Consider the following 131,148-nt stretch of genomic DNA (forward strand, 5'->3'; position numbering starts at 1 on the left):
TCGAGTCCCGGAGCAGGACATAGGATAGTTTTTATCCCGAAAATTATCCCTTAAGAAAATGAAAAGCGGGGTGGAATTGAGATAATTTATGAAGTGCCTGCTAATTTGTGTGCATATTTTCAAATTGAATGATTGCCACGAGAATTTTTCCAGGCGCTATACTTACTGCTGTTACCAAGTCCGCGCGGACGAAGTCGCGGGCAAAATCTAGTATGATATAAACAAAACATAATATTATCCACATTTCTATGGCCTGGCATTATTATCAATAAATGTATTGAAAGTGGTAACTTGTATGGTAAGTACTACATTATATTAATGGTGGGTTTATGACTTCTAATTACCTTTACCTATTAGTAACAATTGTTGAATATCGATCTTATTACAAACTAATAGAGTCCATATTTTATTGTGCGAGTTAATTATGTGACATGGTTGCATCTATTCTATAATAATGTTTTATGCACTCTACTTTTGTATACAGGATGCATATGACCAAGGGGATTCAAATGCGAGAGTCAATTCCTATGTTAAACCTGTAAGTGTATGTGTATATATTTAATTCTACTTTATACGTTCTTAACTTTTCACTGATAAGGTATGATTGTGTATATAACACAAAATAACTTGCAATATAAAATTGACTTATGACTCGAAACAATGTGATTTGAGTCTCAGTTAATGGCTTTACATTTACACGTTGTATAATTAATTATATAATAAGTAATATTTACATTATTGTAAATTAAAGTTGTAATGCAGAATTAGTATATTAGCGGCGAGGCGTTTTTTTTTGGCAAAACATAGTCAATTTAGCTAACTTTTTCTACAAGAATAAAGTGCCAAATTGTCTCAATGGCTCGCTTGCTGTGCTCGCTTGGATATAATCAATGGTACTTGGTGCGGGAATTGGTTCTAAATGGATTAATGGCCCAAGGTCACATTTACCCTGTATTATTCATAACTAGGTAAAGACAAGTAAACAACTCTTAACATATTTACAAAACACATTATTTACAATATTCAAACGATTGTTCTTACATAGATAAATCTGAGGTAAATGCGTCTATGGGATAAATGCGCATTTAGTAGATTCACAAGTACCAAACATTGTGACTTTATCACAGACCACCTCAACCACTAGACAGAGAACATGAGACAATCGAGGTCACCACACATAACGCTCATACAAACTTAGTACGAAATATAAACTGCGAAATATAAATAATGTTTCAGAGTTGGTACATGTATAATGTATGTATATATGTAGATATTTATGTAAGTATATCATATAAAGTATATGTTTAAGTTTATGAATTCATAGTATATTAATTAGTATTTACTTATTTTGTAAATAGTAGGTAGCGATTATCGTTTTAATTTTTCGAGTATTAATCCTGCACCTAACAACCATCTCTTTTTAGCCCAGTGGTTGACTGGTAGAGAATGCCTTATGGCATTAAGTCCGCCATTTGTACTTATAATTTTGTGCAATAAAGTTTAAAATAAAATAAATAAAAAATAAATAAATAAATAGTATGGGAGCGCGACCGCGTTTTTCAGTTGCGCTCACAATTACGACCACTACTCGTGTAAATTAAAAATATTTACAAAAATTAAGATTTATACGGTGTACCTGGGGCCCGTTTATCAAAAGCTTGTAGCTTGTAATACAAGTGGAACTCCCTTTTTAACAGCTTTTGTTAGAAAGGGACTACCACTTGTATTACAAGCTACAAACTTCTGATAAACGGGCCCCTGGGCTTTTCTAGTATAAAATGGTGTAGAACACAACTCGGTTGTGCTGCTCGAATTCGTAGCATTATACAAGCAAAGTTGCACCTCTGCTTATCAATAACAGTGACACAAAAAAAGGAACGCCATTCGATTTCAAATCTTACCAGTAAAAACCATATAAATTCTCCATTTTACGTTTAAAATGCACCCATAAAAAGTATACAGACGGGGAATCGTCTTCACTTCACTAACGTTGTGATTTTTGCCGGGCAGTGTGGTTTTTAACATTTTAATTGAATCCTGACTAATCTGTCGTAATAGAATTAAGTGCGTTTTAATTTGAGTTATGCCACTATTCTCGATGAGCAACGTAGTATGTGTGGTGATCTCGTGCTCTTTGTAAACGCTTCATAATGCGGTGTCTGTGTGTCCTGATAGGGAAAATGCGTACGAGATGTACTCGCATCTAAACCTATCTACTAGTATTTCTAAAGAAAGCGCAACTGCCCCGTGGACGCAATTACCTCAACATTATAATCCTTTTGTCTACATTGAGTATTTACTGTTTGTAATTAATCAAGAGGTTTTTCTTTCGTCGTGGTAACGTAGCTTACTAAATTAACACAACTTTTAAAATATTAATACGCTTGTCGAATCATCATTTTAATTTTAATGCCCATTTTTAAATGTCCCTTATTCAATTTACTTAATCTTTCTTTTCAAAAAAATGAAAGCGTTTTATAATGATAGTAAAAGACTATCAGGCAACAGTTTTTAGGCAAAACAGTTTGCCATAGTGCTACCTCATCTGTGACGTCACATGGTCTAAGATCCTATGTTAGGTCGACCTTCACTGATCTGCTTAGGAAAAATCATTGTAATTGGATTATAAATAGGTAATGTTATAATCAACGCCATTGTCTTAATTGAGAAAAATCACATATTAAAGAGAAACTGAAATGCGGTCGCTACAAAATATTGTAAGATTGCATAATTAAAAATACAATCCTGAGTTTTGCTCTATGTTAGATGATAAAGTGAACTTTTGTCACGAACGTCAGCAAAATAGCACATTTCGCAACAGTATGGTTTTATTACATACGCAAGAATGCAATCAAGATATTAAATAAAATATTGACACGGACAAAGTGTTCACGACCTTATTTCCTATACATTAAGGTAGTATCAACATATTTTTGGCACTTTGTTTGTGTAGATATTTAATACCTTGACTGTACGAAGACTGTAGTCGAAGGCAAAAATATCGATCCGGACAAATGGCTCAAAAATATGTGAACACGACTTTATTGTCTAAGGTGTAAGCGCGTACACATATTTTTGAAACTTTGGGAATGTGTGTTTATGCCCTTGACTGTACAAGAAAGAAACCCGCGGCATCAGTTACACATTTCACAACAATATGGCTTTGCTACTAACTCAGTAGGCCGAGCACATGATTGGCGCGGCAGTATCTCGCCGCGACCACTACCCGTCTTTTACTAACTGTGTGAATTAAAGAGGGACGGGTAGTCTATGTTGCGGCGATATACTCTCGCGCCAATCATGTGCTAGCCCGGCTGGATTTATGTTGCTGATGTTTCTTCTTGAGCCTTGACCTGGGCGCGTTGGTCCGTCGCATCTTAAAATAGTAAAAAACCCCATCAGTTACATATTTCGCAACAGTATGGTTTTTCCACTAAGCCTACTAAATCAGGAGTTATGTTGTTATGCCTGGTATGCCGGCGCCATAGAGGTACAATAATATAGAGAGGAAATGGCCCCTCCCCCATTTCACCGAACTTTCTATAGGAGTAGCAGAGATAGCGCTATTATTGTTTGTCCTTGTTATAGTCTCACTTTTCCTTTCTGCCTACTTCTAAATAGTCCTAAGTGACGTAGATGTTTTTTTGTTGCCAACCGTTTTTATGGTGAGTAACAAGGGCCTTACACTCTTTGATAGAGAAAGATAGTCTTATTGCGATTCCTATAGATAGAGAAAACAGCTAGTGGCATGCTTTGTCTTTATCACCAACCGGGCATTTTTTTCCTGGTCGGGTTATAGCATCATAGCAAGGAGGCGATGGCGAAATACAGAAATTTATAAGAGTGAAAGAGAAAAAGGATTATGCTGCCATACATGGAACTGTTTTTCTCTTACCCCTGGTCGCTTGGTTTCATGTCTATAACTACTTGTATATACTATGTCTATGGGTAACAATGAACCCGACCAAGTTACGTAGGTTGTTTTTGGTATGTTGTCAGAAATGTTGAAACGTGTTTTTAATTTTGTCGCATTGTATACTTTCTGTTCCTGAGGGGCGCACGCGTATAGCACATCTATGTAATGCTAGGTCTATGGCCGGCGCTCGTCCGTTCGCATCATGGAGTTTACAAGCAACTTACGGAATCAGTTACACATTTCGCAGCAATATGGCTTTGCTAGTAAGTCAGGAGTGATGTTGTTGATGTTTCTTCTTGGGTGGTGGCGTTGGAGGTGTTTGCCCGGCTGATATGCCAGTGCTCGTCCTTCGCATCATGGAGTTTACAAGCAACTTACGGAATCAGTTACACATTTCGCAGCAATATGGCTTTGCTAGTAAGTCAGGAGTGATGTTGTTGATGTTTCTTCTTGGGTGATGGCGTTGGAGGTGTTTGTCCGGCTGATATGCCGGTGCTCGTCCTTCGCATCATGGAGTTTACAAGAAACTTACGGAATCAGTTGCACATTTCGCAGCAATATGGCTTTGCTAGTAAGTCAGGAGTGATGTTGTTGATGTTTCTTCTTGGGTGGTGGCGTTGGAGGTGTTTGCCCGGCTGATATGCCAGTGCTCGTCCTTCGCATCATGGAGTTTACAAGAAACTTACGGAATCAGTTACACATTTCGCAGCAATATGGCTTTGCTAGTAAGTCAGGAGTGATGTTGTTGATGTTTCTTCTTGGGCGGGGGGGTTGGAGGTGTTTGTCCGGCTGATATGCCGGTGCTCGTCCTCCGCATCATCGAGTTGTAGAGGAAGGAGCCCCGAGGTGTCAATACTGAAACAATATTTGTAATTAGTTTCGAATGATTCACGGTTAGTATACTAGACTTATATTGACCGGGATATAGACCTTAAATATATCCCGGGGTATATCGGGAGCTCAAAAACAATACAAAAGGTAATCACGGTCTATATCCCAGTCAATATAAGTCTAATGTCAGTAATTATTATTTATGTAAGGCAAAACCGTGGAGGTTGACATAAATAATGCATAGAGAGCCCTCATCCTCGTACAAGAGACCTCGACAAAACATAAATATATCTAAATATCAGATTTAAAACGCAATTTGACCTCAAATTACATAGTTAAAAAATGCGATCATTTTTTTTCATTACAAATTCGGTAGCACTTCTATATTTTATTTAATATTTATTGTGGTAAGGTTTTGTTGTGATTGCGTACGCGGGTAACAGCAGAAGAAATGCTAAAAATTAAAAAAAAAAAATTAAATGCCATGAAGTACAAAGTTTAAAATGGCGGCCAATTTTATTGAGATGTTTTGACGATCCTTGAGAGCTATAATAGTAGTAAAGTGAAATTTTGGTAACGTGTGTTTAAATCACGACAACCGCAGGCTGGAGCTCTTAACTCCCTAGGGAGTTGTAGCTTCTTCTTTTTCTTTTTAGTGTTGTAGTACACCCTCATGAAATAAGATCTTTTTCGAGCAAGTGTGATGAAAAATATAATAAAGTATTAACCAGTGTCGTAGTTGTTGCGCGGCGGTAGAGGCTCGGGGTTGTTGTTGTGGTCGCTGTCGAGGGTGCTCCGGTTGGCGGACTTTTCTGGGAGCGGAGGCGGCTCTTCATCTTCTTGGTTTGAGTCCGTTGTACCTGCGAAATGTTAAAATATAGGACTCTCGCCATATAACCAACATTATCGGATGAAAATTTAACGTTAATACGTTATTTCAAAGCTAGTTTGAGTTTCACAGGTTTCTTTACCTTAATAATACAAATAAAAGAGAATCAATGTATAAAACACGCCGTTAAATCCAATTTATGATTACACCAAGGTCAAATTTATAAAAACCAGCAAGCACAAACTAAAGAGAATATTTAGCATTATCTAATCTAAAGTATTAAGAGGCTACCCGTAGTTTTCATCGATTTTTGACAAGTTTTAAATAGTATCTCCTACTTTTGCACTGCAGATAGAATTATAAGACAAACGGCTATCGGTTCTTCAATCTTTTATCTCCATTATTGTCTGCCGGATTTTGAAAGAATTGAATACTAATTTTTTTATGATTTTTTTAAATCATTGTCTTAAACAAGACATGAAGTACACAAATACGAAATTTATATAATATATTTGGGTTGGGGTCTTTGACGCCTCGAAAAACGTGACAGAGATTTTAATTTTAAACTAATTAACACAAAAGTTATGGCCAGAAAACCAGTTTTTTGGCCTTAAATTGTTCAACTTTAATGCCAAATATCTCAAAGAACTTTGAAGTAAATATGGGAAGTTGGTCAAGCAAATCTTAAAGTAAATAAGAACAAAAAACTACGCTTATCCCCTTCTTCTGGGCGCCAGCACCAGTGCAAGACAAAGACAGTATGACTCTCTCCGTCTACACCCAAAATGAGACAGTCCCTTGACAAACTATTTTTTTTTTATATTAGCCTATTTTGGTGTCCCACTGCTGGGCAAAGGCCTCCCCTCGTTTTCTCCACTCGACCCTGTATATTAAACTATATATTGCTTAAAGGCGTTCCTGTAAATATGATAAGCCACAAAAAAACATTACAAAACTAAGGGATTCATATCGATGCTAATTGGCGTTAGGGAGGCCCTTAACATCAACTCTGCAATTTAATGCATTTTAAAAACCTACTGACTGCGCCAAGTATAAAAAAATTATACTGAAAACTTCACTTTGTGTTATTTAATATATGAACACAGCGATTTGAAGCTTTAAACCCTTACCCATAGAGTTCCTATTGGAAGGCGGCTCGGACACCAAGCTCGCTCGCTGCGACATTCTCTGCTCCACCTCGGCCGCCACCAGCTAGACAACAAGCGATTTGAACCCTTAAACCCTTACCCATAGAGTTCCTATTGGAAGGCGGCGCGGACACCAAGCTCGCTCGCTGCGACATTCTCTGCTCCACCTCGGCCGCTCCGTCACCAGCTAGACAACAAGCGATTTGAAGCCTTAAACTCTTACCCATAGAGTTCCTATTGGAAGGCGGCGCGGACACCAAGCTCGCTCGCTGCGACATTCTCTGCTCCACCTCGGCCGCTCCGTGACCAGCTAGACAACAAGCGATTTGAAGCCTTAAACTCTTACCCATAGAGTTCCTATTGGAAGGCGGCGCGGACACCAAGCTCGCTCGCTGCGACATTCTCTGCTCCACCTCGGCCGCTCCGTGACCAGCTAGACAACAAGCGATTTGAAGCCTTAAACCCTTACCCATAGAGTACCTATTGGAAGGCGGCGCGGACACCAAGCTCGCTCGCTGCGACATTCTCTGCTCCACCTCGGCCGCTCCGTCACCAGCTAGACAACAAGCGATTTGAAGCTTTAAACTCTTACCCATAGAGTTCCTATTGGAAGGCGGCGCGGACACCAAGCTCGCTCGCTGCGACATTCTCTGCTCCACCTCGGCCGCCACCAGCTAGACAACAAGCGATTTGAACCCTTAAACCCTTACCCATAGAGTTCCTATTCGAAGGCGGCGCGGACACCAAGCTCGCTCGCTGCGACATTCTCTGCTCCACCTCGGCCGCTCCGTGACCAGCTAGACAACAAGCGATTTGAAGCCTTAAACTCTTACCCATAGAGTTCCTATTGGAAGGCGGCGCGGACACCAAGCTCGCTCGCTGCGACATTCTCTGCTCCACCTCGGCCGCTCCGTGACCAGCTAGACAACAAGCGATTTGAAGCCTTAAACTCTTACCCATAGAGTTCCTATTGGAAGGCGGCGCGGACACCAAGCTCGCTCGCTGCGACATTCTCTGCTCCACCTCGGCCGCTCCGTGACCAGCTAGACAACAAGCGATTTGAAGCCTTAAACTCTTACCCATAGAGTTCCTATTGGAAGGCGGCGCGGACACCAAGCTCGCTCGCTGCGACATTCTCTGCTCCACCTCGGCCGCTCCGTGACCAGCTAGACAACAAGCGATTTGAAGCCTTAAACTCTTACCCATAGAGTTCCTATTGGAAGGCGGCGCGGACACCAAGCTCGCTCGCTGCGACATCCGCCGCTGTTCCACCTCGGCTCGCAGCGGCCGCTCCGTCACCAGCTAGACAGAGACAACAGCATGTCAGTCGTGTTAGTTCAACGTTCAAACTTGGGGTAGTCGCTATCAGATATATCTGAGCGGCCAAGGTGCTCGCAAATATCTGAACACGACTTTAGTGCGCACGTTAGTTACGCACGACGTTAGTTACGCACTGCAATTAATTTCTTGCGGTTTCAGTTTTGCAAGTGCGTGCGCTTATGAAGCATGGCGTACGTTACACTTTTTGCGGTTATGAAATCGCAGGAAATAAATCGCAGTGCATTCTAAGCCTTATTGTCAAGGCAGTACAGTGCGTGTTCAGATATTTTTGAGCACCTCAGCCGCTCCAATATACCTAATAGAGACTGTACAACGGTGAAAATTCTTAAGCTCCTAAGGCCCATAGAAGGAAAATAGGTAGTTGAAATTGAAATTAATAGTGCAGAAAATATGGTTGAATTTCTTATGTTTTTAATCGAAAGTATAAAAGAAATGGCACTGCGTTCTGATTGAAAATAATTAAATTAGAGTAATTAGTACTAGCACCTTGGGCCTTAAGAGGATATCCCAACTTTTGAATGGTATTTACATAAAGACTGCCCGAATTTAAAGCTAATCCTGAAAGGAATATATTAATAAGTGTAAGTTACATAAAAATGTGTAAACCATAACATAAAACACCGAAATCTACATAATGTCAGTAATGTATATGAGAAAGAGGTATTTCAAAAAAATTGAAACATAATAAGAGAAAAGAGAAACTAAATAACTGTTAAATTGTAATGTCTTTCACCTGTTTGGTGGAATCAATTGTTAAATAAAATGACCTTATTGTAAATAACAACCAATATACCTACTTAGCAGAGATTATTGTATGTACAGTCGCCATCAGATATATCGGAGCGGCCGAGGTGCTCAAAAATATCTGAACACGCACTCTAGCGCCTTGACAATAGAGGCGTGTTCAGATATTTGTGAGCACCTTGGGCGCTCCGATATATCTGACGGCGACTGTATGTACCTACTAACAAAATTATTTTGCATAAAAACTTACCATTTATTTATAAACATGTACACGAACATAATAACAAGTCAAACATTTTGCTTATTATTAAAGCTGACATGTAAAGCCAATTAATACAATACATATAATTTGGTGTCAATTTAGTGTTATTTACAATGCCAATGTGGTTAAACATAGAAGCGTAATTTTGATTAACTGTGTTTCATGTGACAACGTGTTCGGCCGATTGTACTTTTGAGGGTGTCCGTTGTCAGGGAGGTTTTGGGATTATACTGAGCAACTTTTACTATGGGACCAACCCCGAAATCGCGAAATTTTTTTTGGCTGTTTCATACATTTGGCTGGTCCATTTTCTGTGGGAGGGTAAATTAGTTTTTCGCGATTTCCTGGTTGGGTTGGTCCCATAGTAAAAGTTGCCCAGTATAATCCCAAAACCTCCCGGGCAACGGGAATGCACTTATTTTTTCACCGCGTAGAGTGAAATAAGGGTTAGATTAGAAATAATACAGACACCCTCATATAAATGTACAGAATAGTGTAACGGGCGGGGCGGGTAATTAGTTATGTCCACATTCAGCTGATCGTAATTCTAAATGTCACTTACAGCGTTTTGAATTCGGGCAGCCATCTGGGACTGAAAGTTCTGTTCACAGAAATAATTGTTAGATGTAAATAAAAAGCACACACTCCCCAAAATCACACACAAAAATGGCTAAAACTACATTAAATAAACTTATGGTCACACAAAAACTAGCCCGTTACATTTGGTCTAATGACTGCATACAAAGGTCGCCGAGGAACGTATAGGTCGTTTCAAGAAAACTGGCACGAATGAACTAAACCAACTACAACGGAACGAATCAAATTATTTTATGAAATATTTTGATTTGTGTTATTAAGTAGTCATAACTAAGTACATATATAAATTATAAACTGAAATAGATATTAACCGCCGTGGCCGGTTAGTCTAGTGGTCAGGACGTTAGCCGCGTAAGCTGAAGACGCGGCTTCGATTCCCGCCTCGGCCACCGGTGGACTTGGTCACTTTTTCTTTAGTGTATGGATATCTATTTCAGTGACACATGTATCGGTATACAGAGCCGCCATTTTATTGGTTAATGTCATACACACAGATATTTTCATTCACTCATTCGCTCATTTCGTGCCAGCTCTTGTGAATTGACCTGTAAATTCAGTTCAAAATATTTGGAAATGGCTATTTTTTTTATTTATTTTTTACTTTTGCCTACGTATATTGTAATTATGATTTTTGACAATTATCTGTTACCTAATAATTTTAAAAGCCCTAGTTTATCAATTTTGAAGCACCTTTGAAGCCCTTTATAAGGCATTAACAGTTCAGAAATTATGCAAAATTAAATCCTATCGCTTTAAAATAAAGTTCAAAATTAGGTGGGATATATACTCTGCCTTACAAAGGGTTAAAATTTAGTTCTTTTTTAAAAACAGTCAGTCGCGTTAAAATTTTAGATTCAATATTAATACTTGTTAAAAGGGGACCAAAATCAAAAGAACATACAAAACAATCGACAAAAACGTTGTATATGCGTTTACGAGGACCCCGCGGTTGGTTGCCGTTCGGTTCCAAACTGCCCTAGAACGTGAATATCATTCTAATGAACAATAAAATGAAAAACTTTATTGTACAGAATTTTCCCCAAACATTAACAACAACAAATTAATTTTTAACAAGCAGAAACGTCTGCGATCGATGCTATTGGATTGCTCTGGATCCAGAGGCCGTGAGTTCAAGTCTCACCCAAGGCAGTAATTTTTCCACTTTTAAATTTATTCTAAGCTTATTAACAACAACAATTCACAACAACGCATGAACAATTGTATTAATTCGTGAAATAAAACTATGAAAACTGATTATATCGCGTATATTGAATTTATAATACAACCCGACGCTTCGAACCCTTTACAGCGTTCCAACGCGATTACGACGCGAGCTCGACGTCACGAAACACGACTACGACACTGCGCTTACCGAGTTCGAGCTTGTGTACGAGTACGAGTACGTCGAGTAACGATGCAGAGTTCTTTGTAGCGCGTAACGATGCAGAGTTCTTTGTAGCGCGTAGCGTTTGCGGACAACGGGAGACTGAGGAAAAACTACAAAGTGCAAAAAGTAAAAAAAAGTAAAAAGTTGTACACGTTGACCACGAACGCTGTAAAGGGTTCGAAACGTCGGGATGTATTATAAATTCAATATACGCGATATAAGTTTTCATAGTTTTATTTCATGAGTTACTATCACGGTAACCGAAGACAATAATTGTATTAATTCACAAATGTAGGTTGGGGGACATTACAACTGTAGAAATGACTTTGAATTCACTTATTTATATTTCTAGTTGGGATAATTGTATCGACGAATATAAATGCTTTATTAATAAATGTAGGTGTGTGAACACATTAACTACTCTGAATTATTATAAACTAACATTTCCCTTACTCATAACTAGCAAAAAAGTATATTGGCAAGCGTCAAACATACTGTTATTTTTTTTAAAACCACCACCACCGGAAGCTGCATCTAGTCGACAAAAACACTACAGTTGTCATAGTTTTAACACTACAATTTTCGAGAAAAAAAAACACTTGTATAATTTTTGCTTAAGCTACCGTCGAGTCTTCAGATGACTTAGACCATATTCCTACGGTCTAACCTCATGTTCATCATGGGGTAGGTACCACACTAGAATTATAGGTATCGGCACCAGAATTGAGGTGAGCACACGACACATAAATAATGTCATGACACCGAGATTTTGAAATTAGCGTTCCTTTTTTTCTTATCGATAACGAGTTCAACAACCAACTGGCTGATGGACCAATTGCAATAAAATTACAACTCAACTCTCGTGCCGACGCTGCTAATCCAATTAGCGATATCTCAAAAATTTAATTCAAACATGCATCGTGATTTCTTTACCTAGAATTTTCATTATCAAAATCATTTAAGGAGTGTATTTTCAAAAGGGTCTTATGAAAACCATACAAAAATAAGCCTCATTTAAGTTTGAGATACCGACATTTGGCTAAGGAGAGCAGAACGTTCCGTGTAGACATTATACCTCTTGCCGCAGCTCGCGTAGAAGCGAGTTCGATTGAGAAGCGAGGCAGGTATTCCTTACATTTGTGCTGTTTCTGGTTCCATTCAGTGGCCTAGTGCACTAACTATGAAGGAGTTTAGTTGTAGATATCGTACCTCTTGCCTCAGCTCGCGAAGAGGCGAGTCCGAATGAGAAGCGAGGCAGGTATTCCTTACATTTGTGCAGTTTCTGGTTCGATTCAGTGGCCTAGTGCACTAACTATGAAGGAGTTTAGTTGTAGATATCGTACCTCTTGCCTCAGCTCGCGTAGAGGCGAGTCCGATTGTGAGGCGAGGCTGGTGTTGCTGGCGTGACTGGTGTTTGTGTGGTTGCTGGTCCCATTAGCAACAGGGCTGGTGTACCACTGGCTGCCGCTCGCTTGGGTGCCGATTTCACTCTGTAAAAGGAATAAGAGATGATAGGTCAAAAGTACATGATAGGTCCATTGCCACGGTGGCTATTTCTTTGGTAAATTTTAAAGCCCCGGTTTTATGGTAGTACAACTAATCTAATCAAACATGCATTTTTGTCGTAGTACATGGAAGGGTGGTAGAGTATATGGGCAAGAAATACGAGTAGTTGATCCCCCCACTGGCTCCCGATAAAGTTTCATTTCGCAAGACCCAATAGGATATACAACGAGGCCGTGTGCAAATAAAAATAATAAATAATATTGTCAAAGGCTAAATAAGAATTTTATTCGCAAAATGTCTGTTTACAAAGTTCTGCGTGATTTACAAAATGGCCAATAGCAATAAGTCGCTTTTCCTCTTTGAATTTTATTATAACATCCAGAAATTTATCGATTTACAATCACATGTTTTACGGTTAAATAACCGAAAATGAGCTTACCTTCCGCGCTCGTCTCCTCTCCTTTTTCTTGGGTGAGCTGTTGAGAGTCCCAAAGTAGTTGCTGGCCGCGCTGTTTCTGGCCAGCGGGTTTATGGCCGCGTTGAAACTGAAGAACTTCGATTTCGACGCGGAACTGAAAAAAGAAACAAATCAAAGCAACATTTTCTTTTATTAGTTTCAAGCTATTTTTAAATTAAAATACCCGTTATACACAAAATTCATTTTTATGCACTAATAAGGATTCGTATGCCATTAGTAAAGTCGTCCTCAATAGAACTTACAACTAATGTCAACGAACAATTTTTCCTTCATTACTTCGTAATCTCGCTCTTTAAAAGGACAACCATGACCTTATCAACAGTCTATATACTTAAATATTTTATTTATAGAATTTTTTTTCACTATAAAATTTATTTATTTAGTCAACACACATTAATAATTGTACAATACTTACATATGAAGTCAATTCTTTTTATATTTTTTTTGTTAAATTAAATGTTAATTATTAATATTTCAGGGAAAATAACCTTCGTAAAAATGTTGTGTCATATGTTTACATTATTTGCAAGTTCTATTGACGACTACTTTAGCTGTATATTTAAAGAACAGCACAAACAAAATACAACCGCCGTACGTAACAATCACAATGCTAAGATGAAAAGCAAAAGCATCCCTTGGAATGGAAGCGAGAACGTTGTGGTTTGCCGAATACTGGACAGCAGGAGCGAACTCTCGAAAGTCAAAATCGAGAGCTGGACGATACGAAAACCATTTAGGTTTATTCAGAACACAAAAGCTATTTATTACGCACAGTTTTAATCACAAAAGACAAATAATACAACAATTTTAACTTCCTAATCACTAACACATAGCGTTATTCTTAAGTAAACCGACATAAAAACATTAACAAATTTTCATGAAATAAAACTATGAAAACGGATTATATCGCGTATATTGAATTTATAATACATCCCGCCACTGAACGCTGTAAAGGGTTCGAAACGTCGGGATGTATAAATTCAATATACGCGATATAATCGTAGCGTCGCGATGTAACCGAAGACAATATTAAATTGAACATTGACATGAAATTATTACAGCAAGACACAAGAAAGCCCCAAAGATACAAAGGCAGGATTCTGCCGAGGATCAGACCTGCACGTCCTGGGTTCGTCATTTTGCGACTGGTTCGACATTTGACGGTCAGTCGTACATTTTTCCCTGCTGAAAATAAACTCAATCACGATACATGAAATAAATGTTTTTGAAAAATTAATCTATTAATTCACTATCAAAGAAATTTGAAGAAATATTAGAACATTTTTTTTTATTTGTGTTCAGGGGGCACCATTAGCCCTCAGGAAATTGCATATACTTGGAAAAATTGGACCCATGTCGCCGTGGCCCGGGTGGCGGAGGTGCCTCACCTGCCGCGATATCAGAGGACGCTGGTTCGATTCCAGCCCTGGGCACTGGAAGCCTTGGTCACTTTTCCTTCGTAAGTATATGACATTTATTACAGTTAAAAAATTTCAAAGACTGATTACGCCTACGTGTATTAAATAATTTCGTACAGCTAGATACTGTGGGGAAACTCTCAATGACGATACTATATAAGAGGATTTAAAGCGATCAATCCTAGATGAAGTATAATTTTGAGAATAGAGCATTATATAAACGTTTCACATTTTGATCAGCTGTACCATACTATTTAGCACCACAATATGTATCATGTTAATTCCCTTACCATTGCAGTTTTTAACCTTTTCGACGCCGTTTCAAACACAAAAGCTGTCATCGAAATTAAACTATCTTGAGACATATTTCAAAAAAATAAAAAAAATAGTGAGTGAAACCGTACTGATCTAAATATTTTTTACAAAAGCTGTCATTCAGACGCCACGTCACCGAAGTGTCAAAACTGAAGTTGAACTTTATGCATACGCACGTAAGTCGATGTTGCTCTGTGGCGTGTAACGGATTAATCCGTCTTCGACGTTGGACCTACGGTGCGGATACATCCGTCATTGGCGTCAAAAAGGTTAAACAGATGACGCTAGATCGCTTCTCACACTACAATTGCTTAAATAAAACAGCCGTCTAAAGATACATAGATCTAGATTTCCACCTCCTAAAAATACAACGTCAGGTATTTATTCCCGTTTTTTCTAAAATATTTTTGTCACTTAGTGTCTATTTTTTTCCGATAAAAACTGAAAAATAAGGAGAAAAACGAAAATTACAAAACGACCTGAAAAAAAAAACTGATTTTTTCGAGAATTTTCAACCCATTTATCAGTACCGTTTTTACTCACTATTATTTTTAGTCGCTTTTGGCGACATGTTTCGGATTCTTTGGCCGCCCTACCAGACCTTCACTTGACGACTCCATCTGCGGACTGCCCCGCGCCCCCCGCCCCCGCCCCCGCCCCATCAGCGCGTGCGCAACGAGCGACGAGGCGGGCGGCGCGGGCAGTGCACGACCTACAACCGCCGCGGACACGAGCGCCTGAGGATGGATTCCCAAAGAATCCGAAACATGTCGCCAAAAGCGACTAAAAATAATAGTGAGTAAAAACCGTACTGATAAATATTTTGAAATATGTCTCACGATAGTTTAAGTGCGAATTTTCAACCCGTTCTAAAAGAAAAACATGTTATTACTTACTCTGTGGATGTCCCGGTGGATATGTCGGAGACGCGGTTGCCGGTGTGCGTGTCGGTGTGCGCGTCGGTGTGCGTGTCGGTGTAGGCGCGGTCTCGCGGCGGCATGCGCAGCTGCACCTCGGCCGCCTCCGATTCGAAGTCGCACGCCTGAACAATTTACCGTTGGATTATAGTATGTGTGCAACTGGTAGGTACATAATTAGCCTCATGCATGAAGTTTATATTTGAACGAAATATGTTTTATTCGGATGTTTGTTACCGTTATATCATGTTACAAATGCATTTCCGTTTTTAAATTACCATTTAATTACTTAAAATTATAAATAAAAAGTACAAAAATTTGCCCGCGAAAAGCTAGTGAGCGAAACGCTCGAAACGCCACGTGACGTCACGCGTTCGACAGATTAGTGTCATTAGTAGCAAACGTCAGTTGGGCCGCCCAACGTGTGACGTCATCACGCTCTGTCGAGTTCGCGCCAAAAATTATGAGCGTTTCAACCACTCAAAAATTTTCAACATTTTAAATATTTTTTTATAAAATAATGTTAATGTTTACCAAAGTATTTTTATCATTTCCGGTGTTCCAACGATATAAATTATGAATCCAAAAATAAAAATAAATTCATGCATAGAGCTAATTAGGGTTCTTAAAAAAGAGGCGAAGTTACAAAACAACAAGTTAAGTTGTCTCATATGAATCTTACTTCGTTTCGGTACAATACGAAACGAAACGAAGTAAGATTCATATGAGAATTCGTATTTAGACATTTGTGTTGTGTTTAAGTATTTGTTAACTTGCGTTAACAGCGCCATCTATGGGACTCCCTCTATCGAACCCTCGATGGCTGACCTACTTTACGCACCCACCAGGGTACGTAGTTTACGAGGAAGTCCATAGGTGGCGCTGTAATCGATAGACATAGGTTTTGAATAGAATAAGAAATATTTACTCGCTCACTTTCCCAATATACCCCATAAGAGATACACGCTGGTTTCATCTCCGACTCCTGAAGATTCCTTCGACCTCCGCCCACGTGCCAACAGTGCCAACACTACTGTATACTGAAATAAATGTCATAGACTAAAGTAGAAATGACCAAGGCCTTCAATCCGGTCCAGTCTCGAGCATATGACATTAATTTCAGACTAATGTTCTACAATACACTGCGCTCCAAAACACGTATAGCTGACGTAGGGGAGAAGACCGCCAGGCTAAAGTGGGACTGGGCGGGTCACGTCTGCCGCTTGCATCCGGATAGGTGAGCTAGTATAGCCACCAAGTAGCCCAGACGAAGATGGGGAGAAGACGAAGAAGACAGCCTGGTAAAAGCTCACCAACGGGAGTTGTGGAGATCAAGGGGAGAGGCCTTTGCACAGTAGAGTAGGAGACACTGTAACGGGCTAAGAAAAAAAAGTTATATTCTGTACCTTGCGGCCATATCGTTGGTGCACATGGTTCTGTATCCTCCGGAAACACTGTAGCATGTGTGCATGCAGCCCCTCTAGGGCTGTCGGCATCCTCGCCCCGTGGACATCCAGACCTGTGGGGACGGAGATAAACCATAAATTACACGTATACTAAATCATCAGTTCAGTTGAGAAAGAGGCAGGCCCTGGACTCGACTGGAAAGAGCTGGAAGTAGCAGCTCAAGATCGTGTCAAATGGAGGATTCTTCTGCGAGCCCTATATCCCTAATGGAATGCATCATCATCATACTAAATCATCTGAAGTGTTGGTGGTCTGATGGTAATGCGTGCGACTTTTAAACCGAAGGACGCGAGTTCGAACCACAACCCGTAAGTTAACTTTTCTACGACGTTGTTGTTAAAGACGTATCAAACTGGAACAGCGGTATCTGGTCAGCGATGGATGAGGTTCCTTAGTTGTGCGAGGAGCGGCACGTGGTCGGGATGTTTCTCCGTATACGCCAGCGTGAGGAAGGCGCGTTCGTACTGCTATGCCGCCTTGTACTGCTGGGTCTCATATACCTGTCCCACGTTTAGATCGTTTCAAATGGGATCGGTGGCTCGATCGATGGATCGACGTATGGATCGACGGTTGGATGGATGGGTGGATAGACGGAAGGAGATGTATACACGTTCATAATTAATTTACATAGTTAATAAAGCAGTAGAGAGGTGATAAACATTGGCAAATTATGGCTATGTTTGATCGTGGATACGGTACGGAATTATACTATGGGGCATATGCTAGATTACTAATCAGTAAAATCAGCTACTCTAAGTCAAAATGGTATGTCACTATAAGACTAATTTATAAATCAATAAAAGCGCAATAATATGTTTGACTTTGTATCAGAGCTCGGAACCGGTATTTTTTAAAAACCCCGAAATAGCCCAATATTTTGATTTTTTTTATGCTCATTACATAGGACTGAATCATGTATTTAGGAAACAATTTTGCGTTATTAAAACGTCCCATTAAAAATGAAATTATAAACAAAAGAACGAAAAAAAACGTAATAATACCGGTATTTTTGTATGGAGCAAATACCGGTTTCCGACCCCTGCTTTGTATAGATTAATGAATGGTTGAATGGCTGGATGGATGGCTGATGGCTGGATGTATGTATGATTGGCAGGATGGACGGATAGACTCACCAAACTGTAGCAGCGGTATCTGGTCAGCGATGAGGTCCCTGAGTTGTGCGAGGAGCGGCGCGTGGTCGGGATGCTTCTCCGCGTACGCCGGCGTGAGGAAGGCGCGCTCGTAGTTTACTATGCCGCCTTGTACCGCTGGGTCTAATATTCCTGTAAAAACCATTATTCATTATATATTGCAATTTAATACCCACCGGGCTACCGCGAAAACTCGGGCAAATTAATTATTTTAAAAATGTACCCTAGTTTGATGGAATTGTTGTTTTCATATATTGTAAATTTTATCGAAATCGCTAGAGCCGTTTTTTAGATATTACCAAAATTAGTATGCAAATGCCGCTAGCCGCCACTGTATGCTTTCGCTGTTCTGCCTCAGGAGAGTTCCATGAAAACGGTAAGCTTTTATTTTTCATCTAGTTTTTTTTTTAACAAAATTCTTTATTTATGCAATGTCTAAGTGTAGGACAAAGTATCGGCGTATTTTGCATGCGAATCGCTTACGAAATATTTGCTTTAATTCCGAATTACTGTGTCGACTTGCGTATTATAGTAAAAGTAGATTAAACAGTTTATTAAGACAACAAGCAGCTTTAAGATGATACCAATATTACACTATAAAAAAAACCGGCCAAGTGCGAGTCGGACTCGCGCTCCGGGGATTCCGTACTTTTTGGTATTTGTTGTTATAGCGGCAACAGAAATATATCATCTGTGAAAATTTCAACTGACTAGCTATCACGGTTCGTGAGATACAGCCTGGTGACAGACAGAGGGACAGACGGTCAGACGGACAGACGGACAGCGGAGTCTTAGTAATAGGGTCCCGTTTTTGCCCTTTGGGTACGGAACCCTAAAAAGGCAACCCAAAAAAGAAACAGGCTCGGAAAGTCGGAAAAATGGTTCCGAATGTCCCTTACGTAACGATGGAATGCTTCATCTTACCGCTAAGTCGCATGGTGAGTGGTTGCAGCGGGGCATCACTGGCTCGCGCTTCTAGTATCAATTGTTTTAAGGCTCGATTCGCGTCTCTTAACGCCTCCACTGCAGCCTCGACTGGTGACACCCAGAATGTTCGCTGCTTTACTACTGGGAACCATCTTAGGATTCCTGCAAAGTAAAAATATTTATTGAAAGGAGAGTAAGTGCTGGAAATCGCGTGAATGGGGCACTTAACGCTTTTATGAACAGCCAGAAGGTGTCGCAAAAGGCACGGTTGGCTGTGCATAGAGAGGTGCTGGTGCCTACACTTATGTATGGTTGCGAAAGTTGGGTATGGCAGAAGAGGCATCAGAGCCAAGTGAATGCAGTGGAAATGAGAGCGTTGAGAAGTGTGTGTGGTGTGAGATTACAAGATAGAATTAGGAACAGTGTGATAAGGGAAAAGTGTGGACTGAGCGAAGATGTAGTGACAAAAATTGAGAAAGGTATGTTGAGATGGTTTGGACACGTGGAAAGAATGAGTGAAAGAAGGCTAACAAAGAGAGTGTATAAGGGAGAGCTAGAAACGGGAGTTGGAAGGGGCAGACCTCGGCGGACTTTCTCTGATCAGATCGGGGAAATCCTGAAGAAAGGCCAGGTCAAGAGCACCCTAAACCGGCGAGCGTGTATGAGGAATGTTATGAAAGTGAAGGAAGCGAAAGAGATATGTCAGGATCGTAGCAAGTGGAAATCCTCCGGGAAATAGGCGTGATTATATGTATGTATGTATGTAAAAATATTTCGTTAAAGATAAAACTTTAACTGTGCGAGTACAAAAAAAACGGCCAAGTGCGAGTCGGACTCGCGGACGAAGGGTTCCGTACGCAAAAAACGGCAAAAAAATCACGTTTGTTGTATGGGAGACCCACTTAAATATTTATTTTATTCTGTTTCTAGTATTTGTTGTTACAACAAATACATCTGTGAAAATTTCAACTGTCCAGCTATCACGGTTCATGAGATACAGCCTCGTTACAGACGGACAGCGAAGTCTTAGTAATAGGGTCCCGTTTTAACCCTTTAGGTACGGAACCCTAAAAATAGAAAAGCTTGAACTGCGAATGTTATTATATACGAATGTTTTACCTACCTAAACAGATAATGAATAGTAAATATTTAAAATACGCCGCCCAATAATATGGTGCTTGTAATAGACATATGTGGCGGTCCATGCCTAAAGACTCCTTATGCACGTGGACCCTTCTCTGATGAATTGCCACATATGCCACATACTTTGGGTCTTCTGTCACAGGTATTTTATACTTACCCAAAGGGTAAAAACGGGACCCTATTACTAAGACTCCGCTGTCCGTCTGTCTGTCTGTCTGTCACCAGGCTGTATCTCATGAACCGTGATAGCTAGACAGTTGAAATTTTCACAGATGATGTATTTCTGTTGCCGCTATAACAACAAATACTAAAAATAGAATATAAATATTTAAATGGGGCTCCCATACAACAAACGTGATTTTTTTGCTGTTTTTTTTCGTAATGGTACGGAACCCTTCGTGCGCGAGTCCGACTCGCACTTAGCCGATTTTATTTTTTCGTTTTTATATGATTATGGCGCGTAGATACCGTATACAAAAAAAAAAAACAACAATCACAATCTGTCCATTAGGTACAAACAAGGGGTTAGTAATTAAAGTTAACACTACTGTAAAATTATGACTGTCAAAACTCACCAGGCAGCATATCACTGATTTCCAACTCCGTCCGCTCAAGCCACCTCGTAGCGAACTCGTTGACAGAAAGATCGTCTTTAGATCCCTCCAGTTGCTCCTCTGTTTAAAAAAACAACAACATGTAAAACAAATATCAGGTAAATAGCTTTATACACGTTCAAAATTATTTTACATAGTTAATAAAGCAATAAAGAGGTGATAAACATGGCGAATCATGGCTATGTTTGATCGTGGATACGGTATGGAATTATACTATGGGGCAATATGCTAGATTACAAATCAGTAAAATCAGCTACTCTAAGTCAAAATGATATGTCACTATAAGACTTATCTATAAACCAATAAAAGCGCAATAATATGTTTGAGTGTGTTTATATTTTATTTGTTATAAGTATGTTTATATTTGATGGCAGATGACAGAAAACTTAAGTTTCTTTTAAGAGGACAGGTTATTCTCTTCAGACATGGTATTTTATTTCTCAAAAGCTTGTAACTTGTAATACAAGCGGATGTCACTTTTTGACAGCTTTTGTTAGAAAGGAACTTCCACTTGTATTACAAGCTACAAGCTTTTGAGGAACAGTCCCCTGGCCCCAATTTCACCACGGTGACAGGTGCGACAATTGTCGAAATCACTATTACTGACGTCACATGCCTCCATCGGCTACGGTAACCGCTTACCATCGAACGGGCTGTGTGCTTGTTTGCCACCAACATGTTAATAATAATAAAACTCCATTATATCGCCAATAAATAAGTACTTATTTTGCGATGCTAATGACAATTGTCACAAGAAACACGACAATTGTCGCAAAATTCCGACACAGAACTTATTTCCTGTCAAGAATTACCGAAAATTCTTATAAATCTTGTGACAATTGTCATCATCATCGTCATAAACGTACCTGTTTTTTGCCGATATAATAAAGTTTTTTTTTTAAATATTACAATGATGGTGGCAAACAGGAATACAGCCCGCCCGATGGTAAGCGGTAACCGTAGCCCATGGATGCCTGTGACGTCAGCAACATTGATGTTTTACAATTGTCGCACCTGTCACCGTGGTGAAATTGGGGCCTGGTCACAGTATGTAAAATCTTAAATCTACTTACCCGGTCTGTGGAATGGTCTTGAGAATATGAACTTGTTGACGTGATTATGTTTGTAGTACTGTAGGATCTGGCCCGATATCGGTTTGCCGGATAACCGCTTTAGTTTGTCGCCCATTACTGGCTCCACGGCGTTTATTTGTAAATCTGATTTACGTTATAAGGAAAATTAGACTATTTCAAAATATATTCTTCTAATATTCGCTAAGTTTCCGTAAGAAAATCACACGTACCATTTTTGTGAGAATAAAGGTTTAACTCTGTTCATGATTACTAATACACTCATCGAACAAAAATCGCCTTCTATTATTAGAAATAAATATTTAGCTTTCGTAAACGACACTTGAAGGAGTGCCCCAAAACTGTTTAATACAATTCTTTAAAAAAAGTCATTCTGGTACAAATCAATCACCGCTCGACATATTTCGGCTTCAATTTGTTTCGAGAATCGTCAATCGCCTATAATACAACTACAGTACTGGCTGACGATCGACGATTTGACTTGACGAAAGTAAACTAAAATATTTTTCATAACTGTAATACATCTCCATTATGTCTGTACTGTTTTTTTCCATAAAAAAGGATACACTGCCCCTCAGCCTCAGTGATCTCCTCCCCCGGCGGGTCCAATTTTGGCAGAACTTCGGCGTCGGGCCACTCGTCCAGGAGGCGCTCCTTGAAGTCCCCGAGCTGCTCGTACTCGTTGCCGCGGTATACGAAGCCCTACGAAAATTAACACTAAACAGGTTAATTGAGGGTTGTGATTTGAAACTAGCGAACCGCCCTGACTTCGCACGTGTAACACAAAACCTCAAGAATCACTCTATTGATAGGTGAAATCCGCATGATCCGTTCGAGTTTTTGAGTTTATCGCGAACATACATACACACAGACAGACGCGGAGGGGGATTTTATTTTATAAAGTGTAGTGATGTTTATCCCTCAGATTAATAGATTAAACATAACATGATATAAGTACTTAAAGGGAGAGGTCCCAAATTTATTAGTACTACTAGGACACTACTAGGACTAGGTACAGAAGATTCACTCTCTAATAAAACGCGTCTATTACGACAGATATAACCGCTAGGTGGCGCAAGCGCGAGCAGGCGTCCATTCCGTAGCATTCGCGGCAACTACTATGGCTAGACACCAAAATTGGTGCGGGCCGCATGTACTTGTAGCGACGCGACGAAATCACGGAGTGAGCCACGCCTGGTGCTTTGACGCGAATAGCAACATTAGATTACATCGTACTACACGCTCGTAGGGGCCTTTTAGGTAAAGATAGATTATTAGTTATCTCCAAAATGGACTTAATTAGAATACAGTTGTCTTTGAGAAAGTAACTTAATTTAAGCTCAGGAATGCACCCTTGAAATTAACAGACTTTTAAAAACATTTTTTTTTTTTCATTTTTATTTTATATTTTGTAATGTGATTAAATATGGGATTTTAAGACCTGAAATAAATGTTTTTTTTTATATAAACAGTGTATAGATATACGCGTAGGAGTTATACTAACATGTGGAACCCTGAGATGGTCCGGGAAGCCTTTGCCAAAGTATACTACCCGGAAGTACCCCGGGTGTGAGCGAACTGTTCGCATCATCGCTGTGTAGAAAGCGGCCAAGCGTGAGTGCAGGTCCGCTAATGGTGCGTAGCCCAGTGCCTGAAATAGAAAAACATAGGGTACTTGTCTGCTAGCCAAAACAGTTTCTTTTGTCGTACGATTCGCCACTATGGAATCTTCCTAAAACAGCCATTTTCAAAGTGTGGTCCGCGGACCCCTAGGGCAAAGCCTCTGTTGGGGCTCCGCGAAGATACTTATAATAATAAGAAAAAAAAAAACAGCACTTCACTCATATCTTGTCTACAGTGACGAACGTAAGTTTTTAATTTTATGCTACCACATACAGAATAAGTATTAGTACAGAAAATAAACTTCCTACAAAACCGAAGTTTGACAGCGATTCAGGGCCGAATCATGCTGTCCCTTTCTTATGTGTTGTACTATCCCTTTCGGCTATTTAGGGTTGTCAAAATTCAGGTCATTATCTTATCTGTGGTCGTACACGCAAAGGGACGTCAAGTTGTGAGCCGAACGGAGCCGAGAATGCCCGAAAGAATCAGTTTCCGTTGTCGTGGCTAGTCACCGAGTAATAATTGCTTAGTAGTTATTTTATTAACACATTCACTGTCAGCGCGAGCTACGAGCGTAGCTCATAACATGTTTTTGCCGTTTTGTAGCGAAAAGCCTACGAACAAAGAACCGTAACGGGTCGCTGGCAGTAAGTGCCAGTTGCACTATCCGCACTTGACAGACTGATTAACGTCACCCGGCGTGCCGCGGCGGTTTACTATGAAACTTTCCATACAATAAAAAGCAAACTCTTTAACCATGACAAACAGTTTGGTGCAACCGACCCTTAATGTGTTAAAGTGTAAAGTAAAGAGTGTTCTATTTATCCAGTGTGTCTATAACTACATACCTCCGCTTCGTACACTTCAACCAGCTCCTTAATAACCTCCACAGCGACCTCCCACTGGTGGCCCTGATCGAGCAGATCTGCCACTTCGTGGTACAACATTTCCTGAAACCAAATGTACTTATTAGTGAAGGCTTTTGCTGTCTTTGCTGGACTATGTTTCACAAATACAAATTGTGGTTCTTTTAAAGTACTGAAATAGAGGGTTTGTTCTTTAGTTCTATTTTTATCGTCACGTGAGTTTGTAATAAAAAAATGGGTAGTATCAACGATGCAGCCGCAATTGATTACGTGAGACATCTTTTGTAAATATAGTCTGAACGCGGCCTTTTGCCTTCGGCCTCGCTCGAAGCGCGCTACATAAGTTACATAAGTAGTAGTAGTAGTAATAAAACACTTTATTGTACAAAAATCGAAACAAAACAGGAAAAATAACATACATAATTAGTACAAAGGCGAACTTATCCCTTTCAGGGATCTCTTCCAGTTAACCTTTAAGCAATTGAGGGAGAATTGGACGGTAGAAATTCGTACTGTTCAAAAGGCTAGGAGAGCGCAGTTTGGTGTTTGGACGTGAACTTTTGGTAAAGTGGGTTATAAAGGTGTGAGGTCTGGGCTGAAGGTCTGGTCCTTTCATGCGATGCCAAAGGCCGGGTGACAAGAGACCAGAGCTTGGACTCGTGCTCAGAAGTATGTTAATAAGCGAGGCCGAAAGCCGAAGACCAGACACCAGACCTAAACTTACCACCATATTAGTTGATCGGCGCATGTCACATAAAGTTTTTTTTTTTCACCTTCCCTTAATTAAAATTACCTTAAGATCTAACCATATTAGTTGATCGGCGCATGTCACATAAAGGTTTTTTTTTTGTCTCCTTCCCTTAATTAAAATTACCTTAAGATCTCTTTCGCTTGTAGTTTGTGGCTGTGTCGGTTGGTCAATGGGAGCAGGCAACCATGATAATAGTCTGGCATGTAACCTTAGTGTCAGACCCGCTTCCGCCCATTGGTGACATGACCGGTGCATGTCGCAAAGTTTGTGCACGTAGCTGGGAAGAAAAAAGAAATATATGTGTACAATAAATATAAAAAAAAGAGAAAACAGTTTTTTAGGAGTTTCAATGATAAACAATTATTGTAATGATTTAAATTTGTTCCTAATTATACAAGGTGGCCCCAAAGGCAAATTCGCATGTCTTAATCACCCGAAAGCCACGTGTTTTGGTCAGCCAAAAACGAACTTAGAGATTAAATTGTAGAGATATGAGTTGGGGGGATTAAAAGGCCAGAGCACACCGGCTGCGTGTGCGTAGACGTGCTCATGCGCGATCGCAAAAAGTTTGAGCCGCGCACGCACACGTCGCGCAAGCGGTGTGCCGTCTCTCATAATGATCTGTGTATTACAACGCACACGCACCCGGTGTGCACAGGCCTAAATGCTTTCGCATAAACTTACCGTATATACATATGTGGCCTCTCGATTTGTTCGTAGAAATGTAGTACTTTGGTTGTGAGAAGCATTCTATGTGATATCGCTGATTTAAGAGCCGCCGCTCTGCAATAAAATAAAGACATAAATGACATGGTATGGTAGATTGTCTGGAAGAGACTCTTTAGCCGCTATAAGATTGCCTGTGGTCTACCATAGTTTGTATGTACTGTTTCTTTTGTTATTGGTGAGCAATAAAGAATGTTTGTATGGTATTATGCTACATGAAGGACTAGGAAACAATACATTAGGATAAAGAATATTAATGTATATACGATGACAGGGCACTGAAAAATGCGTTCGGTCAAATGAACCTTTGATAAATGAAATTCGGATACACGAAAACGTTACGGCGCGATACACGGGGAGAGGGGGGGTCAAATATCTTCGAAAATTGCTTTACGCAATATTTGAACGCTGCCAAATTTACTACCTGAGCGCGACCGTTTATTTCAGTTCGCCCACAATAGGAAACATTACGCAAAGCTCTTACACAAACTCTACCGCGATACACGAAAATCGAAATTTCGTTATCTCTGCCTCTCTGTCACTCTCGCGTAATCGAGCGATAGAGAGGTAGATAATGAAATTTCGATTTTCGTGTTTCGCGATAGGCTCTCTGTAAACAAACCGGCTGGATGCATCAATGCATAGTGAAAACTTGTCTAAATACCGTTAAAGGCACAGTATGTATACAAGTTACTCTATGGTTTACAATATGTGCTAGTGCTACACCCTGGCGGCAGAACATTGTATTAACACCCCCTATTGACGGTCATTCCTCGCGTAAATTAAAATTAATCGAATTTAAACTATCGTGAGACATATTAACTTAACTAACTTGTCGCGCGAGTGACTAAAAATACGTGAGTGAAGCAGCTAAGTTAGTTAAGTTAATTTAGAATTATTTGCAAAAAATAATTTTTATGGGTGTACTTGGGCTGTTATAGTATAAAATGGTTTCGAATACAACTCAGTTCTGCTGCTCCAATCGTAGTAATTTGAAGGTAAAGTTGCACATATGTGTGGTGACCTGGTGCCCCCTTGCTTGGAAACCGGTGTCTGTGTATAGACCGCGAGCCAGGCGCAAATTTCGTCAGTCATTGCCTCCCGGGCGAAAACCCGTACAGCGGTTAACGGCTATGAATGATAAACCCTCGTGAACGTCAGCTGCCGCTCCGTCGGTGGGTTGAGTAATGGCAGCCACCGAAACGCGTAACACGGTCTTTCCACCGCGATACAACCGGCTGACGATTTGTTTTATTAACAATGGCATCTAAACTATTATCTGACAAAGTATCAAACGGAAGGCGATGACGCCGATGACTGAAAAGAATTTTCTTTTTTACATGTTCACGTGACCAGCTGACGGTCTTTCCATAGCGATACAATCGGCTGACGATTTTGTTTATTTACAATAACATCTAAACTATCATCTGACAAAGTATTTTGACGACCGGTCTGGCCTAGTGGGTAGTGACCCTGCCTGTGAAGCCGATGGTCCTGGGTTCGAATCCCGGTAAGGGCATTTATTTGTGCGATGAGCACAGATATTTGTTCCTGAGTCATGGTTGTTTTCTATGTATTTAAGTATTTATAGGTATATTATATATATCGTTGTCTGAGTACCTACAACACAAGCCTTCTTGAGCTTACCGTGGGGCTTAGTCAATTTGTGACTGTGTAAAAATGTCCTATAAAAAAAAAATGTCCTATAATATTTATCAAGCGGGAGGCTATGACAAAATTTTTTTATAGACTATTTGCTGCCATTCCTGAACCCACCAACGGAGCGGCAGCTGACGTTCACGAGGGTTCATCATACATAGCCAAAAAATAAAAAAAAATAAAAATCTCCGTACTAAATTGTTGCCATCTTCTTCTTAATAATTTTCTACAATTTCTTGTCGGACTATTATGTACAATATGCATGTCATTTGTACTTAGTAATAAGTTTTTATTAATATTCGTTTACATATAGGAAACTATAGGTCTACTACTAGATTTTTTTTTTTTTAATTTATTTAGGAAACAAACAGTCACATACAGATAAGTTTAAACTTGCAGATATACAATAAGACCTATAGTTCCATTAATTATAACATACTGATATTGATAACAAGTAGAAACAGGGCTTGTTCGGCACTGCCTATAAATAGGAAGATACACAGAAGTAACAATTGGATACACAACTAATAAAGTACCTAAGTATCAAACATGCTTACAAACATACATACGTTACATAAGACTATAGAACAATTACAATTTTTTTTTTTTTAAAGCAAAGACTGCTATGGAAAAAGTAAGCTCCGCAGACCACTACTATATTTACCGAAAGACAATGAAAAGATATCTAGATTTATGAAATTAACATTGTAATCATGACAGTCTCGTCTAAAAAAAGTATTTTTGGCGAAATTAGATCTACAAAAATCGATATGGAATGTTTGGGGGTGGCGCGTGGGAATACGAGGCAATTTAAAGACAATTTTTTCAAGAAGAGTGGAAGAATCAGTAAGGCCATTTAAGAGTTTATACAGAAACATTTGGTCTATATAAACACGTCGTGTATCTAGTGGCCCTAGACTACGACGGTGTGTGCTATTCTCTGACATATTCAGACCGTGGCGGAAATTGAGCGACTTTAAGGTGGTTCGATTTTCATACAAAATTCAATCTGCTTTAATTAAGGCACTACACACTATTACTACACAAATATTTGCTCATTTATCTACTTTCGAATATTCGTTTGCGCTAAATTAATAGAAAAACTTTGTTTCATACAGAAATCATACATAAATCAACGTAATTTTTTCATCAATTTTACGTATGTGTGTGTCACAAATGTCGTGTACAAATACGTTGCGTGCGGCGTTGCCACTCTGTGACGTTGGCGACGTTGCCTGGCCGACCTGGCAGGATTTGCAGTGCCGTCATGTTTAGTGCATTTTTATTTGACAGTGTTGACACTGACACATAGGGTCATGTTTATTGTGACATCAATTTGTTTGTATAAACTGAAAATGATAGCAACGTCTAAATCAAGTTACAAAAATCATCGGTGTTCTGGTCCGCGAAAATCCAGAAAAATTCAGACTCAATTGAAGCGGAATTCATGATGGTGAAGTTTCGTAAGGTAGGTACAGTTTCATTCCTTCATTGTACATTGTAATTTTCTCGTGCCGATCTTTTTAGAAAATAATTCTCACTTCTTCCGTAATATAAGCAGTGAACAATACCTATATAATGTAATTATTACTGTTTTGGTTGCCGAATAGTCAATGTGTCACTAACTCTAGGTTTTTTTAGGTATTGTGCAAAATGAAGAGGCATTCTTGGAAATAAAATGTTTTCCTTCATTAGCCAGAAAAAATCAGGACATCCTCACTGCAATAAAGTAAAATAAAACATTTCCTGGGGATGAAAATTATGGAATTTTGTCTATGAATGAAAAACACAATTATTACTAGGTAAGTAAATGATAACTTTATTAGAATCCATATTGTTGCATCATCTTTCTTCCTATAACATTAGAGATTTTGTGCTATCATGATATTATTTTTCTTACAGGTACAGGGACAACTACGGATAACAAATATGAAAAAATGTTATTTCATTTGTTGTGTGAATCCATCTACACCAACAAGACATCCACTGCTGGACATAGGCCTCCCCAGGGATCTCCACAACGACTGGTCTTGCAAGACCGGCCAAAATATCGAGAAATAAATAATATAAATAAACATGATAAATATCCCGTTTTCTATTTCTATATTTCTATTCTAGTTATAATTAGAAGGCCATGCAATGTTGTTACTAACTGTACCTACTTGAATCCAAAAAAAAATATATATAAAAAAGTTTTTATTTTATTCTACAATTACTACTTTATTATTAGTACATTACGATACAAGTGCGAAAAGTAGGAAATTGGCAACGAGTGGCGATAAATTGAAACACGACCGAAGGAAGTGTTTTAATCGACACGAGTTGCGAATTACCTTTTCGCACGTGTATTGTACAACGTTTTACAGTACATAATTATGGCCCTTTACATTTTCGACATATGCACGTATTGTACTAATTACCGCACTAGGGCGGTAACGTATATGTAGCACCATATGTACTAAAAAGTATTTTACAGTACATATGGTGCAACTTTCTCGCCCTAGTGCGTAAAGAGCACTTTTCATGCATATGTCGAAAGTTTAAAGGGCCATATGTACTGTAAAACGTTGTACGATACACGTGCGAATAGGTAATTCGCAACTCGTGTCGATTTAAAACACTCTCTGCGGTCGTGTTTTAATCTGTCGCCACTCGTTTCGAATTTTCTCTTTTCCGCACTTGTATCGTAAATAACTATTTCAAACTGCAAGGGTACGATGATAGATCTCAATTCAATATAATTTTGCAACATTTGGCATTAATAGGTTATAAATTGTATGGAGATGAAATCTATCATCGTACCCTTCTAGTTTGAAAAATACTATAGAGGCTGGGCAGTAAGGGATTGCTTTACTTGTAGAACTATATTTAGCGCTTTAAAAAAAACTGATACCTGACACTTACAAACCTGGACTTCCTTGGGCTAGTGCTACTAAGAATCGTCAGTATTCTCCATCCTTTCTGAGTTGGAAGAACCCAAAAAGGTGAGATTTGTGAAAGTCAGGTTTTCAATATATGTGGCGTTTTCAACCAAACGGGTACCTACTTATTGTTGTCATATTTCCATAAAGCTTCAAAATGAAATCAACCTAATCGACAACCGACAATGTGCTACCTATTAGTTCAAAACGTCACATATTTTTATAAAACGTTATAAACTAATTTATTAATAATACTGATAGATACTGGTGGATAGCGTATTGCTATACTTCCCGGAGGACTCGTCGCGGGGATCAAGGACGCCAAGGTCTTTGTGTAAGAGCATAGAGGCCAAGGTGCACGATGGCGATTTGCGAGGCGCCGTCCGGCTCCTTCTGTCTGACTCTTCGCTGGCTCCCTCTAACGATGAAACTGTGGCATCCCTTCGTGACAAACATCCGTCACCGTCCAGGCCTCTAGTGTTTCCGCCGGAACCCGATGTTTCGAGCCCTTCCTTATCGGTGACGCCAGCAGAAGTGGGGGAGGCGTTAGGTTCCTTTTACAACGGGTCTGCTTCGGGTTTGGATGGCTTGCGTCCGCAGCATCTCAAAGAACTTACGTCTTCTGCGGCGGGTAGTAACGGGCCCCGGCTGCTAGAGTCCTTAACCAACTTGTGTAATTTTCTTCTAAAGGGATCGCTTAATCCCCTCGTTTGCCCTTATTTGTATGGCGCTTCCCTTTGCGCCCTTACCAAGAAAGACGGTGGGATAAGGCCAATTGCTATAGGGTGCACAATTCGTCGTCTAGCTGCTAAGTTGTGTTGTCGAGCTGTTAGGGAACCCATGGCCGATTATCTCCAGCCAACTCAAATAGGTTTTGGTACCGCTCAGGGTTGTGAAGCAGCGATCCATGCCACTCGGGCATTCGCAATGACGAATAGAGATACAGGAGCGGTTATTTTGAAAATTGACATCAAGAATGCATTCAATAGTGTTGAGAGGGACACTATTCTTGATGAAGTCATGGGCAAAGTACCGTCAATTTACCCGTTCCTTTATCAGTGCTACCATTCTGACAGCCATTTACTATATAACAACAGCCTGATATCTTCGCGTGTTGGGGCCCAGCAGGGGGACCCTTTAGGTCCATTGATATTTTGCTTGGTCATGCAGAAAGTAATCACATCTTTGGACTCACCCCTGAACGTGTGGTATTTGGATGATGGGACGATTGGGGGTGATCCAAAAACAGTTCTAGATGATGTAAACAAGCTTGTGCCAGCGTTGAAAGGGATCGGTTTGGAGATAAATCCGGGCAAATGCGAGCTCTTCTGCTACGATTCCGCCAATTTTGATACCCTGCCAGGATTTGAGGCAATATCTGGCAATATTGGTGCGTTGCCTGCAGAGGTCAGAATTTTCTCTATTGGGCGCGCCTATATTTCCAGAAGGAGTCGGTTCTGCTCTGGAGGAGAAGAGGTTGGCTTTAGTTAGAGCCCAGGCGCACCTCAGCAATCTATCGGCGCACGTCTCGCTAGTTCTTCTGCGGAACTGTTTCGCGATGCCTAGGATTACGTACATTTTGAGAACGTCTCCCACCTGGATGTTTGAGGATGATGTTGCGAAGTTAGATGACACACTGAAGTTAGCGTTAGAGTCTATTTTAAATGTGCATCTGAATGGGACGCAGTGGACGCAGGCTGCTCTTCCGGTGCGTCATGGTGGGCTTGGGATCCGTCGGTGTCGTGAGGTAGGCGTGGTGGCTTTCCTTGCCTCAGCGCATGGGACTTTGGGGCTAGTCACTCGTATATTGTCTTGCAATGGTGGCAATCCCCAGATACCTTTTGCTGCTGAAGCATATCTCAAGTGGTCCTCTATTTGTCATGGTACTGAGCCGCCAAGCAATCCTGCCACTCAAAGAGGTTGGGATGACATATTGTGTAAGAAGGTGGTTACGGATTTGCTGAGCGAGGCAGTCGGCTCTGATTTAGCGCGCCTCAAGGCCGCATCTAGGTGTGAGTCAGGAGCATGGCTTCGTGCATTACCTTCCCCCCAGTTAGGCACGCTGCTGGATAATGATTCTTTAAGGATTGCGGCTGCCTTACGGTTGGGTTCGAAGGTTTGCGAGGTGCATAGATGTATATGTGGAGCCATGGTTCAGGAGGACGGACACCATGGGCTTAGTTGCCAGAGGTGCGCTGGTCGTTTTTCGCGTCACCACGCGATAAATGAGGTAGTTCGCAGGGCTTTGGTCTCAGCCAGCGTTCCCTGCGTCCTGGAGCCTCCGGGTTTGTGCCGTTCGGACGGCAAAGGCCAGATGGTCTTACGTTGGTTCCTTGGCAGAAGGGCCGGTGCCTCTTATGGGACGCAACGTGTGTTAGCACCTTTGCCCCGTCCCATCTGAATCACACCATCAGTACTGCTGGTTCGGCTGCGGAGTATGCGGCCAAACAGAAGCATATAAAGTACTCTGCCTTGGAACCGACGTATGAGTTCATACCGGTGGCGGTGGAGACTGCAGGATCTTGGGGTGCGGAGGCTAAGGAGTTTGTGTGGCAATTGGGTCGGCGACTAAGAGAAAGGGGTGGCGATCCTCGCTCCGGATCGTATCTGGTCCAACAGATCTCCTTGGCAATTCAACGGGGCAACGCTGCCAGTGTCATGGGGACTTTTGAACCGGCTACGGTCCGAAGTGGGGACTTGGCCTAGTTTAATTTAGTGTTTAAGATTGACGAAGCCTGTAGCTGATTTATTGTTGTAAGCACTTGACGAAGCCTGCGTTGCTGATCATGAACTATGTGTTGTTTATATAAATCAAAGAAAACAGAATATAATATAATACTGAATATCTGGGAGAAAAAGAAAACATAAGTAAAAACTCAAAAATGCTCGTTTTCCCAGAGATAAGACCTAGCTAGATCGAACCCCTTACAGCAAATTTCATCGAAATCGTTAGAGCCGTTTCCGATATCACTGAAATATATTTCGGTTATATCGGAATCGGACAAGAATTCGAAGAATAAAAGGTATAAGAAACGTAAGATCACACAAAAAGGACAAAAAAAAGTACCCCTGACGTACCAGTCTCGAACCCGAATCCTCTTGCACGTATTTCCACGAACATACCGCAACGCCATTGCAGCATACTTACACTGCATGAAATTGTCTACTACAAGCATCACGGAAACACTGTTTGCATGTGTGAGTAATAGTAGGAAATAGCATGACAGAAACACTCTGTCGACTTTAAAACTGTTTTTTGCACTAATGAAGTATTCAATGTTTATTATAATAGTTCAATATTTATGTAAAGAGTGCGCTAAACATACTTTTAAGTATACAGATACCAACACTATTCCACAAAAAAATAAAACCTTAAAATTTGCAAAAGTGACGCCATCTAGCGGGGTTTAAGCTTAGGGTAACCTAGTCGAACCACCTTAACAGCTTTTTTTGAATCCTTTAAATTCTTTTTATGTGAACGGTATATTGAGGGGTCCAGACGACGAATTTTACCTTATAAACTCATCTGTTTTATAAGACTGTTTGTTTCTAAATAAATAATAATAAAAAAATAGCTTTTAACCACTATACGAGTTTTCGCCCGGGAGGCGATTGGTCATGGAAATCTGTTCCTGGCCCGCGGCCAGTAGTCTGTACCTGTACTGCAGGAGCGTGTCAAGTTGCCGCGCCGCCGCCGCGACCAGTGCAGCGGCGGCAGCACGTAAGCCACCCGCGGCCGCCTTGCACAGCGCGCCGCACAGCGACACGACGTGTATACTGTACCTGTACTGCAGGAGCGTGTCAAGTTGCCGCGCCGCCGCCGCGACCAGTGCAGCGGCGGCAGCACGTAAGCCGCCCGCGGCCGCCTTGCACAGCGCGCCGCACAGCGACACGACGTGTATACTGTACCTGTACTGCAGGAGCGTGTCAAGTTGCCGCGCCGCCGCCGCGACCAGTGCAGCGGCGGCAGCACGTAAGCCGCCCGCGGCCGCCTTGCACAGCGCGCCGCACAGCGACACGACGTGTATACTGTACCTGTACTGCAGGAGCGTGTCAAGTTGCCGCGCCGCCGCCGCGATCAGTGCAGCGGCGGCAGCACGTAAGCCGCCCGCGGCCGCCTTGCACAGCGCGCCGCACAGCGACACGACGTGTATACTGTACCTGTACTGCAGGAGCGTGTCAAGTTGCCGCGCCGCCGCCGCGACCAGTGCAGCGGCGGCAGCACGTAAGCCGCCCGCGGCCGCCTTGCACAGCGCGCCGCACAGCGACACGACGTGTATACTGTACCTGTACTGCAGGAGCGTGTCAAGTTGCCGCGCCGCCGCCGCGACCAGTGCAGCGGCGGCAGCACGTAAGCCGCCCGCGGCCGCCTTGCACAGCGCGCCGCACAGCGACACGACGTGTATACTGTACCTGTACTGCAGGAGCGTGTCAAGTTGCCGCGCCGCCGCCGCGACCAGTGCAGCGGCGGCAGCACGTAAGCCGCCCGCGGCCGCCTTGCACAGCGCGCCGCACAGCGACACGACGTGTATACTGTACCTGTACTGCAGGAGCGTGTCAAGTTGCCGCGCCGCCGCCGCGACCAGTGCAGCGGCGGCAGCACGTAAGCCGCCCGCGGCCGCCTTGCACAGCGCGCCGCACAGCGACACGACGTGTATACTGTACCTGTACTGCAGGAGCGTGTCAAGTTGCCGCGCCGCCGCCGCGACCAGTGCAGCGGCGGCAGCACGTAAGCCGCCCGCGGCCGCCTTGCACAGCGCGCCGCACAGCGACACGACGTGTATACTGTACCTGTACTGCAGGAGCGTGTCAAGTTGCCGCGCCGCCGCCGCGACCAGTGCAGCGGCGGCAGCACGTAAGCCGCCCGCGGCCGCCTTGCACAGCGCGCCGCACAGCGACACGAACCGCGCGCGCCACGCCACGTCGCCGCTGCCGCGCTCCACTAGCACGTCGATTTTATCTATTAGCTCGCTTTCTAAGTCTTTTAGAGGGCTTTCCGCTGTAAAAAAGGGAAAAATTATGTTTTTTTACAAGCTTTTTATTAACTTGCAATGTACCTATGTAAGTATGTATGTATGTAATATGTACCTATGTTTGAACGGGTCAAATCTTGCAAGTTAAATTTGACCCACTTCCCAACTTCCAATGAAGCTGAAAATTTGCATACATAATGTAAGTCAGGTGACAATGCAATATTATAGTACCATTGAGCTGATCTGATGATGGAGACAGGAGGTGGTCATAGGAACTCTGTGATAAAACAACGCAACCTAATTGTGTTTGGGATTATTAGAATTGTTTCCATGAATATTATTTAATTAGTTGCCTGTGGAAAAAAAAGTACAGTCAGCGATAAAAGCTTGTACCAAAAATGAAATTTTTACCAAAAACTTATTTAGGTTATACATATAAAATAATATTTTATAAAGAAAAAACTTTGTATAATCATCGAAAGTTCCCCTTCAGCAAATCATCGTACCACTGACCAAAGCTGACATGTGCTCGATTTATGATTGAAAAATAATTACCTAGCAACAAAATATATAACCGCTCCGCTATTTGCAAGTCAATTTGTATAGAATTTGAAACAAAAAGTGACCCGTTTCATTAGGTTCGAGTATACTTACAGCTATCCCCAGTGCTGACACTATGGTTGTACTCTGTCTGCATCATATCAAAGAACAGGGGGATGGTAGTAATCCGCACCTCTTCGTCACCAAGGAAGCTGACCTCGAGGAACGGACCGACCAGACACGGGATGAAGGCGCGCTTGTGCTCACCTGTGAAAATTAAATAGAATTACTCTCAAGAAGTGCAGTGCAGGTGTTATTTTAAACGTCAAACTTCTATGAAATAAATACGACGCATAAATAACACTGGGTCCACTTAACCTTGGGGCCTTATAGTAGGATTTACGTTATATATGGTCGACCTTCACCCATACGTCTGACGGATGAAACTTACATTTTATGAAAGAAAATATGTTCCTGAACATAAATAAATAGGGTTGCCTAATGAAATATGGTCAATGCTATTTTTAATAAATTTTTGAAAATATTTTTTTTTCTTCAAATTTCACCGATTTGTCTGACGAACGAAATAAGTTGCAATGGAAAGTATACAACTTCTACAACATGAATAAATTAGGTTGCCTATGTTTTTCCGGTCACTATTATGAGGTTGCCGTGTTTAAACAGGCGAGTTAAAATAGATAATTGCACCCATCTGTCTGACGCTTGAATTATATATCTAAATAATGGTAATTTTATTGCGAATACAATGGTATAGGGTTGCCTGCAAAAATCCGGTCAGAAATAAGGGTTGCCAGGCTTTTAAAGAAAATAAGAAGGAAAGACTTAGCGATAACTCAAAAACGACAACTGATCACGATTGTTTTAACTACTTTCGAATGTGTTTATTAATCACTATTTTTGTGATTTTTATCATAATTTTTGGATGAATGGTTCAAAAATTAGAAGGAAAAACCCTTTTTTTTTTTCTTTCTAAATAATTAGTTCCGGAATGATTCACTTTATCATTTTATCATTTTCCTTAACTCGCCTGTTTAAACACGGCAACCTCATAATAGTGACCGGAAAAACATAGGCAACCTAATTTATTCATGTTGTTGAAGTTGTATACTTTCCATTGCAACTTATTTCGTTCGTCAGACAAATCGGTGAAATTTGAAAAAAAAAAATATTTTCAATAATTTATTAAAAATAGCCTTGACCATATTTCATTAGGCAACCCCTATTTATTTATGTTCAGGAACATATTTTCTTTCATAAAATATAAGTTTCATCCGTCAGACGTATGGGTGAAGGTCGACCATATATAACGTATCTTAGACTATTACTGGTCCAGAGTTGCAGAGGACAGAGTACAATGGAGAAGGTTGGAGGAGGCCTATGCCAAAAGGCACACCGATGTACGGGACATTTTGTAGTTTACAAATAAATGATACCATCAATTTAATAACCGTTGTACCCAAGGATCGGAGATAAATGGCTATAATAATAAATAAAAAAACACTGGCACTGCGTGTGCTGTCAGAACCTCTGCAATCTTTTCTTGGCCTAACTCTAAGTATTTATTTATTTAATTTTTACTGCCCAGTAAATTAGGTACAAAAGTAAGATTTAATTTAGTGTTCCTGTCCCAAGTTAGCGTACGTATGCTGATGTGAAATTTTTCGAAATCGCGAAATATTTACATGGAAAAATTTCACACGTTTTGAAAACTATCCCCAGCTTGCATGTCCAACTTGTTTCTAAAAGTCCAGAATATCTGTGGCTTTCCACGCCTAATTCCAAAGGAGCATAAGCGACCATTTAGGAATGGAACGCCACATATAACGGTGAAGATTAGAAGGTAATTGAGTAAGTTACTTTTCCCGGGTATGTCCTTATACTACGTCCAAAAGAGAGGTATGTGCATTGTGCACTGTGAATGTCGTCTCGCTTAGGGCACAGCACAGCGGATGTCATTCCAGATCTAGAGCAGAGCCCAACTGGGGAAGTACCTCCACCTTACAGAAAACCGCAGCCAAATAACACTAGACCCTACTCATAGTGTTGTGTTCCTGCCGGTAAGTAAGGTTGCCAGAGCTCAACGAGGGAGAGGAGTGTTAGGGTCGGCAACGCGCACGTAGTAGGCCTCCATAGACTACGGTAACCGCCTACCATCAGGCGGGCGGTATGCTTGTTTGTCACCGACGAAGTGTAAAAAAGGGCTCAGTTTGTATGACATAATTATTGAAAGTCATAATGTAATGATTGTCATATTATCATTAGTCATAATTCTGAAACCGTTAACTGTTCAGGATTTTCCTCAGGTTATTAGATTAGGTTAGGTTAGGTTTGCTTTATGGCAAAGCTGAAAAGTTACGCGTTTCTGAGAAAAATCAAATTATGACTAACGAAAATGTGGACAAACAATACATTATGACTTAAAACTATATGGGAAACAATAGACCCGTAAAAAAACCTCAGCTTACCCAACGCAAACCAGAGATCTCTCAGTAGTGTCGCAGCAGCTCTCCTGACATCTCCACACACCGCTGCGGCCCTCGCTCGTCTTGCTGCTCGCATTGTTTCTAACTGCAGTGGTTGTGATGAGGCCAAAGAAGCGCAAGTGTTGAACCACGAGCGGCATTACGATTGGATTGTTGGATCGTCTATGGATCAGATCTGTGTCACTCTACTTACCCAGAGCAAACCAGAGATCTCTCAATAGCGTCGCAGCAGCTCTCCTGACATCTCCACACACCGCTGCGGCCCTCGCTCGTCTTGCTGCTCGCATTGTTTCTAACTGCAGTGGTTGTGATGAGGCCAAAGAAGCGCAAGTGTTGAACCACGAGCGGCATTACGATTGGATTGTTGGATCGTCTATGGATCAGATCTGTGTCACTCTACTTACCCAGAGCAAACCAGAGATCTCTCAATAGCGTCGCAGCAGCTCTCCTGACATCTCCACACACCGCTGCGGCCCTCGCTCGTCTTGCTGCTCGCATTGTTTCTAACTGCAGTGGTTGTGATGAGGCCAAAGAAGCGCAAGTGTTGAACCACGAGCGGCATTACGATTGGATTGTTGGATCGTCTATGGATCAGATCTGTGTCACTCTACTTACCCAGAGCAAACCAGAGATCTCTCAATAGCGTCGCAGCAGCTCTCCTGACATCTCCACACACCGCTGCGGCCCTCGCTCGTCTTGCTGCTCGCATTGTTTCTAACTGCAGTGGTTGTGATGAGGCCAAAGAAGCGCAAGTGTTGAACCACGAGCGGCATTACGATTGGATTGTTGGATCGTCTATGGATCAGATCTGTGTCACTCTACTTACCCAGAGCAAACCAGAGATCTCTCAATAGCGTCGCAGCAGCTCTCCTGACATCTCCACACACCGCTGCGGCCCTCGCTCGTCTTGCTGCTCGCATTGTTTCTAACTGCAGTGGTTGTGATGAGGCCAAAGAAGCGCAAGTGTTGAACCACGAGCGGCATTACGATTGGATTGTTGGGTCGTCTATGGATCAGATCTGTGTCACTCTACTTACCCAGAGCAAACCAGAGATCTCTCAATAGCGTCGCAGCAGCTCTTCTGACATCTCCACACACCGCTGCGGCTCTCGCTCGTCTTGCTGCTCGCATTGTTTCTAACTGCAGTGGCTGTGATGAGGCCAAAGAAGCGCAAGTGTTGAACCACGAGCGGCATTACGATTGGATTGTTGGATCGTCTATGGATCAGATCTGTGTCACTCTACTTACCCAGAGCAAACCAGAGATCTCTCAATAGCGTCGCAGCAGCTCTTCTGACATCTCCACACACCGCTGCGGCTCTCGCTCGTCTTGCTGCTCGCATTGTTTCTAACTGCAGTGGCTGTGATGAGGCCAAAGAAGCGCAAGTGTTGAACCACGAGCGGCATTACGATTGGATTGTTGGATCGTCTATGGATCAGATCTGTGTCACTCTACTTACCCAGAGCAAACCAGAGATCTCTCAATAGCGTCGCAGCAGCTCTTCTGACATCTCCACACACCGCTGCGGCCCTCGCTCGTCTTGCTGCTCGCATTGTTTCTAACTGCAGTGGTTGTGATGAGGCCAAAGACGCGCAAGTGTTGAACCACGAGCGGCACATTGAATGGATGGCAGCGATGCCTTCTGTATCGGTTTCGTCGATGGATTGGAGGCGGCTGCAGAGCGTTATAGAGATAAGCCTGCAAGAAAAATATAGTACAATAGGGTATTCCACACATTTTTATTAATGGTATCAGTCGATCAGGTATGTTTTAAGGAGCAAATGTCTGTATGGGACCCATTGTCTTAAAGCAATACAAAAGTCACAAATAATGGTCAAAGTGTGGCATCGCCACTTTACTGAAGAAACGCTTCTAACAAATTGGCATTACATCGTGACGTCAGCATGTAACGTCGCTATTGCTTAGAAGCCGTGGAAAACAAGGAAATTGCGACTTATGCGTTGTATCCAGACGCCACGTCACCGAAGTGTCAAAACTGAAATTAAACTTTATGCATATGAAGAGAAACACTTTAGCCGTTGAACACTAAACATTATTTGAATATTCGAAGAAAACCAGTTTTTAGAAATTTTACAAGAAATTAACGGTTAGACAAACAACTAATACGACAAACTGTCACCTCATCGGTCACACGACTTGTCAATCGTGACAAGACGAATAGTGTTGCAAGCCTACAAAAACAATTAAACGTCAAACAGACATTAGAAATAACGTTCCGATCTACGAACGAACGCATATAAAAACTAAAAATGTCGAAAACAAACCCAAAAATGATTTCATGTAAAACATGCACAAATGAAATAAAAGAAAAACATTATTTATGTTGCTCTTTGTGCAATTCTGCATTCCACATTAATTGCACGGCAAGCGACAAGAGATATGACCTTATGACAAATGCAAATCGAAAATTATGGAAATGCAAAAATTGTATTAAAACTACTCCAAAATACACACAAACGAAAGAAACCACTACAATTAAGTCAGTTAAAAATGTGGCAGTTAAGAAAGATCAAGAAAAAAAGGATCACTCATTAAATTTGCAATCAACGCCGGAAATCTCTGTGGTGACCACGAGTGAATGCCCTGGAACACACAAGCCTATTTATGAAACGCATGATCACCAAAATATAACAATGCGAAAACCTTTACCTAAAACCCATGAACATGAAGTTCTATCAGATTCAGAGTCCGTATTAGAATCCCAAGGGGATACAGATCTTGATATCAGCTCACACAGCCTCCCGAATAAAATAGTATCGGAATCATTACAGATTTCTGAGTTAAAGTCAGAAGTTAGCTCTCTAACTACCCAGCTAGCTAGCGCAAATGAGGAAGTCGACAGCCTCAATACACAAATAGTTGAACTGCGAAGAGCACTAGAAGATCAGCAGAAAAAAACAGAGATCTATAAAAAAATACTTACAGATAAAGTACCGACGAGACGACTCACTCCTCTAAAGAAAAATCTGCTTCAAATTAAAAGATCAAAGGTTCTGGACAGTGATGATGACACGCCAATCACGTCGCCGGAATGCTTCCAACACGAGGGCATAACATTAGAAACAGAAACTGAAGTACAACCCTTTGTCTTTCCGGTTACCGCCACTGCATCAGACGCCCGAGAAAAGAATCCAAGTATCACCAACTCAAGTATTACTGAAATAAACGTTAATGAAGAAATTACGGAAACATATAATATTATTAAAGAAAAACGGAAAATTTGCTTTATTAGCAGTAACGCCAACAACAAGATTTTGCAAACAGCGGAACACACTTTCGAATCGGATGACATATGCCACTACATCAAAACAGAAGCCGGAATATACCATTTGCTGCATGAAGTGGAATCCAAAATTGAAGGTTTTACTATGCTTGACTATTGCGTGATATTAATTGGTGCTGTAGACTTTAAGGATACGGTAAATTACTACAAAATCATTAGTTATTTAAGATCAAAACTAGAACAAATCCACCATACTAACGTAATTATTAGTTTGCCTAACTTCAAACTCCACAAATTTGGCACACTGTTTAATAAACGTGTTGAATCTTTTAATAGCATATTGTATACTGAAGCGTGCAAATATCAATTTGCATATATTCTAGATAGTAACAAACATCTGTCGTACTCGAGTAAAATGTTTGATAGAGCATCCGGTTTTATAAATAATAATGCTTTGCGAACAATATTCAAAGATCTGAAAAGCTACATAGCTGAAATTGATAAATTTAATAACTATCCATACAATGATGATCAACATACAATACATTGTAGCTCACCTTTAACGAATGTGAGGCATAATCACTTTGTCACATCGAGCACTCAAACAGAAGAGGATTTTTTTCGAGAACAATGATGTAGTTTCAAATGCTTCAAATAAATCCCATACGTTTTTACTATTACACCAAAATATCGCAGGTTTATTAAACAAAAGAGATTTAATAGAAATAACACTACATGATTTAGATAATGATGGGAAATATATAGATCTAATCTGTCTCTCTGAGACTTTTGTAAAATTGGGAGACGAGGCAAATGTAAATATTAATGGCTTTAAACTTGCAGACTGTTTTTCGAGAAACAAAAGAAGAGGTGGAACTTGCATATTGTGTAGAGAGTATTTAGAAATGAAACCACTTACTTTTTTAAATGATCTTAAAACTGAATATCACTTTGAAGTCTGTGGAGTTAAAATATTGGACTTTAATTGTATAATTATCTGTGTTTATAGAATCCCCAATTATAACACCGAAATATTTTTAAAAAAACTAGATAGTCTGTTACAAATAATTAAGAAGAAAGCAGCTAACGTCATTATTGCAGGTGATTTCAATATTGATTTGTTACAGCCAACACATTCGCTTCATGAATTTCAGAGAATTATCCAAAATCACAATTTTCATATTCATATTACAAAACCCACACGATTAAATACTTGTATTGATCAAATAATATCCAACATGCCATATGCTACAGGTGAAGTTCTTCCTTTGGGTCTATCAGATCATGATACTGGCCAGTTACTTCGAATACCAGTACGCGAGAAGCATATTCCTCCCTCGTACAAATATATAAAAAGACGAGACTTCAATCGTGACAATTTAAAAAAGTTTTATCAATGCCTTGAAAGCCTGTCTTGGAGGGAGGTTTATACAGAAGCAAATGTTGATACTGCATTTAACAAGTTTTATGACACGTTTGCCTTGCTTTTCAATTTATGCTTCCCGATTGCAATAGCCAAAGTTAGATATTCTGGCAATAGTACAAAATGGATAACGAAAGGTATAAGAAATGCATTTAAAACAAAACGTAGATTAAGATACTTATATTACAAAAGTAAAACACCTCAAGATAAATTAAACTATAATAAATACAATAACCTGCTTAAAAAATGCATAACTACATCAAGACGAATAGACAATAAAGCATCTATTTACGGCTCTAAAAATGTCACCAAAACCAGTTGGAATATCATAAATAAGGATATGGGGAAACTAAAAAATAAGAAAAAATATATTAATAGGATTATTGTTAATAACACTGTGATCGAGGGACCCGTCAATATAGCAAACGCATTTAACAATTTCTTTATAAATAACGCTACTCTTGGCTCTCACTTGATACAATATAACTATCCTCTGAATAGTAACTACACAAATATGTTCCTCTCGCCTACAAGCTCGAAGGAGGTGTTAGAATTAATAAAGAATTTGAATAATACTCGATCTGCTGGATATGACGATATCCCAACTGATGTTCTCAAGTCGACCGGTGACTTAATAGCCCCTGTGTTATCTTACCTAATCAATCTGACATTCCAACAAGGCACTTTTCCAGATAAACTAAAATTATCGATAGTCAAGCCTATCTACAAGAAAGGGGACAAAGTAAAGGTAGATAATTACAGACCTATTACACTTATTCCAATCTTAGCCAAAGTCCTAGAAAAAGCTATGCACAAAAGATTAATGAATTTTATAAATAAATACAAAGTATTAAGTATGCAACAGCATGGCTTTCAAAAAGGAAAATCCACCACCTTAGCTGCATTTAACGTCATAAATAATATAATTAATAATGTAGATGAAGGAAATAATACAGTGTCCATTTTTTTCGACATGAGCAAAGCATTCGACCATGTTTCTCATGACCTCCTTCTGAAGAAATGTGGAGTATATGGTTTAAGAGGTGTAGTTCAGAAATGGATTGAAAGCTATCTCACCAATCGACGTCAAATGGTTGAAATCACAAGTGTTAATTGCGAAAACATAGAAGAGCAATTCAAATCAGAAACGAAGTTTATTAGAGTAGGAGTACCACAAGGGACTATCTTAGGGCCTCTTCTTTTCTTACTTTATGTGAATGATTTGCCATTAATTACTAACTACGATTGCACATTATTTGCAGATGATATATCGGTAGTTATCCCGGATAATAATAGTCAGAACTACAATGAATCAATTAATAATACCATTATTGACATAATACAATGGCTTAAAGCTAATAATCTGCAAGTGAACCTCGAAAAAACCAAGTATATTCAATTTATCAACCAAAGGGGGAGAAAGATGAATCTCACTGTTTCATATAACGATCACAATTTAAAAGAATGCGATAGTACTACTTTTCTTGGCTTCGTGCTGGATGATCATTGTAGTTGGAAACAGCATGTTGACAAGGTTTGCTCTAAAATTAATCGGTTTGCATATGTCCTATGGCGACTAACAAGAGTAGCGGATAAAAAAACCGCCTTAAGAGCATACCATGGTTTTGTAGCGTCCAATTTGCGATACGGGATATTAATATGGGGAAATTCTGTACAAATTCATCGTACTTTTCTAGCGCAAAAGCAATGTGTAAGAGCAATAGCCAACATTCACACACCAACATCCTGCAAGGAATATTTTGTTAGCTTAAATTTACTAACAGTACACTCACTGTACATTTATGAAGTGTGTATATTTGTTAAGCTGCACAATGAAATGTTCTTAAAGAAAAGAGATGTAGTAAATATAAACACACGATATCCGGATAGACTCGTGCTTCCAAAAATGCACACTGCAATGAGGGGTAGAAATTGTTACGCCATGTGTATTAAGATATTCAATCATTTACCAAAGCAATTAAGAGAACTACCCCTCAAAAAATTAAGGCAAAAACTATTTACTTGGCTGGTACAAAAATGCTTTTATAGTACCACTGAATATTTTAATAATGTGAGCATGTAACATAGGTTAGTTTAGCGAGTAAGCTAAAAATGTAAAATTTGCATGACTTATTTAAGTCTAGATATATGGACCTGTATATACTATATCTCTACCTAAGATCTGTAAGTACTATATCTATTGCAAATAAAGATTTATAAAGATTTATAAAGATTTATATGCATGTAGGTCTATGTTGCTCTGTGGTCTATGACCGATTAATCGGTATTTGGCGTTGAACCTACGGTGCATATATATCGGTCATTGGCGTCCAAAAGGTTAAGCGTCCAGACCAACCTTAGAGCATGCAGCATGACGTAATGCTGCACATGCAGCATGTCCGCCCAATGCGCGCGGAACACCGGCCGCTGCAGCAGCGCTTGCAGCAACGCTAGCGCGTCCACCACTAAACTAGCGGAGCCACCGGTTTCTTGCTCCAATGCTTTCACGACTAGCGCGTATTGTTCTTCCGACATTTGACGCACTATGTCTAGCAGGATGCTGACGATGCGACGCTGAAAAGAATAGCAGCTTGTTAAATGATGTTGTAGCGAGGTTTTTTTATAGTCCTCCTATACCTCTGATGTAGATACGGTCAGCATCAAATAGGCTAAAGTGGCCAAATATATGGATAGGCTACTTTGACCGTCACTATCTATTTAATGCTGACTGTACATGAGTCTTACTGGACGAGTTTAACTAAGGAACATAACCCATAAAGAAAATAAACTATTAAATAAAAAAAATTAAAAACCCCATCAATATCCAAATCCATTTTATGCCAAAAATTCCTTACATCATTTTGGAAAAGAGCATTCTTTAAACTGATGCTGGATCGATTTCTATGAATCATAGGTATGAACCACCGGCCCATCCGTTGGAGGACAGACAGACAGACGGACAGTGGAGTCTTAGTAATAGGGTCCCTTTTTTACCCTTTGGGTAAGGAACTCTAAAAATAGACATCGAAGGTTATGAAACAGCTAGTTATTTAAATCACAAGTTATCGCGAATTTATTTTGTCACAGAAATCTCTGTTTTGACATTTTGCTGGGACGTCAGTTAGCCGCGATCACGACCAGTGAAACCTGTGTCGAAACGTCGGTAAATAATTCGCGATAGACCCGATTGTAAATGTGATTTAATATGTGTTCAAAAGCGCGAAAGTTTTTAAAAGCTAGTTACCTATTTAGTTAAACTCACCAACAAAGGATCATCGTTATTCCTGTCATCCCTCATCATGTTAGCGGCTACTCGGAGTACGGTGGCCAACAGGAGTTTCGCCAGCTCCCCTCTGTCGGCCTCTACAGGCCTACATCCTTACCTACTTAGAAACCAAATATGGAACATTTAGTTAAACTCACCAACAAAGGATCATCGTTATTCCTGTCATCCCTCATCATGTTAGCGGCTACTCGGAGTACGGTGGGCAACAGGAGTTTCGCCAGCTCCCCTCTGTCGGCCTCTACGGGGCCTACGTCGTCTCTGGCTAGCAATGTGACTAGCTCGCCTATTGTTTCCACGCATAGCTCCACCTGGAGTGGTTTAGGAAAGTTATTATAAAACACTGATTTAAACTTTCACGATTTTTAATCATTATTATTCACAATGACGGGACTTAATCGCGTAAAATCGAAACGTTCAAGTTAATAAACAAGACCAAGTGCGGGTAGTTCGAAAAACTCGCGCGCCTAGAAAATGTTGTTGTTTTAGCCAGTCTTCTCCGATACCACGGCGACAACGCCGTCCTCGAAACATCGGAGGTAAAATAAAAACTAATTTTACGCGATTAAGTCCCGTCGTTGTGAATAATAATGATTAAAAATCGTGAAAGTTTAAATCAGTGACTTGTGATCAGTGTTTTGGCATTTTGTTTAAAATTCCAATGCGAATCTTACCGACATTTTTCCAGCGTAAGCGTAGTGACGTGTTTTACGCTTTGTGTTTTTGTAATAGGCACATTTTGTTGTGTAAATTATTTTGAACAGCGGATTACTTACGGATACTTTAGCCGAGGTATTTGACGGCGTTTTTTTTTTTATGATGAATAGGCAGGCGTTTGACCACGATCCCACCTGATGGTAAGTGGTTTTACTATTATGTAAAGTTATTCATGTAATCTAATATTGTGAGAATGTACGGCAGGTGTGTTGTATTTTATTTTAAACTGACCTTTTGCGTGCACAGGCTGCATTCCATCAAAGGATTTAATTATTAATATAGTCGTACATTTAGCAACTTAACCAAAAATATTCCCTAGGGAATAAAAAGTCGAACAAACTTATTAAAACACTTAAAGAAGAAGCCCTCTTCTTCTACATTTTTTTCTAAACATAATTAGAAATATCTACACCAACAGCTACAAAAATAATACAATAGTTTCATGTTTCTATAAAATCTTACTGGAAATAAACTACTTAATAGCTAAGTAGGAAAAAAATTTAAAATGACATGGTACTTTCTGTCGAGCTATAATTATTAGTTTTCTGTATAGTTATAATTAGCTTTAATTTCGTACGCTAAAAGGCACATCATAGCTGTTCCTGTGTGTTAGCTGTTACCACCTATTTATGTACCTGTGATGAACACATAAAGAATTGATTGATTGATTGATTGATCGGAAATATTAATGTGTGATGAAAATGCTCTTGATGAAACCATTGTTTTGTAAACAATGCCGCTCCATAAGACTTTCAAGCTTTGTTTGACTTGGTGTTTTGCCGTTATGAGCACCAAAATGCGAGTAACTTGTAGTCATTCATGCTTCTTCATTTGTGTTCACAGTTAACTAACCATAAATGAACCTTACTGCAAAGACACAAGGTCCACCAACGGCCTCCAAGTCAATACATACGATTTGCTGATGCTGCGTAGGGTCGTGTAGCCGCGACGAGTCCGCGCCGAGCAGCCGGGCCGCCTTGTCCACGGAGCGAGACTTGTGCGCCGCCTCGCGGTCCAACTGTCACACCCGATAGCTTGGTGCAACGATACCCGATACGAATGTATCAAATATGATACACAGGTTCCCCGTGCGATCTCAATACCACGCTGATACGACTAAGAGTGGAGAGGAAGTAGGTACTTATTCCATAAATACATTGCATTTAAATCATGAGAGAAGAAACCATATAAATAATATTATGAAGTTAAAGTGTGTCTGTCTGTCTGTTACATCTTCATGCTTAAACCGCTGAATCGATTTAGTTGAAATTTGGTATAAATATATTTAGAGTCCCGGGGAAAAATGGACTTCTTATTAAAGAAAGTGAAAAGCAGGGTGGAATTGAGATAAGTGATGTAAACCTATTCTTAAATTGAATGATTGCCGTTACACTTTATCTAGGCGTGATGACTCAAATAAAGGTTTGTATGGAGAATTTAAAAAAGCAGGATTTAATTGGATAAAAAATAAACTACTCAAATTACTTATTCCACGCAGACAAAGTCGTGGGCAATAGCTAGTAATTAGATAAGTAGCGATTACGAGGCATGACAACCTCGTCTTCTGATGGCCTCAGTCGAGTCTCTCTCTACAATGGCTTATATACTCGTAACTTACAACAGTAACTCAAGCGGTTTATCTTAATCCCGTTCATCCCAGAAGGAACATCAGCGTGACATTCAGATAAAGAAAATCCAACGTCAATAAATTGAGATTTGGTATCCAAACCAGGGATTAGAAGTGGGGGAGGGAGGTCAATGGGCTAGTAAATCTTCCAAAACATTGAAATTAGGATAGGGAGAAGGAGTTGAAGGTAATACAATAGACGTTGGTTTTCCAAAGACCAATATGAAAAAAGCAGGGTGGTACCTACTAATTATTACTTCGATTTTCATTTCGTATCGGGTATCATGTACAAGCGTACACCAAATTTAATGCATACTGGTCATTTTATCCATCAAAATAATTATTTTTTTAATTCTTTGCCATGTAACAATAAATTAAAATTTAAAATGACCAGTGACATTCACGTTTGACAGTTTCTTAAACTGTCAAACGTGAAACATGCGATAACATCAAGAATTTGCACACAATTTTAGTGAGCGACATCGAAGGCTCATGTTAAAATGTTTTATTTTTTTTAAACACCAATATCAAAAATCATTGCATTATTACGTTTCGTTATTATTTAAATATAGGGTTTAAAAATATATTAGATATTAGTAAATTCAACTCGTAATTTTTAGTATGTATTTTACAAATTTTAATTGAGGCATTAATTCTAGAGTCAGACCAAGCTAACTCTGCAGCGATTTTGATAGCACGGACTGTGCAAGTGTTATCTTAAACGTCATAATTTAATGGAAAAAAAATCACATTTGCAGTGTCAGTGATGCTCTAATCATTTGTTTTAATAATGTTATTTAAGGCGTTGTTAAAATTAAATTTGTAAAACTAGACTAGTTGAATTTACGACAAACTTAAAAATACTTATAATACGAGAAATAAATAAATAAACGGTTTCATTTAAATATAATAAAGTTCCAAACATGTGATAGAAGGAATACGAGAGTGAAGTAATGTTTGAAAAAAAAAAAGATGTGAAAGTTTAAGTGATGGTTATAAGTTATAATTAATTAATGATTAGTTACTAAAACATAGACCAGGACACACATCTAACTAACCCTTTAAAACACAAAAAGGTCCCTTATGATACTTGGAAGTGCTAGCCATCAAACCATTTATTTCTTTTCCTTCTGACTACCTTTGTGAGTAATTTAATATGATAACTGAAAACAAGTGTAACCCATTCAAATATATTTAAAATAAAGGTGAATTATGCATTAAGAGGCCGTAGTCGATTTTGGAGCAAAAATGTAAAATTGATAGATTTAGAATCAGAATCAGAATCAGATAAACATTTATTGCCACAAAAAAAATACCTTAAGAACTAAGTACAAATATAAATCTTAAATACTAAAAATAGGTACAATTAATTTAGAAATTTAAAACATTTAATATTAAAGATTGGGCAATGGGCTCCAATCTCAGCATATGCGAAGCACTCCATTTAGTGGTTGAAATTATACACGTTTTGTTACGTAATATCTAAATAACAAGTATTGATTTCTATTAGCACGTCTTCTCATCTTGCCTTTTAATAATGAGGTCGCGAGCGTGCGTCACCGGTAATGCATGAAGAGAAAGGGCAGTTTTTAAAAAATCATCATAAAATCATGGTGGTAAATTATACAAATTGATGTATAAGAATAGTTTCAGCAAATGTTGTAGATTGTTTAGGTATCAAAATTACGTTGAAATGAAGTCGATTTTTAGAGAAATTGTCACTTGTTTTGAAGTAATTTCTGGAGAAAATTGATTTCGTCTAACTTTGATTTACACTACTAAAAAGTCATAATAATAAAAATGTAGTCTGATAAACGTCAAGTACAGGATATGTGTAATACAAAATTACCATGTTTAGCAGTCCAAACTTTACGAAATTTACAAATAAGAGCGACAAAATCAGTGCTTTACGCGCGTTTACCTAAACGTCCATCAGAAAAGCAAGCATTACTAATTTAGTGGGTCTGTTTTCAAAAAATTGATCTGAGAAAAGGTAAGATAAGAAGACGTGCTAATAGAAACCAGTACTTGTTATTTCAATTAGGTAACAAAAGGTGTAAATTTCACGGACTAAATCTATCAATTTTACATTTTTGCGACTAAAATCGACACCGGCCTCTTAACTAACTCGACTAATTACTTTCCCCGTGATCTCGGCGTCAGCGAAAGCTGGCGTGAATCCGCACAAGACTGAGCAAACTCTTGGCGTGCTCTTGATGTGTTTGAGGTTGTAGGCCAAGAATAGTTTTATTCATCGTGCCAGCCAAGTAAATAAGTATTGTAAACGGGTTACGCCTGTTGGGAGGATGTATAATGGAAAGACTGTATTATAGCACTGCTGTTATGAATCTTCTTTTTTTTATTCAATTTTTCTAATTACAAATAAACATGACTAGCCTAGATGGCTGCCTCCCCAGGAATGGCGAACACGCGCCCTCGTTCCATTTGACAGGGCGATACGATTCTAAAATCAAAACGTGGCTGTTGCCAGTTACTAATAAAAAGGCTGTAAAGGTTACAAACCTTGTATGTAACTAATTTGGGCAAACTTTGTATGCGAAACTGACTAAAAATAACGGCAACTAACACTACACAATACATATAATAAAACAGTTTTCTCACAACTACTGTGTGAAAGTAACAGATTTTACCCTTTTATATCTAAAAAAAACTTCTGGTCTACTTGAAACACTCGAAGAACACACACAGGTGACCACACAACATGCACACACGTGGACACACACATAAAATATACGGTTAGTGTACATATAATATTAAATAGATCCAGATAATGGTGAGAAAATTTGTGTTGGTATTAATTTTATTTTCGTGGTTTTTGAAGTTATATTAACTTTTTGTGTGCAAGTCTCATGATGCGGGTGCGACTTGGATTTTTGAGGTGTTAATGACGACATACACACTACACACACACATACAATCACAATAACCTTACATCATATAGGCGGTTAATTGCATTTAATAACATAGCCTCAGCAAAGGTTGTATGCTACGGTGTCCAGATAACTTGTACATACGAAGGCAAAAATATCGATCCAGACAAATGGCTCAAAAATATGTGAACACGAATGTAAGTTGTAAGAGTGTACACATATTAAATATATTAATAACGGGTCACTCACGTGTTAAAACAATAATAATAATGCCGTAAACGAGGGTAGTTTCTCGCCCCCCCTGCCGCCACCGGCGCCCGCGCCGAGTCATCGGGCGCGGAGGGCTCCCGCAGTCTGCGCCGGTCCGTCACCGTCGACGCAAGCTCCTGATGACGCTCCTCGGTACGGAGTGAAACATGTCGAGCGTTTTCGACTTAAAACACGCGAGTGACCCGTTATTAATATATTTAATATGTCTGTGTCTCACGGAAGTTTTGTGTACACATATTTTTGAAACTTTGGGAATGTATATATATTTATGCCCTTGACTGTTACAAATCACCAACTTGACATTTGGTATCGAACACTGACATTATATGTCATTACCGATTGACGGCCGATTGAGTAAAACTAGTTATTTCAAATGCAATAACTATGCCTTACGTTAGTTATAAATAACATGCTAAACCACTTACAAGTGAGTGAAAGAGAGTAAGTATCATGTGAATATTTACCCATTTCATTCTTGAGTAAAACCAATAACTTGGGTATGTTTTTGAGTACATTGGACGTCAAAGATATGTATATATTTTTCGCCATATGACAAAAGAGCATGGTGCAAAAGTGTTAACATATCTTTAGCCGACTGTACATTATATAACCCATTCGAAGTAACTATTTTGAAACACGATGAACGAAAATTGTTAAATGATTGAAACGAGATAATTTGAGTTTATAGCATGATGTTGATAATTTAATTAGTATTTTTAGTGCAAACATTAGTTTTGACATGATTTTAAGTTTTCTATTCGTCCATGCAATCCCACTGCAAGTGTATGTATCTTTCATCACAAAATTAGAATTACCAAAGATAGATATAAGTCCGTAATAGATGGATACAGTCTAAGGAAAAAAGTGCCTCGAAAATCACGAAAATTGATTCTCGATCAGATGGCGCCACTACCTTTGGCCTACTCTCGTATAGAGGGCGTTGACGGTTTCGTTTGTTATTTAACAATTTTAACGCATATCAGTTAAAGGACATGGGTCAAATCATATAAAAATAATTAATGCGAATAAAAAAATCATTAAATACAATCATATTTAAATACATTTTATCGTATTTTTATAAATCTTCATTTTTAGTTTAAAAAGTGTATCGATAGATGGCAGTGAATTTTCTGTGGTTACAAAATGTACTATGACAGTACGGCTCTTTCTTATTATATCCCTCTTTGGAATTACTAAAGAAAGTATATTTATCTACGATTAATTTTTCTCGCATAAAAAAGGAAGCTTCATACAAGAATAAACAGAACGGTTTTTATGCACAATATGAGCTTTCAAGTGCAATAAAATGTGTAAAAAAGTGTATTATACAGGGTAGTAAAGTAAGAAATGCGTCGGATCAATGTAATTGTGATCTGAGGCTTTCTTATTTACTACCCGAGGTTTGTATACTATTGTTCGGCATGACGGAGCCGGAAAGTGGCAACTTCGTTTAGCGCAGCGGGCCGAAACTACGCTTTCCGGCCGAAGAGCAGAAATACACTAATACTTTACCACTTTAACCAGTAATTTACATTACTACAATATCACAGTTTATTCTTGCAAGAATAGATTAGTTCCACTCAAATGCCAATTTTGATAGTGAGAATGTTTGATTTTCATCTAGTACTCGTACAGTGCTGATGTAATCTTTCAAAAATGCATTTCTATTGATTTGAACACCAATAACCCCTAAAGAGCCTACAATGGCATCAAGTACTATTGTCAGAGCAATTTATTAATATTATTAAATTTTAAATAGGGACTTAAACGCGTATTTAAGTTTCAGATTTACCTCCGACGTTTTGAGGACGGCGTTGTCCCCTTGGTCTCAGAGAAGACAGGCTAAAGTTGACATCCCACGACCGAGATCACGGGGACAACGCCGTCCTCGAAACGTCGGAGGTAAATCTTAAAACTTAAATACGCGATTAAGTCCCGTTTCACAATTTAATAATGTGTAGAAATCGTGAAAGTTTAAATCGGAATTTATTAATATTTAGGTATGACACAGTCAAAACTTATTGTATACAAATCGCTGCCCCAATATTACATACATTTTCAAGATAGTTGAAATGATAAAATTCAAATTTCAGTTCGATAAAAGTGAAACATAGAACCCTGTAACATTGGGCCAGCGAAATGGCATTCAAATTGCGAATATCCAAGGGCCTATTGCATAACAGCGGTGTCAGCATGGTTGCATTTTTATCACCTGTCACTATGCCTGTCACTTTTGCACTTACATACTTGTTAGAACGTGACAGGCATGGTGACAGGCGATATAAATGCTACCGTGCTAAGTACCTGCGGGGTTGTATTTTTCTTAATGTTATCTTTGGACAATAACATCGATGGCGTTATTTATTATGATTGCATTTTAGCTCTGTGCTTACAAAAACTGTTACCTTGATCACTGTCATAAGCACAAAACAAAAATGAAAACATTATTAAAAGCGTTTAAGGCGGTTCCCGCAGCCAGAAGGCAAAAAATCTCCTTATATGATCCTTCTCTAAGAGGCGTTGATATTCGTAGACGTGAAAAAAATATATGTAGTTCTTGACTATATTATCTTTATTAACATATAGCTTCCGATACACGAATTATGAAACTTCGCTCGAATAGTAATTTCATAGCTTTTTTAAAATAAATAAAAAAACGACAAAATTCGATTAAAATTGACACTTGGCGCGCATGATCTTTCCCGTTCTTTCTTGCGAAATGTGACAGTGACAGCGGCAAACCGATGGAACGGCCTTAAAACACTTTACTTTGTTCATTGTAACTTGTCATAGAAAAGGCCACAACGTTTAGTGTACACAAACAACACAAATTGCCAAACAGTCAACATGCATCGACATGCGTGCTTACCTCGTTACTGCAGCCGACATATACACGCCTGCCAGGTGACTTTAGACTCTAATACTAGCGAATTTGGGAACATTCTATGTATAGAATAAGGTATCACATATGATACTAGCATTTGGCATACCCGTAGGCTTTTTTCGGAGTAAATTAAAACAAGATATCCGGCTCCTTCATTGGACGTGACGTCAAATCACAAAACCGTGAGTGATTTCTACTCAGAATCACGAGCACTTTAGGAGAAAAAAAGTGTCTTCTAATTTCCAAACATTTTTCGTTCCTTTCCGTCATACAATGTCTATGAAAAATGGTAACGGAATGTAAAAAAAATCTTGAGGCACATTTTTCTCTTGTAAGAATTTAAAGAAATAATATGTGTCGCTTAACTACAAACTCGGGTAAATCGATTTGACTCTCTCAGCAAATATCTACCCTATTACATTTTCGTAATATCAAAATGGCATAATCTGACAGATGGATTTACCCGAGTTTAAAGTTAAGCGACTCATATGTACTAAGTAGAAATAATATAAAAATATTATAAAAATAAAATGGCCCGGTTTAAGTCTTGTCCAAGGGATCCTGCCTTTTCGCCGAAAATTGTATTGCCGAATTTCACTTCACCCGTTGACCACGAATGCTGTAAAGGGTTCGAAACGTCGGTAGTTTTATTTCATGAGTAACTATCGCGGTAACCGAAGACAATATTACGAATAACTTTTACCAATTATTATTTCGCAACCATTTCATTTCCCAATCCCACAGTTGGGAAATGAAAATGACGCACTAGGTTTGGTTTGGTTAGGTTAGGTTATGTAAAGTTGGGAAATGAAATTCGGCCAAATGAGACTTCTGCGAAAAGTTGGTTGGTAAGTGAAATTCGGCAATACAATTTTCGGCGAAAAGGCAGAGAACCCTTGTCCACAGATATATATAAATACATGAAGTAAGCCTGTAAAATGTTTGAAAGTTCCATAAAATGTTCTAAATTCGCTCGCATTGGGCCTGTCACCTATTTTCTGTTGCTAGATTGCTACGAGCCAATTCATGAGGTGCTGTGCATTGCAACATTTTTATCGCAGCAAAAAGAGACTCAACTACTTTACATTTAAGGTTCAAATTTTTTTAACACGCTATATTTTTACGATAAAAAGTAATGATCAAAATTATACCTTATCTTTTAGAAATTTGAGTTCGTTTTTCTGCGATATGAATGTTGTTTTATGAATAAAAAGTGTACATACCATTTCGAAGTTTAGACACGGACGGACAAATGTTATTACATAAGAGGACGCCACATTTATTATTGTTATACCCATAACAAAAATGGTTTCTGATATGGTTACAATTATATAAAATTATAAGGAAAAATCGTGTGCAAATGCACTTTTTGTTTCTTAAAATTTCCTTAAAATATTAAATATAAATAATTTTTTGGGATTGAGACTAAATTAATATTCATCAATTATAAATACAGGGATTTTGTAATATTAGAGATATAAAAATATTTTTTTGTTTTTTATCACTGATTGAAAAATATTTTAATTCATTTATTGCGACCAAATTATAATGTAATGGGAATGAAACTTGACCCTATTTACTGGCCACTGGCACGTTAAATACGACGAGTTAGATTATTTTTTTATATTGGATTACAATTTAGTAATAGTAAGCCCATTGAAAAGCATATTTTTAGCAAATACGCAATAGAATCTCATTAATTTCGAATCCAATCCGAATTTATTTATTGTTTCATAAACTTCATAATCCATACTAATATTATAAATGCGAAAGTCTGTCTGTCTGTCTGTGTGTTCCCTCTTCACGCTTAAACCGCTGAATCGATTTAGATGAAATTTGGCATAGAGATAGGTTGAGTCCCTGAGAAGGACATAGGATAGTTTTTATCCCGAAAATCATCCCTTAAGAAAGTAAAAAGCGGGGTGGAATTGAGATAATTAACGAAGTGCCTGCTAATTTGTGTGCATAATATATGCTCAAATTTAGATTGCTATGAAATTTTTTCCAGGCGCTGTTCTTACTCTAGCTGCGGTTACTAAGTCCACGTAGACGAAGTCGCGGGCAAAAGCTAGTATGTACTAAAACTAATAGAAATTCCGCTCAGTTTATGTAAAATCGCGGAAAAAATAGAATCGATTATTATGTTTAACATAATAATATAGTTGATTATTGTTATGTACAATCTTGATCGATATATGGAGTTATAGTATGGGGCAAAATTGTATCCGGACTCAATTTTTCCGTGTCGCCCCGAACATCCCAGGGTTGTGTAAACCTCCAGCAAGATGGAAAAAGTAGAATCGATTATTGAGTTTAACATAATAATATAGTTGATTATTGTTATGTACAATCTTGATCGATATATGGAGTTATAGTATGGGGCAAAATCGTATCCGGACTCTCAATTTTTCCGTGTCGCCCCGAACATCCCAGGGTTGTGTAAACTCACCTCCGCCTTCTCCATGAGCAGATGTCTGACGGTGCCGGCGACGTGCGGCGCGAGCAGCGCGCGCGCGGCGGGCGCGCGGGCCAGCGCGCCGCGCAGCAGCTCCAGCAGCGCCAGCACGCGCTGCTTGCCCAGTCGCGAGAGGGGAAGCGCGTCCAGCGCACGGACTACGAGCGCACTGCAATCATTATAAATAGTGATTGACCGTACCTGGCCAGGGGGTAGGGACCCTGCCGACGAAGCCGACGATTCCGGGTTCAAATCCTGCATTTATTTGTGTGACGAGCAGAGATATTTGTTCCCGAGTCGTGGGTGTTTTCTATGTGTTCATGTATTTTTAAGTATTTATATACTTATAAATACTTTAATACATATAAAACCCACAACACGAGCCTTATTGAGCTTCCTGTGGTGGGACTTAGTAAATTTGTGTAATAATGATATTGTCTTCGGTTACCGCGATAGTTACTCATGAATTGATTGTTTTTTATCGCGTATATATATATATCTTTACTTGAAAAATAATTATAGTGTATAACTAGCCTTATGAACCGATTTTGCATGTACAACCAGCCTTAAAGTTTGTAGTCTATGATTGTTCATTATTTTAGTATGTGGATATTTTTGCACTTTGTAATTTTTCCTCAGTCACCCGTTGACCACGAACGCTGTAAAGAGTTCGAAACGTCGGGATGTATTATAAATTCAATATACGCGATATAATCCGTTTTCATAGTTTTATTTCTTGTGTAATAATGTCCTATAATATTAAAAAAAAAACTTCTGTCCGCCTTTTATACGTCTGCCACACTACGCTTTCCGCGCTGTTCCTCGCTCTGCTCCTAGCGCTGCCGTGACGTTGCCCTTTGCGTCGCGCCAAAAAACCAACAAAATAGAAAGCGGTGGGAATGACGAAGAGCATGACAAGTAACGAGGCCACACTACGTTTCTGCCTACTTCCCTAAGTAGTATGCTACCTCTCATGATACTCGTCGAGTGTGTGCCCGAGGTATTAAGCAGATTAGCAAACGCATTGGTTGCGCAGCACAGCAAACCGCGGACGAGTTCGAATAAGACGAGCATGGGTTACTTGCCAACACGGAATAGAGGTATCACGTCCAGTGCCCGGACTACGTGTAATACTAGACTAGTGCCTGATTTGCCCAAGGCACAATACCGCAACATTTCGTGGCAGTTTTCACTATGCTGCTACGAAGTGCTGGAATAAACTTCCACCACCTATTTGGTTCAAGTCCAAACTGAAAAAACACCTATTTGCTCAACAAGGTGTTGCTCCAGCCTCACATCTGTCTGTCTGGCTGTCTTTATCTGTGTTTTGTATACTTCTTCTTTCAAATTTTTGTTATGCATTTTGTAATGTAATGATGTGTTGCCTGAATAAACATTATTCTATTCTAATATAAGGTTTACCTGAGCTCAGTCTGCGGGAACACTTTAATGGCATGTGGCACGGCGTGCGGTAGGTACTTAAGCGCGGAACCTTGACATGTTAGGGCGTAGTCCCCACACCGCATCAGCCATACTAGCGCCTCCATCAGACTCTGTGGAAGAAACATTTTGGATGTAACACTCCCGCGAGACCAACATGAATACGGAAACGAGGTCGAGCGATAATTAACTAAAATTATGAAATATTTAAAATAATAGATGGACCGCTTTTTAAGGCCTTAGCAGCCCTCTAAATTTTACCCTTCAGCACATTGAGGTTTACTGGTATTTAAGGGACTAGAAACTAGGTAATAGATATGAGATTACTAATAAGAGATATGTAGAAAGTACCTCAAATTGAAACCTGAAGTCCTCGTGAGCTTGTGGATCGCCGAGCGCGCTCCTTAACTGTCGACTCCGAACGATGAAGCGAATCAAACATTCTAGGCATTTCATACATTGAAGCAGCCTCTTTAACGCTAGCTCTCCTTGCTCTGCTGAGGTGATCACCCAGACTATTACGGAAATCAGTTTTCTGAAAATAAAATGTATAATTTCATCACATCATGTAAAAAAAAATGTAATTGTTCTATAGTCTTATGTAACGTATGTATGTTTGTAAGCATGTTTGATACTTAGGTACTTTATTAGTTGTGTATCCAATTGTTACTTCTGTGTATCTTCCTATTTATAGGCAGTGCTGAACAAGCCCTGTTTCTACTTGTTATCAATATCGGTATGTTATAATTAATGGAACTATAGGTCTTATTGTATATCTGCAAGTTTAAACTTATCTGTATGTGACTGTTTGTTTCCTAAATAAAAAAAAAAAAAAAAAAAAAAACATTTACTCTAATTTATTCTACTAGTCGATACAGTTAATGTTAATGATAACATTTCTCCAAGAAACATTAGGTCTTACACTCGTCTGTCGTACAAAATATCCATAAAATCGAATATTTAGTACTCAAGAATATTTTTGGAAAAGTAAAATTTTTAATATATATTAAAAATATTTTAATGCAGTTTTGTTACTTTTTAAAAATAAAAGAATGTTTCCTTTAAGAAAAATGAGCTAACTTAAGGTTTTAAGGCACTTTCCCTTCAGGGCCCATTATTTTTTTTCCATCCTGTATAAATGTAAGACCAGCCCAGCTAATTATAAAGAACAAATTATACTCACTCATAAGCCAATGCGTCACAGAAGCTATCATCAATATACGCGTACAGGACGGGCTGAAAGTGTTGGTATTTGTGGTCAGCCACTAAAGATACAACCCGCATCAGACTTTCTAACACTAACACGCCGTAGCTGTTTTCTGTGTAGCTTTCTTGCTCTTCTGGGACCTGAAAGATAGTATAAGTATGCTTAGAATAAATTCAAAAGTGGAAAAATTACTGCCTTGGGTGAGGTGGGGCCTGTCAGTTAGAACAAAAATTTGACACATATTAAATCACATTTACAATCGGGTCTATCGCGAATTTGTAAATGTGATTTAATATGTGTTCAAAAAGCGAAAGTTTTAAATGTTATAAAAATTTGACAGTTCCGAACAACTGACAGGCCGATATCGTCCGTCGGATTGATAGTCAGTGGGCCCCTTTAAGCAGGTCATAAAGTATCAAACGGTACCTGTGTCAATATACTAAACAACGCATCCAGTATATCCTGCAGGAACTTGACTAATTCCTCGCTCGGCACGTGCATGAGTCTTGTCAGCGCTTGTCGGAGCGTGCCTTCCGCGTGGTGTGTACTCCACTTTAGCACGCCTAGGATCTCCTCTGTGAATAGAAGACACATGTCGGATAATAATCGTAAGCATGGCCTATATGACATTTTTATTGCGGGGTTGTAATTTTGAGAGAACACAGCGCAGTGCCACGGCCATGTCGTTAAAAAGCAACTATCGCGATAGTATTAAGGTTCAAAATGTAACAGCTCATTCTGAGAACGAGTTTGGGTAACGAAGGACGATCGTTTGCCTGTGTGTGGCCTAAGAATGATTATTACATAAATTTGAACCATATAAATAGGACGGTAGAATTTCTTTTTAAACGAGTTTTTTCCCGTTCAGTCAGCAGCGGTAGCATTGGTAACCGCTAAACAAAAGAAATAAAGGATTTTGTTTAACATATTAGAGTGTGAGGCGTAAAAACCATTTGAGAAAATTCATATAGCCTGCATCTTCTCAAATGATTTTTTCGCCAAAGACCCTAATCTGTTAAACAAAAGCCTTTGTTCCTTTTATGCGTGCGCGTGACCATTGTGTATCAGCGAGTGGCATGCGCTCACGAACAATGGGCACGCGCACGCATAAAAGGAACAAAGGGTTTTGTTTAACAGAGAGATGCAGACTATACTATATCTTACCTCGTTGCGTCAGTTTAGTAGAGCACAGCTTGGAGTGTACAACGAGCGAGTCTCTGTGCACGAGACACAGCGGCCCTCTGACCAGACCGCGCTCGGCCTGCGCGGGCAGCTCGTCGCGGCGGGACGGCAGATAGATGCAGACTATACTATATCTTACCTCGTTGCGTCAGTTTAGTAGAGCACAGCTTGGAGTGTACAACGAGCGAGTCTCTGTGCACGAGACACAGCGGCCCTCTGACCAGACCGCGCTCGGCCTGCGCGGGCAGCTCGTCGCGGCGGGACGGCAGATAGATGCAGACTATACTATATCTTACCTCGTTGCGTCAGTTTAGTAGAGCACAGCTTGGAGTGTACAACGAGCGAGTCTCTGTGCACGAGACACAGCGGCCCTCTGACCAGACCGCGCTCGGCCTGCGCGGGCAGCTCGTCGCGGCGGGACGGCAGATAGATGCAGACTATACTATATCTTACCTCGTTGCGTCAGTTTAGTAGAGCACAGCTTGGAGTGTACAACGAGCGAGTCTCTGTGCACGAGACACAGCGGCCCTCTGACCAGACCGCGCTCGGCCTGCGCGGGCAGCTCGTCGCGGCGGGACGGCAGATAGATGCAGACTATACTATATCTTACCTCGTTGCGTCAGTTTAGTAGAGCACAGCTTGGAGTGTACAACGAGCGAGTCTCTGTGCACGAGACACAGCGGCCCTCTGACCAGACCGCGCTCGGCCTGCGCGGGCAGCTCGTCGCGGCGGGACGGCAGATAGATGCAGACTATACTATATCTTACCTCGTTGCGTCAGTTTAGTAGAGCACAGCTTGGAGTGTACAACGAGCGAGTCTCTGTGCACGAGACACAGCGGCCCTCTGACCAGACCGCGCTCGGCCTGCGCGGGCAGCTCGTCGCGGCGGGACGGCAGATAGATGCAGACTATACTATATCTTACCTCGTTGCGTCAGTTTAGTAGAGCACAGCTTGGAGTGTACAACGAGCGAGTCTCTGTGCACGAGACACAGCGGCCCTCTGACCAGACCGCGCTCGGCCTGCGCGGGCAGCTCGTCGCGGCGGGACGGCAGATAGATGCAGACTATACTATATCTTACCTCGTTGCGTCAGTTTAGTAGAGCACAGCTTGGAGTGTACAACGAGCGAGTCTCTGTGCACGAGACACAGCGGCCCTCTGACCAGACCGCGCTCGGCCTGCGCGGGCAGCTCGTCGCGGCGGGACGGCAGATAGATGCAGACTATACTATATCTTACCTCGTTGCGTCAGTTTAGTAGAGCACAGCTTGGAGTGTACAACGAGCGAGTCTCTGTGCACGAGACACAGCGGCCCTCTGACCAGACCGCGCTCGGCCTGCGCGGGCAGCTCGTCGCGGCGGGACGGCAGATAGATGCAGACTATACTATATCTTACCTCGTTGCGTCAGTTTAGTAGAGCACAGCTTGGAGTGTACAACGAGCGAGTCTCTGTGCACGAGACACAGCGGCCCTCTGACCAGACCGCGCTCGGCCTGCGCGGGCAGCTCGTCGCGGCGGGACGGCAGATAGATGCAGACTATACTATATCTTACCTCGTTGCGTCAGTTTAGTAGAGCACAGCTTGGAGTGTACAACGAGCGAGTCTCTGTGCACGAGACACAGCGGCCCTCTGACCAGACCGCGCTCGGCCTGCGCGGGCAGCTCGTCGCGGCGGGACGGCAGATAGATGCAGACTATACTATATCTTACCTCGTTGCGTCAGTTTAGTAGAGCACAGCTTGGAGTGTACAACGAGCGAGTCTCTGTGCACGAGACACAGCGGCCCTCTGACCAGACCGCGCTCGGCCTGCGCGGGCAGCTCGTCGCGGCGGGACGGCAGATAGATGCAGACTATACTATATCTTACCTCGTTGCGTCAGTTTAGTAGAGCACAGCTTGGAGTGTACAACGAGCGAGTCTCTGTGCACGAGACACAGCGGCCCTCTGACCAGACCGCGCTCGGCCTGCGCGGGCAGCTCGTCGCGGCGGGACGGCAGATAGATGCAGACTATACTATATCTTACCTCGTTGCGTCAGTTTAGTAGAGCACAGCTTGGAGTGTACAACGAGCGAGTCTCTGTGCACGAGACACAGCGGCCCTCTGACCAGACCGCGCTCGGCCTGCGCGGGCAGCTCGTCGCGGCGGGACGGCAGATAGATGCAGACTATACTATATCTTACCTCGTTGCGTCAGTTTAGTAGAGCACAGCTTGGAGTGTACAACGAGCGAGTCTCTGTGCACGAGACACAGCGGCCCTCTGACCAGACCGCGCTCGGCCTGCGCGGGCAGCTCGTCGCGGCGGGACGGCAGATAGATGCAGACTATACTATATCTTACCTCGTTGCGTCAGTTTAGTAGAGCACAGCTTGGAGTGTACAACGAGCGAGTCTCTGTGCACGAGACACAGCGGCCCTCTGACCAGACCGCGCTCGGCCTGCGCGGGCAGCTCGTCGCGGCGGGACGGCAGATAGATGCAGACTATACTATATCTTACCTCGTTGCGTCAGTTTAGTAGAGCACAGCTTGGAGTGTACAACGAGCGAGTCTCTGTGCACGAGACACAGCGGCCCTCTGACCAGACCGCGCTCGGCCTGCGCGGGCAGCTCGTCGCGGCGGGACGGCAGATAGATGCAGACTATACTATATCTTACCTCGTTGCGTCAGTTTAGTAGAGCACAGCTTGGAGTGTACAACGAGCGAGTCTCTGTGCACGAGACACAGCGGCCCTCTGACCAGACCGCGCTCGGCCTGCGCGGGCAGCTCGTCGCGGCGGGACGGCAGATAGATGCAGACTATACTATATCTTACCTCGTTGCGTCAGTTTAGTAGAGCACAGCTTGGAGTGTACAACGAGCGAGTCTCTGTGCACGAGACACAGCGGCCCTCTGACCAGACCGCGCTCGGCCTGCGCGGGCAGCTCGTCGCGGCGGGACGGCAGATAGATGCAGACTATACTATATCTTACCTCGTTGCGTCAGTTTAGTAGAGCACAGCTTGGAGTGTACAACGAGCGAGTCTCTGTGCACGAGACACAGCGGCCCTCTGACCAGACCGCGCTCGGCCTGCGCGGGCAGCTCGTCGCGGCGGGACGGCAGATAGATGCAGACTATACTATATCTTACCTCGTTGCGTCAGTTTAGTAGAGCACAGCTTGGAGTGTACAACGAGCGAGTCTCTGTGCACGAGACACAGCGGCCCTCTGACCAGACCGCGCTCGGCCTGCGCGGGCAGCTCGTCGCGGCGGGACGGCAGATAGATGCAGACTATACTATATCTTACCTCGTTGCGTCAGTTTAGTAGAGCACAGCTTGGAGTGTACAACGAGCGAGTCTCTGTGCACGAGACACAGCGGCCCTCTGACCAGACCGCGCTCGGCCTGCGCGGGCAGCTCGTCGCGGCGGGACGGCAGATAGATGCAGACTATACTATATCTTACCTCGTTGCGTCAGTTTAGTAGAGCACAGCTTGGAGTGTACAACGAGCGAGTCTCTGTGCACGAGACACAGCGGCCCTCTGACCAGACCGCGCTCGGCCTGCGCGGGCAGCTCGTCGCGGCGGGACGGCAGATAGATGCAGACTATACTATATCTTACCTCGTTGCGTCAGTTTAGTAGAGCACAGCTTGGAGTGTACAACGAGCGAGTCTCTGTGCACGAGACACAGCGGCCCTCTGACCAGACCGCGCTCGGCCTGCGCGGGCAGCTCGTCGCGGCGGGACGGCAGATAGATGCAGACTATACTATATCTTACCTCGTTGCGTCAGTTTAGTAGAGCACAGCTTGGAGTGTACAACGAGCGAGTCTCTGTGCACGAGACACAGCGGCCCTCTGACCAGACCGCGCTCGGCCTGCGCGGGCAGCTCGTCGCGGCGGGACGGCAGATAGATGCAGACTATACTATATCTTACCTCGTTGCGTCAGTTTAGTAGAGCACAGCTTGGAGTGTACAACGAGCGAGTCTCTGTGCACGAGACACAGCGGCCCTCTGACCAGACCGCGCTCGGCCTGCGCGGGCAGCTCGTCGCGGCGGGACGGCAGATAGATGCAGACTATACTATATCTTACCTCGTTGCGTCAGTTTAGTAGAGCACAGCTTGGAGTGTACAACGAGCGAGTCTCTGTGCACGAGACACAGCGGCCCTCTGACCAGACCGCGCTCGGCCTGCGCGGGCAGCTCGTCGCGGCGGGACGGCAGATAGATGCAGACTATACTATATCTTACCTCGTTGCGTCAGTTTAGTAGAGCACAGCTTGGAGTGTACAACGAGCGAGTCTCTGTGCACGAGACACAGCGGCCCTCTGACCAGACCGCGCTCGGCCTGCGCGGGCAGCTCGTCGCGGCGGGACGGCAGATAGATGCAGACTATACTATATCTTACCTCGTTGCGTCAGTTTAGTAGAGCACAGCTTGGAGTGTACAACGAGCGAGTCTCTGTGCACGAGACACAGCGGCCCTCTGACCAGACCGCGCTCGGCCTGCGCGGGCAGCTCGTCGCGGCGGGACGGCAGATAGATGCAGACTATACTATATCTTACCTCGTTGCGTCAGTTTAGTAGAGCACAGCTTGGAGTGTACAACGAGCGAGTCTCTGTGCACGAGACACAGCGGCCCTCTGACCAGACCGCGCTCGGCCTGCGCGGGCAGCTCGTCGCGGCGGGACGGCAGATAGATGCAGACTATACTATATCTTACCTCGTTGCGTCAGTTTAGTAGAGCACAGCTTGGAGTGTACAACGAGCGAGTCTCTGTGCACGAGACACAGCGGCCCTCTGACCAGACCGCGCTCGGCCTGCGCGGGCAGCTCGTCGCGGCGGGACGGCAGATAGATGCAGACTATACTATATCTTACCTCGTTGCGTCAGTTTAGTAGAGCACAGCTTGGAGTGTACAACGAGCGAGTCTCTGTGCACGAGACACAGCGGCCCTCTGACCAGACCGCGCTCGGCCTGCGCGGGCAGCTCGTCGCGGCGGGACGGCAGATAGATGCAGACTATACTATATCTTACCTCGTTGCGTCAGTTTAGTAGAGCACAGCTTGGAGTGTACAACGAGCGAGTCTCTGTGCACGAGACACAGCGGCCCTCTGACCAGACCGCGCTCGGCCTGCGCGGGCAGCTCGTCGCGGCGGGACGGCAGATAGATGCAGACTATACTATATCTTACCTCGTTGCGTCAGTTTAGTAGAGCACAGCTTGGAGTGTACAACGAGCGAGTCTCTGTGCACGAGACACAGCGGCCCTCTGACCAGACCGCGCTCGGCCTGCGCGGGCAGCTCGTCGCGGCGGGACGGCAGATAGATGCAGACTATACTATATCTTACCTCGTTGCGTCAGTTTAGTAGAGCACAGCTTGGAGTGTACAACGAGCGAGTCTCTGTGCACGAGACACAGCGGCCCTCTGACCAGACCGCGCTCGGCCTGCGCGGGCAGCTCGTCGCGGCGGGACGGCAGATAGATGCAGACTATACTATATCTTACCTCGTTGCGTCAGTTTAGTAGAGCACAGCTTGGAGTGTACAACGAGCGAGTCTCTGTGCACGAGACACAGCGGCCCTCTGACCAGACCGCGCTCGGCCTGCGCGGGCAGCTCGTCGCGGCGGGACGGCAGATAGATGCAGACTATACTATATCTTACCTCGTTGCGTCAGTTTAGTAGAGCACAGCTTGGAGTGTACAACGAGCGAGTCTCTGTGCACGAGACACAGCGGCCCTCTGACCAGACCGCGCTCGGCCTGCGCGGGCAGCTCGTCGCGGCGGGACGGCAGATAGATGCAGACTATACTATATCTTACCTCGTTGCGTCAGTTTAGTAGAGCACAGCTTGGAGTGTACAACGAGCGAGTCTCTGTGCACGAGACACAGCGGCCCTCTGACCAGACCGCGCTCGGCCTGCGCGGGCAGCTCGTCGCGGCGGGACGGCAGATAGATGCAGACTATACTATATCTTACCTCGTTGCGTCAGTTTAGTAGAGCACAGCTTGGAGTGTACAACGAGCGAGTCTCTGTGCACGAGACACAGCGGCCCTCTGACCAGACCGCGCTCGGCCTGCGCGGGCAGCTCGTCGCGGCGGGACGGCAGATAGATGCAGACTATACTATATCTTACCTCGTTGCGTCAGTTTAGTAGAGCACAGCTTGGAGTGTACAACGAGCGAGTCTCTGTGCACGAGACACAGCGGCCCTCTGACCAGACCGCGCTCGGCCTGCGCGGGCAGCTCGTCGCGGCGGGACGGCAGATAGATGCAGACTATACTATATCTTACCTCGTTGCGTCAGTTTAGTAGAGCACAGCTTGGAGTGTACAACGAGCGAGTCTCTGTGCACGAGACACAGCGGCCCTCTGACCAGACCGCGCTCGGCCTGCGCGGGCAGCTCGTCGCGGCGGGACGGCAGATAGATGCAGACTATACTATATCTTACCTCGTTGCGTCAGTTTAGTAGAGCACAGCTTGGAGTGTACAACGAGCGAGTCTCTGTGCACGAGACACAGCGGCCCTCTGACCAGACCGCGCTCGGCCTGCGCGGGCAGCTCGTCGCGGCGGGACGGCAGATAGATGCAGACTATACTATATCTTACCTCGTTGCGTCAGTTTAGTAGAGCACAGCTTGGAGTGTACAACGAGCGAGTCTCTGTGCACGAGACACAGCGGCCCTCTGACCAGACCGCGCTCGGCCTGCGCGGGCAGCTCGTCGCGGCGGGACGGCAGATAGATGCAGACTATACTATATCTTACCTCGTTGCGTCAGTTTAGTAGAGCACAGCTTGGAGTGTACAACGAGCGAGTCTCTGTGCACGAGACACAGCGGCCCTCTGACCAGACCGCGCTCGGCCTGCGCGGGCAGCTCGTCGCGGCGGGACGGCAGATAGATGCAGACTATACTATATCTTACCTCGTTGCGTCAGTTTAGTAGAGCACAGCTTGGAGTGTACAACGAGCGAGTCTCTGTGCACGAGACACAGCGGCCCTCTGACCAGACCGCGCTCGGCCTGCGCGGGCAGCTCGTCGCGGCGGGACGGCAGATAGATGCAGACTATACTATATCTTACCTCGTTGCGTCAGTTTAGTAGAGCACAGCTTGGAGTGTACAACGAGCGAGTCTCTGTGCACGAGACACAGCGGCCCTCTGACCAGACCGCGCTCGGCCTGCGCGGGCAGCTCGTCGCGGCGGGACGGCAGATAGATGCAGACTATACTATATCTTACCTCGTTGCGTCAGTTTAGTAGAGCACAGCTTGGAGTGTACAACGAGCGAGTCTCTGTGCACGAGACACAGCGGCCCTCTGACCAGACCGCGCTCGGCCTGCGCGGGCAGCTCGTCGCGGCGGGACGGCAGATAGATGCAGACTATACTATATCTTACCTCGTTGCGTCAGTTTAGTAGAGCACAGCTTGGAGTGTACAACGAGCGAGTCTCTGTGCACGAGACACAGCGGCCCTCTGACCAGACCGCGCTCGGCCTGCGCGGGCAGCTCGTCGCGGCGGGACGGCAGATAGATGCAGACTATACTATATCTTACCTCGTTGCGTCAGTTTAGTAGAGCACAGCTTGGAGTGTACAACGAGCGAGTCTCTGTGCACGAGACACAGCGGCCCTCTGACCAGACCGCGCTCGGCCTGCGCGGGCAGCTCGTCGCGGCGGGACGGCAGATAGATGCAGACTATACTATATCTTACCTCGTTGCGTCAGTTTAGTAGAGCACAGCTTGGAGTGTACAACGAGCGAGTCTCTGTGCACGAGACACAGCGGCCCTCTGACCAGACCGCGCTCGGCCTGCGCGGGCAGCTCGTCGCGGCGGGACGGCAGATAGATGCAGACTATACTATATCTTACCTCGTTGCGTCAGTTTAGTAGAGCACAGCTTGGAGTGTACAACGAGCGAGTCTCTGTGCACGAGACACAGCGGCCCTCTGACCAGACCGCGCTCGGCCTGCGCGGGCAGCTCGTCGCGGCGGGACGGCAGATAGATGCAGACTATACTATATCTTACCTCGTTGCGTCAGTTTAGTAGAGCACAGCTTGGAGTGTACAACGAGCGAGTCTCTGTGCACGAGACACAGCGGCCCTCTGACCAGACCGCGCTCGGCCTGCGCGGGCAGCTCGTCGCGGCGGGACGGCAGATAGATGCAGACTATACTATATCTTACCTCGTTGCGTCAGTTTAGTAGAGCACAGCTTGGAGTGTACAACGAGCGAGTCTCTGTGCACGAGACACAGCGGCCCTCTGACCAGACCGCGCTCGGCCTGCGCGGGCAGCTCGTCGCGGCGGGACGGCAGATAGATGCAGACTATACTATATCTTACCTCGTTGCGTCAGTTTAGTAGAGCACAGCTTGGAGTGTACAACGAGCGAGTCTCTGTGCACGAGACACAGCGGCCCTCTGACCAGACCGCGCTCGGCCTGCGCGGGCAGCTCGTCGCGGCGGGACGGCAGATAGATGCAGACTATACTATATCTTACCTCGTTGCGTCAGTTTAGTAGAGCACAGCTTGGAGTGTACAACGAGCGAGTCTCTGTGCACGAGACACAGCGGCCCTCTGACCAGACCGCGCTCGGCCTGCGCGGGCAGCTCGTCGCGGCGGGACGGCAGATAGATGCAGACTATACTATATCTTACCTCGTTGCGTCAGTTTAGTAGAGCACAGCTTGGAGTGTACAACGAGCGAGTCTCTGTGCACGAGACACAGCGGCCCTCTGACCAGACCGCGCTCGGCCTGCGCGGGCAGCTCGTCGCGGCGGGACGGCAGATAGATGCAGACTATACTATATCTTACCTCGTTGCGTCAGTTTAGTAGAGCACAGCTTGGAGTGTACAACGAGCGAGTCTCTGTGCACGAGACACAGCGGCCCTCTGACCAGACCGCGCTCGGCCTGCGCGGGCAGCTCGTCGCGGCGGGACGGCAGATAGATGCAGACTATACTATATCTTACCTCGTTGCGTCAGTTTAGTAGAGCACAGCTTGGAGTGTACAACGAGCGAGTCTCTGTGCACGAGACACAGCGGCCCTCTGACCAGACCGCGCTCGGCCTGCGCGGGCAGCTCGTCGCGGCGGGACGGCAGATAGATGCAGACTATACTATATCTTACCTCGTTGCGTCAGTTTAGTAGAGCACAGCTTGGAGTGTACAACGAGCGAGTCTCTGTGCACGAGACACAGCGGCCCTCTGACCAGACCGCGCTCGGCCTGCGCGGGCAGCTCGTCGCGGCGGGACGGCAGATAGATGCAGACTATACTATATCTATATTTATATACCGCCCAGAGCTGCCGACGACGTCTACATGCGTTTTTTCCATAAAGTTGAATCTATCATTGACTCTCTAAACGGTGTAGTTGTGATTCTAGGTGACTTAAACTTAAATGCTAAATATTCTTCTGTTAACATACTTAGCTATTTCGGTTACTTTACTACAGTTTGTAATCTGAATGAGACGAATGATGTGGTGAATGCGTTTGGAGGAGTATTAGACGTTGTGCTGGTGCGAGGCCATTCCAACGGAGTAAAGGTTAGTGAGATAGATGGCGGGGGTATGGTACCTCATCGGGACGCGTACCATCCTCCGCTCGAAATAGATGTGCCTCTTAAAGTGTCCGACAATAGCCCTCTGTTTTCTGAACCTAGCAATGTTGACTCCAGCCATGACTGGAACTTTGCCAGAGGAGACTACGTCCTTTTATATAAATTATTTTCTGAAGTATCGTGGAAGGAAGTTCTTGGCAGTCATGATGTTAATACTGCTGTTGAGACCTTTTACGAAGTTGTTCACAGTGTCCTCGATAGGAGCATACCTAGAAAGCTGAGATCTAACAAACCTAGCAGACGCTATCCAGTCTGGTTCACTTCGGATATCATTCGTGATATTAAGAGAAAGGCTAACTTGCATCGAGACTGGAAGCGCAGCGGAGACAGATCTGTGTACAACTCCTTTTCGAGGCTTAGAGCAGACATCAAAACCCGAGTAAATCTTGCCTACGAGAATTACACTTCTCAAATGGAAGGAAAGCTTAAAACCAATCCCCGTGCTTTCTGGCAACACATTGCAAGTCTTAAAGCCAAAGGAGGCTTCGAGTCCCTGGTTTTCTATGACGGTAATGAATTTCAGGGTAGTGAGGCGGCTCAGGCTTTTGCTAATTACTTTTCGTCGGTTTTTCTCTCCGAGGAACCTCATCTTGATCACCAACGAATCTTACGCGAGGATCGAAGTTTTAATGCAAACTATGTGCATATTAATAAGATTTTGCAGCCGGATATCGAAATTTCTTTGGGTCATCTGAAACCTCGAAGCTCCCCTGGTCCCGACAATCTTCCTGCCTTTATTTTAAAAGGCTGCAAAGAGTGGCTTATGGCGCCCATGATGCACATTTTTAACTTGGCCTTAAGTACCGGGCAGTATCCAAACAAATGGAAAATAACGAGAGTCAAGCCTATTCCCAAAACTAACAAGACCACCCAGGTTGAGGATCATCGACCTATCGCTATCCTCTCGTCGATGGCAAAACTTTTTGAGTCTGTAATAAATCGACTTGTTGCCCACCAAATCGGGCCCTACCTTTGTGATTCCCAGCATGGTTTCAGGTCTGGGCGATCGGTAGAAACCAATCTGCTAACCCTGGTTGACTCTATTGCAGATCATTTAGACAGAGGCATACAAGTGGACGTGTTGTACTTTGACTTTAAAAAAGCCTTTGATCAAGTAGATAACGATGTCCTGTTGTCCAAGCTGTGTAATATTGGGTTTTCACCTCAGCTACTCCGATTTTTCGCGAGCTACTTGGGCGACAGGAAACAGTATGTGCAACACGGCTGTTTTGTATCTAAAACCTATCATACGCGCTCTGGCGTCAGCCAGGGTTCGATACTTGGGCCGTTGCTTTTTGGGATCATGATCAATGATCTTGCATCAGTTCTTAAATCTGCCAGATGCTTGCTCTATGCTGATGACCTCAAAGTTATTTACGGTGTGCAAGAAGTATCCGACTGTGTATCTCTCCAGGAGGACGTGGATAAAGTGCACCAATGGAGTCGCCAAAATAAGTTGTCCTTTAATGCCTCTAAGTGTGCCGTCATGACTTTCAGTAGGGCCCGTCGTCCACTCTACTACGAATATCATCTAGGATCGGAGCCATTATCCCGGGTCAATACTATTCGGGATCTTGGCATCATTCTTGACACCCACCTCAACTTCCATGAACATATGATATCGTTAGCTCGTGATTGTTATAAGAGGTTAGGGTTTGTTATTAGGAACGCGAGAGATTTCCAGGACTCGGGTACTATAAAGCTTCTATACACATCTCTAGTCAGAAGCAAGCTCGAGTCAGCTGCCATCGTTTGGAATCCTCATGAGGTATCCTATGTCTTGCTTTTGGAGAGGGTACAAAAAGTATTTCTCCGGTTCTTATATAAAAAAATATTCGGGTATTACCCGTTTTTATACCCAACCAAATACTTGCTGGGATCTTTAGGCCTGAACTCTTTGGAGGTAAGACGAAATTTTAAGCTCCTTACGACAGCCTGTTGCGTCTTGCGAGGTGAATCGGATTGTGCCGAACTGGTGGCGCAATTACTGCGTCTTTTTGTCCCTACGCCGACCAGAATCAACTTCCGGCCTCGGGACCGTGGTCTACTTGTAGGCCCGATATCGCGAACCGTGTCTCGCAGAAAATCCCCACTTGTTCGCCCTTTACCCCTCCTGAATGCGCTCTTAGCATCAGCGCCCGAGTGTGATTTATTTGCTGGCAGGTGGAGCGAAGTGCGAGAGGAATTGTTGAGGTTCTGTGAGAAGATGGATGAGCGTCCTTCAACAGTTTGAATGTGCTTATTGTATAATAATATTATTAGTTTACCTGTTTTTGTTTTTAATTTGTTTGTAGTTTTGCAGTGACTTTGTATATTTCATACTGTTATGCTGTACAACTATTTTTAAAATAAAAATAAAAAATAAAATAAATATCTTACCTCGTTGCGTCAGTTTAGTAGAGCACAGCTTGGAGTGTACAACGAGCGAGTCTCTGTGCACGAGACACAGCGGCCCTCTGACCAGACCGCGCTCGGCCTGCGCGGGCAGCTCGTCGCGGCGGGAGGGGAGCGCGAGGCACGCGGCGGCCGCTTCGGATTCTATGTCTTCTGTGCTCGCTTTCTTGCTGTCGATCTGTGAGAGGGAAATAGAAGGCGCATTTATAAATGAATAAATATCAGGGGACATCTTACACAAATCTACCTAGCCCCAAACTAAGCAAAGCTTGTACTATGGGTGCTAGGCGACGATATACATACTTATATAGATAAATACATACTTATATACATAGAAAACGTCGTTTTGAGCAAGTGTTGAAAAATATTTTTCAACACACTTGCTCAAAACGACGTTTTTATTCCACCGATTTTTGGCTCATAATCCTAGATATTAAACACGCGTGCTCTTTCAGTGTATTATTCCACTCGTGCTTTTTCATTATATTATCCGACTGAGTTAAGAAGGTAACTGATTGCTAATAATATGCATGGAAAGGGAGCCTTCTGTAGTTGGTCGGACTGGCGGGCCCGGCCGGCCCGCCCGCCGCGCCGCCCGCGGCCGGGGCGAGGGCCGGCCGGCAGTATGACAGATGCAACACACAATACTAACTGTTTTAACTATTACAATTTGAAAACTGTAATAGATGTCATATATTAAAGAAAAAGTGACGAAGCCCTCCAGTGGTGAAGGCCGGATACGAACCGGCGTCTTGAGCTATCGCGGCTAACGCCATTAACCCCTAGGCCACCCCGTCACGGCGGTGCCCGTCCGAATTTCTCGACTATATGCCATCTTAGTAAGACTAGGCCTTTGACCAGCTCTAAGGGCAAGCAGTGCGCGCTTGCACCTCCTAAACGAACTCCTTACGGATTTACGTTGTAGCGAGAGAGAGAGACTGGTGCTGCCATCTATGAACAAGTTTGGGAACAAATCAAATTATTTTATTAAATATTTTGATTTGTCACACTACTATATTTAACTTCTTCGTCACTTTTTCTTTAATATATGACATCTATTACAGTTTTTAATTTATGTATAGTAGTGGGACTACTTACAAAAAAACAAAAAAAAAAACAAATCAAAATATTTAATAAAATAATTTGATTAGTTCCCAAACTTGTTCTTATTAAAATTAGATTAATATAAGTTTCTTTTTTTTTCTCGCAAGTGTGTTGAAAAACACTTACGTTCTCGCTTAAAGCTCGCGCGCACAATATCGCCTCGTGTGTAATGACCAACTTAGCACACTTGTATCATAATGTACTTTTTAAAAGACGTATAAATCACGTTGCACGGACGCTGCGCGCTCAGTCTCCGCCGGGCGCGCTTAGGGGACGGACCTGTCGTCAGGCGTTTGTTGCGTTCGTAACCAGCGAGCTAGTTTCGAGAAGTGGTGTATACTGCGATTAGAAAATCTTGATCCTTAGGTGATCAATGTAATCATAGGTACATTTTATAGCACAAATATTAAATTTTTTCGCCTAGGTGATCGGGTCTGTTCAGGGTGCCTAGCTAAGATACCAACCGTTTAGGTATACTATAGTTTACATTAAAACCAAATCTGTAGCTGGCCTCTGAATGGGTAGTAAAAACGGGTTCCGTATGTCTTTCCCTTTCCAGATGACCAAGGTGCCTAGCCAAGATGCCAACCGTTTAGGTATCTATAATATAATTTACATTAAAACCAAATCTGTAGCTGGCCTCTAAAATGGGTAGTAGAAACGCGTTCCTTATGTCTTTCGCTTTCCAGATGACCAGGGTGCCTAGCCAAAATGCCAACCGTTTAGGTACCTATAGTTTACATTAAAACCAAATCTGTAGCTGGCCTCTGAATGGGTAGTAGAAACGGGTTCCGTATGTCTTTCCCTTTCCAGATGGCCAGGGTGTCCAGCCAAGATGCCAACCGTTTACGCTCCGTAGCGAACGAAACGCAACTGTCTCTGTCGCATTAATATGTAAGAGTGATAGAGAGAGATTACCCTATCATTCGCTACGCAACGCACGACTGGCATCTTGGCTAGGCACACAGGTTTAGGTACCTATAGTTTACATTAAAACCAAATCTATAGCTGGCCACTGAAATGGGTAATAGAAACGCGTTCCGTATGTGTTTCGCTTTGCAGATGACCAGGGTGCCTAGCCAAGATGGCCACTGTTTACGCTCTGTAGCGAACGAAACGCAACCGTCTCTGTCGCACTAATATGGAAGAGTGATAGAGAGAGATTACCCTATCGTTCGCTGCGGAACGAACGACTGGCATCTTGGCTAGGCACCCAGGTTTAGGTACCTATAGTTTACATTAAAACCAAATCTATAGCTGGCCACTGTAATGGGTAATAGAAACGCGTTCTGTATGTGTTTCGCTTTGCAGATGACCAGGGTGCCTAGCCAAGATGCCAACTGTTTACGCTCCGTAGCGAACGAAACGCAACCGTCTCTGTCGCACTAATATGGAAGAGTGATAGAGAGAGATTACACTATCGTTCGCTGCGGAACGAACGACTGGCATCTTGGCTAGGCACCCAGGTTTAGGTACCTATAGTTTACATTAAAACCAAATCTATAGCTGGCCACTGTAATGGGTAATAGAAACGCGTTCCGTATGTGTTTCGCTTTCCAGATGACCAGAGTACCTAGCCAAGATGCCAGTCGTTCGTTCCGTAGCGAACGAAACGCAACCGTCTCTGTACTAATATGGAAGAGTGATAGAGAGAGATTACCCTATCGTACGTATCGTATCGTACCCTATGCGGAACGCGTTTCTATTACTCATTTCAGTGGCCAGCTACGGATTTGGTTTTAAGTGGTTTTAACGTAAACTGTAGGTCCTAAACCCGAGTGCCTAGCCAAAATTCCAGTCGTTCGTTCCGAAGCGAACAATAGCGTAATCTCTCTCTATCACTCTTCCATATTAGTGCGACAGAGACAATTACGTTTCGTTTGCTACGGAGCGTAAACGGTTGGCATCTTGGCTAGGCACCCTGGTCATTTGGAAAGCGAAAGACATACGGAACGCGTTTCTATAACCCATTTCAGAGGCCAGCTGGAGATTTGGTTTTAATGTAAACTATAAGTACCTAAACGGTTGGCATCTTGGCTAGGCACCCTGGTCATCTCTGGGTACAAGTATGTATATTTTCTTAACATAATAAACTGAAATTACTACTACCATGCATATAAAATAAAATAAAAGAGTGGCTATAACAATAAAATTAATGTTACTTGCTACTGAAATCGACAACGATCAAGATTATTCTTCACTGCGTTCAAAACGCGTTATAGTTGCCGGCGCTCGCGAACCGCGCGTCAACGCCATCTATTGAGTGTTATTTCGTGAAATCGATGAACGCTCCAGGGAATAAGGCCTCTTAACTTCAAAATGTTTTGAAAGTACATTTCAATAAACCAACCTTATAAACACAAAGCGTATGATGTTTGTCCGGCGTCGTGGTTCCCTCTCGCTGCATGAGCTTCAAGAACGACAACGCGAAATGTTTCTCCGCTCGGTCCTTCGCTTCGTTGGAGCTGCGATGCCGGCAGAGGAATACTAGATGGGCTTCTTTAAACTCTTCTATGCCGAGACAGACCTGAAAGAATAGTTATTTGTGCAACAAGAGAGGAAAGTTGGTTTTTCTTGCGAGTGTTTATGTGTAAAAAGAAACCTTCTAATCGAAGTATGACGTGGCAGTTCATGGCCTTCACCAAATTAAAAAGCTACATTGTTTCACTCCCTGGAGTGAGGAAAGTCGCACTTTCTTCACTCCCTGGAGTGAGGAAAGCCGCACTTTCCTTACTCCAGGGAGTGACGAAAGTAGGCTTGTTCGAGCTGCTGAGGTGAAAATTGTATTAATGATTAAGGCCGTTCCATCGGTTTGCCGCTATCACTGTCACATTTCGGAAGAAAGAACGGGGACAATGCGCGCCAAGTGTCAATTTTGATCGAATTTTGTCGATTTTTTTTTAAAAAACGTTGCCTTACAATATCGAAATTCGAAAGCTGTCAAATTACTATTTAAGTTAAAATTGTTGTTTCTTCTTTTTTAGGGTTCCGTACCCAAAGGGTAAAAACGGGACCCTATTACTAAGACTCCGCTGTCCGTCTGTCCGTCCGTCTGTCTGTCACCAGGCTGTATCTCATGAACCGTGATAGCAAGACAGTTAAAATTTTCACAGATGATGTATTTCTGTTGCCGCTATAACAACAAATACTAAAAACAGAATAATATATAGTTATTTGTGCAACAAGAGAGGAAAGTTGGTTTTTCTTGCGAGTGTTTATTTTGAGTCCCGAGAAAGCGAAAGATTCTAAGGTAGAATCTTGAGCGTAGCGAGGGACTCAAAAACACGAGATGTAAAATAATTTTGCTCTCGTGTTGCACACATAATTTTTCACCTCAGTAGTGAGAACATATTAAAGGTTAAAATGTATTTCGAATTACACAGAATAAACAGAAAAAAAAAGTATTATAATATGTACGATACGATACGATACGAGACCGGACCGGACCGGACCGGACCGGACCAGACCGGACCGGACCGGACCGTACCGTACCGTACCGTATCGTACCGTAGTATGAAGTTCATGGCCTTCACTAAATTAAAAAGCTACATTGTTTCACTCCCTGGAGTGAGGAAAATCGCACTTTCCTCACTCCAGGGAGTGACGAAAGTAGATTTGTTCGAGCTGCTGAGGTGAAAAATATTTAAATGGGGCTCCCATACAACAAACGTGATTTTTTTGCCGTTTTTTTCCGTAATAGTACGGAACCCTTCGTGCGCGAGTCCGACTCGCTCTTGGCCGGTTTTTATTTGTTTATAGTGTCACCGAGTAAAGTTTGATTACAAGTCCGAGTTAGAGGGTACTTTGGGAATTAATTGTATCGAGTGAAGTGTCATAATTCGTGTGTCGGAAGACATCGGAAGCTGTGTTAGCTGTATCTCGTTATAACAAATTAAATAGTAGATTGTTAACCAAGGGATGAAAGGCACGCAGACCTGCCGAGGTATTTTGGCGCTCGAACGCAGTGAGAGCGCCAATAGTCCGAAGCAGAAATGATGCCTTTCATCCGAGTTAAACACTCTACTTTTCATTTCGAATACGAGGAAAGTAAAATGCAATGCATAACTTTTGTTTTTCCTATGTACCACAACAATGTTTAAATGTAAAATGTATCCACGAATGCAGTGTCGATACAAACCCGATAGGGTTTCACGGCACTCTTCTGTCTGATGTAATGTAAGATTTTAATATAGAATAAATAATAATAATAAAAAAATGTGTGTGTTTTTTAAACGTGACTAAGTATACATTTTTATAGTGACGGTACTTTCAATTAACAATTAAGACAAAAGTATCGTTATTTATGGAATGGAGAGTCAAATATCAGAATGAAAATTGTATAACAAATCCATTTAAACTCAAATTTCAATTGCTTATCTTAAAACAATTTAAAAAATCGTACTTCGAACGTAAAATGCTCTAGTGCAGACACGTATCATTTTCTGCACACCTTTTAGAACAACAATGACCCTCTTTCAGAGCATGAGAAATGAAAAATACCTTGAACGTTTCCTGCCATCGTGGTCTATCTTCGTGGTAGTAGACTACCGACGTGTACTCGTTTACTTTTGGGACGCCAGCACCTACTGATATTACTCCCTGTGAATAAAACAATAAGAAATCATCATTTTTCATAGTGGAAGTGAGGTTGACATTTCTATATAGCTTTAGTATTATAGTATGAATCTTCTCAAATGATTTTTACGCCTAAGACCCTAACCTGTTAAACAAAAGCCATTGTTTCTTTTATGAGAGCGGTGGGCTACAGTGTTTGAGCGCGTGCCAAAGCAACAATGTCGTTTAAAAAGCGGCTGTATCGTAGTGGTTTTAAGGTTGGAACATTGCGTTACGTAACAATGTTTTTTTTAATTAAATGAAATACATACATACATATAACGACACCTATTTCCCGGAGGGGTAGGCAGACCACGGATTTCCACTTGCTACGATCCTGACATACCTCTTTCACTTCCTTTTCATAACATTCCTCATATACACTCTCGCTCATTTCTTCAATTTTATGATTAAATACTTTGCTGTTTATTTATTTATATCAATCAGACAGCACTAACAGATAAACCTTACGTGCTATTTGGCATTATATTACTTATTATCTAACATGCATTAATTACTTTAAAATAGAAGGAAAAAAAAGTTTTAGCCGTGACTTTTAGGTTAAAATGGTCACTTGGGTGTTACGTAACTTTTAGATAGGGGGAGGGGGAGTACACGAAAACGTTACGGCGCGTTACACGGGGGGGGCTGGGGATCAAAAATCTTCGAAAATTGCGTTACGTAATATTTGAACGCCCCCAAAGCTAACTTACAGGTACAATCTGCCCGTTCTTGTCCACAATCCTCGCACAAAGCTCTATATTTCTCTCAGAATTCTTGACGCCCCCTCTTGAGAAACTTCCACTGCATAACGTAACGTAGAGGTCGTTGCGGGTGTCCCCGGGCCGAATGACTTCGGGGAAGCCCATCTTGCGGGCGATGGCGGTGTTGCTGACCAGGATGTGCGGGTTCTCTTCCCGGACCTGGAAAGAAAACGTTTGAGACGACCGGCAATAATAGTTATTTGTGCAACAAGAGAGGAAAGTTGGTTTTTCTTGCGAGTGTTTATTTTGAGTCCCGAGAAAGCGAAAGATTCTAAGTTAGAATCTTGAGCGTAGCGAGGGACTCAAAAGCACGAGATGTAAAATAACTTTGCTCTCATGTTGCACACATAATTTTTCACCTCAGTAGTGAGAACATATTAAAGGTTAAAATGTATTTCGAATTACACAGAATAATTCAGAAAAAAAAAAATAATCAAACTATGAAGTGGCAGTTCATGGCCTTCACTAAAATAAAAAGCTACTTTGTTTCACTCCCTGGAGTGAGGAAAGTCGCTTTTTCTTGACTCCAGGGAGTGACGAAAGTAGGCTTGTTCGAGCTGCTGAGGTGAAAAAATTATTTCATCTCTTCTTCCTCGCGTTTTCCCGGCATTTTGCCACGGATCATGGGAGCCTGGGGTCCGCTTAGTTGTCAAGAATGTGATTCTGAGTAGAAATTACCCAAATGTTGATGGATTTTCGAAAAAAAGTAAATAGTACACTTTTAAGTTTAGTTAAGATTAGTTAAGATTTATAAGAATTGAGCGTTTGTACAGTCTCTTCATTTTTGTAAGGTCCTGGCAGAATATCAGCGATGTGGCTAGCCGCATCGTTATGCTGAGCCAGCGCCTATTCTCTGCCACGACACATGGTTTTGTATTTATTTGGTATTGGTTTTTTTTACTTATTTCAAGAATTGTAAACTAGTTTTTAAGTTTAATTCTAAGCTGCATGTTTTCTATGTACCATGTATGTTGTGAAAATGAATAAAGTTTTTACAATGCATGTGCTCGAAAAGTGCGTTTCCTACGGAGCCATATCATGCGGAAAGCACTACTTTTCCGCACTAGTGCTTTTTGTTTTCAATTATTTTTTTTACTGTACATATGGTGCTACTTTCTCGCACTAGTGCGTAAAAGAGCACTTTTCGTGCATATGTCGAAAGTAAAGGGCCATATGTACTTTAAAACGTTGTACGATACACGTGCGAATAGGTAATTCGTAACTCGTGTCGATTTAAAACACTCCTTTTAATAATTAAACTTATTTGCCATGATATTTTTTTTTTTTGCTCGCAATAGTAAAACATTGTATGATACACGTGCGTAAAGATGATGTCCGACTCGTATTCCTTTATACACTCGTCGGAAATCATACACTTTCCGCACTTGTTGCATAAATAGCTATTACAATACATATGGTGCTACTTTCTCGCACTAGTGCGGAAAAGAGCACTTTTCGTGCATATGTCGAAAGTTTAAAGGGCCATATGTACTGTAAAACGTTGTACAATACACGTGCGAATAGGTAATTCGCAACTCGTGTCGATTTAAAACACTCCCTGCGGTCGTGTTTTTAAATTTATCGTTTCGAATTTCCTCTTTTCCGCACTTGTTTCGTAAATAACTATTATCTATCCATCTATCTAAGTGAAAGTGCCCATAACATAAAAACTTTTATAAAAAAAAGATAAACCGACTTCAAAAAGGATGAAATAAAATATTATCCTTTTTAGGGTTCCGTGTTTAAGTATATGCGTTACCAACTGATATGTTTGAAGTCGGTGCCAAGCCAAATTTTAAACCATATATTCATAGGGATTCGATAAAGATGCGGCTATATAAGTATGTACGTTGGATTACCTAATGCAGCGTACTACGTAGGCGAACAACACGCGAATGCGAAGCGGCGCGGCACGGCGCCTTAATTAATCCTTTGATACCTATATAGAAGTGTCCTACGTGGGCGATCTCGTTGCGAACGCGAACGAATTGGGCCGGCCGCGCCGTGCCGCGTCGCTTCGCTTCGCGTTCGCGAGTGTTCGCCTATGTAAGACGCAGCGTTACACGACGACAATAAACGAACTTCCTGTACACTTCAGAACAGAACTCACGGTTGAACCTTCTTGGCGCAGTTCGTACCATGCTTGTCGGCACGTTAGTGTAAATCTAATACGTTTTGTCGTCGTATTTTTTTAAAGAGCATTTCTTACTAATTCTTAAACAGTCATAGCACGCAAGTGTGGGATTGGGACTGAGTTATTTTCTGTCGCTTATCCAGAGGACTACATTTCAAAATATAAAACAATTCAAGGAACCTTCATGCAAAATTTCAGCTAAAGCGATTCAGTTGTTTAGCCATGAAAAGGTTGCAGAGGCAGAAATAATTGCTTTCACGTTTATAACATTTGTACAGTTGTAATGGGATTTATAGACATAAAGCTGATTATTTTTGACTGGTATTGTTACTACTTGGAGTACTTGGCTTGGCACCGACTTCAAACATATCAGTTGGTAACGCATATACTTAAACACGGAACCCTAAAAAGGATAATATTTTATTTCATCCTTTTTGAAGTCGGTTTATCTTTTTTTTATAAAAGTTTATTTTTCCATTTTTAGTTTTAAGACATTGTTAAGAGCGTGACGCATGAATGAAAAACATAATCATGTTTATCTGTAAATTCGTAAACTTTATTAAATAATCAGAATTTTCCTCGAGTCCGTCTGGGAAATCATTCCTGTCAGTAAATCCATTCTCCGCCCCGCCACTGACCCAATCCCTCAAACCCCCCGATCACTCAACCTCACAGCACATCAACCCCTGATCACTGAACCCCTCGACCCTAAACCACCAACCCTTCAACCGCCATTCCCCGACCCCTAACCCCAGACCCCTTAACTCCTAACCCTAACCCCCAATCCCTTAACTCCCAACCCCTCAGTCTCCGACCCATCAACTCACCTCCCCTCAACCCCCAACCTCAAACCCCCCAAACACTAATACCCTCTACCTTCACCTCTCAGTCTCTTTGGTTGTTTCCAACACTACCTAAATCAAAAATCATAATACACATACGAGGGAAGTTATCAGTAGCCTTACCACGAGTTTGACATTGATATATTCGCTATCGTGTGCGTAACTTACTGTTTATGCATCTCGCTCGTACTGGCGTATTAGTGTACAAAGTAAGTTACGAAGAATATTTAGTGCCAAACTCGTGGTTAGGCTACAGTTGCACTACATCAAATTGGAGGTATTGGTGAGGAAATGCTTGAGTTACTTTAGAAAACACCGAAATTACCATACACGTGCCTTTAAAATTTGAGGAGTTCCCTCAATTCCTCACGGATTCCATCAACAGATCAAAACCAAAAATATTACGAAAACACCTTGGAGAGGTAACTTCTTTCAAACAGAAAAAGAATAACTCAAATCGGATCATGGGTGCCGGAGTAATCGCTGAAATCATTATCATCAAAACAATCATCATCATCAGCTCCACTTCATCAAATTGGTGGTTTTCTAGAAAAAATGATCAAGTTGCTTAAGAAAACGACCAAATCACCATACATGTGCCTTTAAAAATTGAGGAGTTCCCTCAATTCCTCATGGATCCCATCATCAGAACAGCACCAGATTAATGTGGAACCACCTTGGTGGTAGTTCCTTTCAAACAAAAAAAGAATTGTTCAAGTCGGACCACGGGTCTCGGAGTAATCGCTGAACATCCTACATTAAAAAAATCATCATCACTATCTTCAAAACAATCATCATCATCAGGTCCACTTCATCAAATTGGTCGTTTTATAAAGTTGCTTATGAAAACACCCAAATCACCATAAATGTGCCTTTAAAAATTGAGGAGTTCCCTCAATTCCTCAGGGATACCGTCATCAGATCAGAACCAGATTAATATGGGACCAACTTGGAAGTAGCTCCTTTCGAACAAAAAAAGAATTACTCAAATCGGACCACGGGTCTCGGAATAATCGGTGAACATACATAAAAAAAAAAAAAAAATAGCCACAACCGAATACAGAACCTCCTCCTTCTATGAAATTGAAGTCGGTTAAAAATAAAATCTAAGCATTGCCGTTATCAAACCTGTTTTAAATCCCCATCGACGAGTTGTATGGAAACCCAAAGCCCCTGTTGGTGTTTCGTTTCCTTTAGCTCACGGTTCGTTATCACTTTCTTGAGTAACGTGTCCATCGTTTCTTTCTCACATCTGAAACAGGTATATTACAAAGGTAGAGAACAAAGTCTATGTGATATTTTTTCATTAATAGGGAGTATTACTGCGATGTTCTACCGCCAGAGTGCAGCACTAGTGCATGTACTAAACCATAAAGTAACTTTTTTGACAAGTTAATATTTTTACTATGACATTGATGCATCAAGAATAAGAATAGAATAAAAGAATAAAGATCATTTATTTTCAGCTAAAGGTTACAGACATTCCAGGGGTCTCCGCACTAGGCAGTGCCTGTATCGCGGGGAACCAATTATAATTTAAATATCAGACTTTGTTACAATTAAAACTACAAACTAAGGCTTAAACTAGACACAATATTAAAACTAAATTTTGTTAAATATGGCTTCTGTCTCGGCATAATTTTGTGAGTGCAGCAGTTTGAAAAGCAGTTTTTTCGCTTTTTTTCTATCAAGGCGGTTCGTTTACAGGCGCGAAAATCGAAATTTCGTTATCTGCCTCTCTATCGATCGAATAAGCAAGTCATAGAGTCAGAAACCGAATTTTCGATTTTCGTGTTTCGCGGTAAGCCCTGTGATTGTGCTAGTGACGCCATCTGCGCAGAGTTTTGCGTAATATTCCCTATTGTCTCGATCAATTCGGTTTTTTTAAGGGTATTTGCCTACTAGTCAGCTGTTTTGATCTTTTTCGAACTGTCAAAACGATTAGCCACTATGGAATAGGGGATATTACTGCAATGTTCTGCCACCAGAGCGCAGGACTAGCCTTTTTAGTAAACCATAGGTTTTTGACAAGTTTAATATAATAAAATATGACATTGATGCATCAAGGCGGTTTGCTTACAGAGGACCCCCAGTTGTGAAGGCCTAAAAACACAAAGCAAATTATTTTTCTCAAAAATAGACGGCAAAGTCAACGTTGCCGGTAAAAAAGTACGTCGCGAAGTGCGTAGTTTATGTTTAGTCAAAAAATTTAAAAGTTAAAAACATTGCAGTCTCGATTTCGGGACTGCAATGTTGCATACAAATTCCATTATTTGTCGAGTTCCAAACATTTTAAAAGTTAAAGTGGCCATATCAAATGAAGGCATAGGTCCATTAAACAGCCAACGTATTTTCAGCAGAAAAATACACTTCCATTTTTAATTAAAAAAAATAAAACGGCGGCAAAGCAAATCTTTTTACTTTTTTCTGTGAAAATATATACATAAGAACGTTGCTTCTGTAAAATATTTCTATTATATTTGCATTTATTGCGCCATTTTTGAGAAAAGCACTATATATGGACTCGGCTGGAAGGCTACTTGCTGGCTTCGGATTCAATTAAACGGACTCCCAAGGTCGTCCGTTTAAAACGAATCCTCAGCCAGCAAGTAGCTACTTCCAAACCTCGACAATAATGTACTATTATTATTACAATAATTTGGTTTGTTCCCAAAGTTCTGAATTTTCTGGCGCTTTATTTCGTGCATGGTGAAACTTGAAAGTTAGAATTTTTTATTATTATTACGAAATGGCGGAATCAAGGTGGGCCGTGAGGTCTACAGTTGAAAGTGTATAATTTTGTGTACTCACGCGTAAAAAGGTGCCTGTATGTGTCGGTCGGGGGAATGCGAGTGGTCGGCCAGCAGCCTCGTGACGTCGGCGGCGGCCACACCGAACGGTCGCCGCAGACCACCCCCCGAACTGGGAGGGGGGGGCACACCGGCCATAGATCGTCTGGAAATCAATTATTTGTTTGTGTATAGTCGTTTGATTTGTAGCTGGCCCCGAACGGCTAATGCTTTGTATATTATTAAGTAAAACCGCACGAGCCCCTACCTGCAAAAAAGGGTTGTGTAATTCTAATGAGGGCTACCGTTTTTGTGCTCACCAGTTGACGCCACTGTAGATGTAGGTCCAGAAAAACAAATCTCAAAATTCTTCTATGCTTATTTTTATAAAATCAATACGTTCTAATATACACAAAGGTATATTATGCTCACTGTTTTTATGTAGCAAAGTATTTCTTTTTTGAGCTGATAAGGTGATCACTGATCAAATAAATAACGATTTAGGGCATTTTATATGAAAAGGGACCTTATTGTCGATGGCGCTTACGCCGCACAGCGTCGCGCGGCATTGTATTTATATCGGAGCATCGTTTATAATGGCGTAAGCGCCATCGACAATAAGGTCCCTTTTTATAGAAAATACTACATTTCATCATACTCGCTCAGTAAATGTGGAATTGCGCGCAGACTTAGCGGGGACTATAGAAAAAGCGTTTTCCCTTGAGAGTTATGAAGTTTCTAGTATTATACTTTATACTTCATTTTCGTATCGCAAGTGTGATGAAAAACATTGTGTATTACTCGTGGCGTAATAATATTGCAAACTCGAGTCTATAAATCGCTCCGGCGAGCCGTCGCGATTTAACTATACTCTCGTTTGCAATATTTAACCTACGCCCCATGTTGCACAATGCACTATTACCTGTAGTCCACGTTTTCTGAAGCCATGGAACCTATCCGAACCACGTGACAGACTAGAAATGTTTTCTCTCGCTTTATCTCACTGCCGAGGTCCTGAAAATGAATTGTATTTATTACTTTTAATGTTATATCAGTACAATTAAGATTTACTGTTTTTTAAAGGGTTCGCCTTTAAAAAACAGTAAAATATTGATTTTTATATACTTTTATTGTTTTCTTTCGTAATTGTGTTAACTGTATTTTTTTTTTGTAATAAATAAATAAATAAATATTATAGGACATTCTTACACAGATTGACTAAGTCCCACGGTAAGCCCAAGGAGGCTTGTGTTATGGGTACTCAGACAACGATATATATATAGGTAATATATAAATACTTAAAATACATAGAAAACACCCATGACTCAGGAACAAATATCTGTGCTCATCACACAAATAAATGCCCTTACCGGGATTCGAACCCAGGACCATCGGCTTCACAGGCAGGGTCACTACCCACTAGGCCAGACCGGTTGCAAAAATCAACAACAGGACAATAATAGGTCACACCGGGTGCAATATCTGGGAGACCGAGCTTTACTCGGAAAACATTTATAAAATCTCAAAAATGCGCGTTTTCCCAGAGATAAGACCTAGGCTAGATCGATTTTTCGCCCCCAAAAACCCCCATAAAGCAAATTTCATCGAAATCGTTAGAGCCGTTTCCGAGATCCCCGAAATATATAATATACAAGAATTGCTCGTTATAAGGTTGTACCATTTTCACAGGGCAGAGGTGTGGGTAGTGGTTGGGGGGGGGGGGAATGATAAATAAAGATTAACCCCCTTATTCATAAAACTTTACGGGCCTGATTTAGTTAAATTATGCTTTATCCCTTTCTTACAAATACATAAGTCATTACAAATACAAAATGACAGATAAAGACATAAGATTCATAGCTAATTCAGGCCAGTAACGCGTTTACGAATAACGCCATAAATACTTAGGTAGAGTGAACACGACTTGTCCAGTAGACATGTTCGGACTAGGCCATCTCATCATCAAATGTTCACTCAGCTTGTTTCTACTAGTATCATGTAGAGATAACAGTAGTTCTGCTGAATCTGTCATGCGGCAGATGAAGTTGTGTACTTTAACACGGTGTAGAAGTGAACTGCAGTAGGTAGTAGGGGGGGGGGGATAATGACTAAATGATAAATACTTACGGTGAAAACGACTTGTCCAGTAGACATGTTCGGACTAGGCCATCTCATCATCAAATGTTCAGTCAGCTTGTTTCCACTAGAATCATGTAGAGATAGTAGTAGTTCTGCTGAATCTGTCATGCGACAGACGAAGTTGTGTACTTTGACAGCTACGGTGTAGGAGCGTGCTGAAGGGTGGGTGGTGGGGGTTGGTGTCGCTGGTGTGGTTTCCTGAAAGTACGAAGATTTGTGACGTTTTCAACTAAAAGGTACCACATTGTCGGTTGTCGATAAGGTTGATTTCAAATATTTGAAATAACGCCTTATTGACAACCGACAATAAGTACCTTTTTAGTTGAAAACGGCACATTTATTTTTATTTACGTTTGGTAACAAAAAATATCGCAGAACAAACTCAGTTGTGGCCTACCCCATTTTACTACAATGACATATCACAGATAATTGTGCTTTTCAGAGGATCCTTATGCTTTCCATCAGAAAAACTCCCATGTTTTTCTGATGGATGGCCACTATAGGGAATATTACGCGAAACTCTGCGTAGGGGGCGCCACTACCAAAATCTGAGGGTCTATCGCGAGGCAAGAAAATCGAAGTTTCGTTATCTAACATCTCTGTCACTCTTGCATATTCGAGCGATAGAGGCAGATAACGAAGTTTCGGATTCTTAAACTACATGTTCAAATTACATGTTATTGAGAATATATCTAAATCATGTTATGCTCTAAACGTCACTGAAAATTCAAGCTTTAGCTATCACAAAATTACAGAACATTGAAAATGGCCTGAGTGGCTTCGAAAAAAGGATGTTACGGTCGCTCTTTGTTTTGCTCGACTTGGCGGGCACTACCGTGCCCCCAGATTAGAAGTTCACTAACCATATTTTTGTCAATCTTGGCGTTAGTTTCGTCGTGTAACGCGTTTAGTTTGTATGTGGACATATGTAGAGGGTTGACTAGTTGCCCGTTGGCGTTTCTCACCGCCAGCTCCATATCCAGTGCTCTGGGAACAAAATACACGTTTAGATAAATCTCTGTGGTTAGATATAAACACTAGTGTCTACGTCAATTCTTAGGATTAGTTGTCAAGCGGACCCCAGGCTCCCATGAGCCGTGGCGAAATGCCGGGATAACGTGAGGAAGGTGATGATGTTAGATATAAACAACTGGAACTTTTTGTCCTAGACTCGAGGTTGCTGCGCACTCCGCTGGTCATCAAGCCATAAGCCTTGATAACAGACTGCATGCATGCAATTACATGCAGATGCATGTAATTTTACCTAGACTTAAGAAAATTGAGTGCCCTGACAGGGTGTCATGTACCTACCATCCTCAAACTGTAACACCTAATGTATTATGAACATGACTGCAATACAATAAAGAATAATAAATAAAGAATAAAGCTTTTGCCCGCGACTTAGTCTGCGTGGACTAAGTAACAGCAGCTAATGTAAGTATAGCGCCTGGCAAAAACTCTCATAGCAATCATTCAATTTGAGCATATTATGCACACAGGTTAGCAGGCACTTCATTAATTATCTCAATTCCACCCCGCTTTTTACTTTCTTAAGGGATGATTTTCGGGATAAAAACTATCCTATGTCCTTCCCAGGGACTCAACCTATCTCTATGCCAAATTTCATCTAAATCGATTCAGCGGTTTAAGCGTGAAGAGGGAACACACAGACAGAAAGACAGACAGACAAAGTTTCGCATTTATAATATTATATAGTATGGATTATAACTGATTGCCTACTGAACTAAAAATCATTACGGATAACTCGGTGTTTTATAGGGAATTGAAAATTTTATTGAGAGGATGCTTTTGCACCGTGGATGAGATTTTTGATAATATTCAAGATTAAGGCTTATTATATTATGATCTTACTAAGTTTTTAATAATTATGTATGTATGTATGTATGTATAAACTCTTTATTGTACAAAGACATAGAATACAAATATGGCACAGAAATAGGCAGTACAAAGGCGAACTTATCCCTTTAAGGGATTTCTTCCAGTTATAACTTTAGTTTTAAGGCATGTTTCAAACACAATACCTGTATTGCTTTTTTTTGAATAAATGTATGACTGTCTACTATGACTATCAGGTACGCCAAACACCTTGAGAACTCGTCATGGCTCCGTCATTTTGAATAATTTCCAAAACTGATTTTGCAAAAAATCACATATAATTTACTAATTTTCACGACAGAATGGAACATGTAAAGGAGAATATATATTCCGGTTCGCTATCGCCACTAAAATCTGTAAGCTCTCTAAGCTATGTCGACATTGTCAATGAACTTGATTCTCATGCTGATCAAATCATTAGTTCCGTACTCAAAGGGTAAAAACGGGCCCCTATTACGGCCTATTACTAAGACTCCTCTGTCCGTCACCAGGCTGTATCTCATGAACCGTGATAACTAGACAGTTGATATTTTCATAGATGTATTTCTTTTGCCGAATAAAATAATTATTTAAGGCCGTTCCATCGGTTTGCCGCTGTCACTGTCACATTTCGCAAGAAAGAACGGGAAAGATAATGCACGCCAAGTGTCAATTTTGATCGAATTTTGTCGATTTTTATTTATTTTAAAAACGTTACCTTACAATATCGAAATTCGAAACTATGAAATTACTTTTTAAGTTAAGATTGTTTTTCTTATTTTTTTGTTTATAGTATCGCATAATAAATAGCCGAGTAAAGTTGGATTAAAAGTCCGAGTTAGAGGTTACTTTGTGAATTAATTGTATCGAGCGAAGTGTCATAATTCGTGTATCGGAAGCTATGTTATTAAAGATAATATAGTCAAGAACTACATATATTTTTTCCACGTCTACTAATATCAACGCCTCATAGAAAAACAAGATTTTTCGCCTTCTGGCTCAGGGAACCGCAGGGAAGTGTGGCTCCCATACAACAAACGTGATTTTTTTGCCGTTTTTTGCGTAATAGTACGGAACCGTAAGTGCGCGAGTCCGACTCGCAGTTGGCCGGTTTTTTAAATCCTTTGAAGTGATTTAGCCCTTTAATAGATTTACCTATTGCCCTTGTCTATAGTGAAGATGGCGGTCCTGGCGACGCGCCGCAGCTGGTCCAGAGGAAGGGCGCCCGACGCGGCCTGCGCTCGCAGCTCGAGCAGCGCGCGCATGCTCACTTCCATGAACTTGAAGCGGTCATCGCATGTCTGAAATTCGATAGATTAATATTATTTATTAATAACAAGTTACGCTGAGTCTTACGTAAGCGAACAACTCGCGAACGCGAAGAGGCGGGCCCATGGCGTTCGCGATCGCAACGAGATCGCCCACGTAGGACACTTCTATACCTATAGGTATCAAAGGTTTGATTCACCCCGCGCCGCATCGCTTCGCGTTCGCGTGTTGTTCGCCTACGTAGTGCTGTCATTATAAGCTCATCTCAAAAACAAATGTGCCATTTTCAATCAAAAGGGTACTTATTGTCGGTTGTCAATAAGGCGCTATTTCCATACAGCTTCAATTTGAAATCAACCTTGTTGACAAGCGACAATGTGGTACCTTTTGGGTTGAAAATGTCACAAATGATTATTAGACCCAGGTTTATTTTAAGGTTCCGTACCTCAAAAGGAAAAAACGGAACCCTTATAGGATAACTCGTGCGTCTGTCCGTCTGTCACAGCCTATTTTCTCCGAAACTACTGGACCAATTAAGTTGAAATTTGGTATACATATGTAAGTTTGTGACCCAAAGACGGACATGTAACGAAACAAATGAATTTTAAACATGAGGGCCACTTTTGGGGAGTAAATGAGAAAATTAAAAAAATAAGTTTTTTAAACTATATCGTGTTTTATATCAAATGAAGGAGCTCATAAACAATTTCGAAGTTATTCAAGAAAATAGGCAAAAAATGACCATTTCCCCCTTTATCTCCGAAACTACTGGGTCTAAAATTTTGAAAAAAATAAACTAAATAGATCTTTACCTATAGATTAGACGAAAACCTATTAGAAATTGCAGTCAAGCGTGAGTCGGACTTAATTACTTAGTTTTTGATCCGACCCCTACAGGTTTCTTAAAGACATTTCACTCACGTTTCACATAAAAAATACATTGTTTAAATTGTGTAATATACGGAACCCTTGGAACGCGAGTCCGACTCGCACTTGTTCGGTTTTTTTTATTCGTGGCGTTAATTTCATCGAGCATAGGGCTGAAACAGGAATTGTGCCTAAGTTACGTCAGTGGATTTTGAAAGGGAAGTCTTAAGAGTTTTCTACAGATCGCACTTACGGTGTAAAGTTTCTTCCAATGCTGCAGCCAATCTCTCAATGTGAGGGCAATGTCGTGAACCACGCCTGAACCCCCTGCGGAGGCAACCACTGTATCGCCGACTCTGTAACAAAAATTGACAACGTACAATATATTAAGGAAGAAAACCCTTTAAAAATTTACTTTCTTTTGAAATTTAAAATTTGCTTTGGAGGCGCCATAGCCTTCAGTAACAAGTGCATATACTTGGAAAGAAACTCGACCTATGCCGCTGTGGCCCAGTAGCCGAATGGCACCCGCGACAGCAGACGACGCTGGTTCGTTTCCAGCCTGGGGCACTGGAGGCTTTGGTCACTTTTTCTTAGTACATGACATTTATATCAGTTTATAACCCTTTGAAAGCCAAACACGTCAACTGCAGCACACAGCTACAGCCTAATATCAACCTTCGTGCATTCCCACAAGGTTCAAGATGGCGCGCCGCACATGATAGGCGTGGCCATGGAGACTATATAAAGGAGCCAAATCTCTATGTATGAAAAGTGTCCATCAAAAAACAGTAATTAGGCGGCGCCACCATACACCGAAATACTACCAAAAACAACCTACGTAATTTGGTCGGGTTATTTGTTGGTACATGTTATACTCATGTCCCAGAGCCTAACTAGCGCCACCGGAGAGATTAGGAACTATTATTTAAAGCTCAAAGCGGTCACTTTTTCAACAATTCTGCCATAAGAGATTGGCATCCTTTCTATACCATCCATAGGCGTGGCATTGTCTCGATTTCTCCATACAAACGTACTCGACTGTTTCCTCCGTAGTTTTTAGAGCCAGAGCAATGACTTTTTTCAACAAAGAATATGATTATTAATATCTATGTCGGACTTTTGATATTTTTGTTTTTATAAGCGCTAGAGCACTGCAAATATTCGCAAAAACGGCCTAATTTATTAGGCCGCAAAGAGAAGCATGGTATTCAAAACTGACATCAATTTGCCTAAACAGCAAAACAGTCTAATACAGATAATTTAATTACCTTACATTAGGCTAAGTTTTGGAGGAGGAAACAGCCGAGTACGAAACCTCGTTTTTAGGGGTCTTCGTACAGTTCGTACCCAAGGGGTAAAAACGGGACGGGACGGGAAGACTCCGCTGTCCGTCTGTCTGTCGGTTTGTCTGTCAGCAGGCTGTATCTCATGAACCGTATTAGCTAAACAGTTGAAATTTTCACAGATGATGTATTTCTGTTGCCGCTATAACAACAAATACTAAAAAGTACGGAACCCTCGATGCGCGAGTCCGACTCGCATTTGGCCGGTTTTTTTAGATTGTTACGCAGGATTTTTCGCCTAACCTGGCGTTGTCCTTATCGCACTAGTTTTAGGAGCCGCTTCCGTTAGCGAGACGGATATATATTCACCTACAATATTTAAATTTCAGCTCCTCTTAAAAAGGTCCTCAACTGGGTCGGAGTTTTTCGAAATGCGCATAAGTTTTACTTGTCAATCGTATGCATAGTGTCAACTTTTTTTATAGCCTTGATACTATGCTATGTTAAATCTCATAGAACAAAACTAGAGACAGGAAAAACTTACGCTGGCGCCATCTATAATACCATTAACCTTTATGACACAAAGTATTTACATAGTCATAATTAAAGCGAAACCGTGCATAACGGGGTCGCGTAAACGGGGTTTTACTGTAGTTAATTAATAAGTATTCTAAATCACATCAAATTTTGCATACAAACTTGATCAAACAATAACGATTGACACTATCTGGAATTAGAGTTTTGAATGATTCACGGTTAGTTTCACTAGACTTATATTGACCGGGATATAGACCGTGATTACCTTTTGTATTATTTGTGAGCTCCCGATATTTCGACGCAGTTACATGCATCATGTTCACGGGTTACTGAAGATAGCGGGTGGGTGTCAAAGTTGTGTAGACAGCGCTCTGTCTACCCTCATTCTTGCGCGTCGGCTGCGTTCACTTTCAACGTTACCAACGGTCGCATTCACACTTGTTGGTCCGGTCGCGTTCACACTCGTTGGTCTGTCCAAACACACTACACTCACGGTGTCACTACGCGTGTTTGATTCGGATATCACTGGTTTTTTACACAAACAAATCACAGGATTCCACACATTTGACAGTTTAAACCCATCTTCACGATTGAAATTTTTGTATTTGTGAATTTCAACGGCTTCTCTTACCAATCTTGGTATATAGTGGCGTTCTGTCGAAATGACCTTGGGACTATGCAACTCGATCCAGTGATTTGTACCCGACTCAAGGAGATGCTGAGCAATATGAACCGTGAACATGATGCATGTAACTGCGTCGAAATATCGGGAGCTCACAAATAATACAAAAGGTAATCACGGTCTATATCCCGGTCAATATAAGACTATCTGGAATGTATGTTATCACAAACAATTAAACTATTAACCCGAACATTGGGGCTATGTCCCGACCTAAAATGTGTCACTTACAATTGCCGATAGAGGAGGGCACTGGGCCGGCTATTTATAGTGCTAGACGATAATGGGGGGTATTACTGCAATGTTCTGCCACCAGAGTGCAGCACTAGCCCCTTTAGTAAACCATAGAGTACATTATACATACTGTGCCTGTAACAGTTTTTTGACAAGTTTTCAGAGATAATAAAATATGACATTGATGCATCAAGGCGGTTTGTTCACAGAGGACCTACCGGGAAACGAGAATCCGAAATTTCGCTGTCTGCCTCTTTATCGCTCGAATTTTGAAAAATTTCGTGTTTTACTCGGTGGCAAAATTTGTTTAAACTTCGTGCCTTGAAACCCTCGCAATGCTTAAGGTTCTACTTGTGAATAAGATCTTATTTTTTAACTTATATGGTGCTGTATGTATTTAGATGGTTTTTGCAATAAACGTTTTTCTATTCTATTCTATTCTATTCTATTCTATTCTATTCAAATAAAAAAATAACAAAATGCTACCTACTTATGATGCCACCCGGTCGGTGATAAGGACAAAACATGGCACTATTTTCTCTTTCCTCTTATAGGAATCGCAATAAGACTATCTTTCTCTGTCAAAAATTGTCAGGCCCTTGACTAATATCGTAATAATTGTCAGCGTGTATGAGTTTATAATGTAAAGAGATTAAAGTTGAACGACCTTTGATAGCGCGTGCCAAATGATTCATACCGAGCTTTCGTATTCGCATGTTTCGCTGGTATATGTTACCCGGCGCCCCCGGCGAGTTGGCCAACGACACCTCCTCGTAACTCATGAGGCCCTGGTACCTGCTCCGCGCTAAATTCAATGTTAAGACAGTTTTTTCTTGATTTTGGACACCGTAGCCTATGGAGACTAACAAGCAACGCTAAGCGGTTTTCGTAGGATATGGATGTTGCTATATGAAGGGTGTCACATTCGCGTTTCTGACTTATGAAGCAATTGTTTCTACTGCAACATAAAATAAAATGTTTTTGTTGACCAACCAATCAAAAAGCGAAGCAGCGTTTTTAAATAGGATAATTTGCATTAAATCCGAGTCTCCTTAATCAAGAAATATTTTATCGAAATGTATGAAGTTCTATTTTCAAAAATTTTATAATTGACTAAACCGTATCGATAAAATTCTTATGCTTGAGTCGGAAGTGCCATAGACTATCCAACGTAGAAAAGTACGTAGAGTTGCATACGAAGTTACAAAATTATAATGTATGAGTTTATAATGTAAAGAGATTAAAGTTGAATGACCTTTGATAGCGCGTGCCAAATGATTCATACCGAGCTTTCGTATTCGCATGTTTCGCTGGTATATGTTTCTAAATATTTACTATCGTTCAGCCCACGGTCATAATAGTAGTACTGATTTTATAACATCGCGCCTTTGATTTGTATCGTTCGATTTTTGAGCCAAACTTTTTTTTTCAGTATTTATTTATTTATGTAGTCAGTAAAATTGTACAAATGATGAACTTAATGTCTACCAATCAACTAGGGCTCGCGGTCGAATCCGTGTTTCGTTTACACGTTTCGAATACCCGTCTCCGAATAATACGTAAACGGTTTTCTGGTCCGTTCCGCACGTTTAATTAAAAAACGTGTAGTTAAGACCCGTGTACACGGATAAACGGGTATTCGAAGATACGTATCTTATTTATCCGTGGCTCCGGACACGTCCTTGACGATAGTAGCGAAGGAACGAACGCCAGCTACAAATGAATAGACAAAAGATTCATGACGAGTTTCTGTCATATTTAACCTTATTCCGTGGGGTCATAGAGTCGAAATTTAATAAACGGTTTAGAAAACCCTTTCTTGAGCAGGTAGTTTTTGCTTGCAATAGGTATTACGAGTATTCACGCTTCTTATCAAAGTAGTATTTTATATAGCACTTTAAATTGCTACTTTTTTTTACGTTGCTGGTTAGCAATAAAATAAAATAAAAACCTGCTAGTACCTATTTAAAAAAAAAATTAGAACCATCGAGTTCAGTATGTAGGCAGGAAGTCAAACTAATGTTCGAAATTGGCATTAGGTAAGTATTTATAAAAAAATAATTTTTTAACTTGCTTCTTTATTTTTAGTTTAATTTGAGAGCATAGTGTAGGTACACCTTATAAAACAAAGTCCCCCGCCGCGTCCGTATGTCTGTCTGTATGTTCGCGATAACCAGACCTCACCTATGAATGAAGTTTTTCTTTGGGAATGTTTATGTGTATATTTTGTTAAGGTTTTGTTTAAATTGGTAGAAATGTGACGATGTTTGCTAATGAAGTTAGAAAAAATCACGCTGGCCAGGAACTTAATCGGAAACGCTGCCCAATCTATTTGAGATATAACGACACAATGTATGGTGGAAAAAAGTCTACAAAAAAGTGCGCGATGGCTGTCTGTCTATATTTTAAGAATAATTAACCCATTATTAACTTCTAAAAAAACCGGACAAGTCCAAAAAAACCGGGCGAGTCGGACTCGCCCACCGAAGGTTCCGTACAAAATTTAATTTTAAATTTTAGTTGTTATAGAAATGAAATAGAACAGAAATACATGTGTAAAATTTTTAACTGTCTAGCTATCACGGTTCATGAGATACAGCCTAGTGAGTGGTGACAGACAGGTGGATGGAAGTCTTAGTATTATTGGGCTTCCGATGTGAATACTTGTTACAGAATGTATTTTATTATGCTTGACTCTCCATGCGAAGCCGGGGCGGGTCGCTAGTTATTAATAAACATTTTAAATCAACTTGATAAAATTGCACCTTCTCAATAAATTCTAATTGTTTTTGCTCTAGGTACCTCTTACCATAATAAAACGCTTTTTAGTGCGGCGCGGCTACAAAACAATGGAAAACATTTTCTTGTGCAGATGTTTTGACCTTATTACAACGACATAAAGCTTATAATTGGCGGTGACACTTGTGATAATAGTTTGGGAACCTACATGTTTTCGATGATGACAAACAAAAGGATATTGGAAAACAATGGATGGATGGACCATTTAAGTTTATTACCTGAACGCTAGTGAGAAAGTGACCAAAGTAAATTATGAATGATTACCAATTTAAAGATCTATCTTAATGTAATTAGCAATATTATCGCAAGTTATCCAAGGTAGTATGGGTTTTTATGGTTCTTGGGTAAAATTCTGCTTTTCATTTAAGCATGATTACTCGATAATCCCGCTTTTGTGTACCTAACTTTTTTTGCGCCGTTGGCAGGTTTGTTGTTTTCGCAAAGCAGTAATACACCTGAGATAAAAATAACCACGAAATAATTAAACTGTTATTTTTAATGAATATTGTATTCTGTCTGCACACCTATTATTAATGAAAAAATACAATACCATAATGTAATTATAAAAAAAAAAACTATGATCGATATCAAATTTATGTAATTAGCTTAGAAGCAATCGGTTTTATTAAATGATATAAATAGTTTAAAATAAAAATTATATATACCTACTATTAAACATAGGAAGATGGCTCAGTACCTATGTTTTATCAATACGGTTAAAAACAATTTAAAAAAAAGTAATTGTGCGGTTTTATGAAACCACGATGCAAGTGAAACTTTTTTCGGATTGTAGGCATTTAACTAAAAAATTTCGGAAAATAATTCGAATTACGGTATTAAAATCGCGGTTTTAATGTTAACTTAATAAATTGGGGCGATAGAATAAAAGTTTTACTTTAAAAATCGTACGACAAACGAATTCATCTGAAGTCAACATAATAATAGTGGAAAGTGGACCTTGTTACCATTGTACATTGGCTCAAACTGGTTCGGATCATTCAGACCCGTTCGGAACGGTTTTAAGTACCCGTGTAAACGGAGATACGTGTCTGAGATACGTTTCTTGGGAACGTTCCTTCGAAACGTTTTCGAATCCCGGCGGTTCCGTGTAAACCGGGTTCTTAGTACCGCCGGGCTTAAGAACACGGGTATTCGTTTCGGCGTGTAACACGGATACCGGGAGCCCTACAATCAACTATTGGGTTAAACAGGAACAGAATTAAGTATTGTATTATTTGTACTATAACAATATTTAACATCTTCCTCGCGTTTTCCCGGCATTTTGCCACGGCTCCATGGGAGCCTGGGGTCCGCTTGGCAACTAATCCCAAGAATTGGCGTAGGCACTAGTTTTTACGAAAGCGACTGCCATCTGACCGTTCAACCCAGAGGGGAAACTAGGCCTTGTCGGGATTAGTCCGGTTTCCTCACGATGTTTTCCTTCACCGAAAAGCGACTGGTAAATATCAAATGATATTTCGTACATAAGTTCCGAAAAATCATTGGTACGAGCCGGGGTTTGAACCCGCGACCTCCGGATTGCAAGTCGCACGCTCTTACCGCTAGGCCACCAGCGCTCTAATATTTAACAATAGTAGGGTATTTGACTGTATAATAAATAATTTTACACCATGCATGAAATAAAGCACCAGAAGATTAATAGAGAAAAGTAGATAGCAGTTATTTTTAGACACAATTTCTATTTTAAACCCCGTATAAAACTATAAAGAGTGGGTAATTTGATCGTGACGTCACATGCTAGTGTTTCCAATAAATTCCATAGTAGCAAAATCGTTTTGACAGTTCGGACTAGTTCGACGAGCTCCTGTCTCTATCTAATATATCTATACATTTCTGTCTCGCTCTTGACCTATTAGGATAGAAAGAGACTTACCTCTCGACTTCACACTCTCTCAACTGTACATAATTCTTCGGGAAAGCGCCCACATCGTCTCTCCGTAGACTGCGACCCCAGTACCAGTGCTCTGTCTCTCTCTCTCAGTGTACCAGCTCACCGACTTATTCGACGAGCTCCTGTCTCTATCTAAAATATCTATACATTTCTGTCTCGCTCTTGACCTATTAGGATAGAAAGAGACTTCCCTCTCGACTTCACACTCTCTCAACTGCACATAGTTCTTCGGGGAAGCGCCCACACCGTCTCTCCGTAGACTGCGACCCCAGTACCAGTGCCCTGTCTCTCTCTCTCTCAGTGGACCAGCTTACCGACTTCTTCGACGAGCTCCTTTCTCTATCTAAAATATATATACAGTTCTGTCTCGCTCTTGACCTATTAGGATAGAAAGAGACTTACCTCTCGACTTCACACTCCCTCAACTGCACATAGTTCTTCGGGAAAGCGCCCACGCCGTCTCTCCGTAGACTGCGACCCCAGTACTAGTACCCCGTCTCTTTCTCTCAGTGGACCAGCTCACCGACTTCTTCGACGAGCTCCTTTCTCTATCTAAAATATCTATACATTTCTGTCTCCCTCTCGTCCTATTAGGATAGAAAGAGACTTACCTCTCGACTTCACACTCTCTCAACTGCACGTAGTTCGCGCCCACACCGTCTCTCCGTAGACTGCGACCCCAGTACTAGTGCCCCGTCTCTCTCTCAGTGGACCAGCTCACCGACTTCTTCGACGAGCTCCTGTCTCTATCTAAAATATACATTTCTGTCTCGCTTTTGACCTATTAGGATAGAAAGAGACTTACCTCTCGACTTCACACTCTCTCAACTGCACATAGTTCTTCGGGAAAGCGCCCACACCGTCTCTCCGTAGACTGCGACCCCAATACCAGTGCTCTGTCTCTCTCTCGCAGTGGACCAGCTCACCAACTTCCAGGGGGAGGTGGGGGGACGGCCCGTTGTAATTGTATATGGCTGTGGACAATAGTTTTATTAGAAAAACTTTGGTTAAAAATTCAAATTATTTTTATCAAATATTTAGATTTGTGTTAATCAAGTAGTCACACTACTATTTAAAGTAAAAAATACTAAAATAGAGGTCATGTAGGTATTAAATAAAAAACCGGCCAAGTGCGAGTCGGACTCACGCACGAAGAGTTTCGTACCATTACGCAAAAAACGGCAAAAAAATCGCGTTTTTTGTATGGCTCCCATAAATATTTATTTTATTCTGTTTATAGTATTTGTTGTTATAGCGGCAACAGACCATACATCATCTGTAAAAATTTCAACTGTCTAGCTACCACGGTTCATGAGATACAGCCTGGTGACAGACGGACAGCGAAGTCTTAGTAATAGGGTCCCATTTTTACCCTTTGGAAAAGATAATGCATTGTAATGTAACTTATGTTTATACACATGAATAAAAGATTCGCGACCACATTTTAGGCGCCCTATCCAAATCCAGCACAATTTCAAGGAAAGGCGACCGTTACGCTCTTGATATGTAATCACAAATTATATGCTATGATTTTTTAATGAGACAACTCTATAATATATCCTGTTGTAACAGCTGTCAGATTTGGCAGACAATAGTTGCAAATGGCGGCCAAAAAGGATATCAGACATCGCACGGTACGAAATCAATGAACTGTTTGTTTTGAATCCCATAGGTTGGGTTAGCTAAAAATAATTCACGTACATAAAATAAAGTCCAAACTAACAGAGGCGCAAATCTAGTTAATTAATGAACACCCCTTAATTGTATAAAGGGGGATTTCAGGCCGTTATGAAAAGAAAAAAACACCTAAAACATGAATTTCTGGGGAACGAGATCTGAATTTCTTAGTAGTTCACGTTCGAGGCTAGAGTAGTGTTGTATCGAAAAAACTCGAGTTTTAATTTGTTTCCATGTTTCAATTAGTCTACGCGAAATATAGGTCGGCTCTTTAAACTACACACGAGCGAATCTCAACAACTACGAGAACTACTTTAAGGCCGTTCCGTCGGTTTGCCGCTGTCTCTGTCACATTTCGCAAGAAAGAACGGGAAAGATCATGCGCGCCAAGTGTCAATTTTGATCGAATTTTGTCGATTTTTATTTATTTTAAAAACGTTACCCTACAATATCGAAATTCGAAAGCTATGAAATGATTATTTAAGTTAAGATTGTTTTTCTTCTTTTTTTATTTATAGTATCACATAATAAAGTACCGTCCGAGTTAGAGGTTACTTTGGGAATTAATTGTATCGAGCGAAGTGTCATAATTCGTGTATCGGAAGCTATGATATTAAAGATAATATAGTCAAGAACTACATATATTTTTTCCACGTCTACGAATATCAACGCCTCTTAGAAAAACAGGATCATATAAGGAGATTTTTCGCCTTCTGGCTCAGGGAACCGCCTTAAATGTTACTTACGCGTCTTACAAGTTACAAGGTTTGTAAAAAAAATGTGGGTCAGCTTGAGCCCCGAGGTTTCCGTACCATCAAACATACCTTCTAATATTATAAATGCGAAAGTAAGACGGTCTGTCTGTGATTGAGTTGAAATTTGGTATGAAGATAGTTTGAAGCCATCATCATCGTGTCACGCATACCTACGATCGCTTGAGAAGCTTGTTGTTTATAAAGTTTAACTAACTACTTACACTAGGCCGGAATTACGTGTTATTGTTTATTTTATGTATTTTTTTTGTAATTACTTTAAGTTCTTGTTGTATAATCTTCGCAATAAATCCACAAAAACTTACTCGAGTCCCGAGTTTTCCTAAGATACAGATAGATATAAAAAAGCTCGAGTTTTTCACAACACTAAGCCTGAGGCAGCTGCTTTCGGAACAAAGAAATGTAAAATTAGGTTAAGATTGAAAGAAACTTTATACGATTTGAAACAAAAAAAGGTTTCTTTAGAAATTACGCCAAATGCCATATCTAAAAGTCGTTGCATTGCAGTACATTTTCAAATTACCTATTGGTATATTGCTTTGAAATTAAAACAAATATATATATATTTTAATAAAAAAGAATTAAGCCAAGAGATACTATTTCTGTACGCATTCATCCAATATTTTATTAACATGATGAATAAAATTGTAAGAAAATGAAAAATCACGCGTACCTACCTAAAGATTTATCTGCACTAAAACAAGATAGGTTCCAATATTATGTAGGTACATATGTACTCTAAACTAAATGTGTGAAAAGCGTTCAGTCAGCATCGAAAGTATCGAATCAGACTACGCATTAAAAGTATTGTCTTATAGGCTATAAATTATAATAACTTTACAAAAATGTGTCTTTATCAATCAAAAGGTACCACATTGTCGCTGTTATGGTTACGGTTATTCATATATAAAGATGCAATCTAATTTCGTCCTAAGCGTCGTGGGTAAGCGACAATGTGGTACCTTTTGATTGAAAACGTCACAAATATGTATGTCTTTGTATATTATGTTAAACAATTATATAAGGTGGAATACTTTTTAACGCGAACTATGTATAGGTATAAAATACTCTATTAGGAAAAGTCTTCCGGTGGCAGATACTTTTGGTACAAACAGCTACACTTCTAAATGTACCCATGGACCTTATTACAAAGGCATAAGGCCCACCGGTACAGTTACAGTGTGAACGATGGTAAATTGTTTCATCCGCTACTGATGCTCACTGGACTAGGACGCGATTTACTTTACATTGTCTCAAATACTTACTACTCCTACTACTACTTACTCCGCTGGCTCAGCGACCCGTAGTGGATCTTGGCCTCCGATACTAGGTTTCGCCATTCGTTCCTATCCTGTGCGATCCGACGCCATTCAGCCGCCTGGATGTCACATAGGTCCTTCTGGACCTCATCGATCCACCGGTACCTGGGCCTTCCGACCGGACGTCTCCCAGTTGTCTCAAATACCAATACAAATATGTTTACCAATATCAATATCACTATGTTTTCGCCATATTTTATGTCTCTTTCCTTTATGTTGCTTTCTTTTTGTCTATTACCTTCCGTGATTCTCACTTGATGGTCTCATCGGAAGATCAGCGCTGGAAGTCGCCAGCAGCATGCTGAGATGTGGCCATTTCGTGACATTTTATTTTCACTATGTTCTTTTAATGTATGTCTATTGTCTGTGTGTTTACGAATAAAAACTATTCTATTCTATAAAGGATAACGCACACTATAGAATATGACGCACTCAATTGTGTAACTGTGCACTCAATATGTGAAAGACTTACACACAATGGCAGGAATGTGGTCGCGCGCCTAAATCGCGTGTGCTTCTGCGCATGCCGTGCGGTGTGCGCGCGCAGGGCTAAGAAAATCTAGACTGGCTAAGCTTTTTAGTCTTGCTCAAGGAAATCGGTACATGGTGTTTTATCACACTTTAAATTCGCGTTTTGAACACATATTTAATCATACGAGCAGGTCTATCGCTATTTAACAGAGTCCTTCCGTGACCAAAGCTGGTGCAACTCAGCTAAAACGTCGGAATTTAAGAGGCCGGTGTCGATTTTAGTCGTAAAAATTTAAAATTGATAGATTTAGTCGGTGAAATTGTACACCTTTTGTTACCTAATTGAAATAACAAGTACTGGTTTGTATTAGCGCATCTTCTTATCTTACCTTTTATCAGATCAATTTGTGGAAAACAGACTCACTAAATTAGTAATGTTTGTTTTTCTGATGGACGTTTAGGTAAACGCGCGTAAAGCACTGATTTTGTCGCTATTATTTGTAAATTTCGTAAAGTTTGGACGGCTAAACATGGTAATTTTGTATTACACATATCCTGTAATTGACGTTTATCAGACTACATTCTTATTATTATGACTTTAAAGTAGTGTAAATGAAAGTTAGACGAAATCAATTTTCTCCAGAAATTACTTCAAAACAAGTGACAATTTCTCTGAAAATCGACTTAATTTCAACGTAATTTTGATACTTAAACAATCTACAACATTGGTAAAACTATTTTTATACATCAATTTGTATAACTTACCAACATAAATTTTTGATGAATTTTTAAAAACTGCCCCATCTTTTCATTTATTACCGGTGACGCACGCTTGCGACCTCATTATTAAAAGGCAAGATGAGAAGACGTGCTAATAGAAACCAATTCTTGTTATTTAGATATTACGTAACAAAACGTATATAATTTCAACGACTAAATCTATCAATTTAAAATTTTTGCTCCAAAATCGACTACGGCCTCTTAAGGTAAAAACAATGAAATTAAATAGCGGTAGACCCGTTCGTATAATTAAATAAATATGGTGTTTTATCAACCCAAGGGTAAAGTCAAGACTTTACATAGCCTAGCTAGTTATAAACTAGAGAAGACTAAATGACGTCAACCTTGATTTGAAAGATGACCTTTCTGCGGGCTTAGCACGGTAGCATTTTTATCGCTTGTCACCATGCCTGTCACGTTCTAACAAGTAGGTAGGTAGTGCGAAAGTGACAGGCATAGTGACAGGTGATAAAAATGCAACCATGCTGACATTGCTGACACCGCTGCTCTACAGGGAAATAAAATGACTGTTCAGAATAGTGTCAATCTTGAAATTGGGAAAAAAATGGCTGATCTATAAACAACGCTGTTATATAGAAAGTCAATTGCGTAGACATTAGCGTATATGTCAGTTTTGTGGTTTTATCTAATCTGCCGCGTCTAAAACATGTGTAAGCCAACGTAACCCTATCCCGCAGCGCACCTGAAACAGGATACGGTAACAAGACCCACCGATAAGCTAGCACAGACACCCGGCTTATCTCGCGTTATAAATATAACAGATTCTGCTCCCGACTTCGCCTGCATAACAAATTTTCCGTTTTCGATCTACAAGCATAAAACTGGAGAGCCATAATGTTGCCTAGGATTGCGCTAACTTTTCTTCTTCCTGCCCTTATCCCACGTTATGGGGTCGGCACAACATGTTTTTCTCTTCCATTCTCTCTATCTTTCGTCACCTCAGCACTCTCCTTTCTTTCTCTCTCTCTTCTCTCTGTCTTCTTTCACAAAATCCATCCATCGTTTTTCCATCCATCAGCTCTTTGCGCGAATTCTGATTACACGTATTTAGGACCTAATGAAGGCATTAAAACTATTTCCAGCTTGCTAAAAACGTTTTTTATGGATCTACTTTGATTGACCCAGTTAGTCGGGTCAAAATTTGTTAAACATTTTGCTTATGTTCAAAAATACGTTGACTTTTTTTCAACACAGATTCATATTAGAACTCCAAATATCCCATCGAGTACCTGATACAGGATGCCGTAGTGATAATTTAGTTGCGGCGCGGCTTATCGCTATAAAAATATAATGTTATCTCTGAAACATAATCAGGAGAAAGACAATGGTTGCAGTTGATAATATTAGTAATAATGGCGGGCTAAACAAAGACAACATTGTTTTGGTTGTATTTTTAATATTTTTTTACTAATTGTACCAAATTTTCATCATGCATTACGTACTATGTGGGTACGGTAAACGTGAGCTGAGAAGGAGGACGGCTCAGCACTGGACTCGGCTGGAAAGAGCTGCAAGTAGTCGCTCAAGATAGCGAGGTAGATAAGTAGCGAGGGACTCAAAAACACGAGATGTAAAATAACTTTGCTCTCGTGTTGCACACATAATTTTTTTACCTCAGTAGTGAGAACATATTAAAGGTTAAAATGTATTTCGAATTACACAGAATAAACAGAAAAAAAAAAGTATTATAATATGTACGATACGATAAGATACGATACGATACGAAATGTAATAAAAGTATGAAGTTCATGGCCTTCACTAAATTAAAAAGCTACATTGTTTCACTCCCTGGAGTGAGGAAAGTCGCACTTTCCTCACTCCAGGGAGTGACGAAAGTAGGCTTGTTCGAGCTGCTGAGGTGAAAAAATATTTACAGGGTTGTTAAGATTAACTTAATTAAACACAGTTGACAAAATGTACCTGGCATAGAAAAATACAGTCAGGTTACCGTGGTTCCTACACTAGGGTTAGCTTGTCTCGTTCTGTTTTAGCACTACATATTACGCGCATGTAACACCTCTGGAGTTTCAGGCGTACATAGGCTACGGAGATTGCTTAACATTAGGAGGGCCGTATGCTTGTTTGCCACCGACGTAGTATAATAATGCGTAATGCATCTGTGTTAACGTTCGTTAAATATGTATCAAATATTTAAATTTTACTTTGGAACTGGGCCGGGGCAATTTCAAACGGAAACTTTAATGACAAAAATGCCTTTTAAAACGAAAATTATGACTTTATAAGTTTATATTGCTACAGCCGTTATTTTCATAACAACCAAATGCATAATATTCGAAATATATAATCTTTGATAACGGTTTATAAGGCTGCGTTTCCACCAAAATTGTGCTAATTTGCGTAGCGAGGACTAGAGCTGTGCTGAGCGAGGATGCGAAAATGGAGATTAATATATTGCAAGCAAAGCATGTGCAGAGTTAATTTATAATATTAGTAGGGATATTAGTCGGCCTGCTACTTGGTGGTCCACCGTGTCAAAGGATTTAGAACGAGCCCAAATAAATCCACAGACAACCCAGGACAGACGGTCCTGGCGCATGAGAATGAGGAGAGCCGACCCCAAATAATGGGATAAAGGCAAAACGAAGAAGAAGAAGAAGTAGGGATATTAGTGGTTCATATAATTTTCGTTAAACTTAGGTGATCTTAAATCCAGTATACAATTTAAAAACGATATTTCGCCGTCTCCCTAAAAGTTAAAAGCGAACTACATTATAAAACGTACTGTTGTTTAATAAAACAAGTCGTTTTCAACGAACTAGTGCGGTGAATAGCAATGAACCACACGTAATGATGGATGGTAAACTTATTTAGGCGAGTGTACCTTGGAATACGTGAGTATTTAGAATATCCTGAGCGTCGGGTACCTATTCGTCTTGTAATTGTGGTATTTTCTATAAAAAGGGATCTTATTGTCGATGGCGCTTGCGCCATTATATACGATGCACCGATATAAATTAGGGCTCCCGGTATCCGTGTTACACGCCGATACGAATACCCGTGTTCTTAAGCCCGGCGGTACTAAGAACCCGGTTTACACGGAACCGCCGGGATTCGAAAACGTTTCGAAGGAACGTTCCCAAGAAACGTATCTCAGACACGTATCTCCGTTTACACGGGTACTTAAGACCGTTCCGAACGGGTCTGAATACTCCGAACCAGTTTGAGCCAATGTACAATGGTAACAAGGTCCACTATTATTATGTTGACTTCAGATGAATTCGTTTGTCGTACGATTTTTAAAGTGAAGCTTTTATTCTATCGCCCCAATTTATTAAGTTAAGATTAAAACCGCGATTTTAATACCGTAAATCGAATTAATTTCCGATTTTTTTTAGTTAAATGCCTACAATCCGAAAAAAGTTTCACTTGCATCGTGGTTTCATAAAACCGCACAATTACTTTTTTTTATTGTTTTTAACCGTATTGATAAAACATAGGTACTTTAATAGTAGGTATACATAATTTTTATTTTAAACTATTTATATCATTTAATAAAACCGATTGCTTCTAAGCTAATTACAAAAATTTGATATCGATCATAGTTTTTTTTTATAATTACATAATGGTATAGTATTTTCGTTAATAATAGGTGTGCAGACAGAATACAATATTAATTAAAAATAACAGTTTAATTATTTCGTGGTTATTTTTATCTCGGATCTATTACTGCTTTGCGAAAACAACAAACCTGCCAACGGCGCAAAAAAGTTATTAGTAGGTACACAAAAGCGGGATTATCGAGTAATTTTACCCAAGAACCATAAAAACCCATACTACCTTGGATAACTTGCGATAATATTGCTAATTACATTAAGATAGATCTTTAAATTGGTAATCATTCATAATTCACTTTGGTCACTTTCGCACTAGCGTTTAGGTAATAAACTTAAATGCGCACGTTGCCGACCGGTGGTCCATCCATCCATTGTTTTCCAATATCCTTTTGTTTGTCATCGTCGAAAACATGTAGGTTCCCAAACTATTATCACAAGTGTCACTGCCAATTACAAGCTTTATGTCGTTGTAATAAGGTCAAAACATCTGCACAAGAAAATGTTTTCAATTGTTTTGTAGCTGCACCGCACTAAAAAGCGTTTTACTGTGGTAAGAGGTACCTAAAGTAAAAACAATTAGAATTTATTGAGAAGGTACAATTTTATCAAGTTGATTTAAAGTGTTTATTAATAACTATACCGACCCGCCCCGGCTTCGCATGGAGAGTCAAGCATAATAAAATACATTCTGTAACAAGTATTCACTTCGGAAGCCTAATAATATTAAGAGTTCAATGTCCATTTATCTGTCACCACCCACTAGGCTGTATCTCATGAACTGTAATAGCTAGACAGTTGAAATTTTTACAGATGTATTTGTACGGAACCTTCGGTGGGCGAGTCCGACTCGCACTTGTCCGGTTTTTTTTTAGAAGTTAATAATGGGTTAATTATTCTTAAAATATAGACAGACAGCCATGGCGCACTTTTTTGTAGACCAATGAAAAAGAGACAAGTCCACCATACATTGACATCAAATAGATTGGGCAGCGTTTTCGATTAAGCCAGCGTGATTTTTTCTAACTTCATTAGCAAACATCGTCATATTTCTACCAATTTAAACAAAACCTTAACAAAATATACACATAAACATTCCCAAAGAAAAACTTCATTCCTATGAATGTGAGGTCTGGTTATCGCGAACATACAGACAGACATACGGATCCGGCGGGGGACTTTGTTTTATAAGGTTTACCTACATTATGTGACAAGAAATACAATTTCATATCATGTTCTTAAATTAAACTTAAAATAAAGAAGCAAGTTAAAATTGTATTTTTTTATAAATACTTAATGCCAATTTCGAACATTAGTTTGACTTCCTGCCTACATACTGAACTCGATGGTTCTAATATTTTTTTTAAATAGGTACTAGCAGGTTTTTATATTATATTGCTAACCCGCAACGTAAAAAAAAGTAGCTATTTAAAGTGCTATATAAAATACTATACTTTGATAAGAAGCGTGAATACTCTTAATACCTATTGCAAGCAAAAACTACATGCTCAAGAAAGGAGTTTCTAAACCGTTTATTGAATTTCGACTCTATGACCCACGGAACAAGGTTAAATATGACAGAAACTCGTCATGAATCTTTTGTCTATTCATTTGTAACTGGCGTTCGTTCCTTCGCTACTATCGTCAAGGACGTGTCCGGCGCCACGGATAAATAAGATACGTATCTTCGAATACCCGTTTATCCGTGTACACGGGTCTTAACTACACGTTTCTTAATTAAACGTGTGGAACGGGCCAGAAAACCGTTTACGTATTATTCGGAAACGGGTATTCGAAACGTGTAAACGAAACACGGATTCGACCGCGAGCCCTAATATAAATAGGTACAATGCCGCGCGACTAAATACTCACGTATTCCAAGGTACACTCTCGTACCTTGGAATACGTGAGTATTTAATATCCTGAGCGTCGTGTACCTATTCGTCTTGTAATTGTGGTATTTTCTATAAAAAGGGATCTTATTGTCGATGGCGCTTGCGCCATTATTAACGATGCTCCGATATTAATAGGTACAATGCCGCGCGACTAAATACTCACGTATTCCAAGGTACACTCGCGTACCTTGGAATACGTGAGTATTTAGAATATCCTGAGCGTCGGATACCTATTCGTCTTGTAATTGTGATATTTTTAATAAAAAGGGATCTTATTGTCGATGGCGCTTACGCCATTATAAACGATGCTCCGATATAAATACAATGCCGTACAACGCGTAAGCGCCGTCTACAATAAGGTCCCTTTTCATAGAATGTGTCCCAATTTTTGGACCCTCTAGCGGCCATACAACAAAAATTGTCAAGCAAATTTGAATTAATGTTCTTAGAAAATAAAGCATTGCTTTATTTTAAAATCAAACGAAACAAAGCAAAAGCAACTCTGTTCCGTTTTTAATAATGATTCAAATTTCATTGGAAGTAATTTGTATTAGTATTAGGATATTGAACCTCAAGAGGGTAAAGAGGAGAGGGATTTAAATATCATTTTTCCGAATTTCTGTGAGATATGTCTGGCAGATGTGGCGGGAATTGGGCCCAAATGTGTCTGCGGACAGATTTCCTGCAGATACATCTGTTCCCAATCTATTGACAAATTTTTCCGCCCCACATCTCTGCCAGACAGATTCCACGGACTGATGCCTGCTGATGTCAGTAGGCTTATAGCATGAGAGCGCCGCGACAGAATTTCGGGCAATATAACTTATCCGTCCCATTCTAACAGTTAGTATATTCTACAGTTAGTCGTAAAAAAAAAACAAAAAAGCTCTCAAAATCATATTACTTTTTGGCAACCGAGTTTTTTTAGCCAAATTTTGCCACGCGGATTCCGAATTTGCCGGTTGCCCAGTCCTGGAAGTAAGATATTTCAAATGGCGGCTAAATATCCTAGAATTCCTAGACAAAGTGCGTCGGTTGCAAAACTACACGTATTTATAAAATGGATGTTAGATAAAATGATCTCAAACCGAGTCATAAGTCAACCTCCAATTGCTTAAATTGGTCTCCAATTGGTAGAGAAACGAGAAAATTCCCACGCTCTAATTACCAATATGATCTTGAAAAACACGGTTGTCTTGTCACGCGAAATTCCGTGCAAACAAACTTATGGTTCCCTGCTCGCGAATCTCGCGAACTCCCATGGCTGCGCTTTTTTTTGAAAAGCTCTACACATAAGATCGAGTCAGTTATTTTTGCGGCCTCTGTTGTGTAATTTTGTGTTTTTTTTTATTTCAGGTGACTTGTATGGAGAAGCAAACGCCTTCCTAACATTTATATAGGGCTTGCATTCCGGAATTTCGAAATTCCGGAATCTCGGACAAATTTTCCAATATTACAATTCCGGAATTGAGACCACTGAATATCGAATTCCGGAATTGGATTTAAGTACATTTATTAGATTTTAACTCAAAGTAAAAATTCAAACTTTTTATTTGCTAAAAACGCACGTACATAACAGATGTTGTTTTAATACGGTTACTACTGAGATTTTTTAGGAAACTACACTATGCTGGTGTTGTTAGCTGTCACTGATGAAAGTCTGAACTCTGAAGTCTAACAGCATGCATTAACATGCCTCGTTAACGTAACCATCGATTTTTTTACTTTTGATACTTGCTAAAGCAACGCCATACATTTACTTGCCCAGAATCCTACCTACGCGAAAATTTTGATTTAAATTTTATAAATATTTGGATATTTTATTCTCAATTCAGAAACAGGTTTCCTCAATGAAAGATTTTGGATCCTGTAGCAGCTTATATTATATTCTGGAGTAGAAACTTCCGGAATCCGGAACTTAGGGAATTCCGGAATTGGGACCCATATTAAAAATCAGTTCCGGAATTGGAAACCGTCCGATAATGCAAGCGCTACATTTAAACTACAAGCGAAGGAACTTAACACGAGATAAGCCGTCTGATAAAATTGGGCAAGCGCATTAGCATATGTGCAAATTGCACCAGCTGCCGTCGCCATATAAAGTGCATACAGATTAGGGTGACCAGTCGTCGCGACGTGTTCGGAACATCCCAAGTTTCGGTTACTGAAATTGACCACGCCCGGGAATCCTATTCGGGAAAGAACATTGTCCTGAATTTTGTTAGATCATTAAAAAATATACGTAAATAAATATTTTTTTTCTATAAAAATCTCAATGTACTATAGAGAAACTGTATTTTATTTTTTATTTTGAGTAAACATTTGTAAAACTAGTGCCTCTGTGAGCTGTAGACCTCGCGAGGAAAGCTTTAAACTGAATAAATGTGTGGCTCCGCCATTTTGAAATAAATAAAAAACTGAATTAACAAACTCCATTTAATCATCAAACCTGCTCACAAAATTTCATCAGAATCGGTTAAGAATTCCGACCTGCAGATGAGAACATCCGGACTTATGAAAGCATTTTTGCCCAAGCTAAAAGGTAGACCTTCGCTAACGCTCGGTCAATGACACGGAGAAGCGGAACTGTCAATTTCAAGCAAGCATCGAATTAAAACGCGGAAAAGAAACTTATCATTTTAATTAAATTATTGTTTTTCTTGTATCCTTTGCGGCAGAAAAGAAACTCCTATACCGGCAAATCTTCAGAAAATTCGCATTTGTACGGTATAACGGCAGACAATCGCCGAATCGAATCGAATCGAATTGAATCGGAGTTCGCCTTTGTACATCTTATTATTTGTACCATGTAATTTTTAACCGACTTCAATTTCATAGAAGGAGGAGGTTCTGTATTCGGTTGTGGCTATTTTTTTTTTTTTATGTATGTTCACCGATTATTCCGAGACCCGTGGTCCGATTTGAGTAATTTTTTTTTTTAATGTGTATATTTGTACAATAAAGAGTTTACTACTACCACTACTACAATTCGTGGAATGCTATTTATTACATGTCCCGAATTTCGAATGTGGCTGTACTGGCTGTCCCATAAAATAGGAAATTCGACATGGGTATAGTACGGCTACCACCGGTTTGACACTGACATATTCGCTAACGTGTGCGTAACTTACTTTCTATGCATCTCGCTCGTACTCGCATATTAGTGCAAGCGAGATGTATAGAAAGTAAGTTACGCGGACGTTAGCGAATATGTCAGTTTGATAATGCTAAAGCGGTCGTTAAAAGTGGAAAAATAAATAAGAAAACTTTCATTCGGTAACGGAAAATTTCGATCCCCATACAATAATAGAAGCTTCCGAAAATTTTCAATGTGTAAATTTCGCAATCTTGGAAACTGTCCGACGGCACATCAGTAGACATGGTAACCCTTGTGCAGATTATGTGCAATGTGTTGGTTTGTTGCCAGAATTTCGCGATTATGATACCGAGCTTTTGTGCTTTTTTTTTTGCGAGTTCGCTTATACTTAGGGAGTAATGCTTAGTTTATTTATTCATTGTAAGTTAAGGCGAAAGGTTTTGAAATAACGGATTTAATGGTAACGGTAAATCGTGGACATTATCGTTGGCGAAATAGCCGTACAGGATATATCAGTTTCTTTGGGTGATATCCGGACTTTTGTCAGGATATTCCAAATTTTCACATGACAAACTTAATAACACTAAGTCAGAACTGAGTATTATATTCTTTGTACTGCAAGTCCGTAGAGTTTGGTCCGACTCTAGGAAATATTAGCTAAACAGGGAAACGCCAAACGTGCGAATAGCTTGTAAACGTAATCGGATATAGACACGCAACGTTTTTGTTGGACTTTTATGAGAAGCGTTACAAAGTTACGACCATATCATCGCAGCGTAAACGCATTATGGTCAGTCTGTACGTGATAAGTCTGAAAATTTTGTTATATTTTCACCAAAAATCGTGTTTTTTTTTAAATAAGTCCCCGACAAGCTTGGCCGAATTACACCTTCCCATACAAACGTAGCCGCTCTCATTTTAAAACTACGTGTTGGATTGTAATGAAACTTTGCACATACAATGACATGAGGTATATATAGGTCTGTAATAAGTTTATATAGCTCCAGTTTATAAAAAAAACGAAATAGGGCGAAAACAAGTTTTGTATGAAAAACTTAAATTCGCTTATCTGTAGCTACATAAACTAATTACAGACATAGATATACCTTATTTGTAAGTACAAAGTTTCAGAGCAATCTATTTAGTCGTTTTAAAATGAGAGCGGAACTACGTTTGTATTGAGAACCGAGCTTGCCGGGGCCGCCGGGGACCCTTAAGGAAAAACTTAAAAATAAACTGAAGGGAAACTAAGCCTTATAGGGATTAGTCCGGTCTCATCCCGATGATTTCCGAAAAGCGATTGATAATTATCAAATGTTGAAATAAATGAAGTTTTGTACATGAGTTGCAGGACGCAATGGTTGTGGTACAAAATATTGTCTTCAGTTACCGCGATAGTTACACATGAAATAAAATTATGAAAACGGATTATATCGCGTATATTGAATTTGTATTTGTGGTACAAGCCGGGATGCGAACCCACGACCTCCAGCGGTAAAGCACGAGTTGCATAAAAATTAATTCAATTGAGCGAATATTAATATTGACAGCGTGAATGTTTTGACTGTAGACAATTGGACTTCCTCAGGTGGCGAGGGGCCTAAAGGGGTCACGATACACGAATCTGAGGGCCTAACCATTTAATTTGCAATGTTTGTATGTTCGGGTCAAATCTAGGGTTAAACTCCATTATTCGATTGAGCTGAAACTTTGGGTGACAATGCAATATTATGGTATCATGGCGCTGATCTGTTGATGGACACAGAAGGTGGCCATAGGAACGATGTGAAAAAACAATGCAACCAACTTGTGTATTCGTTAGAATTGTCTCAATGAGTAGGTATTAGCTGCCTGTTGAAAGAAAAGTTCAGTCCGCATTAAAACATAAAAGCGTGTAGCAAAAATATTTTTTAGGGTTCCATACCCAAAGGGTAAAAACGGGACCCTATTACTAAGACTCTGCTGTCCGTCTGTCTGTCACCAGGCTGTATCTCATGAACCGTGATAGCTAGACAGTTGAAATTTTCACAGTTAATGTATTTCTCATTATTATTCACAACGACGGGACTTAATCGCGTAAAATAAGTTTAAATTTACCTCCGACGTTTCGAGGACGGCGTTGTCCCCGTGGTCTCGGAGAAGACCCGTCGTTGTAAATAATAATGAGTAAAAATCGTGAAAGTTTAACCAGTGTGAGGAAGCAGTAGAAATAATCAGAATTCTGTTAATTAAATCCTATTTATCAGCTTCAAAATACACTTTACGTCAAAGACAGTCCTAGTTGGGAAAGAAACAAAATAAAAAACTGGCCAAGTGCGAGTCGGACTCGCGCACCGAGGGTTCCGTACTTTTTAGTATTTGTTGTTATAGCGGCAACAGAAATACATCATCAGTGAAAATTTCAACTGTCTAGCTATTACGGTTCATGAGATGCAGCCTGGTGACAGACAGACGGCCAGCGGAGTCTTAGTAATAGGGTCCCGTTTTTACCCTTTGGGTATGGAACCCTAAAAATTGTGACTACCAAAGTTGTCATTTTAAGGCCATTGGGGTTATAGCAATCACCGGATTAGCAAGGATCCAGATTTGCAAGACTACTGTAGTCAAAGGCAAATAATGGCGGTTTGTTAAAAATAATTGAATTTCTGACTATTTTGCAATAAATTATTTGACAAATATGACAGATTGTTATGATAACATAATGTTGTGTTCCTGCCGGTGAGTAAGGTTGCCAGAGCTCAACGAGGGAGAGGAGTGTTAGGGTCGGCAACGCGCGTGTGATATCTCCGGTGTTCCAGGTTTAAGCCATACAAGTAATGGGGAGCATTTTGATTTCAAAATCCCAGACTGTTTTCCCAAGAACCAAAGAATATTTTTTATTAGAAAAATAAACAATTTATAGGGATAACAACAAACTACATTTAACATGTCTTCATACTTGGCAATCAGAAGCAAAGCAACTGAAGTGTATGGTCCTATAATGACGGAATAAAGGCAATATTGCTGTTATTTACCTGCTTTTATATTTTCCCATAGTGCATTGTACTATGGGATATAAAAGGCATAAATAGTATAGTTATTCATTTGAGGAAACCCGCTAACTATAATGGTAAAAGGAAAAATTTAAAGCAAAACAATATGTATAATTATAATTCAATTACAATACAATCATAAAGAGTCGATGAGTTGAACAAACAATGCTGTTAGGAATTTAAACATGTTTACATTGTCTTACTGAACAAAAACAAATAACACAAACACACCAAAGGTTATGATTATGATGTCATTTTATAAGCATACTTTTTAAACTTGGCCATAGTATAAACAATATTTTTTTCCAAACCCAACTTAAGTTTTAAAATTATTTTTTAAATTTGATTTTTTTTTAAAGGCAAGAGTAATCCGCCATTAGCCACCATTAATTTTACACTGCTTTAATTCATGGCAGTTTCGTTATAAGGTCAAGGAAAACGACGCCGTATGTCACATTGGATTCAATTAATGCATTAGTTATCAATCAAGTTACTTAATCATCAGTAACACAGGGAGTGGCCGTCCGTACAAGACCATGTTTCAATACTTTATTGCATAAAAATATCAGTAAAAAGTGTAGTGATATCACTGATAGTATTAGGGACACCGTGCTGATACAATGTTTATATTTATCTCGCGCTGCGGGGGGCATCCTAGTAGCAACAAGTGGTTCAACTTCCCATAACTGATCACGACAAATTTACAGCCAAAAGTAACTTTATGAATCAAAAAACTCACCGACGGCATAGCAGTTTTCATCTTCGATAATTCGCCACACAGTCATACTGATAAAACACTATTATTTTGTAAAATTTTAGTAAATCGTACGGCTCGTCATTTTTATCTCGACTGAGACTTTGTCAAAACATGTTGTCTATGGTGAGAGAGTAGTGATGTACTGCTATCGTAGTGTAGCACCAAGCGTACCGGTTAACGATAACGTTAACCGTTATTAACGTTATTGTCTATGATTTGATTTGTAAAAATAATGTCTAACGATAATATATAAATGCTATACCCTAAAATTGTGTTGTTTATTATAATGTGATAGTGAACAGCTTCTACAAAAACTTCTGTAATATGTTTAAAACAAGCCACACAAATTAACGAGGTATGCCACTTAGTAAACCGTTTTGGTTAAAATTATGAGAAAAAGATTATTATCATTTTAGCTAACTGAAATACACTGTTTTTAGGGTTCCGTACCTCAAAAGGAAAAAAACGGAACCCTTATAGGATCACTCGTGCATCTGTCTGTCTGTCTGTCCGTCTGTCACAGCCTATTTTCTTCGTAACTACTGGACCAATTAAGTTGAAATTTGGTACACATATGTAAGTTTGTGACCCAAAGATGGAAATGTAACGTAAACATATTAATTTTAAACACGGGGGCCACTTATGTGTAAATGAAAAAATTTAAAAATAAAGTTTGTGAAACTATATCGTGTTACATACTAAATGAAAGAGCTCATTGTGAGAATCTCAAATATATATTTTTTATAATTTTAAGATAAATAGTTTAGAAGTTATTTAAGAAAATAGGCAAAAAATGACCACCCCCCCCCCCCCCCCCCTTTTATCTCCGAAACTACTGGGTCAAAAATTTTGAAAAAAATACACAAAATAAATCTTTACCTATAGATCACCGGAAAACCTATTAGAAATGTGCAGTCAAGCGTGAGTCGGACTTAATTACTTAGTTTTTGATCCGACCCCTACGGGTTTTTTGAAGACATTTCACATAAAAAATACATTGTTTAAATTGTGTAATGTACGGAACCCTTGGAACGCGAGTCCGACTCGCACTTGGCCGGTTTTTATTTATATTATTATGAAATATGTATATTGTGTTTGTTTTTATAGAAACACAGTAAGCTAAGCGGCTTTAGCGGAATAGACATAGGTACTTATTTTATTAATTTTTTATCTACCTATAGATAAAAATGTTATATCCTTATATCCATTGCTCTAAACATAAACTCACAGCTTTAAAGCTCAAATTGAATAGTTATCTAGCCTATGTTAAGTTATCCTACTTTAGCTCCTAGTTCTAATGTTTTGCTTTGAAACCTGCACCGTCCAGCGTCTAAGGCTAGCTTTGTGCAGCGCCTGAACAAACAGCAAGATGTTGGATATTGGCATGCAAATTGCTCACGCCATTACTGCAGGCGCTTATAGACGCTATTATTAAGTAGTGTAGTAGGAAGCTTTTGTACGCTAGCTTAGTCGGTAATTTACGTGAAAATGGGCTTATAGGGAAATACCAAATTTCTTTCGTATGTAGCTAGGTACGTACAAGGGTAGGAAGACGTGCCCAGCGGTGGACGGTAGTCTATGTTGATTATGAATTGTTTTGTGTATGTAAATTTTCCTTCATTTAACTTAAATTAAAAGCTAATAGGTATTTTAGCTACAAAACCTCCGGTGTCAATTAAATGTCCCAAACGGATTTGCACATCCCACATCAGTAGGCTCAAAGGGGTTTTTCCACTTAAATTTATTCTAAGCTTAGGCTCAAAGGCCTTGCCTCTTTACTAAATTATTTAAATTGTATTTTAGTTAAAATGCATGGTATGTAATACCAATTGAGGGACGGGTAAGATCAACCTTTTCGTTTATTTTCATAAAAAGGCAGGTAAAAAAAAACCGCTTTCGTTTCACACTTAGCTAATAGCTATAGCTACTCATTAGGAATTTTTACGATAACATTAGGCATTGTTATTAAATTAAAATTCCTTAATATGTTCACATATTGAAGAGCACCCTACACACTACAGTTATTTTGATCGACAGACATACTATAGCCCTTCGAGAACTGTCCATCCATTTCCCAATTGTCCCATCCAGTCTTCCCAGAAACATTCTTCAGATAAATAACTACAGATAACACATTCTATTGACGGTAACCGCCATTCTTGGCAAGCTTTTCAAATATTGCGATTCCTAGGGAAAAGCCGACTTGGCAAATCGCCATTTCACATTACCTACAAAACATCCTAAGCGCCATGTAATTTCTAGTAACATAGGGCGTTTATTATCAAAAGGAATGGGAGCGCGTGTGTGGAATTACAACTTTGACAGGCAAAGTGTTAAAGCCCAAAATCGCACGAACCGATAGTGTGAATAGTGATGTGCTGAAAACCGGAAGCTTCCGATTCAAAGAAATAATGCTAACTTTGAGATACCTAAACGAAGGGTAGAACTAACATTAAGCTAATTTTATGGTTGAACTCGCGTGTTTTTAGTCACCAAAACTGCAGCACGGTACGGTAATATCAGAGGGCCTACCGCGAACGCCGAAGTTCGGAAATTGCGGGCATCTTTCTCTGTCGCTCTAATTAAGCCTTAATTGGATTAAAAGAGAAAGATGCAACTTGCGATCTTCGGTGTTCGCGATAGGCCCTCAGATATCTTACCTTGTCCATAAGGCCCCATTCGCACAAGGGCTTAAAAAGCGTTGCATGTGCGACGCACCCATAAGTAAGAGCGAGAAAGCGGTATCTCTTTCTCGCACTTACTTATGGGTGCGTCACACACGCAACGCTTTTTAAGCTCTCGTGCGGATGGGGCCTAACTGCACGGCCGATTCGGTTACGACGACTGCTATTAACTCCGTTGATGTCCCTCGTGTGCTCGCAAGTGGCTGATGTATTCGATCTTGTTAGTTACTGACTGCTAACCGTCAGTGTTAACTGTCTGCTCCACAAAAGTTAACTGCGATGTGTATCCACAACTGTGTAAGTTCCTATACGAACCGTCTCAGGTAAAACCATGGTAAAACCTATAAATATTCCCGGAAATTTCCTTATAGCACATCCCTACTGAACTCCTCAGAAGTTGAGTATAATTTGATTAAGGCGACATGTTGTCCTAAAGAGGAAATAGAGCACGTGGGCAAATAAATTTTCAGAATTTTGCGAGGTAAGAAAAATTGGGAGAAATTTCGGTGTAAATTTGTTGAAGCTGGCAGATTTTGGATATCGTTTTTAATACCCTATACACGTATTTTATTTTGGAAAATACAGAAGAATGTACAAAATTTTGTCCCTTTCTACGACAAACGATCATCAAGGGATTCAAGGCCTTGTTAACCCTTAAATAAACACAAAAAACAGGCAATTCGAATTATTATTACGCCGACGTGATCACCGATCAGTCGTCATAGAAAATGACGTGTCGGGCGCCTAGGCCCGGGCCTGGGGCCGGTCTAGCATGAGTCATACTTAACTCCATTCAGCCGTCATCTAAATAGAAAATCCTTTACCAAAGAAATGTTATTAATAGTTATAATTTAAGGAATAATACCCTCGTCAACGGTATTAATTGACTTGGCGACACACTGGCGGATTTACTATGTTTTTGATGGAATCTAATAATTTTGATATATTGCGGTGCTGCGTATATTTACCTACGGAGATTAAGGAGGTATTTAATATAAGATAATATAGTGTAAATAAATATGTGCCCTTTTCAACCAAACGGGTACTTATTGTCGCTTGTCAGTAAGGCGCTATTTCCATATAGCTTCAATTAGAAATCAACCTTATCAACAAGTACCTTTTAGTTGAAAACGTCCCATATATTTTCACCAGATTGTAGGCTCTCCTTATTCTTCAAAGCTTATGAGAAACTTGCATTCTCATCAAAAAAAAGTTCGTGCGTGTAATCTTTACGCGCGATTGAAGTAAAACTTCTTTGATACGTTTATCGATGTGTTGGCACTTTGACGTGGGTCTTATTGTGCGTGTGTCACTACATGTGCGTTACTTCCGTCAGAAAGAAAATAAAGTAACCCGTTAATTTTTATCACGCTTGTGCCGGTATTTTCGCCGATATTTCAAACTGTCAATAACCCTAAGTAATAAGTGACATCAACTATTTTTCAGCACTTCCGAAGCACTACAAGAAACCCTATCCTTAGGAAACCACTTTAGTATTATTTATTACAGGGCCCTTATTCAGCTCTGAAAATTGGATTAAAAAAACTGTATTTACAACCTTTGACTACCAAAGACGGGGCTTGTCCTAATTGTACATATTGTACAGTTTACCATACGATAGATGTCGCTCTACTGAACATAGTAATTTTTAGATCGCGCTGACGACATTTTAACTACGTCTATATTTATGAATTTTTGCTGTATATGGTGTTTCATTTGTATTCATTAATGAGGGCTAACGCGTATGAATTCGTTTGAATGTAGGGGCGCTAGTGTAGATGGTGGTCTTTTCCATAGTTCGAAATGTCAAATGTCACTTGTCACTTCAATGACTGGCAGCTGTTCTGTAGTCTTTTGTACCACCATCAAGTGTTTTAAATTGCAAATGTGTGCAATTATGTCCTATCAAAACCAACGACACATATAAAAGCTTGAGGCGAAAAGTACAACTAGCAACATGATATCTCCATCGAAGGAAAATGCAGTTAGAATTTGCAGGGAAGTCGATAAATATGATATTTTGAATCTTTTCCCTTGGATATACGTCTCATATTAGGTTATTAATGGACTATGTAGTATACAGACAGATATATATCTGTAGACTGCAGTTTTCTTTTTTTAAGTCCCCGGCAAGCTCGGCCGAATTGCACCTTTTCATACAAACGTAGTTCCGCTCCCATTTTAAAACTACGTGTTGGATTGTAATGAAACTTTGTACATATAATGACATGAGGTATATCTAGGTCTGTAATTAGTTTATATAGCTCCAGTTTATAAAACAAACGAAATAGAGCAAAAACAAGTTTTTGTAATAAAAATTTAAATTCGCTGTATTTTTTAAACTATGGGATCTAAAGCTACATAAACTAATTACAGACATAGATATACCTTATCCTATTGTAAGTACAAAGTTTCAGAGCAATCTAGCTAGTCGTTTTAAAATGAGAGCGGAACTACGTTTGTATGGAGAACCGAGCTTGCCGGGGACCCTTAACAAAATCCGCAATTCGAATTAGGTATTATTATCCGTAATAAAAAAATATTTTTATTAAAACCAATATTACAAATTTTATAACACGAAACCGATGAGTAATAAAAATTACATAAATTAAAACGGTTATCATTGAACAAACTAATTAGTTATTTAACTGTACAGCGAATAAAAAAAAAGTTATATTGCCGTCACAAAATTTCATTTCATTTCATTTCATTTATTGACTGCAATCCATGGTACATATAGGTGTTATAGTAATTTAATTGTAACAGCATGAACCCTGAATAGGGTATAGCAAGAGAATCTTAATAACTAAATACTTAAAAATACTTTACAAAACTTAATATAACATAGATTTGATTAATTTCTAAATTTAATAATCCAAATACGAAACGGTAGAAACGGGAGTTGGAAGGGGCAGACCTCGGCGGACTTTCTCTGATCAGATCGGGGAAATCCTGAAGAAAGGCCAGGTCAAGAGCACCCTAAACCGGCGAGCGTGTATGAGGAATGTTATGAAAGTGAAGGAAGCGAAAGAGGTATGTCAGGATCGTAGCAAGTGGAAATCCGTGGTCTCTGCCTACCCCTCCGGGAAATAGGCGTGATTATATGTATGTATGTATGTAATAATCCAAATATACTTCTGATGACATTTACAATACATTATCAATAATAAAATAATAATTATTCAATATAAATAGCAAACATTAAAATTTCAATAAGATTTACAATACGATATTTTTAAAAGAATGCAGTAATGTCAAAAGGGATATTATATTGTCAGTTTATTCAATTATTCCATTATAGTGTCACTGTCAACAAATTGGTATTCAATTAGGCAATAAATTATGAGATAACATTATATTGAGTATCATATGTCATAAATTCTTGGTAGGAATAAAATGTTTTTATTAAGTAGCCACGATTTTAGGTTAATAGGTGTCTATTGGGATATATGTCTGTGCTGTCGTGTGCTTTTACTGTATCGTCCCAGAGGAAATATAGATAGTTTTGATGAATGGTCAGCTTACGTTACAGTTGCTTTATTCACTCCTTATTTATTGGCTAGTTCTGCTGTTGCGAGATTCCATAAATATGTATGCGATTTTCAACCGTAACTCAATGGTGTAGGGTAAAATTTGTATAGATGTTTTTGCGGGAATTGTACAATGGCCAAAAGATGGATGATATGCTGTAGCGTCTCTGCTGGTTTAAATCTTGCTTTGATGTGAATATAGTTTACGCTTTTCCAATAAATTGTAATGCTAGAATAATAAAATAAGATATAGTGGGATATTTTTATTAATATTCTGGCGTCCTCTCGTCTTGGCTCGTTAGGTGGACGACATTTCTGGATGAGATCAGCGCAGGACCGGGACAAGTGGGGTACCTACTAGAAAGTAAGGCAAAGCTCAGCAGTGGGCGATAAAGACCTGATTATGATGATGATATGCCGTACAGCGCCACCTATAGCGCCGACAAATTTCAGACAATCAAATGTATCTTTGGCCATTACCGAATCTAACTTTCGTTAAGCATTTGCAATAACTTCACTTAAGGTAATTCGCTACAGGATAGTGATAAATTACGAAGGATATTTGCCCTGAAATCTGTGGGCCTACCGCAAAAATCGAAATTCGCAAATTGCGGGGATTTTTCTCTTTTACTCCAATGAAGGCGTAATTAGTGACAGAGAAAGATGCCCGCAATTTGCGAACTTCGTTTTTCGCGGTTATAGCCCTGGAAGGTTAATGAGCTCTGTCTGTGACTAAGTAATTATCTACGGGAAGAGTTCGAAATATTGCGAAATGTTGAGAAATGGTGCATCTAGATTGCCTAGATTTTATTTATGTGTGTGTTTTTGTAAATTGTAATTGTATGTCACTAACCTTAATTTTTTGTTTTGTTTTTTTTTCTGTTTTTGTTTTTGCTATTATTTTTATATTCCCTTTTTTAAACATCTTTTTTCTTTCATTGTATTGTCCTGTGTATGTGTGCTTTATGGAATAAATGTCTTTCTTTCTTTCTTTCTAATTAATTTTAAGTTTTGTTGTACTTACTAACACCAAATGGATCAAAATGATTTGAAATAAATAATTGAATTGAATTGAATATTGTTCCGTACGTATCCATTATCGACTATCGGATAGAAGTAAAAAGTATAAAATATGTTTTTCTGATTAGCAAATTCCTAAACAGTTTTTTTTTCATGATTTTACGAGTAGCAACTCAAGTTTCTTATTTTACTATTATTTATACTTATTCTTTAGTAAAAGTCAGAATACAAAACTATCATGCTATTTACTAACGAATTTCTAATGTATACATAAATACAATAATAAGACTTAAACTATTATTAAAATTAAGTATATTTACTTACGTATTTATATTTATTATAGATGAGCTAAGACAAAGTATCTATATCTTTTCTCGAATGCACCCAACATAATTTTTACCTAATACATTTACGAAACAGACATTATCATAACGCAAAACAGAACCCATTTCCGATACATAAACCAAACTTCCTGATATCCTATATCTTCAATAATATCCCATACTCTTTCCTTATCCATCTATATTCAACTTTATACTCTATCTTCTACTGCTAAGATTGCTTTTTGTATAACTATTCATCTATGAGTTACAGTTATAACAATTTTTTTTGTAAAAAAGTCGGGCAAGTTGTATCAGACTACTTCCGTATTTTGAAAATGACTTATTAAAATAACGCGTTTTACTTTATGTATGTAAGGTCGGAGTTGTTTAGGTATGATATTACTAAGTAGAAAAATAAGTCATTAGCCGGGCCACACAGAGCGAGCTTACGCGCGAGGCAATTTCCTAGCGCACAAAACGGCTAGTCGTGCCTCGCGCGCGCTGCTGGCCGAGGCACGTCTACACTGGGCGTTTTGTCCGCGAGGAAATTCCCTCGCGCGTATGCTCGCTCTGTGTGGACCCGGCTCATAAAATTCTAGTAATTGAATTGAAAGAAATAAGAAAGAAATTAAAATTTAACGCCACTACGTAGAAAATCATCGCCCACACTGTTAACTGACAGTTCCTAAACCTTAAATTATCTTTATCTTTTATCTTTATCTTTATTACAAAAGCATAAGGTCCACCGATGGACAGTTAAGAGTGTTGCTGTTTGTACATAAAGAAAAAACCGGCCAAGTGCGAGTCTGACTCGCGCACGAAGGGTCCCGTACCATTAACCATTATCTATAAAAACGGCAAAAAAATCACGTCTGTTGTATGGAAGCCCCGTTAAATATTTATTTTATACTGTTTTTTTAGTAATTATTGTTATAGCAGCAACAAAAATATAATCTTAGAATAAATTTAAAATTAAGCCGGCCGTTTAAGGTGGCCGTTTAAGAAGTGTAACACTCTTACGGTAGATGTCGCTAGGGTCCCCTAGACCCATATAGTGGGAAGATTTGCTGACTATGGATGAGGTCTTGGTGGCTCAGTTGGCAGAGCGCTGGAGTATCGATCCAGAGGCCGTGAGTTCAAGTCTCACCCAAGGCAGTAATTTTTCCACTTTTAAATTTATTCTAAGCTTAATAGCATCGATCGCAGACGTTTCTGCTTGTTAAAAATTAATTTAGAAATATAATCATCTGTGAAAATTTCAACTATCACGGGTCATGAAATACAGCTTGGTGACAGTGACAGACTGTGCCAGACGGACGGGCAGCGGAGTCTTAGTAATAGGGTCCCGTTTTATCCTTTGGGCGGAATCCCAAAGCGAGAGACGTGACGTCAATATAAAAAAATGACGCTAAAATAGGATCCCTACTCAGCATAATGCCGCAGCAATCTGTGGTGCCAGTTTTCAGTAGATTAGGTAAAGTTTTACATGTAATATAACATGACTTCTATAGAAAACTGAAGTGTCGTACGTCTTGGCCCGGACCCGGATCATCTTAGCGTGTCATTCTTCATGGAGTTCAGTTTCTACTAGAACTAGCGACCCGCCCCGGCTTCGCACGGGTGCAAAGCGGGTGATACATACCTTCCTCTTGAATCACTCTATTTATTTAAAAAAACTGCATCAAAATCCGTTGCGTAGTTTTAAAGATCTAAGCATACATAGGCACAGACATCCATCCAGACAGCAGGAAGCGACTTTGTTTTAAACATTTATACTATGTATAGTGATAGTAAGTAAGTAAGTAAGTAAGTAAATACACTTTATTGCACCACAAAGAAAAATCAATAAATATTTACAAAGTAAATAAAGGTAGCAACAGGCGGTCTTGTCGCTGTAAGCGATCTCTTCCAGACAACCTTAGGGTAGCCCTTAGGGTAGGGGATAGTGATAGTGAAGAATAGAAATATAGTTCAGCAATCACTGCCAAACTTGGCGGTGGCTCTACCCCACCTCCATTTAACTTATATATTCCCATTCCCACATCAAAAAAGCTTAATACCCATTCCCACCGGAACTTGTTTGTCATCCCTTCCCGACTAACGCTGATTGTGGCTGTGGGCCTTATATCGGGGGAATGTTTGGGTCCGCTGGATAATTAGGCCCAAAGATTTACCTCTCGTAGATTCCGTAGATTATTTATTTAGTTGTGATAATATATATATTTATAGGTATATATTTGTGTTTATATGGATATGTATTGTATATATATATATATATGTTTATTTTATATTTTAGATTACAGGTTTTAATTATTTACGTTTGTAATTATTGAACCATAACTTACTTTCTGTTCATAGTGTTCGTTTGTCTATCTTGATCTGTTTATTGTTTCATTCTCAATTGCTCAAAAGTTGACTGGAAGAGATCCCTTATAGGGATAAGTCCGCCTTTGTACATTGTATATATTTTTGTTATTTTATTGTGTTTGTAATCTGTCTTATGTACAATAAAGTGTTTACATACATACATACATACATTCCGTAAATGGCTAGTTTCAATGAAATATTGTCGTTTATTTGTTCCGTTCAAGTCGGTCGTGGTCGTCGGAGGTAAATTAAAAAACTTAAGAGTCCCCGGCAAGCTCGGCCGAATTTCACCTTCCCATACAAACGGAGTTTCGTTCTCATTTTAAAACTACGTGTTGGATTGTAATGAAACTTTGCACATACAATGACATGAGGTATATTTAGGCCTGTAATTAGTTTATATAGCTAGTATATAAAACAAACGAAATAGAGCAAAAACAATAGTATCCTGAAAACGTTTGCAGGTAAGATAGATACACCATTACTCAAACACTGGAACAGTCTACACGTGGCCGCAACAGATGTTGAGAAATGGTTCATCTAGATTCATCATCATCATCATCATGTCAGCCGATAGACGTCCACTGCTGGACATAGGCCTCCCCCAAGGCTCGCCACTCCGACCGATCCTGTGCCGCTATAGATTGCCTAGATTTTATTCTAGCTGTTATTGTATTTTATTTTATAATTTATGTGTGTGTTTTGTGAATTGTAATTGCATGTCACTAACCTTATTTCATTCTAAGTTTTGTTGTACTTACTAACACTATATGGATCAAAATGATTCGAATTAAATAAATAATTGAAATTGAAAAACTAGTTTTGTATGAAAAACATAAATTCGCTGTATTTTTTTAACTGTTGTATCTGAAGTTACATAAACTAATTACAGACCTAGATATACCTCACATCGTTTTAAAATGAGAACGGAACTCCGTTTATATGGAAAGATGAAATTCGTCCGAGCTTGCCGGAGACTCTTAAGTTGGGTACTTTAGTTTGTAGTTAGGTTGACTGTGGGTAAGGGGTGTGTAAGTGGGACTGCACACGCCTGACACGCCTATGCGCGGTGAGCGCGATTCCTCTAATATAGTGAATCTAACGGGCGGCGATCTGTGATTAGCTCTCAAAGGTCGCATGCAAATGAGAAATACCACCTGAGCTTTCGGCCAAATAATGCGGAATTTCGGAAAAACTATGAAAACGGATTATTAAACGAATGTATTATAAATAAATAAATAAATATTATAGGATATTCTTACACAGATTGACTAAGTCCCACAGTAAGCTCAAGAAGGCTTGTGTTGTGGGTACTCAGACAACGATATATATAATATACAAATACATAAATACATATAAAACACCCAAGACTCAGGAACAAATATCTGTGCTCATCACACAAATAAATGCCCTTACCGGGATTCGAACCCAGGACCATCGGCTTCACAGGCAGGGTCACTACCTACTAGGCCAGACCGGTCGGCCTTATTATAAATTCAATATACGCGATATAATCCGTTTTCATAGTTTTATTTCATGCTGTAATGTATTTTTAGATCGCTTCCGGAACAAATTTCAGTCCGGATTTTTCCCAAAAGTTTGGGCATGCATAATTATGGGGCGGATAAGAATGGGGCTCGAACCGGGCTTAGTAAGATTGATGGCTGCTGTACAACCCCATGTCCCGGTGCTTATAGGAGGCCGATTAAAACTTACATTGTGACGTCAAAATATCTAAATGATGTCACCCATGAGTCTCGCTCGCGCGTATACATGTACGGTCAGCTGCAGAGAAAAGGCACCTCCCCTGCATACAAAGTTCTGTAAATTAGTATGGACGTGGGGTACCTTTTCTCTGCAGCTGACTGTACAAGCGTAATGCATGCGCAAGTCGCGTGACGATAGATATCACTGATGTCACAGTAAATATTTGAATTTCGCCGCTATACTTACTCAACCTCGTATCTGCAACACTCATTTGATGACAAAAACACCCGTATTCCGAATGAAAGAAAAGCGACATTTCCATCAAATGATCGTTGCAGATATGAGGTTAAGTAAGTATAGCGACGATTTGAATTGACTTACAGGACAAGGAAAACGACAACAACTTGCTATGTAAGCGTATAAGGACTATTGTACTAAATACAGTACGAATTTCATGTAAAACGAGCGTAGTGTGTTGTTCGAAAAGTGGAATCTTGAGTGTTGCGAGCGTTTCAAGGCACGAGGGTTAAACTTATTTTGCTACCGAAGTGACACTAAATTTTTCACCACACCAACGAGAGGAAAATGATTGGGGTTGGCCGGTCGAAATAATTAGCAGAGGGCGCCAGCCGTGGCGCCAGCATAGCTTGCCCTGTCAATCACTAGAATTGTGTCAATTTTTTGTTTTTTTAATGCCCTGGATGCCAAGCCCTTTAAGCCAAATGTCATAGAAAAAGGGGCAAGCTATGATGGCGCCATCTCTTCAAACCTTTGACAGCTGCCAACCCCATTATTTTTCATTCAAAATTGTCACTGTGTTTCAGTACTTCGCAAAAAATTGCCGGTATAAAAAAAAACCTGTATTAGGTACAGGTAAGAATTGAAAATGAAAGCCTAAATCTTCAGAAGCCAAACTACATCAAATTTCGTCGCTATACTTACTCAATTAACCTCATATCTGCAACAATCATTTGATGGAAATGTCGCTTTTCTTTCATTTGAAATACGGGTGTTTTTGTCATCAAATGAGTGTTGCAGATACGAGGTTGAGTAAGTATAGCGGCGATTTCAGATTGGTTCCTCCGCCATAATCTTTCGTCCACACAATATGATTGGCTGGCATAAAGGAACAGACACAATATTCGTATTAAACTACAAATACAATAATATTTTCCTGTCAGTTATGTGAAAATCAACCCTATGTCTGTAGTTTTAAGGTCGTAGTCGTAAAGTTTAGTTGTTTGTTTCGTACTGGGTTTTAGTGACATGTATCTTTCATGTGAAATGAACCCTTTTCGTGATATTAACTGGATTGAGTGTAGCCAAATATTTGAGAAAATCCTTGCTAAATATGTATTGACCGTCTTCAAAAAGGTGTTCAATTCAAGGTTTGTCGATAGTACGATTGGTATCTTGGCTATGCCCCGTCTGGGTTTGTATTCGAAGAGAAGAGAATGCATTAGTTGTTTGCTTATCCGCCGAAAATTTCACGTTTTCGTGTAAATAAACGATTTGTTCGGCCATTTTTCAAGCTCGCCTCGATTGTGACTGGAATACATTACAGCGCAGTGTCTGAGCTGTTTCATTGTTATTTTCTTCATTTCTCATCTATAGGGATTTTCATGTCGACTATTGTTTCAATAACTCAGGAAAATACAAATTTCACATGTAATTATGATATTCCGAGCGAACATCAAACATCAAACATTTATTCAGCAAATAGGTATTACAAAAAACAATTACAATTACAAATCAATGATAAACGAGGTAAATGACCAGACAAATCGCCAGATGGTAAGCAATCAACGTCGCTCATGGACAACTGCAATACCAGAGGGGTTGCCTGTACGTTGCCGGCCTTTATGGGATGAGATTCCGTTCAGTTTCCCTATTATGTCTGTCTTTCTGTTTGTCCGTCTGCTGTTTAACTCACAAAGTTTTGCCGAAAATGCATGTTATGATGTCACATTTGATTTGTGTTTAAAGAAGTTACACTACTTTACACATAAAAAGATAATTTAGATAATTTTAATTGTTCCCTAAGTTGTACAAGAGTCAAATTCAATACATAGTTGCAAAATGTTGTACAATCATCAGCTACTAGATTCCAGACACAGATTCCGGTCAAACTTCAAACATCAGTCCGGGAAGTTGCCGGTTACTGCACAAGTTGAACAATGTGCCTATTACCGACCGAGTTTCACCAGCTGTTCCGAAATCTAGGCTTCGTTCTGATTTGTACAAAACGGAGATTAACTATAAAACGATTTTGAAAGTTTTGGTTAGATAAAAAGGCTAGGAAATAGGTAATTGCTAGCTGAGTATGATATCCATACTAATATTATAAATGCGAAAGTATGTCTGTCTGTCTGTGTGTTCCCTCTTCACGCTTAAACCGCTGAATCGATTTATATGAAATTTGGCATATAGATAGGTTGAGTCCCTGAGAAGGACTGATATATATATATATATACGGCCGAGGAGACGAGTGACACGAGCGTTGGTTTATAGCACACTACTTTATTGACGTAAGAGATGGGTCGTGGGCGCAGCCACACACACACACATGCATGGGTAGTTGCATACATATACAACACCCCTCCCTCTATTTTACTAACTAATATCCTAAAAATATTTCTTAAAACCTACATTTAATTTTGAACGGCTTCGTAATCTGATACGCGAATCTGAGCGCACACCTTGGGTACCTTGTTGCTCATCCTCAGTGGAGACTATCTCTGTATCAATCTCTTCAGAGCTATCCGTAAAATATTCCGCTTCTTGAAACTCGGCGTCACTTGGCACTAACTCTTTCCCCTCCCGCGAGAGGTCTGGAGTGTCACCAGACGGAGACGACGGATCTGGAGGGGGAACATGGCCTCCATCGGTCGTTGGCGGCGGCGGCGGCGGTGGCGGCGGCGGCGACGGCGAAGACGACGGCGGCGGCGGCGGCGGCGGCAGCAGCGGCGGCGACGGCGGAGGCGACGGCGGCGGAGGCGGTGGAGGGTCTATAGATGGTAAGTACTCATCCAAATCTG

General features: G+C 40.5%; 1 protein-coding gene across 1 annotated transcript; it reads right to left on the minus strand.

The window, feature by feature from the left end:
* Nucleotides 1–1,766: 1,766 nt before the first annotated feature.
* Nucleotides 1,767–116,608, minus strand: LOC134750691 (dedicator of cytokinesis protein 1). The gene is made up of 41 exons (XM_063685927.1): nt 116,462–116,608; nt 99,891–100,059; nt 91,892–91,994; nt 90,658–90,803; nt 88,491–88,614; nt 87,616–87,825; nt 86,411–86,502; nt 85,511–85,654; nt 83,828–83,951; nt 79,673–79,882; nt 78,846–78,944; nt 76,696–76,872; nt 73,227–73,419; nt 60,513–60,661; nt 60,063–60,226; nt 59,231–59,414; nt 58,862–58,992; nt 57,434–57,608; nt 48,226–48,330; nt 46,736–46,906; nt 45,669–45,886; nt 40,105–40,343; nt 36,256–36,408; nt 35,420–35,627; nt 26,007–26,105; nt 25,446–25,599; nt 24,554–24,655; nt 23,587–23,733; nt 22,649–22,784; nt 22,065–22,208; nt 20,953–21,051; nt 19,232–19,396; nt 18,290–18,439; nt 17,096–17,208; nt 15,669–15,814; nt 13,001–13,133; nt 12,399–12,545; nt 9,634–9,672; nt 7,927–8,026; nt 5,476–5,607; nt 1,767–4,771 (listed from the first exon to the last, which is right to left on the minus strand). Exons 1-41 carry the CDS (start codon nt 116,505–116,507, stop codon nt 4,647–4,649), a joined length of 5,865 nt encoding a protein of 1,954 aa, XP_063541997.1. The 5' UTR covers nt 116,508–116,608; the 3' UTR covers nt 1,767–4,646.
* Nucleotides 116,609–131,148: the final 14,540 nt, after the last annotated feature.

The sequence above is a fragment of the Cydia strobilella genome, chromosome 20 (genome assembly GCF_947568885.1).
Source record: "Cydia strobilella chromosome 20, ilCydStro3.1, whole genome shotgun sequence".
Classification (NCBI taxonomy): domain Eukaryota; kingdom Metazoa; phylum Arthropoda; class Insecta; order Lepidoptera; family Tortricidae; genus Cydia; species Cydia strobilella.

Bases quoted from the DNA above. Each gene is read 5' to 3' on its own strand.
- LOC134750691 (XM_063685927.1), bottom strand. From the start codon at position 116,507: ATGACTGTGTGGCGAATTATCGAAGATGAAAACTGCTATGCCGTCG. The intron at 76,873-78,845 runs GTATTTTTCATT...CTATTCTTTCAG, and splicing joins GATGGCAGGAAACGTTCAAG to GTCTGTCTCGGCATAGAAGA. The intron at 59,415-60,062 runs GTGAGTATAATT...TTTTATTTTCAG, and splicing joins TGTGACGCATTGGCTTATGA to AAAACTGATTTCCGTAATAG.